Genomic DNA, 144,179 nt, shown 5'->3' on the forward strand with positions numbered 1-144,179 from the left:
ATATGGGTGGGCGGAGCTTTCAAGTCCCTACCTGAAAACAGCATGCCTCGCAAAGCAGCGCATGTGCTGCTCAGGCGAAACCTAAAAAAAACGCATGGCCTGAATGAACTAATCAGACAAACCTCGATGGCGCCAGGCACTTAATACCAAGAGAAGCGTCAAGCTGGAAATAGCGCTCTGTTTTTAGTGAGAAAAAAAAAACAGTGAACCTTTTTGACTGTGTAAAGGGGAATCAGGAACTTCCTTTGTCACTCATGCCTTGGCTAGGACTAGAGGTCACAGGCCTCCTCTCCTCACTCCCTTCCTCTCTTTCTATTTCTCTCCTCTATCTCTCTCCTGTACACTCTGGCATTTCATTCGCCCACCAACTAGCGTACGTCCTTATCTACTCAGTTCTTGTGCACGGCCGAATTCATACTTGTTGCTATCTCATCGCTACCTATTGTATGCTCGTAGCCACTCCTCCTACTATTGCTAAAACGTCAGGAGAGACCACATTCCGTGCACTATAAGGTTGTTCTCCAACTAAACTGTATGCCGCTCTATAACTTACCTTGTAGTGTGCAAACATCATTCACTATGTATGAGCTCATTGTTTTTCTGTTTTCCTTTATATATATTTTGAAAATTAAAAAATGAGATCAGGTTGCATATAGCATGTCAGCAATTGTGTTTGCATTTTAAAAGGGATAATTGAACAAAACTGCAATTGTTAAATAGGTTCAGCGCTGCCATTTTTGTATTGTAGTACCCCTGTGTGGGGCGCTGAAGCACCTGCCTATATTGGTAGCACCCTACACCGTGTATAGTGTGTTGTTGGAAGGATGTTGTCTTTGTTTTGATCCTAAGGAGGAAGCGTTTTAATGTTGTGCGTGATGACCACTGAGGTGCAGTTATCATGTTATGGGACATAGTGTGCAGCACTGTGGTGGATGATGAAGAGTGAGAGATAGACGGACAGTTTTGTGGTTTTCAGCATGCTGAAAGCTTTGAACAGCTCTGCAGGTCCCTTTATGGTATTTCTTATGATATAGTCCCATAGCTGATTACTGCACAGGGTTGTCCAATCTCTGTATAGCTGTGGTCCTGAGCTGGCATGGTTAGAGGACAGAGAAGTGGAGAGATATGTTGTGATGGGCATTTTTATTATCATTCACTCTCTGAGTGTCTTTGTGAGATGTAAAGTTGTGCTCAAATTGTATTGATATTTGGGACCTGCAGTGGTGGACTACATAAAAATCCTCCAAATTGTCAAGCAATGTGGGACAGACCTCTCCAGTTGTTCCATGCCTGTTCATTTGGTGATGTTTTTTATTTTTATTTTTGGCTGTACAGTGCTGGCGATGGACAACCCTCATAGCAGATACGTCTTATGTGAATTTTGTAGAGTAATTGTGAAAACATATTTGGAATTCTGGGAGCCCCAATGACGTTTTTATATCAAGGGGTATGAAGCATTAAAACATTTAAAGACTACTGTATTTCACCGTCTACAGTAAATAGGACGCTGTTGTTGGCCGAGAAGGGTAAGTGGGAGGGTCTTGAACGGTCAACTCTGTGGTGCCATTGGTGGCCAAATGATGAGCGACATGAAATAGCGCTTCTGTACACTGATGGCTCAACACACGACTGAAGCTAATTTGGTTGTCACGTGCCTTCTCTGCCGAGGGATGGAAGAGATGCTATTAACATCTTTCAGTCCATTTAAAAGCCAGCCCAGACAGCGCTTCCTGACACACAATATTTCACTTGCCCAACCTTTAATGTTTTACACGACAATGTCTCCACTGTTTTACAGGGTTGCCGAGGTGGCACATGGTACGTTAATCAATGTAACTTCTGTTTCATTGATTTGTTTTTGGTTCGCTTGTTACATATAATGAATGACATCGGAAGGGGGACAATCAAACATCACAGAGGAACGAGGTGATGGCTTCAACAAATAAACTTGGCTGCACCTTTTGTCACAAGCAAATCTTCCAACATAGAATTCGGTAAGTCCTTCACAGTTTCAAGTTCCATCCATCAGAAATGCCCAAACTTGTCTATGCTTGACTGAGAGTTTCAACAGGGGAATTTGAGGGGAACATCAAGGAAATGCACCATTATCCCTTTCACATGCAATGGAGTAACATGTTTTTTTATTCAGGGAGGAAAAAGATCTACACTTAAATCCTTAGACATGATATGGCGACTTCTACAAAAATAGCAATATTTGACAATTATGCAAATACCCATTCCAGTTAGTGATTCTGAAACGAGAGCTGTAAACTATAGTGTGGTTTGTGTTGTTTCCATAATGAAAGAATTGGGGTCCCCTGTTGTGACTGCGCCGTAGGAGAGATCCCCTTCCTCCTCTTTCAACTTCCGGTAGGATATGTCAGTGTCTTGGTCTTCCTCTAGTGGCTCCTGCTTGTGCAGAACGTCTTTCCGATACATCCTGTAGAGAAGGACGTAGAGCCCGGCTTCAGCCGCCTGGAAGAGAGCGTAGAGGAGCGGGAACATGTACATGCTGCCGATGAGGTCCGGTGGGAAGGCCAGCTTCAAGATGGCTGTGCAGAGCTGCACGTTCTGGCAGCCAGTCTCCAGCGACACTGTCCTTCGAGAGCTGGGTGACAGATCAAAGAGAGCACCCAAGCCGTAGCCTAGGGCGTAGCCAGCCAGGGGCATCAGCACAGCCACGAGGTAGACAGAGGCAGGAATGGTGGCCAGCAGCTCAGGACCCAGCATTGTGCCTGTCAGAATGAAGAGGATCAGCAGAGTCAGCAGGAGAGACCAGAGAGAGATCTGAGGAAAGCCAAAGGAGACATAATTACAAATAAGCTTGTGTTGGAGACCTGCCATTGTATCACTTGCCATGTCATGAACCGAGCCTATTAACAAACACATGGTTCAGACAAGAACTAGTTCTTTAGAAAAATGCATGTGATCCTATGTTATCAGCATTCAAATAGTGCTGCCTGTTGACACTTTCTTAAATTTGGTACCATTCTAATTTTCAATAGATTTTTGTTGATTTAGTTTTTCAGTGCTATACAGTAAATCGATCTATCTGTCCAAAGACTGATATGCTTCAATATACGGTGAAAGATATTTGAACCAACAATTCCCCCAAACATATCTCCTTCTCCCCACCTTAACACCCTTCCCACCTCTTTTCCAAGTCCGTTCGTCACCTTTCCAACTTCAATGTTAATTGCATGATCTGAATCTTTAGTGTCCCGTACATGCTTTCTCATAAACAATTTCAGCAGTCTTAATGGTGCCTCTACTATCCGAAGCACCCTCAGTTATCTTGGGCATCAGAGTGCTCTGTAGTCTTTCGCTAGGTACGGTAGCAGCAGACCCCATATTTTTGGGGTCTGCTGCCAGATATGCAGAGGGCATGAATATCCAATTGTATTATTTTTAAAGTCTTAGCTATTGTGTACAGGGGAAATTATAAAACTGGTCTCAAATTCCTTGTTTTGTTTCCTACCTGCCAGCTAGAAAGTTGACATCTGCCTGTAATAATCTTCTTGCTATCCCAAAGTTCAGGTTCCAAACTAAGCGGGGCAAAACTATATCTGTTCACTGGGTAAAGGCATGGAACAGTCTTCCACTCACTCTAAAGCAAGCTTCCAAACTTGCTACTTGCAGAAATCTTCTGAAAACATGACTGTTCGCTCAATCTTAAGTGTTTATTTTCTGGACGGACAAGTTTCTTTCTTTTGCTTCAGTGTTGTTAGCGCCAAGATGCCTCTCGTGGTTGTTGTGCTTAAAAAATGGCAAGTCCATTCATTCATTCATTAACATTACCATTTAGGCTGCCCAGTAGTATTTTTTGATGTCTGGTAGTGCCACCCCACCATCATGTACACCTTTACATGATTTAGAGAGGGATATCCATGATGGTTTCCCATCCCACAACAATGATGTTCTGTAGAAAACATTTTTGTGGCACCGAGAACAGGAATCATGGTAAGACAATAATTTTATACATCACAGCCTTCCCGAACAGTGACATTGGGAGACTCCTCCATTATGTTATGTCCGCTTTAAACCTATCCAGCACCCCTTGTAGTTTTTTTTACGTTGTTCATTATTATCTCTAGAGATGTACATATGCATAGCTAGTGAAACCCTTCGCTATTAGTTTGTATTGGGGTTTGCCAGGTTGGTCTGGGAGTCCACCTAGTTAATGAAAATAGTGTTGATTTTGGCCTGTTTATACTGTATCCTAAGTACTTCTCAAACATATGAACAATAGCTAGTATTCTGGTGATCATACTCCCTGGTTCCGCCTTGTAGGGTATTATATCATTCGCATATAGCTAAATTCTGGAGTCCCGTTCTCCCTCTCATTTCAGACCCCTTACTAAAATGTCCTTCCTTATCTACAGGTTCTACTGTCAGTGCGAACAGGAGACGTGACAGCACACAGCCCTATCATGTGCAATAATGGAGAGTGAAGCTCTTGCATGTTGTCCTGTTCCTTTTAATTTATGCTGTTGGATGACTTTATAACAGCTGTGTCCATCACATGAAATTGGGTCCTAGTCCCATCTTTTGAAAGACTGCGAACATGAAGCCACATTCATTCCATAGAGGCAAATGTTTTCTTAGCATCCAGGTAAAGGGGTACCACTGACTCCTATTCCTATGGTTCTATGTAATTTGCATAGGTTGTGTTTTGTGGCCCTGCCTGGCATAATCCCCAATTGATTGGGGTGCACATGCATGTTGATGCAGGCATATCATTTGTTTGCCAATATTTTAGCTAGAATTTTGGTCTCAACATTAAAGAGTGTTATAGGTCTGTAAGAGGACACATCCTTGGGTGGTTTGCCTGCTTTCCTAATTGTTGCTTCTCTCAAGTTGTGTGGGAGTTCCCCAATTTTGCTAGCTTCGCTAAGATTTTCAGGTAATTGATCGTTGGTGTGGTCCTTGTTGCTATCTTTTCCATGTGCATTTTTCAGGCCTTCTTAAGTCTGTGATTTTAGAGATAGTCTGCCCTTGAAGTACTGTTTTAACGGCTTGCTATAGGATAATATTTGATTTAAAAAAATTCTTATTTATGGTTTCTTCTATGTGCTTCCTCGCTTTTCTTTTCTTAAGCCGGTGGCTTGTGGTGTAGTTGAGTGGACAAGTGTCTCATGAACAAACTCTCTTAGACACAGTTTCTATATAATTTGTGGTTCTATCCATGGCACCGCTCCATCTGAATTATCCCTCTATCTTGATCCACTGCACTAATGCATTGTCTCTAGGTAAGAGGGGTAGTGCTGAATAACTAGGTTTGTAAAGGCTGACATATTTTTTGTTCTGCTGCATGGGGTAGGTAATAGATTTCTGGCTGTTCATTGTAGTACATTAGGACAGATAACTACTTTTTGATCCTATGTGTTTTGTTTCTTCCCAACGAACAGGACACCTGTCTTTTGGCTAATAAAATAGCGATGGAGTTCTCTCGCCCCGGCTATGGAGTCTCCGCAGTTGTAGACTTACTATTAACTTGTAGTTTGTGAATAGCAAATAAATAGAAAACTTGCACAAAAGTGTATGTTTATCTTTGTGAATCAGATGCTGTGTCTATGTAAACATCTTATGAATTTCTTCAAGACGTGTATTTCTATAGATGTGCTCTATTTGCTTTCAGATGACCCATTGATAATTTACATATCACTATTTAACAGAAATGCTTGTTTTTGTAAAATTGATATTAATGAAAGCTTAAAAGTAAATCGGAACTGGAACAGAATTCGTTCCATAATGTGTATCTGTTGGGAAGCTATCGGGGGCTGGAGCAGGTCTTTCAATATTAGCAAAGAGGATGGTGACGCATTTCACAAAGGGCGAAGCTAGGTTTTTCAATAATAATTTGATAACATCACTGTTGCCTTCATGCAGAGATAGCTGTTTGTAAGTCAAAACATGTCGCCACTAGTGTATAATAACAGGAAACATGATTCAGCAGTGAGATTTTAATAATATTTTGCTTCGAATAGAAGTTTTAGGTATTGTTGTATAAAAAAATATACAGATTACTTTTTCTGATACATTATAAAATACATTTATATTTACAAAAATGCTTTGGTGGGTTCACTCTCTTAGAAGATGACTCAAAAATAGGAGAAACATTAGAAGACTTGTGCTTGTTTTCAGTTTCTCAGCGGTAGACTCCTACAAACTAGGCAAAGCCAGAGCTTGAGTGATTTCTTTTTCAGCACTTGAATATTATCAGTCGTGGCTCTTGCAGGTAAACATGTTGGGCAGGGGCGGCGGATGACAGAATATGATTTATTTATTTATTTTATTTTCCCTATTCCGCCGTCTGTCGACTACCCCTCCTCGCGCCCCGTCCCACTGCGCTTATTTGCAGGAGCTGCGACTGAGTATTATATTTGTATAAATGAGGGCAGTTGTTAATGGGAGATATGTACAGCCAGAGCAGTCCTTACACATAACAATGTTATTCTATATCAGGAAATCGACAACTTTAAGGAACTTACAACAGTGATACTCAGACTGAAACCTGGGAAAGGCTCTAGTGGAAGTATCTAAGCCAGGAAAATTCCAAATGCTTGGACTTTGACCTCAGAAATGCACAGTTAAAAATCAACTACATTCATCATGACCACTGTAGTATCTTCCCCAGTCTGGGAGCAGTCAGTAACAAACGTCTTTATTCTTCAAGATACGATCATGCTTTGCGTCATTTCTTTGCGTTTATGTTATTTAAAGAACTGGTTTTCACATATGCTATTTGTAGGAAGGTAGGATCCTTGTGAATGGTTACCCCCACTTTTTGCCTGGTGTTGTTATGGTTTCTGAGTAGTCTGACTAGGATCCTGCTAATCAGGACCCCAGTCTCTGTGCTTCCGCCCTAAATTGGACTTGGTGAGTACTTAGGTACACTCCAGATTGGCTCCTGGTGTACCCTTGTAAGTCCCTAGTATATGGTACAAAGGTACCCAGGGCATAGGTACACCAGGGGTCTCCCATGGGCTGAAGCATGTATTATTCCACCCATGAGAGACCACTCAAATTCATTGCAGCCTGTGTAAGTTGGTGCTAGCACCACGACTGATATAGGTTTCCTTATATCTGAGGTCACTGCACTTAAAACCTATAAGTTACCCCTAAGGCAGGCCTTTCAATCTTGAAGGCAGAGTGCTTGGTTCTAAGTGTGAAGGTGCCCCTGCATGAGCAAGGCACCCCTACAACCTCTGGAGTCCATTCTCCCGGGTTGTAAGTGCACCAGCCATTAAGCTACATAGAGTGGCCATGAGTCATTACGTGATGGCTATCTCTAAACTGGCTGTAACGAACCCTGTCGTGTTTGGTATCAAACATGCTGGAATCAGACCCCCACACCCTAACCAGAGTGGAAGGTGTGATTTCATGCGCTGTAAAGCTCCCCCGGGTGGCCCTCGGTGCTTCCGGTACCAGTCTTCTAGACCCGGACAGCAAACTATAGCTGCTGCCGACCAGAGACACGAATCTACCCTCCTGCTGCTGAGCCAAGCTCGAGCAGGGGAAGGCAGGACAATAGGTATCCTGTCACAGGGAGGTGTGACCACCTCACAGACAAGACTTAGTGTATTAGGACAGGGTGGGGGCGCTTGCCAGCGCCACTCAGACTGCTTGAAGGGCACATTTTGTGCCCTCCTTGCATACCCCAGTCCAAACCAGTTCAGGAAGCCGGCTGGCTCCCACTCTGGCGCAAAAATGGACAAAGGACATGGGAATATCCTCCCCATTGTCCAGCCCCTCCTCTGAGAGGAACTTCTGAATCGTTCTAACCCTTTCCCAAGGGTACTCAAGGGCTTACCTGTGGGTGGGTTCCAAGATTCGTCATGGGACAAGATTCAGATCACATACCACTTCAACTTTGACCGTCTGGGCATTCTGGACCTCGCTGGACTTTACGTTGGTAACCGAGACTGCAACTGGGAAGACTCCTGATGTTCCTTGTCTCGTCGTCCTGCAAGTCTGCTGCAAAGTATGTGCCTGTGCTCCATACAGGTTCTTCACAGGTCCTGTGGACATCCAAGACACCCGAAGGAGTCTTCTTTGGAGTGAAGGAGTCGCTCCCCTGCATCTGTAGGCACCTCAACGCAGCTGACCGGTCTGTTGATCTTGGGCTCCCACGGACTCCGAAAGGCACAGCAACACAGGTGGTGGTTCTGTCACTTTCTTGAAGCCTGCACTGTCTTCTCACTGAGTTTGAGGCCAGTATCTCTCGTCAGGACCGCTTGAACAGAACCCCTGTGCATCGTGTTGACTTGCTGTTGCCAAGGCTTGTTGACTCTCTCCTCCAGAAATCTTTGGGTTCCAAGAAGCTCCTACCTCAAGCATCTCCAACAGCCAAGATCTCCGCCTGCATCATAACCTCTGCACCATGGGCCTTCATCTTTTGGTGAGCTGCTTGAGGTCCTCTTGCGACTCCAGTGCCTTCAGCCGTGGGTCTTCTCGAGGGTCTTCTTTGGCTCCGGTGGGCTCCCCTACATGCTCGGGGCCTGCTCTGACTTACCTGCTCGTGGTGAGTCAGTTGGGCCTTGCTGGTTCCAACACTGCACCTTTTTCTTCAACTACTTTGGTTGCCACTGCCAAGGCATATAGGTGCCCCTGCGGTTCACTGACCCATTGGCTCTTGACATCTGATGTGGGACACCTCATGCACAGCTCCTGGTCCTCCTCTGCATCGCCTGGTCCATATAGCTGCAACTTCAAGGGCACCTTCAATCTCTCCTGCATCTCCGATATCGGTGGGCATTTGTCTTCCGTGCCTCCTGGTCACTCCTAAGTGGGATATAATCTGTCCCCTCTGCTTGCAGGTACCTCTCACCTTGAATTCACCTTTGGGTTCCACCGGACACTTTCACCTTCTTCACCAGTGGCATCTTTTCCAAAGTCCTCTATTGTGGTCTAAGGCAGTTTCTGAAATCACTTCACACCTATGCACCCGGTTTCCCTGGTGTAGGTATCCTGGTTCCTGGGGTATCCACGGGTGGGGTGAATCTCCAAACTTCCATCTTCCATGGAGTGTCTTTGGGGTCCACTGGGAAGGGTCCTTCTTCTTAAAAATTGCAACTGCGACTTACTTATTGACTAACATTGAGCACGCAGTTGTGTTCCCACTCTGCACATGACCTCCGTGAGGTTCCTAGATACTCACCATGGGGGGTTCCTTGGGATCCCGGCTCTTCTACGTCTTCTGGGTCCATTCGCGACTTAGGTGGTGACTTGCATTCCACTATTTTAGAGTATGGTTTGGTCTCTCCAGAGACCACTCTGTATTCTGTGCTATTTACACCTCGTTCTTTTCTTTTACAGGTAGTTATTCGTTATTAGAGAGGCACGCCCACACAAGGCCAAGGGGGTATAGTGGTGGGAGGAGGAATAGTGTTTTATAACGTGTTGTTCTTGTCTCATTACAGGTCTCCTTCCCTGCTGTCCCCTCCCTTTCCTTCCCTCGCTCGATCTCTTCACTGATCTGCGCTATAATAGCCAACAGACTTGAAGCTATCGAGAGGTGGACCATAATGGGCATCGTTCCGATCCTGAGGAGCTGAGGAATCCGACAGAATAATCGGCCCACGGTATTAGCTCCTCCCGATCGAATCCTCTACTCAAGTATGGCTACCCTTGAGGATGTGGTAGCCGCCTTACAAGTAGTTCAGCAGGAATTGGTGGCTTCCAGAACAGAGACAGCCAACTTACAAGCCAAGGTAGAACGTTTGCAGAGGAACCCGTTCGATGTAGGGGGGCCCTCAGATTTTCATCCACACCCTATTACGGTAGAAGTCCCCACACCTATTCCCTTAGCACCCCCGGAAAGGTATTACGGCGACGCTAATAAGATACAGGTATTTTTGACACAAGTTATGCTACACTTTAATTGTAAGGCGAAATCTTTCGCCACCAATCAAGCCAGGGTAGCATTCCTTAATTCCTATTTAGCTGGGGACGCAGCGCCATGGGCAGTTCCACTAGTACAGAGAGACGACCCCCTCCTTTACGATTGGGATAGTTTCAGAGAAGAGTTTGAGAACATCTTTGACCTCAGGTCTCATACCCTCTCGGCCGACTGAGAATTACTGGAACTGAGGCAAGGCAATAAGGAACTGGTGGTCTACCTTACTACTTTTCGGCGTTTGGTAGCGGAAACCAAATGGCCAGAGGAGAAACAGTTTGCAATCTACTATCAAGGATTAAGGGACGAACTGAAAGATATCATCGCGCAGATTGATCCCCAACAGTCATCCTGCACGGAGCTCATCAACCTGACCTTGAGACTAGAACACCGGTTGGGTGACAGAAAAAGCGACGTCCGGAAAAGGGAACGAGTCCCCCTTCGTAACGATAGGGTCCGCGCCAGGGACCCCCCCCCCAGAGCTCAATCGAACGCATGGAGATAGGAGCAGTAAGAGCTCCGCTAACTGTCGAAGAAAGGAATACGAGACGGAAGAACGGATTATGCCTCTATTGCGGAAAAAGGGGACACTTTGTCAGAGATTGTCTACAGAGACCCCAGAACACTCGGGGAACCGCCGGAAAGGAGGTAAACACTTACACCAAAAAAGAGTCGGAAAACTAGACCGCTCGAGAAAACCAAGAGGGAAACCCTCGAGCGCTACCTACTTGCCCTCTTTAAATGCGGAAGACATGCACCGTTCCTTTTATATCGCACACAAGATCAAGAGCGGAGAGGAGTGGAAAGAAACTCAAGCACTGGTGGATTCCGGAGCAACAGGAACGTTTATGGATGAGGCAGTATCCCTACACCTAGGGGTAAGCCTACTCAAGAAAGCGATACCAGAAGCTGTGGTAGCAGTAGATGGGCGTGTTCTGGACTCCGGTCCCATTTGTTTTGTGACTGATAAGTTAGAAGTCCGGTGTAACCAACGACATGAGGAAACCCTAGATTTCAATATACAAAACTACAAAAGCACGACCCACATATCAGTTGGGGAAAGAAAACGATCCGATTCGATTCTGAATACTGTAACAACCATTGCTACAATCGAACGATATCACCTTCACAGGCCCTATCGTCACAACAATGGATCGCGACGGCGGCAGAAAAAGACATCACCCTACCAACCCGATATTCCGGATTGCAGGATGTCTTCAACAAAATCCAGGCAGAAACCCTACGACCTCACCGACAATATGATTGTCAGATCGATCTTGTAGCAGGAGCAGTGATACTGTGCGGTCGCATCTACGCACTTACGAAAAAAGAGAACGAGCACCTGAGGCACTATTTGGATAAATATTTAGAGTTGGGGTTTATCTGTCCTTCCAAATCTCCAGCTGCCTCTCCTTTGTTTTTCATTCCTAAAGCTAACGGAGAACTCCGAACGTGTATCGATTACAGAGCCTTGAACGATATTACCATTAAAAACCGCTATCCCCTTCCCTTGATCCTGGTCCTATTGGAACAAGTGAAAAAGGCGGTTATTTATACCAAACTAGACCTCAAGGGAGCTTACCACCTTGTGAGGATGAGAGCTGGAGACGAATGGAAAACCGCCTTTAAAACAAGATATGGGCTATATGAATACCGAGTGATGCCCTTCGGCCTTTGCAATGCCCCGGCGGCATTTCAATTCTTCTTGAATGAAGTCTTACGTGAATTCATGGACAAATTCGTTGTCGTTTACATTGACGATATTTTGGTTTACTCCTCGTCTGAAGAAAGACATGTACAACACGTAAGCTCGGTATTACAGGCACTAAGAGAAAACAACTTGTATTGTAAACTCAGTAAATGTGAGTTTCATGTGGATGTTGTCGAGTTCTTGGGAGTTATGCTTACCCCGAGAGGGCAGGTGATGGCAGAAAGAAAGGTGCAAGCGGTCAAAGACTGGCCGGAGCCACAAAATGTTCGCGACGTACAATGCTTTTTGGGATTTGCCAATTTCTACCGGCGCTTCATCAATCACTTCTCCAAGGCGGTGAACCCCATAACCAGGTTGTTAAGAAAAGGGAAAGCCTTTCAATGGTCAGAGGAAGCCAAACTTGCCTTTGATGACTTAAAAGCAGCCTTTATAACAGCCCCAGTTTTGGCTCATCCCAACCCGGAAAAGCCTTATATTGTGGAAGCCGATGCCTCCGAAGTGGCCATCGGGGCTGTCTTGTCACAGAGAAACGCTACCTCGGGATAACTCCACCCCACAGCGTATATGTCCCAGAAACTGAATGATGCCGAAAAGAATTACACCATTGCCGAAAAAGAGCTGCTGGCAATAAAGACCGCGTTTACACTTCTTGCTGGGTGCCAAAGAAAAAGTAACTGTATATACGGACCATAGGAACCTACAGTTTATGCGCTCTGCTAGGCATTTAACACCCAGACAACTGCGTTGGATGCTCTTTTTTGAAGAATTCGACTTTGTGGTGACCTTCAGACCTGGGAAAGACAATAAAAAAGCAGATGCCCTTACCAGACAAGAATCCGTTCGAGAGGAGGAAGAACAAACTGAACATGCTATCATCCCTCCCCACAAAGTGGTTTGTGCCCTACAAACCCACGATTTCCTACAGAAAGTAGCAACAGGGAGTCGAACATGCCGATGGAGATCGTGGTTCAGGATCCACCATGAGTGGAAAGAGAAACAAGGCCTATTCATGAACAATCGAGTGCTGCTAATACCCACAAAGAGCCTACAGAAACAAGTGTTCCAGTGGTGCCATGACATACCTAGTGCGGGGCACAACGGAGTATTCAAGACCCTGGAGCGCATTGGGAGACAGTTCTGGTGGCCCAGCGTTCGCAAAGACGTTGTAACATGTGCTTGCATGAAAACTGATCACTCAAAACAACAGGGGTTGCTTCGACCGTTACCTACGCCCTCAGTTCCTTGGAAATACATATCCATTGACTTCATCACAGGCCTTCCCAAAGACCAGGGATGCGACACGGTCATGGTGGTAGTTGATTACCTCACGAAACTGGGGCATTTCATTGCTTGTCGTCAAATACCCACAGCGGGACAACTAGCGAAACTGTTACTAACACATGTCGTCCGACTACATGGCCTGCCCCACCGCATTGTGTCAGGCAGGGGAACCCAATTCACCGCCAGATTCTGGAAAGTATGGTGTTCGGCCCTACAAATTCAAGTAGCGTTGTCCACGAGTTTCCATCCCCAAACTGATGGACAGACTGAAAGGGTCAATCAAACTCTCAAACAATATCTGAGGTGTTATGTGGACTCCACAACAGAAGCATGGGTAGATCAGTTATGGGTGGCGGAAGTAGCTTATAACAACGCTTTGCATAGCTCCACAAAAACCTTCCCATTTTACAACACTTATGGCTTCCACCCTAGATTCCTGCCCTTTCTACACCCGAGGCAGGGAACAACCTTCCAGAAGTACAGGACAGGGTTAAGCACATATGAAGCACCCTAAAAAGAACCCAGACTCAGTTACGAATCGCAAAAATGCGATATAAACAAGAAGCCGACAAACATCGTCGCGTAGGTCCGAAGTATAGCAAAGGCGACATGGTATGGTTGTCCACGAAGAATATCCACTTCAGGAAGTGTTCCATTTTTAACCCCAAATATATCGGGCCCTATAAGATACTACAAATTCTGAATCCAGTGGCAGTGAAACTTGCCTTGCCCTCATCTCTACGCATCCATCCCGTGTTCCATGTATCCCTTCTCAAACCTTCCATCGTCCCCGTAAAGAAAAAACCAGACCCCATATGGGTAAACAGTGAGCAAGAATACGAAATAGCACAAATTCTAGACACCAAGACACGAGGAAAGAATAGATGGTATTTAATAGCATGGAAGGGGTATGGACCGGAAGACAATTCCTGGGAACCTGCAGGTGCTATACACGCCCCCCGTTTACTTGCCGCTTTCCACAAAAGACACCCTCTACCAAACCCTCGACGGGAAGCCGCCTAAGAGCGGTGTACTGTCAGGACCGCGCGCTCCAAACCCGAAATCACCGAGCACACTCCCTGGTTCAACGCGCTAAATCGCTCAGAGACTACACGTCCAATGAGCAGTAGCGGTCACACAGCATGCGCACGCAGACGCGGAAGGCTTCAAAGAGCACTTCCGCGCTGGCGGCGTTGCCGATTAATCCTGTAAGCAGAGAGGTCACGGCGCACCCCGGTGGCGGTCCTCATTTTTCCAGCGAGAACTGTTCGGAACTTTCAGGGGCCTTGAAGCTGCGCTAAGCAGCAGCATCTTGTATGGGTGAGAACTTGGTCTGATTTCACTCTACGCGGTAGTGCTTCCGGTAGGTGAAATCTCGGAAGGAGTTTGCTATACTCTCTCAACCTTTGGATATACACCCGGCAGACGCAGTAAGGGTTGAGTGCACCGCTTCTTTTCCTATCGTGTCCTCCTTTGACTCTTGGCTAAAAGATACAAACAATTGTAGGCTACCAGGTTGCGCAAGGATATAAGCATAGAGTGCTACCCAAGACACTTCAAAGCTGGGCATTGCGTGGATAATCAACACCTGGTGTTCCTCCTCGTTGGAGAGCCACACGTATGTAGGCTCATGCGAGTGGCAGGAATACCGGTGTAGGAGAGACATCCATATCCTGGGCAATTATGTGTATGCTACACTTGCAGTGATACCGTGTGGAGTGTATCACGGAACATTGGTCACGAACGTTCCACAAACGAGTGTGTGATATTGGAAATTGCTTGTTTCTCTCTTGATTGTGCAAAACGGATAAAGAAAGATCCGCGTGTAAATTGTCATGATTATGTTTCCCTAGCAGGGGATTGTGGTTGAGTCACGAAGAACTCATACAACCTCTGCGATGCCCTGACCAAGAGCATTTGGGTACGTGTTGGATTGGAAGAGGAATGCGTGCATAGCGAGAATACACTGAGTGTAGCGTAGGCGTGTGACTAATGATGTTTTCTTCATTATAGTGGTACATATATTTTATGTGATACGAAGCCTTGTCCTCAGGACCCTCAAGCTGGAGGGTGAAGCACAAAGCTTAACACCTGATGAATTTCGCACCTCGTTCTTTTCTTTTACACGTAGTTATTTGTTATTAGAGAGGCACGCCCACACAAGGCCAAGGGGGGTATAGTGGTGGGAGGAGGAATAGTGTTTTATAACGTGTTGTTCTTGTCTCATTACAGGTCTCCTTCCCTGCTGTCCCCTCCCTTTCCTTCCCTCGCTCGATCTCTTCACTGATCTGCGCTATAATAGCCCACAGACTTGAAGCTATCGAGAGGTGGACCATAATGAGCATCGTTCCGATCCTGAGGAGCTGAGGAATCCGACACATCTATCAGGTAGCATCAACTCTTTCTTTCGCCATTTACTGTTGAATAACTCTTCAGTGATAATGGTAATTTTTGTGCCTGAATTAACCAGTAAGTTCAAAATGTCTCCATCAACCCAAACATTGATATAGGGATCAACACAATCACACTAACTCCCCCTTTAACTACCAACAGAACATTTTTTTTCTCCATAACCTCCAGTGATTCATCATTGCTTTCATATTCTTGTTGCCCTGACAGACTTTGACAAAATGTCCAACCCTTCCTAAATTTTTACAAGTTGAATTTTTTTGTGGGACAGGGGCAACTCATAGGCAAGTGAGTGGGAAATCGACACCAGAAAGAAATGTTCTTTTTTTTTTAAAACATTGAGTTTTATCCCCCCTTGTGTCATCACATCTCTTCCCTTGGGGAACACACCTAGAAACATTTTCTTTTTTTGAAACACTTTCTGGAACAGCATGAACCCCAACAATTGTTTTTTATGATTCCTTTCTTGGATGCCTTATGTGTAATTTCAATGATTTTGGCCACATAAATAGTCTCTGCAAGAAATGTTTTTTTTAAATGTAAGCAATGTTCCCTGAACTGTTTTACCCCAACATCTCACGACAATTTGATCTCTAATCAACTGAGTGGTAAAATCTTCAAACTCTCAGTAAGCAGCCAAAATTCTTAAAGCTGCCACATACAAGGCAATTGACTCTTGCTTGTGCTGCACTCGAGTAAAGAATTTGTGTCTATTAACAATCAGACTAGGTTCAACATTAAATAGTTTTTACGACTTCCTGATATTCATCAAGCACATTTTACTCACCAGACACATCATGTAATGGTGATACATGTTCATATATCACCTGCTCTTCAAAATCTAAATTATGTTCAAGTAAAAGTCTCTGCCTCTCTGGACACTATCTATTACCACCAATAACACCTAAATAATTTGTAAAAGCACTAAACCAGGTTTTCCATTTTATAGGTGGATCTCTTGGTGTTGGTAGGAAAGATGGTGGGGCATTGACACTCTGCATGACAATGACTCCTGCGAATAAATGAATAAAAAACCCAAAACTGGGACACAGTAATAGTCCTCTAACCTAATGTATGTAAAAAAAATACTAATAACAAGTTACTTGACACACTAGGGTAGAGTCACAAATGTTGAAGAACACAGGTGTGTGTGTCGATATTGGAATTATAATGATAAATTAAGTATGTGTGTCGCTGTCAAACTGTAAATACTTCAATCTGACATGCTGCTGATGTAACAGTGTGCGTGCCACTCAACATGTGAAGAATGACAGTGTGTCATTATTGGAGTATTCAGCAAAGGTAAAATAAGTATGCTTGTCACTCAAACTCTAAATCCTTCAATCCGACTCGTTTTTGAAGTAATAGTGTGCGTGTCACTGAACACATGAAAAGATCCCAACTGAATATGGCACCTAACAGTGCATAAAAATTGGGACCCATACAACCCAACACGCTATTGAAACAGACAGTGTGCATGTCACTCAACATCCAAAGGGAAACAAATTAAATATGGCTGCTGATCTTTAGATGCAAGCGTCACCGCAACCCGCATGGTGACACCCAGAGCGATGACGTGTAGACACATGCAACACTGCAAGCTGGACCAGAACAGCTGCGTGAGCACCAATAAAGTGCATTCGCACTCCAGGTAACATGAAAAGGTGAGAGTGATGCACTTGAGCGATGCCCATTGAGCACACACTAAACAACGCAAGCACATTAGTCCCTCCTGGGAAAACCATGAAATGCCTAATTCGCCAAAATGAGGTAATTGCAAAAAAAACTGATAAATACCTCATGAGTTGGGTTCCATTGCGATACCTCATGCATTGTGTGCCAATCTGTTGAGTATTGAGCACTTCAACCTTTACCAGCATAGAATATCACTACCCCAAAACACTCCAGAGTGGTGTCACAGTAGTAAGTTTGAGGGGGGCTGGAGTGAAATGTAGACAATTGTCGCCAAATTGTAGAAGTTGATAAATGCCACGAAGACTGTAAGGCGGTGTTGCTAGAAGCTTTATTCACATCCAGCCCAGAGCAGCACCAGAGACCAACTGCCACTCTGGTCAAACTATCACATTCCATGAGATAGAATGTAGAACATCACAGAACCAAAATAATTAAATACATACATACACATTACCACAGTTTCCCACTTAGCCCTAACATCATCCAGTCTGATCACCCTAGTTGCATCAAAATTTGGTAGAGCTGGTTCACCATCTTGCACCCACTGGCTAACCTGAGGACCATTTGTAGAACTCTGTGCTTAACCGACTCAGATATTTCACATCTCCTCTAAGGCACATGACTGGCATCAGAAGGCCATAGCCAGGACCTGGCCTGTTGATACACCAAAACTCCATTTAAGGTCTGCAAATGGAAGCTAATTCATATACATCCTAGACTCAACAGACCTCGGCATCCAGACATGTCCCCATAATGATATTTCGCTCAGTTGCAATAAATCTAAAGATGTGCCATGCAGGAATACTAAAATCATAGGCTGTCACAGTTCCAGTGCATTTGAGACACCACTTCCAGCGGTGTTGTGCTGTGTGTACCAAACTTCATAGCTGCTACATCTTGTCAAACTCACCCATAAGAGACTTAGCCACTGGCGCTGGCCAGAGGCGAGAGCACACATTCTATGTATATAATCTTTTTATTCTTGTTTTACATCATCGACTTGGCTAACCATTGCAACTGAGCTGCTAGATAATAAAGTTCAAAACCAGTTTCTTCAAAACTGCCCTCCTGTATCGGTAGTTGTTGTTTGTGTAGGGCCACTTCTGTCTTGCTGTTCTCCCATATATTTTCAATTAGTATTGATCACAGATTCTTTTGGGGTGGTAGCACCAGGACATTTATAAAGTAATAAAGAAAGAGTAGTAGCATCACCATTTTAGATAATGCCACTCTTATAATAACCAAGAGGATGATTTGCTGCTAGAAAGAAACAGAACCCCTAAGATCTGGTAATAGTGGCTATCACATCCTTCACAAATAGTTGATCCTGATATCCAGATGCTTACATTTAGTGCAGTCGTGGGTGCACTCTAAGACAACTGCTGTTCATCTTCTGATTAGTCTTTCTTTGGAAACAGACACGATGCACACTAGTTGAATGTAAGTCCCGATAGGAAGCCAGTTATGTGTATGATCTCCTTCACTGGTGGTATCAAATCGTCCCCAGGATTGAATAGCTAGGGATGAACCTCATGAAGATTAAATGTTTTAAGCTCAATACAATAAGCCCTCTGGGTTTACCCATTTTCCTGACCAGCAAGGGCCAGTGATTTCATCGTCAAGAAGAGGAAAAATAGCGATAATGGAAAGCCCCGCTGTGTCTCCATGTCCCGCTTAGAGAAGAGATTATGTGGCCAATGCAGACCTATGCAGTTGGTTCCATATATTGGAGTTTGACCCATTACAATATTTAGGTCCAGAAGTCATGATCTGCAACACTGTGCACGAATAGTCCCACCGCAGCATATCAAAGGCTTTTTCTTTGTTTAGTGAGGCCGCTAAAGGCGATGGGTAAACATAAGTCACTCTCTCTATTGGGTGGAACAACCTACTCAAGGGAGGGGCGTGTTCCATTCTGGAATAAAACTAGTCTGGTCCGGGTGGGTCCTCACTCGTACCAATGCCATTATTCTGGAGCCAATATCTTTTCCAGAATTTTCTAATCAGAATTAGCATCAACATCCAGCACTAAACTAACTTACCCCATGTTCAGAATCTAATAATAATAAGATTTGAATAAAATAAAAGTGGCCTTTCACACCAAAGAGGACTTGATTCTCCTGGACAGATTAAGGATGTTGGTGTATGCCATCAAAATTTGGCATTAGATGTAGTCGTCCTTGAGTAACCAACAACAGGCTGTAGGAATACCCCATTATAGATCTGTCTTTCAGGATGAAAATACCGCACGCTCTCCTGTACCCTCTGATTTTTTAGTATGTATTTCAACCCTTTTTCCAACTTATTTGTCCATAGGCGTTCAACTGCACATCCGTGGTTATGACTCCCAGCTTCTGTTTTGGAAAAGACATCATTTGTAGACTCAAGCCAAGTTCACAAATTGCTAAATTGCCATTAACAAGCAAGTAACTCTTAAAAATTATATATGAAATTATAACAGAGATGTATGCGTGTATCGTAGGGTGTGTAGCCATTGCAAATCTGGCTTCCAACTGCTATGGATGCCTGCCCTCTTCTTTTACTATCAGCAAAGAATCTGCAGACTTGATCATATCTATGGAATAGATGTTGATTCTCCATAAAAGCCATGAATCATAGAGGTAAAAAACACACCCCCTGACCAGCAAAGGTTTGCCAAGGTTTACACCTTGTTCCTCCACGTCCATTGCTCATTAGCAGTCTCCTGATGGGTTAGGGGAAGTAAAATGAAAACAATGCTATGAAAGTAAATTTGACTTCTTGAGCCCTCTTGACATGAAGTTCTGGCTGCTCAGTTCATTACCCCTGAGATCAGGGAATGTAAAGGGTACCAAACATCATGCCCGGGCTAGCTGCCTTCAAATAATTGGCGTTCGTGGTCCATGACCACCCCATGCATCAATGTCACCAATGCAAAAAAAATTCTGTCTTAGGTTAATGAATGGAATGAATTTTACCTATAAAGTATAGGCAAGTTTGGTATTACTCGTTTTGCTTATGGACTACGCCAGTATTATCTACCTGATTATGTAGATAGTCCAGCATTTGCAGCATTCAGCATTCATCTTCATTTTGTGGTTCATTCCTTTAGCTTTGTCCCAAAAAGCAGAGGATGTACGCAAGGGGATACTTGGGAAATAAATCACGAAGAGTATGCGTGACACCACTTGAGCTTTCTTGATAAGCAACTTGGTTTGGAATTGAGCAAGTAAATCTAATACAGCTAAGGAATGTGCAACTGCAATTATGTATTACAAAATTGTGACCTTTGAGAAATGGGTGTAGAATTTGTTCCAGCCTTAGTGGGATATAGTTGTAAACCTCACGTAGATGGAATCATGAATGCTACTTTTTAAAACGTAACATTATTTGAAAGATGAAATGGTGTAAAAAAAAAGCTAAGCTGTTAGAGTTTGCTTTGGGTCCTGACTGAATGGGGTTTTATGGCCGCGTTCATCCTTCTGGTGGTGAAGGTCTTCCAAAGCACAGTTTTCTAGCTTGAACATGCATAGCTTATTTCAAGAATTAAGATTTCAGGTCTTCATGCAAGTTTATGTGAAGCGTGCATTCCTAAGAGCATCTTAAATCTTGCACCAGACTTCAGTGGCCCTAGTCAGAGCACCTGCCATTGTTGCTGTCACATCTTGTATCAGAATATTTGCTCTCACAGATCACTTGTGCTTTTTGCCTGTGTCAAGTGCCATCTCTCCTACAAGGATCTAATATGAGTTTCTTACTCTGGCACCTAGTGCTTGTGAGATTGGTGGAATGTTGTTCTTGGATGTAGATGATAGCAGTTTACTTAATGAATAGTTATTTTGACCTTACTCTTTCACCATTGTGTCATGGCAGTTAGCGCAATCTCTGTTTCGGATTAAAATGAAGCCAACTTTGAATATGATGCTGCAGTTCATGAAGATGGTCCTGGCAATATGAGTCAGTGTAATTCCTAGTGGTTGGGGTGATCTATTCTTGATGAATAGGTTGCTGCTGGATGCAAATTCTGAAGGAGTTTGTTCTGTTGTCAAGTGGTGGGTTAGAATGCATTGAAGCACATTTGAGTACCCCAACATTTTACAATCAATTAGTTGAGATACTCAAATAGTTCAGTAATTGACTGCCCTGATTCGTACTGACAAGAGACGTGATTTCTTCACTCGGATGTGCTCTACTAAATTCAATGACGCTCATGATCATATTACCAATTTGTGTATCGCAACTGATTGCTAGATACTGTATTCCATGTGTACCAAACAGACAGCGCGACTTCTGTTGGGGTCCCTTATTACATTTACTTCTCCATCAATTTTGTCCTGAGGATATCTTGCAGATTCATTTCAGTTGTGTCTGAAACGTCGATGACATGTCTCTATCTCCTTTACAAATTGTTTCTATTCACATATGGGCTATTCATGCTTCAGTGAAGATCAATACTGTATATCTGTGAGTGGACATTACATATCAACACATGTATGCCTGTTATTTTTAACTGTTTCTGACTGTGACGGTACAGTGTCGATGTATTCTTGGCAATTGCTTGCTGTGTACCTCTTGATTTTCTATGTTTTTCCTAACAATAAATTGATTTTTAACCCCTTTACTGCTAGACTTTTTCCCCGTGTAAGCCTTTTTTAAATATTTGGGGTTGTTCGCGCTTACGCCCCTGTAACTTTTTGTCAACATAAGGTATCCACGCCAAATTTGCGTCCTTTTCTTCCAACATCTTGAGGATTCTAAAGGTACCCAGGCTTTGTGAATTCCTCTGAAGGGGACCCGGAAATTAGCCAAAACACAGCTAAATGTTTGTTATTTGGAAAAAAATCTGTGCTGCAGAAGAAAACATCAGTTTTTTTCCCCTGTAAATGGTATCAACAAAGGGTTTGTGGTGCTGAAATCACCATATTTCCAGCTACCAGGGACAGGCAGACTTTTGTCAGAAAACCAACAGTTTTTACACACTTTTGGCATTTTACTTGGACATAGCCTATTTTTGCTATATTTTTGTGCTTTCAACCTCCTTTCTGTTAGTGGTAAAATTGGTAAAAAAAAAAGAGCAATGTTGGATCCTGGAAAGCTATACATTTCTGAAAACTAGACAAAAATCTAAACTCAGCAAGGAGTCATTTGTGTTGATCCTTCAAGGTTTTTGTTAATAGAAATTAACAGTTGAAAATAAAAAATATTGAAATTGAATTGGAAAAAACGTTTGCACCAACGTTTCCACCTATAACTTCTTCTAAGTATGACAGATTTTTTAAAGCAAATTACTGTTACATCTACTGGGCCCTTCTGATTGCGGGTTTATATAGGACTTGTAGGTTGACCAAGGACCCGAGTAACCCAGAGCGAATAACTGAGCTGTGTCTTGCAATGGTTTTTCATTGTGTACTGGGTATATAGGAATTAATTTGATAAAATATAAAGAGTGAAGAAATAGGTACCAAGGAAACATATATTTCTGAAATGGGAACATAATATAGAGTTTAGAAACAGTGGTTATTTGAACATCTCCAAAATTGTGGGTACCCGTTCAAGAATGTAAATTAGAGGTAATTTTTCAAAATGACTTAGTTTTTACAAATTGTCTTACATTTGAAAGGCAGAAATACAAAGAAAGTCAATTAGTAATGACCCTTGTTCTACTGTTCTGTTTTTCCCATAGTCTCCCAATAAAAATGCTACCTCACTTGTGTGGGTCGGCCTAGTGCCTGCAACAGGAAACAGCCCAACACGCAACTTGGACACATGTTTTTCCAGTGAAAACTGACCCTTTTTCTGCCGTGTGTCTAGCTGTGAATTTTGGACCCTAGCCAGCACCTAGGGAAACCTAGCAAACCTATACATTTTTGAAAACTAGACATCCAGGGGAATCTAGGATGGGGTGACTTGTGTGGCTCTCGCTAGATTCTGTTACCCAAAATCCCTTGCAAACCTCAAACTTTGTCCAAAAAAACAAATTTTCCTCTCATTTCTGTGATGGAAAGATCTAGAATCTGTGGGGAGCCACAAACTTCCAGCCACTCAGTGTTCCCCAAAGTCTTCCAATACAAATGGTACCTCACTTGTGTGGGTAGGCCTACTACCCGTGATAGGAAATGGCCCAAAATACAAAGTGACCACGCATCACATTTTCCCAGTGAAAATAGACCCTTTTTTTTTGCAGTGTGCCTAGCGGTGAATTTTGGACCCTAGCTCAGCCGGCACCTAGGGAAACCTAGCAAACTTATACATTTTTTTTAAACTAGACATCCAGGGGAATCCAGGATGGGGTGACTTGTATGGCTCTCACCAGATTATGTTACCCAGAATCCCTTGCAAACCACAAACAATATAAAAAAAAAATGTCCTCACATTTTTGTGATGAAAAGTTCTTGAATCTGCGGGGAGCCACAAACTTCCAGTCACCCAGCATTCCCCAAAGTCTCCCGATAAAAATAGCACCTCACTTGTGTGGGTATGCCTAGTACCCGTGACAGAAAACGGCCCAAAACACAACGTGGACACATCATATTTTCCAGTGAAAATTGACCCTTTTTTCGCAATGTGCCTAGTTTTGGCTTTTGGGCCCTCCCTCTGCTGACACCTCTGCAAACATAGCAAACCCACACATTTTTTTAAACTAGACAACCAGGGAAAGCCAGGATGGGTGACTTGTGTGGCTCTCACCAGGTTCTGTTACCCAGAATCCCTTGCAAACCTCAAAGATTGTTAAAAAAAAAAATGATCATCACATGTCTGCGATGGAAAGTTCTGAAATCTGTGGGGGGCACAAAATTCCTGCCACCTAGCATTCCCCACGGTCTCCTGATAAAAATGGTACTTCACTTCTGTAGGTAGGCCTAGAACCCGTGACAGGAAACGCCAAAAACGTGTTTTTCACAATGTGCCCAGCTATGGATTTTGGACCCTAGCTCTGCCAGCACCTAAGGAAACCTAGCAAACCTATACATTTTTGAAAACTAGCCATCCATTCTGTGCAGCCCCCACCCCTACGTATAAAAGAAAAAAAAAATAATACCTGGTGCATAGTGGGCTTTCTCCCCCCCACCACCCCGGGGGGAAGATCAAGGGCTACTGCCCCCATCAGCCTCCGGGGGGGGGGAGGTGGGGGCAGAAAGACCGTGGCATTTTTTTAGGGGTTGGGGGCATTGGCATGCCCATCCTGGGCAGCCCCACCCTGGTGTCTAGGGTGCTTCCCATCTACCCCCCGGGGGGGCAGAAAGACTGGTTATGCCTTTCTTCAATAGGGGGAGTAAAGGCCCTTACCCAAGGGGCCGCTCCACCCTCCCTGGTACCTAGTGGGTGGATTCCTGCTTGGGGATCGTCCTCCTGGGACGATCCCCAAGCAGGGATCCACTAGGGAAGGATACCATTGGAAAGGGGAGATTCTCCCCTTTCCAATGATACCTCTCCCATGTGTTTCGGTGCTCAGAGGGCTGAGCTAGCCCCACGAGCACCAAAACATTGAAACTGATTGAAACTGAACTTAGTTTCAATTTCAATGTAATTATGACAGCGCGCCATGCTGGCGATCGTCATTACATTGAACATTTTTAAAAAAGCTTGGGAGGTTGGGGATTTAGTGTGCCTGTGCACAGCACAGGAGCAGTGGTCAAGCATTCCGTCATGAGTACCGAAAGGGTTAAACCTGATTATGATATATGCCTGCCTTGTTTCTTTTTTCATGTGTTATTCGTATGATCTCTTCTTTGGACATTGATAAGAACAATACGATTTGGTACTCTATTGTTAAATTATTTATACAATTGAGTTGTAAAGAAATCTTTTTATAAGTTGCTTGGTAAAAACTCCCTTGTTAGCCCTCTTACCTTTCTCTAACCTTACCTAAACTCGCAAGGGGTTATTTGGTTGCCCACTTTTGTTTCTCTGGCCGTAATATTGGGCACTGCTGCTGGTGAATAAAATGAGGCTGGGGCATTTTGCGTTCACAGGACAGTCACTGGGCGGTTACATCAAAACAGTGACTGTTCTCTAAATACAAAGATCTCAGCACCTCCCCCAACTTGCTTTATTCACTCTCAGCTTAGCTCCATCATGCTGGTGCCAAGTTGTTGGTAGGGCGAACAGGGTTATTGGTGGGTGGACAGCAGGGAAGAGGTTAAGCAGAATAATGGGAGCCAAGTGAGTGGGACCCTGGTGTTTGGAGGACCTTAATGCAGACAGCACCATGCACCGCTCTGAAGATTGGCACTCTAGGACTGTGCCCAGTTTGCCCATGCCAAAAGCTTAACCTGAGAACAACCTAGGAATTACTGGGGGGGAAGGCGAAGGTTATTGATGTTCCTAATAGAGCATTTTTGACTTGGGTTCTGTATTAGCTCTTCTAAGACTGTGAGAAGTCAATGAAAGGGATTTTCTGCCCTATCTAGGACAGAGGTGTCCAACCAATCGCTCGCAGAAACCTTCAGAGTAGCTTCTAGCCGTGAGTTATTTTTTAACTAGAAACTGCAATAAATAAGTGCAGATAGCAGAGCCTGATCATGAGCAGCGCTCCACTCAGATTTATGACCCATGTGGGTCACAGAGGTTCAGAACTGAAGCACTGAGGTATTTAACTATTAAATAAAAGTCCTTCTCAACTCAACATGGAGCATGAGAACAAAATGATATTGCTGAATGTTTTTAAATGAGAGAAAATTAAAACGAAGAGTTAACTTATTGATTAAGTTAACTCTTCATTTTAATATTCTCCCTTTTCAAAGTATCACATGTACAAGCAGCATGCATCTTGCTCCCAGTGGCTGGTAGACACAGTGTCATATTTATAACTGAAAATACAGTCATTTTCTCTTAAATGGGAGGAATTTAAAGTAAAGAAAAATGTTTCTATCAAACATTGTCTTAATATTTTTTTCTAATTTAAATTAAGCCGATTAAGACACACTACCATATTTATAACTGAGAAACACAGCCATTTTTGTAAAATGGGAGAAATTTCAAGTGCAGAACAATGTTCCTTATTACGAAAATGTTTGCAGAACATTGTTCTGCACTTGAAATGTCTACCATTTAAAATAAAATGGTTGTATATTTGTGTTGTACATGTATCTGTGCTACATATGACGAAAGGTATGTCCTGTGCCACAATTACATATGACACAAGCTCTGTCACCCATACATATATATCCCAATCATTTACACGCATATGCATACATTCCCGCAGACCATGCACTCACTAACGCACATGGCAGCCCTATCATAGTACCCCCTACCACATTTTGTTCAAATCATAGTAGCGGGCTCCATAGACATTAGGTTTAAAGTCAATGAAGCTGGGTGAGGGAGTGTCTGGTAACAATGTGCAAGTTACTTGGTCTTCAGTAGCTCACAACGATTTTCACTACTCAGAAGTAGCTCTCATTACAGAAAAGATTGGGGAACCCTGATCTAGGACATGCAGCTGAAGATCCCTTCACGGAGTCCATGGTGAGACTGAGGCGAATGTAGGTGCCCAGGTGAAATTTAAAACATTTGTAGTAGATATAACAGTGTGTGTGATTCCACTTGCCTACAATCTGCATTAGGAAGCTGTGGAATTAAACAAGACTAGTATTTTATTCCCCCGATGGAGTTGAGGGAGGCTCTTAGATACTAGGGGATTTAAATCATTAGCAGGTGGGAGTGTATGTATTATTGTAGTGTTTTATTCTTCAGTATTGTGATACGACATTACATGATTTGTTTTGTCGAACAGCCATGTGAACACCCGTACTAGTTAAGTCAAACTGTTAAAGCAGCCCTGTTGTATTATGAAACCAATGAATAAAAGTTTTTTTTTTTAAATAAGGCATGCTGAGCTCAGCTTTAAACATTTTTACAAATATCGATAGTAGCCAAGTCAGACTGTGGTAATGGATTGTCCAGACAAGTTGAAGATGCCTCTTGGGCCAGTAAACTATATACTGCCACCGATCTACAGCACTACCCATGTATAGGACATCAAAGAAAATGTTCAAGTCACACTTCAGTAAAAAAAACAAGCATTAAAAATGGAATAGGTCTCGCCTTACATTAAGTTAAAGCCAATTGCTTTGCTATACAATACCATTAGCAAAGCGAATGACTTTAACTTAATCAAAGGCGAGACCTATTGCATTTTTGATGCTTATTTTCCTTTTGGTTTCAGTTCTAATCTTTTCTCTCACCTCGCTTCAAGGTTTCTTTGTTCTTCTTCGGCCTTGCATCTTTTTCAAATGGATATCCCCCCATTGGGTACTCTCCACCCCTGCTGACGTGTTGTCTTATTTATCTAAGCATCCACGAGGTCACCCTGGGGTCAGTCCTCATTTCAAACTCAGTTTTCTTCTGCTCAGCGAGATGTCAGATTTGCATCTTTATCGCCCCTCCTCCTCTCACCCCTTTAAAAAATCTTCCCTGACCAGACCCCACAAAAGAGATGTCTCTCGTGCCCCGTTCCCCAGAGCCCAACTTTCAACAGAAAACCCCACAGCGGGAACCCCAGCGACTGCTTGTCCCACCAACAGCAGACCAAGGTGAAGCCACGAGAACTCCTAAAACGCAGAGTGGTAGCAAAGGAGGGGTGGGAAGACAAGAACAGAGGAGGGTAGAAAACATGAGAAAGGGTAGTAAGAAGACAGATACAGTATAGAGAGAAGCTGGAGGGAGGAAAGAAAACGGGAGAAGAGGTGGAGCAAGGGCTGGGAAATATGAAGGAAAAAGGAGAGCCAGGCATAGAAGTGAAGAAAATGAGGGGGCGAGAAAGAGAATTATAAACCGAGAAAGGTGAGGGGTAAAAACAGGAGGAGAGGGGATGTAAGAATAGGTGAGATGAGGGAATGGAAGGTGGGGGTGGGGAGGGAGGAGAGCAGGAGGAGTATGGATGGACACAGCATCCCGAAAAGAGGAAAGGGGGCAGACACTACGGACATAGCACGTGCAATGGAGGTGGGAGGGGGCCACAGAAAGAAAGCCTGCAGAGGGGTGGAGATGTTGGTACCAGGAAGTAGAGAGGGTGGTAGGAAAGGGTGAGAGGAGGAAGCAAAAGCGAAGAGGTATGGAATGAATGAGGCAGAAAGTGAGAAGAGGAGAAGAAAGTGAGGCAAACTGAGATATGTAGAAGAGTAGGGAGAACTACAGTAAAAAGAAGATAGCCTTTGGAGGCATTGGGAATTATTTATTATTTTGCTGAATTTATTTAATTTCTTTATTTCCGGGGGAAACTGAAGATCTGCTAAAGATCAAAATGCGTACTTGTACCGACGACGCAGGGACTCTGCCTTGGTTACCCAGTTTCAGGGCAGGCTGCTCTGCCTCTTCCGCCCTGCAAGGAGGTTCTCCGTGCCAAGCCAGACATTGGCAACTATACAACTCATTGCGTATATAATCTTTGTAATGCACCGTTAGATGTTTTGAATCCGTGTCGTGTTCATACCTGTAGGTGTAAGTACCAAAGCAATCCTTTCACATTCCCCTTAGTGTGGTGAACTGCTGTTTATGGACACCACATTGGAGGGGTCAGCAGACCCCCACACCCCTCCACGGGGACAGCGGGATTATACTTCTTAATCCTTCCGCTTCCCGTGGAATGCACGCTCCCCGCTTTATGGAGCAGTGCATTCCAGCAGTGGAGCAGTGCCATCTGGTGGTCAAAATACCTGACTCTTTTGCGGATGTATCTTAAAAATAAAATTAGCATGAAATTCCTTCCGTGAACACAACAGATACAGTGGTTCACACCGCAGGGAAAACCATGTGTGTGGTGTAGCGGTCTAGTCTGCGGCGCGCACTACGTGCGACGTCGGCGGACTTCCGGCGGCGGCCATTTTGGAATCGGCATTAGCGTGCCGATTCAAACGCGATCGGAGCTCCGAACCGGCGCTCCTGCACAGAGATTGTATTTCGTTAATAAACCCCCTTTACCTCAGAACACGTGTAGCGTCTTCTGTGGGAGTGTGGCAACGTGGGGGAGAGCACAGCATTACAATGGCGACGAGGAGGTGAAACGGCCCAGCGTTGCCTCCAGGAGTAATCCACGTGGTGTGAGCTTACTGCATCCAAGGTCACCACCACTCGTGCAGGAGCGCGGCAGAGTTACGGAGGGCAGCCGAGGGGGCGCAGCAGGACGAATATGGTCCCAGCCCCAGTCTGGTCCAGTACAGCAGCGGTGGTGTCCAAGACGGCCAAGTAAGGCGGAGAGTATCGCCACCGGGGTACACGTGACCAGGCAACTCCATCAACCCTGGCAGGGGTCGCAGGAAGAAACGCGGGAAGCGGACAGTCCGGCCAGGACGACGACCCGGGCGAAGGGGGCTCCAGCGGTACCAGCGCATCGAGTGTTTCGAGTCCAGGTACGCAGCGAAGGGGGGCCGGAGGCAAGATGAGTGCCTTATCGTCCTCTTTGCCGAACCCAGTACCCTTCCTGACCAAAGTGGGAGTCCCGGAGATGCCGTGGGAGGACTGGAAACGGTATTTCATGAACTACCTGTTCGCTCTAGAGGAGGAGGGCGAAGCGGAATTCACGAGCTCGCGCAGGAAGAGGATACTCCTACATCATCTAGGCCCAGCGGGACAGAGGGTATACGACGACCTGGTGAAGGAAGTACGGCCCGTAGGGGACGATGACGTGTTTCAACACGCGATAGACGATCTGGACGCCCATTACCGCCCGGCGGTGTGCACAGCCATCGACAGGTACAATTTCTACCACAGAGCGCAGCACAAAGGGGAGACGGTCGACGAGTATGTGGCGGCGTTACAGAAGCTGGCCCTGACGTGCAAATTTGGGACCTTCCAGGAAGAGTGGGCTAACGGAGACGCACCCCTTAAGACGGTAGTAGCCATGGTGAAGAAGGCGGAAATGTCTAAGAGGTGTGCAGAGGCGGCCAAGAGAGACCATCTTCCAGAACAGGCGGTGTGCAGGATAGAGGAACGGAAGAGCCGCGAGGGACAAGTGGCTGCAGAGCAACACAGCACGCGGACATACAGGAAGTCCACGGCCCGGGGCACAAAACAGCAGGTACAGGGACAAGGGAACACCAATACATGCTACAGATGCGGCAGTAATAGACATGCCGCCAACGACAAAGGATGCCCGGCGTTCCGAGCTAAATGTACGTACTGCGGCCTGATGGGTCATTACGAGAGGGTATGCCGAAGGAAATCACCGAGGCAACTGGTGAAGTATGTGGCACAGGAGACAGGCAAGGAAGATGAGGCCGAAAGCCTGGAGGAAGACGAAGAGATCCTGATGATAGAGGATCAGATTTTGGGGATAGACGGTGCGGTCGACCAGAAACCAAGATGCAACATGAATATTGGGGGAGTAGGAGTCACAATGGTCGCAGACTCAGGTTCTCCCTACACGATCATAAGAAGGAAGATATGGGAGGAGGACTTTGCACCGGTTACAACGCATCAGTTGTGTCCCACGGACATCCATCCCGTGACATTTACAGGGGAACCCATACCGATGGTAGGGTATTGCCCCCTAACCTTCGAGTTCAAGGGTAGAATGTGCGAAGGGAAATTATACGTGGCAGAAAAAGGACCGTCAGTATTAGGATGGAGGGACCAAGGAAAGCTAGGGATAAAATTGAACCCGGGAGGACGCGTACAAGTGCTCATGATGGAGGAGGACCCAGGAGTGGGAGCACGACAGTGGAAGGAGGAGTTCCCTGAAGTCTTCAGAGACAATATAGGGAAGTTAACCAAATTTGCACACAAAATAAACCTGGAAGAGGGAGCCCGACCAGTGTCCCACAGAGTGCGAAATATTCCGTTCCGCACCAGAGAGGCGGTACAAGAGGAACTGCAGAGGTTGGAGGACAACGGGATTATCGAAGCCATCGACAACGCGGAATGGTTGGCCCCCTTGGTCGTTGCGCAGAAGCCCAACGGGAAAGTGAGGTTGTGCGTGGACCTCAGAGAACTCAACAAGAACATTGTGGTGGACAAGTTCCCCCTTCCCCGCATCAACGAGATGCTAGCCAAGACCAAGGGCGCCAGGTGGTTCTCCACGGTAGACTTGACGTCCGCATACCACCAGATTGCACTCCACAAATCGTGCAACCACCTCACATCGTTCATAACCCCGTTTGGGTGCTACAAATTCTTGCGGATGCCGTTCGGGCTTGCCTCTGCTGCAGCCGTTTTTCAAAAACTAATGTACCGGCTGTTCAATAAGATGGAGGGAGTCCAGTTCTTCCAGGACGACATCTTGGTGATGGGAACCTCCAGGGAGGATCATGACCAGAAGCTAGCGGACGTACTGGCAGTACTCAAGCAGAACGGGCTTACAGCCCAGTGGGATAAGTGCAAGTTTGGAATGGAAACTGTCACGTATCTGGGGCACGAGATCAGCCAGGAAGGCATAAAACCCAAAACATCCAACGTGGCAGCCATCAGGGACGCACCCACGCCCTCAAGCAAGGAAGAGGTCCGGACGTTCCTAGGGATGGCTGAATTCTACAGCAAGTTTGTATTCCACTTTGCCTCAAAGACCCACCACATGAGGTCGATTCTGAAGGACAAAACGGCGTTTGTGTGGAAGGAGGAGCAACAGCTGGAATTCGAGAGGATGAAAGGGGAAATATGCGATGCAGTACCCATTCAAGGGTTCGACCCAACGGCACCCACGGTGCTAACCACGGACGCGAGCGACCGAGGCCTTGGGGCGGTACTAACTCAAAGGTCCGCACAAGGGATGACAGCCACAATCAGCTTTGCGTCCCGCACGCTGGCGGACAATGAACGCAAATTCAGCGTAATTGAAAAAGAAATGCTGGCAGTGGTGTGGGCGGTGGAAAGGTTCCGACAGTTCCTGTGGGGAGGTAGATTCCTCTTACGAACAGACCACAAACCACTTGTAAAGGTACTCACGTCCAACGGCCATGAGCACGCAACACCGAGAATCGCCAAGATGACGCTACGACTCCTCGACTACGTGTACGACGTGGAGTACATACCTGGGACCAGGAACAGAGTAGCGGACTATCTAAGCAGAGCAGCAGCAAAGGAATCTGCAGAGACGCAAGACGCAGAAAGTTGGGCAGAGTATGCAGTGGCGTCCACGTGGATGAGAACGCGGAGACAGACACCATCTTAGGATTCCTCACGGACGTATTCATCAGAGAAGGCATCCCCAAGGGGATCCTAAGCGACAACGGCCCACAGTTCACGTCGACCAAATGGGAGGCCTTCATGGACAGAAATGGGATAACGGTCAGGCGCACGCCGGTCTACCACCCCGCGGGGAACGGAGCGGTGGAGAGATTCAATAGAGTAATAATGGGATCGGTGCAAGCGGCCATCAGTCAGGGTACAAGCTGGGAGAAGGAACTTAAATGACTGCTATGGGCATACAGGATAACTCCCGCTTCCACAGGCTACAGCCCGTTCCGAATACTGAGAGGGAGAGAACCTTTCACCAGAGACAACGTGGCCTGGAAGAAGCTCACAGTGCAGAGTCATTGGTCACCGGCTGTGGTGCGCAAGAACTTGGAAAGGGCGCAGGCCGTGTACACAGACTACTACGACTTAAGGCATAACACCAAGGAAGTAGCACTGGAGAGAGGGGAGTGGGTGAGGGTGAAATTGCCAACGCCTGGGAGGAAAGGGGACAGCAAATTCACCCCCCCATTCCAAGTAGTGGAACCATACTCCACATCAGCCTTACTTAGCGACGGGAAGATATGGGCCCAAGATCGTAAGGCGAGGTGTGCCAGGGCCGATGAAACAGAACAGAGGAAGGAACTGAACAGCACAGAAAGGGCCAGATCCACACCGGCGGCAGATGGCGAAAGGAGGAGACCAGAAGGAGGAGTAGGAAGTTCTCCTCAGGGGACATGGAGCCCGAGAGAGGGAGGAGTCAGGACGCAAGGAGAAGGTGATCAAGAGACAGTGGAGGAGACGGAGTTGGGTGGTCCAGAACTCCGAGAAGCGAGTGGGGCGGCGTTCCCGAGTGGGGTGGACACCACCCCGACCGCGGGGGCAGAAGGCAGGAGAACACGCTGCGGGAGGAGAATAATGCTGCCACAAAGATTCGAAGAGTTCAGCCTGGACCACAAGTAAGACTGTTCACATTTGAAGAGGGGACTTGGTATGTTGTGTTTATAAAGGAGGGAGATGTGGTGTAGCGGTCTAGTCTGCGGCGCGCACTACGTGCGACGTCAGCGGACTTCCGGCAGCGGCCATTTTGGAATCGGCATTAGCGCGCCGATTCAAACGCGATCGGAGCTCCGAACCGGCGCTCCTGCACAGAGGTTGTATTTTGTTAATAAACCCCCTTTACCTCAGAACACGTGTAGCGTCTTCTGTGGGAGTGTGGCAACGTGGGGGAGAGCACAGCATTACAATGTGCATGATCATTGGTGTTAGTAGAACAGAAACAGTGGAGCAGTGGCAACTGGTGGCCTTAATGCCTCCTGGCACAATAGAGGATTGCCGAATATTATGTGCACCAATGTTAGTACGCACGTAAAAAGCACCAGGTTTGTCGGGGGACGGGCGGGGCAACCTTATTTGTGACTGGTTGGAACTCGTTCACTCATATAAGCACTCCATGCCACGAAGCCACCCTACGTGCACTTGAGCATCATTGGTGTTCGATAACGTAAACAAAGCACTTTCAACTATGAGCTGCCATTTACTATATGGAAAAAACCTCTTCAAACAAACTACCACGAGGCCACACTCCTAGCAATATTTTCTCCCCCACTGCCGGATAATACAAGCACGGCCCGTCATGGGACGGACAGAAGATGTGCACGCGGGGACTGCCTTTACTGGTGGCGGAAAGAAAGTCCCCAGTGTATCACGCTGCCAGTAAAGCATCCAATCCCCGCGTGCACATCTTCTGTCTAGTTTGTCTCCCCGCGTGCACGTTGGAATCGTATCAATTCCAAAAGGCCTCTGCATGACAGAGCAGCGCATGCGCTGCTTTCGCCAGGCCGAGACCTAAAAACGGAGGTGGTAATTTAGATCTCATCAAATGTCCCACCACGCTGCCAAGTCAGCAGAGGGCATGGCCTTCAGAGGCCTGACTACAGTATTGTGAGATCTCCACCACCCTTCATCGATCTAACTGCCTCTATAGATAAACAAGTGTGGTGGTTTGACGGAAATTTGAAAAGTGGGAACCATGATGTGTGAGCCTTGCTCAGCAAACCTTTTTGTTTTTTAGAAGCAAACTCTGGAAGCGGGGTTATATTGTTTCTGAAAATGGCCCGAAGCACAGTGCGTTATGTCCCAGCGAGTGGGGGGTCATCTGTGTTGTTTCCTGTTTGGGACCTGAGAAGAAAAATGTATTTTGAATCGACAGCTCTGTATAGGACGTAGCTTCTCACATACATTAACTGGTGGCGGACCTGGTCTGAAACCAGGTGCTTTTTCTGCCTCTAAGTGAACCGGATGAGTGTGAATTTGATGACGTTAGAGCTGCGCTTGTTGATGACAGTGCTTGTGGCGTGGCATATTGATGACGGGGCTGTCAATCCTCCAAACTGTACATGAGGCCTTAGTTGTTTCAGATCCAGGCAGACTAAGGCCAGCATAACTCACGCGTTAATGAACTGTCAGAACATGAAACACTGAAATAAAATTACAACCTCAAATATTTCTTTTAAATAATAGCAGCAACTTCAAACAATCATCAAACACTTGAAGGCATGTTTGGTAAAGATGATATAGTAGCTAACAAAGGCGCTTTCGAATTGGAAACGTCTAACCTTGTCATTATTGTTTGGATGAAATATTTTCCGAGTGATGAAGAAAATATGTTCACTGAACTGTAAACGTCTCCTTTTAATTGTATGACTGATTATATCACCGCGTGTGGCTGATTAACTGCGCGCAGAGAGGAGAGTCGACAGTTGGAAATCATCAGCAAAGCAAAACCACAAAATGGTCGTTACTGCATCACTAAAAGCCTAAACATGGAGCCGAAAGCCTCGAATTGCTCTTCTACACATCTTCTAAATGAAGTGGAACCAAACAAATAAACGTATTTTTTCTGTTGCCTAATAAAGTATATTTTCTGTTGCCTTTAAACGCGATTTTTTCCGTTGCCTTCCAGTGCTGAATGGAATCACTGTCCACAAACGTCTATTTTTCTGAGTGCTTCCAGCGTGTCCACTGCTCAATCCCGCCTCGTCCAATTAATATAAGCAAAGTCTTTGCTTTCGTTAAGGAGTGATATATACCACATTTGATTATGAATATGTAATTGATGACCTTGTCTGTTAACAATTAATGTTAATTGTATAAGCATTTACAAGATGTGCTCTTTATTTCTCAAAATTATTAAGTAAAGGGTAGAGTATTTTACAAAAACAATCATAAATGAAACCCACTGGGCCTCAGTTATGCTGCCTTTCTCAGTAGACCTCCCGGTAGATTTAGAGTGGATATATCAGAAGGATCAATATTGGTTTTGTTGCTTTATTAGACTGGTCTAATCCGCTTTTGGTTCTTCTTGGCTCTACTTATGTACTTACTCCATTGGGTCTTTATCATTGTCAAGGACATTTGAACATGTAGAATTCTTTGACCTTAAGCAATTCGAAGTTTATCTTCTGGTTGGCCAGCACCTGCAACACATTTTTAAGGTCTTGGCTTACGTTATGTACTAACATTTTGGTCAGGTTTAATGTGTTTAATTGGTCATCTTGGGTCCTGTTCTTGTTTTCAGTTGTTGATATTATTTCATTAATGTTCACATTGTATTTTATTGCATTTCAGCTTTTATATAGTGCTTACTACCCTTACGTGAGGCGCTGAAGCGCTTGCCTACATCAGTAGCAAACTACACCATGTAGAGTGTAGGGTGTGTCACTGGAAGGATGTTGTTTTTGTTTTGACCCTATATGGGAAGTGTTGCCATGTTGTGCGGGATGACCACTGAGGTGAGATTATCGTGCTATGGGATGCAGCGTGTAGTAGTGTGTTGGATGATGAAGTGTATGAGACAGATTCACAGTTTTAATTTTTTTCAGTATGCTGGGGGTTTTGAACTGCTCTGCAGGTCCCTTTATAGTATTTCATATGATATAGTCTGCTTAGCTAGCTAATGCACTGGTTGTCCAATCTGAGAGTTTGTGTATACTTGTAGTTCTTAGGTGGCATGTTGGAGGGAGAGAAAAGTGGAGAGAGCCGTTGGGGGTAGACATTTTTATTATCATCCTATATCAGAGTGTCCTTGTAAGATGTAAAGAAGCGGTCAGATTGTATAGATATTCGGGACCTGGAGTGAAGGACCTATATTAAAGTCCTCCAAAATTTCCAGTAATGTGTGACATGTCTCTTCAGTTATTCCATGCTTGTACCTTTGGTGTTTTTTCTTTCTTTTTGCTATACAGTGCTGATGATGGACAACCCTCATAGCAAATGAATTTAAGATGCAGAAGTTACAATTTGTTGCTGACCACCACATATTATGGTTTTAGTATTATTGTGGGCCATAATTGTTATTGATGGCAGTACAGAACTATATAATGCCACTGCGAACCATTGGTCAGCCCTATTTTTGCTTACCTACATAATGAAAGAAGTTTGCTGGGTGAGTTGTTTGCAATACGTGCATCGTAAGCTAGGATTGTGCTTGAGGGTGCAACTGTTTTTTTCTGGGCTCTGTTGCCGGTATGCTGGTGGGGCAGCTATCGAGAAAACAGCTAAGTTTTCAACTGTGTTCAGAAGTGTATTTGCTCATAGACGCTTCTAATGCCGGCTGTTAGTGAGTTCTATAGCTTATTGGCTTGTACTGAAAAAGCAGTGCCTCCTATGGATTTCTTATAGTAAGGTGTTGTTAGGTTTGGCATCCTTGGTGTGATATTCCCCCAAACCTTTTGGCTTCACCCCTCCTTTTTGTTAATTCGTTTTTTTGATGGCATTAGGACTTTGTGCACTTTACCACAGCTAACTAGTGCTAAAGTGCTTGTGCTCTCTCCCTTAATCATGGTAAAATTGGCCTACACCTGATTGGCACATTTAATTGACTTATAAGTCCGTAGTATTTGGTACTACGTGTACCCAGGGCCTGTAAATTAAATTCTACTTGCGGGACTTGCGCACTCATTGTGCCACTCACTAAAGTAGCACTTTCTGAAATTACTATTTTTGAGAGTATTAAATGCTGCCTGTTTTGGAGATAATAGAGTTCATACATTTTCAGGTATTGTGTATTTAGCTAAGTTGGGGGAGAACTATGGATATAGAATCCAGTCACAGATTTGAAAACAAACCATTTAAATTAGCATCAAATAGCAATATTCGGAGTTTGCTACCCAAAGAAACCTAAAAGAATCACTTAAAACGCCCTAACAGAAAGCATTATCACCTTTTATAACAACTCATCTTGAATAGTGTTTTGTTTTTAATCTTAAGGTTTGTTTTAAGCCTGGAAAACATTGATATTTTAAAGCACAGTGGCCGTCTGTCAAATGTGTGGGCCAGTTTTTACATTTTCGCTGGACTTGTTCTTTCATAGTGGATCATCAAACAGAGGCATGAGCAGTGACTACATAACGTACCTAGATGGAGACCCGATTATGGAGGAGGAACCGCAAAACTCGGATGCCAATGACCACCTCTCAGCCTTCCATACAAATGAAGAGTCGGTCAGACAGTAGAGAATACAAACCAAGCTATTTATTAGTATTGCGCTTGGGCGGAGTCCAGTCTGACTAGCCTCCTAAGATGCTACCGAGGGGACTGACCCTCACCAACATTACATCAGATGTTATACATTTCCAATGCCCAGCAAGACCCGCCCAAAACTGGAAATGTCCAGTTAGAGCAGGTTGACAATAGGAGACACAGAAGATGAGCTACACTCCTGGGATTGGGTACATGTTATCACAGACTCAAGGTTACTCTGCCCGTGCCGCCACTGTAAGCATGAGTACAGGCGTATCTAACAAGGAAGGTATGCAAAGGCACATTCATGTATTCATTAGGACAACAAAGCTCAGCCTTGGAGAAATACAAAAAATATATGGAAGCTGCTTTCTGCTTAGGCAGGCAAAATGAGACAGAAATTAGTTTCGATCATCACACAAAGTGGCGGCTAAATGCAAAATGGTGCTGCAAATGCTAACTTAATCATAATGCTAATAAGAGGAGTCGACTGGAAGTATTTGTCTAGTCCAACTGCCAATATGGGTGAGACAGAGTGCCCGCAGCACTTCATCTTTCTATGCTTTCCTCTCTGTTTTACCACTCTCTGTTGGAAGATGAGGAACGGATTTATTTATATACATCCTCCCTGAATCAGTCCCTGGCACTCACCTTCCTTTCTATTACCTGTCCTCTGCTTGTGGACTGAGCCGTGCAGCTCTGTGGATTCTAGGTAGATCAGAAGGAGGACGAGGGGGTAGGCAGGGATGTTTGCACCTTTTATTTACTGACCCTCTAGCACACTTCCTTCTGTCGATATGTTTGAGTGCTTAAGTCCCTGTGATTCAGTAAGGAGATATCTGTGTGTATTCTAGGATGCTGTAAATTGATAATGATGGAATGATGTAGGGACAAAATGTGGCATAGAAATTGTGATAGGCGTTCCCACATCTGTGATCCTTTGTTTCATCTTTGTTATTGGTTTACACTTAGAAGGATCTGGAAGCCTGGAAATCTAAATGACATTTGCCAGACAACAGAAAATCTGAAGATAGTGCTCAAGCACCCTTTTGCTTGACTTGATTTTGTGTGTAATAGTTCCTGCTAGGCAAGGAAAATGATGCTAAGAGACCGCTGGTTATAAAGCAATTAGGAGGATCCAGCCAACATTTAATTCACAGATTTGTCAGTAGAAAACTAGAGGTCTGTTCAAGGGATGCCCACATGCCTCTCTAAGTGTTACAGGACCACAGGAAACACGGATACTTGAGGCACCACAGCTGACTTTGGTAGTCTTTTTCTGAGTTGGACCAGGAGCCACGGTGATATATCCTACAATTCTCCCTTGGAAAAGGGCCCTGAAGTCTATAAGAGTCTTGCAAACGGCTGCTGTTCTCTCCTGGAAACCGTCTGTGAAAGGACAGACTATCCTGGTTGTGAAGGGCTGAGAATTCTGGAACCAGCAAAGAGTTGCGGAAAGCTCATGTTTCTAAACATGTCTAAAAATCAAAATCTCTAAACAAAACCGAGACTGTCAGTGTTGTTCTAAAGCTCCCGACCAACTCAAATATGTGAGGCAAACAGATAGGATCTGGTTAAGGGCCTTTAAAGTAATTCATGACACTTTAAACTGAACATGAGCATATAGGAGAAGTTAGTAAAATTAAATCAAATTCTGAGTAACATGATCACATTTCGTTGCACACATCGCTAAACATGCAGGTGCATAAACACACAGTTGAGCGGATCCAAAGTTGAAGCTTGCTGGAACTGCAGCAAAGGACATAAGCAGGCCTAATGCCATGTTTGGCACTGCTGCGACGAAGGCTGATTCCCATCAGACTTGTAGGCATGATGGTGCACTTCAGGTACATCGGGTCTAGGGTGACAAATGGTCAATGATAGCCATACCAAGTAGCATTACCTTTGTAAGTATGCTTTATGACTTGCGGTTGCCTGGGACAAAACGCAATCAGATATAGGAGCCATCACAAATTACTGCAGCTATATTGGTATTAGGTGTGACATTTAATCTATCTGAGTATGAGCTGGGAACAGACCATCAGGTGAGGTCAAAAATTAATCAGCTCAAGGCAAAATGTGGTCTTCTTCCACAGCAGGTAAAGAAAATTGTCTCCATTGCATAATTCACTCTTTTTAATTCACAAGTGCTGTTTTTATTTTTGTAGATTTTAAACTAGCTGGGCCTTTTTTAATATAGCGCATGAGACAAGGCGCAATGGAAAAAGGGATTTTTGAAACATCCATGCCATGTGTTTCAGGCACCATGTGGTGTATGGCACATGGGACATGTTTGGTGCGGCACCACATGTGCCCCCCAGGTCTGATAACGGAGACCCACGGGGCCCCTGCTAGGGCCCCCAAAGTCCCTTTCCGACAGCATTTCTATGGTGGTCGGACCGCCATGGTAAGGTTGTCGGAAAGGGACATTGCAATCCCTAGGACGGTGCTGATAAGACTCCCAACACTGCTTTTGCATTCTTGTGTGTGACTGCCTCAGGAGAACAAAATGAGTTAGGTATCAATGGGGCAACCCAAAATGCTACCAGACCCGGGTGAGAACTGCAGTACAATTGAAAAATGGTCCCAGTAGCGACACTTTTAAAGCACAAAGATGAAAGCATTCACAGGATCACATTCACGTGTCTGCAATAGATGCAATTTATTCTCAAAACATGAATTGATTGTTAAAGACATCACAATTGTCTATACACTTGAAAGAACGGTGCTCAGGATGAAGGGAGAGAATAAAGTGCTCAGGTTAAATGTGCGTTTGTGAGGGGTGTAAAAGAGGGAAGGTAATGTGGCATATATACATTATATTTACATGATGAAACCTGTCCAGCCCATAACAGGCCAATTATCACAACAAAAACACATAGCAGTGTGAGGACGCTGATAACAAATCTCAGTCGTCAAAGCTGGTTTTAAAAGGAGCAAAAGTCAACGTTTCGACCCCTTCCAGTAATTAAGGTTAAGTCCTTAGCATGGGGTCTTCACTAGGACAGAGAGGGGGACCACCTAAAGGGAAGTGAATACTCCGTATTAGTTGTATGATGCCTCATGGCCGGATGTGAATGCACATTAAATCAGAGTGTTAATTACCTAATCTGGGAACAGCTAGAGAAATCAGGCTGGGAAATGCGATAGATTGGCTCCGTAAATCTCCTAAAACAGAGAGAATGAACATAAGGCTATAGAAGGAATAGGTCTAACATGGCAGCGCCTAGCACACCAACGTGTAATGGATAAAACTTACTCAACACGTGAATAGAGGCACAGTCAGTCACCTTGACACGACCGTCCAAAGTACGCACGGCGGTGGGTCAAAAGATCCCAAAGTATCACAGGACAATCCTTATGTGATAAACTGAAATAATAAAAGTTACACAGGGATTGGATCGAGAAAAGTGTCTGAACCAATAAGGTTAGGGGTGGTCTACCTGGTTCGAAAGTACGTGTGCACCCACAGTGTTCCTAATGACCTCAGTTAAAGATGTGACCATGGTGATGATGGCAACCAAATCCTATACCATGCATTTGGATAAGGTAACATGCAGGTCTAATTCCGCCTTTGAGGGACAGCGTGTGACCAAGTCCCAAGTAAAACTCAAAAGTTTAGCGGTGCCACACAAAGTTCATGCAACGGGTAAAATGTCACTACGTAGATTATAGCAGCGTAGATGGTAATGACTAGCTTGCCTGGAGTGCCAATAACACCTTGTGAAAGGGATAAAACTCGCAGCCAAGCTCCAACCACGGTTGGCGCTTACCTTCCGGAAATCCTAAATTTTCCGGGATTAATCTAAAGACAAAAATAACACCGTCGGACTCAGTAGAGCCACGAAAACATAGCCGCCTCTCCAAACACTGGTTAAGTTTACTTCTCGAGAGAGCCACATACCTCCATCCGCCGTCTGGATCGGGAAGGACTAGTGCGACGGGTGTAGTGTCCTCCGATGTGGGGTAGCGGTATAGTCTACCCGCGTCGGAGATGAGAGGTGAGCGCTGATGCATGACGTCATGCGTCGAGTATAAATAAAGGGGCGTGGCCCGCAAACGGCAGTCGGGACCACGCTGGAAACCATATCGTGTGTCCGAGTGAATTACTGCGCGGTGCAGCGCGCTAGCCACGAGGCCTCTGGCTTGTAGGCCATCACACTGGCGACGAGGGGCAGAAACGACCCCATGCTATGGTGCTGACAGCCTCCTCCTCGTACACCACTGCTGTGCCCTCGACCCTGGCCCCTTGCTGTCTCGCCTGGGTGCAGCTCGCCTGCGATGTGCCCTAGGCTGGTTAGGAGACCCCACGCTCGGTCCATCTCCTCGAGGGTGTGCCTGCTGATGGGTGTGTGCCTCGCACGTGGCCGGCGGAGCCTACGGAGATACGCGCCCGGCACCCTGGCGAGCGGAGGACCCCACTGCGAGGCCTGACACGGCCAGGACAATGAAGAGGCCATAAGGGTGTCCATCCTGACCTCAGCCAGGCGGCTGTCACTGTCCCAGGAAGGTAGGCAGCGCACGTGCTGCGGAGAGTCTCTGCGACTGCGCCAAGATGGCGTCGATTCCCGCCATTGAGCCGTTTGTGGTCGACGGAACTTCCTCCTCTCTTGCCCCACGATGGAGAGACTGGACCGATCGTCTCCAGATCTACTTCGAAGGGGCGGGCATAGCCCGAGAGCGGCGCAATGCCCTACTTCTCCACCTGGGAGGCAAGGACATCCATCGCATTTACAAGACATTGGTGGAGGCAACACCTAAGACCTAACACACGCTTCTCAATGCCCTGAATGCGCACTTCGAGCCGATGGCGAACAGGGACTACGAACGGTTCATATTTCGCCAGGCCAAGCAGGAAGCAGAAGAATCGCTGGACGCATTCCATGGGCGCCTGAAGGAACTGGCCAGCACGTGTGGTTTTCGCGACGAACAGGAGGAGATCCGAGGTCAGATTATTCAAGGATGCTACTCGTCCAAACTCAGAGTCAACATTCTTCAGGAGGACGGTAAGCCCCTGGCGGACATCCTCACTCTGGGCCGGTCGAAAGAATTGTCGCAAGCCAGGGCGTCGCACATGGAGGCGGCGCTCCACCGCCCTGTCAAGACGGAGCAAGTCACGCAGTGGACACGACCAACGTGGTAAGGCCCAAATCGCGCCAAAACGCAGGGAGAAAGCCGCAAGACAGGAAAAAGGGATGTGGATACTGCGGAGGCGCGCCCCATCGCCTGCAAGACTGCCCAGCAAGAGGGAAAAGATGCAGTGCATGCGGGTGGATGAACCATTTTGCCGGTCCACAAAGTCACGGAAGGAGGCAGCCCAGACGGTGGCGGAAGAGCAAGACGGAGAGGACATGGATGACGACGCAGGGGACTACCCGGTCCACTACGTGTTCGCGGTAGACCAGCCACGACGGAAGAGACGACGACTCCCAAGGTGCAAAGTCAAGATCCACAACCAGGACGTGAGAGCCACCATAGACACGGGGGCGTCGATCGAGCTCATGGCGGACAATGTGTATGAACAACTGAATCCCAGCCCCCCACTGAGCAAAGCAAGAATCAGAGTGTTTGCGTATGGGCAGAAGACACCAATCCCGCTCTTGGGGTGTTTCAAGACGGAGATATGCCACAACGACATCAAGATACCCACCACAGTATACGTGACCCCTGAAGGAAATGGAATGCTGATCAGTGGGCAGTCAGCGGAAGAGCTGAGGCTGATATCGTTCGCCCTGGCGGTGCAGGAGGAAGAGTTAGAGGCCATCCTGGAGGAGTTCGAAGACGTCTTCAAGGGCATCGGATGCCTCAAAGGTAAAGAAGTATCCCTCCACATCGACCAGTCGGTCCAACCGGTGGCGCTGAGGCACAGGCGCATTGCATTCCATTTGCTCAAGAAGGTGGAGGACGAGCTAGAGGCACTGGAGAGACAGGGGATTATTGAGAAGGTCAGCGGACCCACCCCGTGGGTGTCCCCGATCGTAGTGGCGAGAAAACCGAAGCAGCCGGGGCAGGTCCGCATCTGCGTGGACATGCGCCTCCCCAACGCCGCGGTGAAGAGGGAGCGTCACCTAACTCCCACCATTGACGACATCCTGGGAGAACTGAACGGTGCCAGATGGTTTTCAAAGATGGACCTTAGGTCCGGATATCACCAACTGCCGCTGCACCCAGACTCTCGCTACGTCACTACCTTCTCGACACACGTCGGCCTCAGGCGGTACCGACGCCTCAACTTCTGAATCTCAAGCGCCGCGGAGGTGTTCCAAAACGCCATCCGAGAAGTCCTCAGCGGGCTGCCAGGGGTCCTGAACGTAAGCGATGATCTCCTGGTGTACGCCTCATCGATAGAAGACCACCACCGGAGGCTGCGAGGGGTCCTCCAGAGGATCAAAGAATCCGGACTGACCCTACATAGGGAGAAGTGCCAATTCCTAAAGAAGAAGATCAGTTTCTTTGGGTACACATTCTCCGACCAAGGAGTCGCCCCGGACCCGGACAAGGTCAAAGATGTGCAGGACGCCCCAGCACCTTCCAACATCTCGGAAATAAGGAGTTTCCTGGGGATGGTGAACTTCTGCGGCCGGTTTGTCCCGGACTTGTCAAACCTCACGAAGCCCCTCAGGGAACTGACAAAGTCCACCACCCCGTGGCAATGGGGACCAGAACAGGAGCAAGCCTTCAGGGACACCAAGGCGGCGTTGTCGGCTGATACCACCCTATCATACTTTAATCCGGCACGGTCCACCAATGTGGCAGTGGACGCCAGCCCGTATGGGCTAGGGGCAGTGCTCGCGCAGCTGCAGGAGAATGGTGAGTGGGCCCCGATAGCCTATGCGAGCCGCTCTTTGACGGACACAGAACAGAGGTACTCGCAGATCGAGCGAGAAGCGATTGCCATCCATTGGGCCTGCCGACATTTTCACGTCTACGTGTACGGCAATCCATTCACCGTGTCCACGGACCACAAACCCCTCATCCCCCTGTTTCAGGGATCGGCATCAAAACCCCCGCCGCGGATCGAAAAGTGGATCCTTCAGCTACAGGAGTACGACTACACAGTAGAGTACAAGCCAGGCTCCTCGAATCTAGCGGACTATCTCTCAAGACATCCCAGAGTAGCCACTAAAGTGGAAGAAGAGGATGCTGAAGACACGGAAGAATATGTCCGGATGGTATCAGAGAGATCCCGGCCATTGCCCATGAGCCTCGACACGATCGTAGCAGCCACCCAGGAGGACGAATGTCTGCAACTGGTCCTGACGGCCGTCCAATCACATGACTAGCGCCCCATCCAGTCCTCCATGGCCAGATGAACGCTGCAAGCCAAGGCCATCCTGGAGTCGCTCACGCGGGTCAAGGACGAACTCTCGGTTGACACCAGCGGGTGTCTTCTTCGGGGCCCGCTACTGGTGATCCCATCCAGTCTGACCCAGCAAGCAGTGGACCTGGCACACCGGGGCCATCAAGGCATGGTGAAAACAAAGAGTCGGCTGAGAGCCAAGGTATGGTTCCCGGGGATGGACCCTATGGTGGAGCGAACGGTCCGAACATGCTCCTGGTGCCAGGCGTCAGGTCAGCCGGAGCATCCCCACCCCGTCATCACCGAGGAAAACCCGCAACGACCATGGGAGAAGGTGAGCGCAGATTTTGGGCACCTCCCAGATGGACGCTATGCCCTGGTGATCATCGACGACTACACAAAGTACCCGGAGGTCGAGGTGGTGGGAAGCCAGACCGCCGCGGAGGTCATCACAAAGTTCGAGAAGACCATCGCCACGCACGGAATATTTTAAGTGGTCAAGACGGACAACGGCCCACCCTTCCAAGGGCAAGAATTTGCGGACTATCTAAAGGAGTGGGGAATCCACCACCGGAAAGTGACCCCGCGCTGGCCTCAAACCAATGGGGAAGCGGAGAGGTTCATGCGGACCCTCAACAAAGTGGTACGCATTGCGCACGCCGAAGGGTCGCCGCTCGAGATGGCCATCTACAGTTTCCTGAGAGAATATCGGCTGACGCCTCATCTCACGACAGAGACAGCCCCGGGACCGGCGAGCATGGGCAGAATAGTGCGAGACACCATCCCGCATCACCCAAGCTGGATTCCGCCTCAGATCGACGCGGGGAAGGTCCTAGCCAATAGGACCCACGCCAATGAACAGGCCAGTGCCGACCGGGGAGCCCGGATGTCAACCATTCAAGTTAGAGACAGAGTCTATCTCAAGGACAGGTATCCTGGGAGCAAATTCCGACTCCCCTTTGAACACAAACCTTGGACAGTAGTCCGCCGAACTGGAACTCTGGTCACCGCGAGGAGAGGGACCGAGGAGGTCACCAGGAACATATCGTTCTTCAAAAGAGTGCACCCCGGGACCTCAGACCAGCGTCCGTCGGAACGCCAGGGCGACTGGCCGAGTCAGCCGTCAGCGGATGGAGGGTCAGAAGGGAGCCAGGGGTCCACCCCCACCGATCACGAGGATCACCCAGACCAGAGCGCGACGTCGTCGCCAGGAACACCAGGCGGGAGGTCGCCCAGCCCTCAGGAGAGGTCCCCAGGGGGCGCAGCCTCGCAAGGAGTGGTCCCGACAACACCATCAGTGCGGGGACAGCAGTCCGGATACAGCCTGAGAAGAAATCCGGCGCCGTCCTCCCAGCTGGCTGACTTCCTGGTGTGACGGACCTGGGACTGGAATTCCAGTGACTGGTAACAGACCTACTAGGTCAAAATGTTTATTGTTTGTTTTGATAAAGGTTAGAAGGAATGTAGTGTCCTCCGACGTGGGGTAGCGGTATAGTCTACCCGCGTCGTAGGTGAGAGGTGAGCGCTGACGCATGACGTCATGCGTCGAGTATAAATAAAGGGGCGTGGCCCGCAAACGGCAGTCGGGACCACGCTGGAAACCATATCGTGTGTCCGAGTGAATTACTGCGCGGTGCAGCGCGCTAGCCGCGAGGCCTCTGGCTTGTAGGCCATCACAACGGGGCCTGATACGTGTCTAGTTAAAGATGCGGATGCGTGCACGCTGAGTGAAGCCGCTCGATGCCAGCTCGCTAATCATTGTTTCAGGGCTCTTATTCTTCCGATCGGAGTATGTTTTCTTAATGCTAAGTAAAACCGTGTGGGGCAACAAGGGGGATTACGGAGTATTCTGCATGTGTATGAGGAGTCAGAACATGTGGTAGTTGAAATACATAATTGTAGGAAAGCAATTTGGAATACTGGCACCATATGTTTGAGGAGTGACTAGATGCATTCATAGCCAACCCGGACATGGTGGTAATAGTGTATCAGCGGTATTTGCGTGACATAGAACATGGCGCCCATCTGATGGTAATGGTCAGAGAACCACATACATGAAAATAACTTTAACTTTAGTGGCAATGTGGACTGTCACAGACCGAGGGTGGACATAAATGCATTGACATAATACTCTTTTACAAAATCGTTGTTGGTGTCCTGAGGCATGATACAAGAATAAATGGGTACAACCGTCGCAATAAACAAAAGAAACTAACATGCCGAGTATCGCATTATATCAAGGCCACTGCAAGAGCCACTAATAAGGCACTATTCAGTATTCAGAAAAGAGAGTTGGGCATTGGTGGCATCTAATTCATTTAGACCATTGTTGACTGTATCCATGGTGTACATCCATTTACATTCACGTATGTTGAGGATGGAGTTAATCCTGAGCACCATTCTTTCAAGTGTATAGACAATTGTGATGTCTTTAACAATAAATTGATGTTTTGAGAATAAATTGCATCTATTGCTGACACATGAATGTGATCCTGTGAATGCTTTCATCTTTGTTCAGGAGAACAAAGGGATAGGCCAGTGAATGGAACCTGTGCTGGAGGAGACCTTGTAGGCCCCTGGTTTGTACATCTCCCTCTGGTCTTTGCTGCTGTAATTGTTGATGAGGATGTCGGACTTGGAAATATAAATTGCATTATCTGCTGCAATTTTGAGGTTTCATTTAACATTTGACCCAATTACATATCGGGCTACTATTACCTCACAGTTAAAGCATTTGTGTAGAAAATGAGTTGTTGTTCCCTGTAAGCATTTGTACAGCACTGATACCACCAACGTTTTGTAGATGGTATTGCCACATGTTTTTCTATATTCTGTTGAAAAATTTAGAGCAAATTTGAGGGACAAATCTAATCTCACACATGATAGTTTTGCCGCCATACAATAAATTGGTTGCAAATGATAACCTGCATGCTATTAGGGTTATTGTACCTCGATGACTCAAATCTAAGTGTTTACTTTGCTTAAACTACTGTACAATCACCAGGTGAAGGTATCAATCAATTACAGTAAAGTATAAAAGTGGAGACAAATCAGGAGTGTTGCAGGGTAAGTTTTATTTACTGCAGCTTGAACTTGCTAAGTCTTCCTGCTGAGCTCATTGTTCCCAATACACTGCTCAGGATCTCACTTGGCATGATAAATGACATCATTGATGACATGACTGGTCCTATCACAAGTAATATCACCAAAATGTCACTATATCAAGAGTTATTACATAGGCTTGACTCTCAATAATAGTTGAGAGTGTGGTATGATTAGGTTACTGTCAAATGCCAGCGTTTTTAGGTTGTGGAACATAATCATAGCAACAAACGTCCTTTGGAAGTGACGTTTTTGCTCTAAAAAACACAGCTATTGCAATTTATGGTTACATATGAAACCAGCTGAGTGCTCGTACACTTAGAATAAACTCAGTTGCACATCCCGTCCCAACAACATGGCCAACCCTGCTTCAGGAGGCCTTCTCAGTACAAAACCCTGGAGCCAGATACAATCTTTGTGCTGGTGATAAGGGAGTCCATGTGTTTATGGAAGCTGGGAAAGGTATATTTGTTTAGGACGGATCCATTTCACAGTCCCCCTCAGCTTCACAGCAATGTCATATTCTAATGCTGATCAGAGCTTTAACAAATGTCCCAATTATGTCTACTGTACAAATTGTCACTGCGTGAAGAAAGGGGGATACTTGTGTTTGGCCTGATACAGAGTAGACTGTCACGGTTCACTGCACCTCAAGATGTATATTTGGCAAATCTTTTATAATAAATCACTGTGAACAATTATTCGTGCTGTTCAATATCAGAATCCATAACTTTATACATAATAAGTGAGCTCCAGGGCAAAGTGTAGGATGTGTTTGCAGCAAAAGTGTAATTCTGTGACTGTGATGCAAACTAAAGCAGAAAGCATACTAACACCAAACAAATAGGTAAGGCAGCGCTATAAAAATGGCAGCTACTTTAATCAACTGCAACACTTCCAATTTTCTCTTCAGTCACTAGGCGTGTGATACAAACTTGAATCGCACTTTCGGAATGATTTATTTTCTAGTAGCGCTTCAATTGCAGTGTTTCCATCCCTAAGCACTGTATATAACAGTTGTGGCTGTCACTCAATGGTACTCAATTTATCAAGGGTGGGCAGAGGTTACTTTACCTTGATTCCAATGTGTGACCTTCAGGCCACTTCAGAAGTCATCAGCATTGACCCGCTCTGGTCAGTCAGAGAGGCATATCTTAGTATTTCCAAACGCAAAGCTACTGATACTTGAATTCAATTGATCGGAGGAAATTCTTGAAATATACACGAATAGCCGTCCTTATTAGCCTTTTTTTTTATCACGATTGAAGCGTTCCATCGCAGTAATAAAATGGTAGACAAGAAAGTGAAAGGAGGTCAATGTTGCATTTTCTTCGTCAATGAACGACTTATTACATTGTTTTCCCCTTGGGAAAATCCCTTCATTGACACCTCCATCATTCCCCTCACTGAAAACGGATTTATTTCTGCCCTTGTCAAGAAAAGATCTCTGACCTTTTCAAAGGTTGTGGGCCATATACTTACAAATATTTGTAAAGCTACACTCCTAGGACTTACTGTGTTTCCAGAACCTTGCACTGGTCTTATCAAACGGCGCATTGTCCTGAAAGGCGACATTCGCCCCAGCCAGTCATTCTAACCTGGCAGAGTGATGGAGCCCGCTGGGCGTCAGCAGAACTCTCCATTAAATCTGACACCCGATGGAGGGATGGGAAGTGTAACCTTATGGAGCAATGAGTGGACTATATTTCCAATTTGAACACTTTGTTGTCCCCTGGTGATTTGCGGTACAAACTTCCGGATCTTCTTTACAATTGTATGCATTGAGTGTACATGTGTAGGAGGGGATGGTGGAAGACAACGGAAGAGGTCGGCACTTGTGGGCTTGATTTTCTCTGTTTTTTAATTGTTTCCCTGTGAAGGTGCATTTTCTCTATTTCTCCCCTTTTTGTTTTCTTAGACGGCTGAGACAATGCTATTTCTTTGATATCATGTATGTCTGTTAGTGTGTTATGGGATTTAGGTGCATTATTGGACGTCATCATATGGCTATGTTATTGTTTTGCACACAATGGCTGTTATTGTACAGATTCATTGTCGCTGATCTATGGTTTGTATAAAAACAATAAAAAGATTTGAGAAAAAAAGCTACACTCCTAGGATTAAGGCAAAAACAAAAGTTGATGGACAGAAGCAGAACAATGTCATACATTCACCCCAGTGCAGAGATCTGGGCCTAAATCCATCGTTTTTTGGCTTACCATGCCATTCCAGTTTGAACCCAGCCATATGCAAATCAGTCTTGACCCTGTGCCTCATGGGTACAGTCCAGCCCGAACTGCCAAGCTAGGTCCTCCCTGGAGTGGAGACAAGCATCCTAGGACCGTTTCGGTGTTTCACCCCTCTTCAGCCAGGATAGCTTGATTCCAGTGGCATGGAGAGCACGGGACCCACGTCTGGGCATACCCTTCCCACTCGGGGTGACAAATGCAAAAACAACAGTTGATGGACAGAATGCAGAACAATGTCATACATTCACCCCAGTACAGAGATCTGGGCCTAAATCAATTTTTACACTCCTAGGATTAGGCATACGTTTGGGTGTATAAAAACATTTTCAAAAATTCATTATGCTTTCCAAGAGTGCTGTTGGATTGAAATTGGTGACAGTCACGGGTTCCCAGGAATACTCTACAAACGTTTGTGAATTACTGTTTATGTCCATTCGACGGTAATTTCACAAGTTTAATTACGCATAGTTTACAATTACGCGATGCACAAATGGCTCCCATTCATGCATTTGCACGTGATAACTTATTTTGTCCATGGCGACTTTATACACACAACCTTTCCATGTTATCCCCACTATTGAGAGAAGATTTACTCACTTGTAATATTGCAACATATTAGTGCCATATTATGTGGCTGTGGTTTATGTCTTGCATTCATAAAACATGAATTTACACTGTGATTTGAGCCCTGCTTCTTCAGGATGATGAGCGCAGTTGTAACCCCCTCCCCAAACCCAGGCTGTTTGTGTGCTGTGTTCATTTCATTGAATTTGTTGAAAATTGATACCAGTTCTGTTGTAGAATTAGATTGGAAAAATTAGTTTCTTACAGTTATTAAAACTGATGCGTTTTATTCTTGTGTTGGGTAGGGGATGAACTGTAGAACATTTTATCCAATTTGGCAGTGACCTTTGCACAATGTTTAATTGGCATAATGTGTAAGTCATTGCTTTGCACAGCAGATTCAAATGTATTTAACAATTACCGTGCAGCAGGAAGTGCTGACAAGCATTAACCTTTTTATAAACATACCTACCTTTATACAAGGTACATTGCCACTGACGACCTATCTCTCTTACACCAGAGCTATTTCCCTCACTGCACCAGAGCAGAGCCCTCTCTCTCAAGAGCAGTTATCTCACTCAAAGCATAAATATCTTCATTCCAAGTAGAGCTATTTCCATCTGCAACAGAGCTATTTTGGTAACAGTAGAGCTATCTGCTTGACAGAAGAGCTCTCTTTCTCACAATAGAGCTTCTCCCCTAGAGTTGCTCTCTCACAGTGTAGCTTTCCCCTAAGAGGTGAGCTATCTGCCACATTGCAGGGCTACGGGCACCACTCTAGAGCCACCTATATAGAAGTAAAGCCATTCCTAAGAGTAGATTTTGGGGTCCTTTATTAGTAGTATCCAATGTGGATACTGCTTTTTATCACTATCCTCTTGCACTTTATTTGGGCCTTTGGCTTCCTTTGGGCGGTAAGGGTGAACAGTGAAGGCTTCCTCTAGAAGGTGACAAGGGTTACAAACTCAGAAAAAGTATGGCACAGTAAATACCACTTAGTAAAGTCAGTGTAAAGCCAACAAAATAAATAGATATTTTTTACATAGACATGTAAACAGGCCCGTTAAAATAAACATCTACAAAGAAAATCAGAAAGTGTCATCACCTCTTGGAGCAAAGATACGATCGCAAACATTTCTGCAGATCTGGTGTGCTAGGCGGGGGATTTTCTTTAACCTTGGTCATATCTCAAACACTATCCTATGGGGCATGTTGAGGTCAACGTGTGGGTCTCTTCTAAGGATTTTTTTCTGGGAAGGGGTGAACCAGGGATGCAGACGTGACTACTCTAGACCAAGTTCTTGAACTAGTTTAACCTTAGATACAACCCTTGACAGGTGGTTAGGCTGCAGCCTCAGCAAGATCGTAGCCTTTCAAGCTGCCTCCATGCAGATTATTTCTGTCTCCTTGTCTCTATGCAGTTCTTCCTGGCATCATATCAGCTGCTTTTGGCAGGTTCAGTCCAGCTTCTTGCACATGTAGGTAAGCTCTCCGTCTATCCTGAGGTCACAGCAGCAAAGCTTCACACAGAAAACCCAGAGTTAGGCCCAGTTTGGAGAGAGAGTCCAAGGAGAGGTTCAGGCCTGGTGAGATGTGTTTTCCAGCGATCACTGGTGTGCAGGCTCCCTCAAGATCCAGATGATCTTTCTGGTTGTAGTTTAAGGGAGATGGTATTGATCCTCCTCTTGTGCCCAAGGCAGTGTAAGCCACAACTACCCAGAGTTCTGATTTAGTTAACAGTTCAGCTAACTTCCTGTTGATGTCCAATTTGTTATGGGCTCTGGAGCAGAGAGTCAGAGGTCTAATCAGTTTACACTGGTACAGGTGGTTTTACGACTGCAGGCCAGAGATAGTGTCGTTGGAACACTGGTGCCACCTGGGCGCTGAGAGGACTACACAGAAACAATGCAAATCGGTCAAAGCGGACAATAAACAGTTCAAGTTTACATTTGAAGGACGACACAATATGAAAACCCCTCTGAGGGACGATGGTCAAGTCCCTGCGAAAAAAAGTAGGAGGGAGAACTCGAAAAGGATGACATCAAAGCGCTTTTTCTTGACATGAAGAAAACCTTCTAAACTATTGATGAAAAGTTTCACACCTTGTCTGATCGAATGAGCAAAATAAAGAAAAGGGTGGACAAGCAGAGCGAATGACTAGATATTGCAGAGCGCCGAATCTCTGAGACAGAAGATGAAAACAATACAAATAAAGAAGACGAAAATGCAGTGCCTAGAGAAAGAGTTTGGAGTTATTTGTCAGAAAAATGAGGATTTTTGTAGCGCGGTCATGATGGCAACCTCCATAATTTCGGTCTGCCAAAATTGGCAAACACAGGAGGTATGCCCCAATACATCGCGAGGGTGCTGAAAGCTATGTTCATGGATGATGCATTTTCCTCTCTGTTTATGGGGAAAAATGTATACCCTCGTTAACACCTCACCCTCCATCCGTTTGCGTATTGGGTTATATTTTTTAAAAGTATATTTAATTTACATTGCTAATCAAAAGTATTTATTTTTAGTTATGTTATTATTTTGTGTTTTATATATATATATATATATATATATATATATATATATATATATATATATATATATATATATATATATATATATATATATATTATCTACTGGCGGTCGCCAGTAGATAGTTATAGTTAGGACCACGTTTCCATAGGAAATCCGCAACATTCTATTTGGAATAACTTTGGCGCCGGTCGACGAATCCTCGCGAAATTTTCAAAATAGGTGGGGCGCTATGCTCCGCTCCTACCCTGAAAGTCTCGGGGGGATTCGTCAAGCGGGGGCTGAGAAAAAAGGGGGGTCCCAAAACGCGTTTTTCCCATGCATTTTTCCATAGGACCTTTAGACACAGCTACAGACCGAACGGCTGAACAGAGTTACTTGAAATTTGGCAGAGAGTTAGTCTACTGGTCAAGGAAGTGCCTTTTGTAGGTTTGGTGTAAATCTGTTCAGTAGATCCTGAGAAAATAGCCTTTAAATCAATATATATATCTGTGGCAGCTTACGGTGCGCTTACCGTGCGCTTACGGTAAGCTTACCGTACGCGTACGGTGCCGTGCGCAAGCGCGATTCTGATTGGCTGTTAGATCTTAGTAAACATTCGAATCGGTCGAAACCAGGAAGCGGCGGCCGCCATTTTCTATCTCGCACTCTGAGGGGGAGGATGAAAAACAAAGGCAAAAAACATGTAAACGGGCTGTTTAGACTGCTCCCAACCACCTTGCCATGATGAAGGTGTCCCCTAAGAACCCCCAAGGCAAAAAATAATTATTTTTTTTTTTTTTTGAAAAATCGCCGATTACGCTTACCGTACGCGTACGGTAAAAAAATGTTAAAAAAAAAAATTATCCACACTCTCCAGACCCCGTGTGCAAATGAGGCCCGAAGTGCAGCATTTGTGCATGGCATATGTTAAATATAAAAAAATCAAACATTACGTTTCACAACGAAGCGCATAATATGTCCTCCATGTGCGCACGGTGTGCGAAGCGCATCGTGCGTACATGGCCCATCCAGCGTAACGTGGGCACGCGGTGCGCGTAGCGCACCGCGTGCCCACCGTGCGTGCACGGCACTAACTGCGTAAAGTGGGCGCGCGGTGCGCGAAGCGCACCGCGTGCTCACTGTGCGCGCACGGTGCGCGAAGTGCACCGTGCGCGCACGGAACGAACTGCGTTAAGTGGGCGCGCACGCCACGAATGGCGTAAAGTAACTTAGCATTTAAAAAACCGTACAAATTCACTGAAAAAACCAAAGGTTTCACACACGTTATAGTTAGGAATTAGCATTTAAAAAACCTTGCAAATTCACTGAAAAAACCATAGGTTTCACACATGTTATAGTTAGCTGGACATTTTACTGATAAAAAACCAATGAAATTCCCCCGTTATAGTTAGTGCAGGCAACTATAACTCACGCGACCGCAATCCTCTGCTGATGCTAATACTGTATTTAGACACTTATTTGCCCATGTCTTCTTCCATTAAATTTTAGCTATACATATATTACAAATATTTTTTTTTCATAAAGACACATATGTCATCAGCAGAGGATTGCGGTCGCGTGAGTTATAGTTGCCTGCACTAACTATAACGGGGGAATTTCATTGGTTTTTTATCAGTAAAATGTCCAGCTAACTATAACATGTGTGAAACCTATGGTTTTTTCAGTGAATATATATATATATATATATATATATATATATATATATATATATACACACATACATACATAGACTTTTTGTAGCCGGGTCAATCAACTGCACAAAAGCAAGTAGAAGCCAGAATTCCTTGACCACAAGAGGGCTGATACAAAGTGAAACACATATATGTTTGTGGTACCTGACCTATTAACAAGACGCTGGTATCACCCCTGCCCGCCCTACCCTCCAGAAAGCTGCACATTTTTAGCGAAGGTCCAGCAAATGCTACAGAACACCAAATTCCCAGTTGAATGATGCACCAAAGGTGAACACACTCACTTAGAGGCATACTCTAGGTGAAAGTACCATGAGAAACTGATATTTGAAAAATGGCACCCAAACTATTGCTTTAGTGCAGATTGGCTGTGCCTACAAATAAAGTACTGTGAATAGCACCAATAACCCGCAAAGATAATAGGGACCTGGCAATGCAGATAACAGTTGCAGCCTCTCTTGGCTCAGCCAAATACTTGGACACTCACCAGGAAGACACAATCACAAAGAAGAGAACTTTGCTTACTCAACTACAGAGACTTTGATCACATGTTTCAAAGACCAAAACAAGGTGGTCCACTGTCGGTGGAAAATAGCAAAGTATTCCGAATTCAGGACTACCGAATGGTAGCACAATTTAAGAGACGCTCATTCCTGTTTATCAAAAGTAAGCTCAGACAGCTGCTCATCAATATAAGGTCTTCTTCTTGGCCACTTGAAAATCCTTGACTATGGCACCACACAATTCTTTACTGACCTCAAGGCAGCACAGGAGTTTATTTATTTATTTATTTATTTATTTGTTTATTTGAAAGGTTTTATATAGAGCCGGCCAGACCCGGGGGTATCAGAGCGCTTTACATGTGCGAAAAACAAGATTACAGGAGTTGCTCAAAAAGCACAGTATGAAACAATGAATAAAAAAATAAAAAAACGTTCCATTGAGGTCTAATAAACAGAGACATAGCAAGAGCAGATACATTTACATACATTTTTACATAGGATGGGGAGATAGAAGGGGAGGGGAGAGGTGAAGGGGAGGGAGTGAAGTAGAGGAGGATAGGGTTGTCGGAGGTCAGAGGTATGGTTTAAGGACCCCAGTATTTGCCGAGGAGGTGCAGTTTACGGTCTTTTTTGAAGGCAATGCAGGAGGGGTTGCAGCGCAATTCCTTTGGGAGGGCATTCCAGACTGTTGGCGCATTTCCAGAGAAGGAGCGAGATTGAGTGGTTTTCTTTTTGAATAAGGGAGGGATGACGAAGAAAGTGTTTCTGCTCCTCATCGTTCTGGAGCTGCTCGGGGTGACAAATGCAGAAACAACAGTTGATCGACAGAATGCAGAACAATGTCATACATTCACCCTAGTACAGAGATCTGGGCCTAAATCCATCGTTTTTTTGCTCACCATGCCATTCCAGTTTGAACCCAGCCATATACAAATCAGTCTTGACCCTGTACCTCATGGGAACAGTCCAGTCCGAACTGCCAAGCCAGGTCCTCCCTGGACTGGAAACAAGCATCCTAGGACCGGTTTCGGGGTTTCACCCCTCTTCAGTCAGGATAGCTTGATTCCAGTGGCATGGAGAGCACGGGACCCACGTCTGGGCATACCCGTCCCACTCGGGGTGACAAATGCAAAAACAACAGTTGATGGACAGAATGCAGAACAATGTCATATATTTACCCCAGTACAGAGATCTACCATCAACGGACAGCCAGTTGAGAGCCTTCAGGGCTGGGGAGATGTGATCAAAACGTTTGTAGCCAGGGATGAGCCTGGCTGCTAGGTGGAGCACAAATCTGAGTGAGGCTCGGTGGACTTTAGGGGTTTTTGTGAGTACCAGGGATTGGACGACCCATTTGAAGTCTTCCGGTGGGATGAAGGGTTTGATTTTCTTCAGGTGACGGAGATTGAAGAGAGCTCCTTTAGCAGAGTTGTTTATGTGGTCATTGAGGGTTAGATTTTTGTCAACGGTAAAACCAGGAGATTTCGCTGAGTTGGACAAAGAGAGCGAGCAGTTGAGTGCATTGAGGTCAGAGATCCAGGTTTGATTGGGGAGTCCGTTGTTTTTAGGGGAGAAGAGGATGATTTCAGTTTTCTTGGGGTTGAGTTTGAGATGGTTGGAGTGGAACCAGTGTTGGATCTTGTTTAAGGTATGGTTACGATGAAGTATGTCAGTGTGGGACCTAATCTTATAGTACACTTAGAAAGGTTAAAGGTCTGTGGTATACTTTTAGGGAGAATGGCGCCACACCGGAGAGTGGCACAAAGGGGAGGAGTTTTTGCCTGACCACCACAGGTGATGTTTGTGAATCAAAAATAGATTTGTATAAGTTTGTTAGAAAAATGAAAATCAAGAAACATTTCCAAATGTTGTATTATGGCAATAAATATTTACAACATCGCAATGAAGTGTTTATGTCTAGCAATCACACGATCCAAGATGTACTTGATACTAGATTACTGTTATCTATAACTGATTGTAAGGACGAGGTAATAACTACTGACGTGGTTATGCGTGATCTTAACATAGCGGATTATCTTAGTATCACCAGTAACTTAAAGGCAAAATCTAAGTGGACCCCGACACTGTTTACTGGCAACAACATAGACATTTTCCATAAATTAGTGATATCAGATTTGGACAGATATTTAGACAAGAAAAGACATAACAAGACGAAGGGCCATATGTAGGTAGCCTCACATTTACCGATTCATAAATACCGAATTTTACCGATTCGGTATTTATGAATCGGTAAATGTGATGTAGGTAATGATTCGGTAAAGTTTACCGAATCGGAAAAATTCGGTAAATATGAATCGGTATTTACCGATTCGGTAATGAGGCATACCTTCCCATTGATTCCTATGGGCCTGGAGGCCCATAGGAATCAATGGGAAGGTATGCCTCATTACCGATTCGGTAAATACCGATTCGGTAATGGGGGGAGCATATACAAGGGTGTCAGGGTGTCACATTGACATCCTGTTGCACCCCTGAATCTTGCATGTGTGCACATGTGGCGCACATACATGCCCTAAGGGCATGTATGTCTGCCACATGGCACTCTTAAATCTGCTAAATATTGCTTTTTGCAAGGTATTCGTTATTTATCACCAACCTGTATTTGGTGGTAAATAACGAATTCTTAATACTATTTTTCACTCTTTAGAGTGCTCCCTACATTGCATTTCTGGATTCGGTATTTACCGAATCGGTATTTTACCGATTTCTTAATTTCCGATTCGGTAAATACCGAATCCAGAAATCAGCCCCCTACAACGCAAATGCCTAAATACCGGTCGGTAACGGGATATTTACCGAATTTCGGCTGTTACCGACCGGTATTTGGCTTCCTACATGAGGCCCTAAGAGAGAAAACTTGACACACAGAGAACAAGTGGCCCTTATGAACCTAATGAAAGATAAGGACATTACAATTCAGGAGACAGGGGGTAACATTGTCCTTATGCGCAGTACTGACTACGACATTGACATCTTGTCCCAACTAAGTGAACAGGAATGCTATGAGCTTCTCCCTAACAACCCAGTGTGGAAACTAACAGATCACATTAATAGACACTTAAAACAATGGCATGGACAGGGGTTACTTGATGACAATGAGCTTACATACTTAAGAGTTGACAGACCAAGGTACCCCTGTATATATAAACTACCAAAGATACAAAAATACCTTCCATTCCCTCCAGGTAGACCCATAATTTGGGGGCAATGATGGTCCAACAGAGAGGATGTCCGAATATGTGGATATTTTTTTGCAACCCATGGTAAAGAATTTGGCGTCACATATTCCCGTCACCAAACATGTCCTATGGATTTTGGCAGATCTAAACTGGGTTGAAAATATGACCTTGGTGACCCTAGACGTGACTGCTCTGTACACAAGCATTAGGGGAGACATTGGCCTGAGTGCGATCAGAAAAACTCTTAACTGCAGGTCAGCCAGCGCATGGAGTCACACTGAGATGCTGATCGAAATGATCGAGCTAAAATTGGACAACAACGTGTTTCTATTCAAAGAAAATTGGTATATACAGAAACAAGGGGTGGCCATGGGCTCCATATTCTCTCCTTCGTACGCGAACCTCTTCATGGGTTGGTTCGAAGAGATGAGAATCTGGGGCCGAATGGGATCAGAATGGAATGACTCTATTTTGTATTGGGGCAGGTACATTGACGACTGCCTCATGATATGGACGGGCTCACTAAACAAACTGACTGAGTTTTTTTACCTACCTGAATGACAACAAATACAACATTAGATTTACTTTTCAGTACAGCATGTGTAGAATCCCATTTTTGGATGTGGAACTATATATTAAAGACAGTAAAATTCAGAGCAGATTGTATCGCAAAAAAAACATCGTGCAACTCTTTACTGCATGCGTCCAGCGCCCATCCCGCCCATCAGATAGGTCTATTCCATATGGTGAACTGATTAGGGTGAGACGCAATTGCAGCTCTGAACCGAAATTTGAAGAATGTAAGAAGAATGTGTTGGCCCGGTTTAAGAACAGGGGCTACGATGGGAACACACTGTTGAAAGCAGAACAGAGAATTCATAGAGTTACAAGACAGGACACACTTAGAGAACGGATTAAGCCTATCAAGAAAAACGAGAGAATACGATTAATCACAGGCTATAACACCTGTTCAGACGTCGTAATGCGCAGCATGAATAGAGATTGGCACCTCCTAAAGGCAGACAAATCTCTTAGTGATCACATCACGGACAGACCACAAATAACTTACAGACGTCATTTCTGTTAGCATAATCTGAAGCCATCTTGGTTGTGGCATCCATTTTGTTGGCTTTGTAAATCTCCCATCCTCTGCTGCTCGCCTGTGCTGTCTATTTTAGTTGACTTCCTGACTCAGCTAAAAGCAATATGCATGCTAAGAGTTTGTAGCTGCCAGAACACCTGGTCTCAGACTCAACTGTCAATCTCTTACTGCGGCCATAAGCACTCCTGCTCCCCCTCCCACTTTGCTGACTAAGTGATCTTCTATCTGCCCATGTTTGTCTGTAACTATTCCTGTGTAGGCCTGTACCTTCTATTTGTATCCACATGCTTAGCAGTGCAGAAAAAGCTGTATATAAGGCCTGTGTTCTGTGACTTCAATGTACTACCTCAGGCAGCACTTGAGAGGGATGTGTGGACGTAGTCCCACTCATGAGTGATTAATAAACTTATTATTTGAATTCCAGCTTCAGTGCCAATCTCTATTTTGTTGGTCTAAGGACCCGTGGACAGAGAAGGGTGACCCCTGCACTGGTGTGCTCATTAAAAGGCACATTTCCACACAATAAGAAAACACAATTCAGGGGCCCTGGTGACATAAACTACTGTATAATGACCAATATCAAAATTTGTTGTCTACATTATTGAATGTAAATGCAAAAAGAAATATTTCGGAAATATCAGGACACTACGCGAGAGAATGGGTGAACACATAAGAGCAGTAAAGCAAGGGGACGTAAGATATCCAATTGCGGCGCATATAGCTCAGTGCCCTGCCCAGACTAGTCACAAACAATTTGAGTTCTATGGTATTGAACAAACTCAACGACACCCCTGGGGTGGCAACAGAGAATTAGCCCTACGTAGGCGAGAGGCACTCTGGATACTGAGGTTGCGGAGCACTGATTTAGGGCTTAATGTAGACCAGGAACTACATTACTTTCTGGGAAGATGAATGCGTAGAACAGCGACATTTTATGCATGTTGACTGTCGATAATGATGCCTTATTATTTTGGATAGAGAGCAATGTTTGTTTTAACCAATTTATGTGTAATGACACTTGTGTTTTCTTTCACAATGTAAGTTGCCACTGTATATTAAAGCTATGTATATAGTGATACTGTAGTATCTTCATGTAAGGTTATTACTGTTCTCCTGTATCTTGTAACTAGCTGCTCAGCCAGTGTGAGAGTTCCATGTGGAATGCTGACGTGACTGGAATGTTGTAGGTTGGGTGTGGTGTGAGACAGTTGAGAGGATGGGCTGAGCAGCTAGCAGGCTGCTCCTGGTGGGGCTATTCTATGGACTTTACCAACTTAATAAATATACTAAAGATCTATCCTGGCTACGTCTGCTGTGTCACATCAACTTATGGAACCAGGTCACTTCAATTGGTGACGATTTGGAGACTAAAGAAACCAGACTGGTGTGTAACTAATCTTGTGTGACTTGAAGAAATTTGACTTAAAGAAAAGAAACTCCTCATTTGGCGAAACTACCTGGCACCGTGAGCCCCACCAGTGACCACAACACCGGTCGCCCAAACCTCCGTGTGCCAGTTGGAGTGAGGAGTGGAGCTGCAAGCTGTTCCCTAGTGCAGCACAGAGGTTTGCCTCAGTCCTGTTTCAACTTCAAGGTGTTGTGTCCCAGAGCCTCCTTGTGGATGTCTCCGCGACCAAGTTTGGTGTTTTTTGAAGGCTGCTGGCCCCTGTGACAGTCGTGTAGGAGAAGTACCTGCAGTCTCTCTGTGTTGGACTGTGGAGGGCCACTTGACGGTCGTGAGGTGAGCGTTTGGGAGCTGTCACCGGAAGAGGTGTCTGGCGATATTTGTAATTTCAGCCAAAGTCAGTACATCTCTTGATACTACGTGTTATTGTGCAGCCGCCCCAAGTTGTCAATCTCTGGATGTCTACTTTAGAGCCGAGGTGCTAGCTCAATGTCAGTGGGCACTCTTTACACAATGGTTCCTGTCTACAATGAAGCATTCATCCATGTCAGTGTTCAAGCTCAAGTCTTTTTCTTTATGTGGGTTCAGATGGTTTATCTAATCCTGGTACATCCCTGTCAGCGCAAGGTTTGTGGAGCTATCTAAGTTGAACTACGGCATTTTTAACCTCAGTCAACTCAGCGCGACTTTCTAGTTGTGGTCGCTAGAGGGGAAGAGGGCTATAGGGGAGGAGCTGCCATTCTGTCGCTGGGTGCTCAGAAGCGATCTCTACACATAAGTGGTTTGCGCAAGAACAAAGTCACCTATGGACATTTTTAATTTTGCAAGAACAAAGTCAGTTACGGTCGTTTTAGTTTCTAATGTAGCCGGTCTGGTGTGGAAACAGTGTTGTATGGAATGTTTCTTGCCCATCCACTACTCATCTCCAAGTATGGGGGTAAGTTCATTTCTTTACATTTATTGTGGACTCGGGCTTCCCCCAGGACTTTTGACAGTTCAACTGCTCATTAGTATTTTGAAATGAAGATGCGCTTTTCCAAGTCCGCGCGCAGTTCCCAGCCGCGTGGAGTCTTACCTGCATTCCCGTGACGTCTCCATCGAGTTCCTCCTTGTTCCCTGCGTTCCGCTGCATCAGCTCGCCGCATGCACAGACGTACGGGAAGCCACCCGGCAGGACGTCTTCAATGTGACGCCATTTTGTGTTTGGCTCCAGCTAACATAGTCTTATGTGTTGAACATTTGCCAACCACATTTTCTGAGTTTGGTCTGATTTGAGGAGAAGCGGCGTGAGAATTTGTCAGCTGGAGGACATGGTAGTTGTCCGCTTCTTCTTTTGTCTACTGTTTCGCTTTGCAGCTCTGGGACATTTTGGCAATTATTTCACCAACGGAGCAGTTTTGGATGTGCAGGTCGGACGCTCTGCAGTAAAGATACGCATTGAAGCTGGTGATACACAGGAGGTACATGTGTATTATGATGACACGATTTTGGTACACATGCACATATTTATTTACATTTACAGAACACACTGTGAAGTTATGTCTACGGACCATGCTGTCTTTCATTGGAGTTTTATGGTGCACACTAGTTGGGAGCGTACCCACTGCTCGGGTGAGAGGTCGCTCACCGGCGCTTGTTTCACAATAGCTATGTGCTAGAGTTTTTTAAGCGCTAATATAATCATTCTTGCTTGTGCTGTTGTTCTGTTTTGTGCTGCACTTTGGTCCACTAGTGTGTGTGTTTTTGTCACGTTATGCTGCACATTGGTTATTCTGAATGTTGTGCTTCACACCTAGTTAATTGGAATAGGTTTTAGCCCCATCCCTTCATCATAAGTCACTTTTCTGATATTTTAGACTTGACTTTATAGTTTGCATGTTAGCTACATCCTTTCTCAGTGTATAGGGGGTACTAGTCCCACCTATGTAAGTAATATTGGCTTTTAGTTCTATATACTCAGTCTTTAGGGGGTGTTAGTCCCACCTATTTTATTGTTTATGGGTTTTAGTCCCATATACTTAGCGTTTAGGGGGTGTTAGCCCCACCTATTAAATAAGTAATGGGTGTTATTCCCATATACTTAGTGTTTAGGGGGTGTTTGTCCCACCTACGTTATTGGTAATGGGTGTTAGTCCCATTTACTCTGTGTATAGGGGGTGTTAGTCCCTCCTATGTAATTTGTAATGGGTGTTAGTCCCATATACTTAGTGGTTAGGGGGTGTTTGTCCCACCTACGTTTTAGTGATGGGTGAGATCCACCCATTGTGTATTTGTTCTGGGAGTGATTCTTCCTGTATGTTTCTTCAATTTCTAGAGTACCTGTAGTCGTTTTCTATTGTGATTCTCTGCGTTTTTTTCATACGTGTCTTATGTGGTGTCTTTTCAATTTCTGTTTGGGAGTTTAATGTTCTTTTCGTGTCTTATTAAAAGAGGTGGTTGGTGATAGTGAGTGAGTTTAATGTTTTCTTTGGTGTCTTATTATAAGAGGAGGATGGTGATAATTTATTCTTATCTTTTCATCCTTTTTCTTATCCTTTTTCTGCCGTTTTATAGTCTGGGTCCCTTTCGTGGTATAGTTTATTCATCTTACCCTTGGGTTTTGGACTATTTATCTTTTGTTTATATTTTGTGTATAGTTGCTTTACATTTTTAGTATTGTTTGTCTTATTTTCAATTGTAAAGAAGGGAGATATTGTAGTATCTTCATGTAAGGTTATTACTGTTCTCCTGTATCTTGTAACTAGCTACTCAGCCAATGTGAGAGTTCCATGTGGAATGCTGACGTGACTGGAATGTTGTAGGTTGGGTGTGGTGTGAGACAGTTGAGAGGATGGGCTGAGCAGCTAGCAGGCTGCTCCTGGTGGGGCTATTCTATGGACTTTACCAACTTAATAAATATACTAAAGATCTATCCTGGCTACGTCTGCTGTGTCACATCAACTTATGGAACCAGGTCACTTCAGATACCAATGCTCTAATTTTGAATGTAAACTTGCCGTGACAGTGATTGTCCGTTTCATTGACCAAATCAATTACCTTTAGGAAGGTTTACATATTTTTAATACCGCAAGGAGATGGAGTCCAAATAGTTTCACTTACATCACGTCCGGGGATTAAACACGTTTGTTGCTTCACTACTGTTTGCTTTCAGAACGGAAAATGCACAGTATAAATATAATGCGTAACTGTTACTAGATGGCGCACTGGAAATTTTGGAAATGCGTGATTGGTAAATGTACCATTGTATTATTATAATCGGCGGATTTGGTGACAATGTGTACAAATTTGACGAATCCTAAGAGGGGAACTGGCTTTCTCCTCTTTTGTGTGCTGGGAAATGGTTAGTTAACCCTTTTAGCATATCTTTGCACTGATTTGGACAATTCAAAATGGCCGCCAAATAGGAAGAGACAGCTAGGCTCTTGTAACGTTTGTCCGCTTTTGATGCCTATGCATCCTGGGATGACCGACATATATGTGGCTCCCAACAAAATTTCCCTCATGTTCCGTACTCGGAGAACATCAAAGAACGAAGTTCTGGCACTCTACAATTAGAATCCCTGTAAGAGACAGATCGTTTATAAGATCTGATAAACAGCCTCGAGAATGGTCACGGCGTGACACACGAATGTATGAATTTATCTATTTGAACTTTTAGAAAACACGGCTGTAATGATTTTTAAGCACAGGTATGGACTATGGTTCTAAACTATTATGGTCTCTAGTTTAGGGAATTCAAAGGGCTTTCCTATGATGCCCGCATATATATATTTACTTTTTGAACGAGTTAAAGGACTGGTTTGTTGCTGACAGTACAAGTGCGACTGCTCTCAAGATAGAATTATGTAAGGCGTGTGATATGATATGGACATGGCACCAAGAGGTGCGTTCTACAAGAGTGTATCTCTGATAGATTATTTCGGAGACATAGGCTGTGATATGTAATATAGTACTTGTGGGATGACATATATTTGAAGATGGTTGTATATGAAGTATTGATATTAGTGATAATACTTTTAGAAAACACGGCTGTAATGATTTTTAAGCACAGGTATGGGCTATGGTTCTAAACTATTATGGTCTATAGTTTCGGTACTTTGAAGGGCTTTCCCATGATGCCCGCATATATATTTACTTTTTGAACGAATTAAAGGACTGGTTTGTTGCTGATAGTACGAGTGTGAATGCTCACAAGATAGAATTATGTAAGGCGTGTGATATGATATGAACATGGCACCAAGAGGTGCGTTTGACAAGAGTGTATCTCTGATGGATTATTTCGGAGACATAGGCTGTGATATGTAATATAGTACTTGTGGGATGACATATATTTGAAGATGGTTGTAAATGTAGTATAGATATTAGTGATAATACTTATGGAGTAAAAGACTGACGGAACTATGATCGGTCTCTTTATTATTTTATTTTAGCTGGAGACTTTTGGGACATATCATAATCCCTTTGTATACACACAGCTACGTTCAGACGTCGTGAGACACAGAACCCCTTGTGGGTCAGAATTATCACCACAGATAAAGTAGGTCTTTTAGCATTGCACTTATGTCTGGATAGTAGAGACTATTTTGATAGCTGGACTAAACATATTATATCATTTTCTATCTTGCCTTTCCTTATAGAGATTTTATCTCAGAAGACCTAGGTATTTATCGCACCGATTTTTGACCCAAAACTGGAGATATACAGGGATCACTCATAGTTTTCTTACTCGCGAACTTTAAGTGAAATTCGGATGATTACGGATACTGATTAAGATTCCACGATCACTTTAGCCTTGTTAGTCACAAAAAATATATATATATTTTTTGGAACACCATCACATGCTGATACAACTTGACTCACTTTAGACACGAGTGCTCACTTTTCACTCCATCCTCCTTTCGGCAATCTGGATATATTCTTAGCCGCAATTGTACCTCGGGACCTTTTATTTTGAATACTGTTCTTTCTACCGGTCACCTTTGATCAGACTTCTGTGTTTGAATTTATGTACACCTAATTGTTTGTAAGGTGGTACAGTCTCTTGTTTTGTTTTGTGCAGCCTTGATAAAGTCACGGGACGATTTCCCATGTATGCGAAGATACACGTGTCGGCTGTTTGAAGACCCTGAGATTAAAGAAACAAGAAAAGGATTCACACACTTGTATTATATTATTTGTGCTTACGTTGTGCATCTGTAAAATATTTGAGACACCCTCAACGTGTGCTGGGGATTGCTGTTTTTAATCTTATAGTACAGTTGTGTGTCGTCGGCATAGAGGTGGTAGTTGATTCCTGCTTGTTTCAGGATGAGGGTAAGATGTTCCATAAAGAGGTTACAGAGTGAAGGGGAGAGAATATAACCTTGGGGGACGCCTAGGGAAACCGGAGAGGGGTTGGATAGACAGTCGTTCGTTTTGACCTGTTGTGTTCTGTGTTGGAGAAATGAGGTGAACCATTTAAGGACCTGACCGTTAAGGCCAAAATGGGACTTGAGTGAGTTGAGAAGGGAGTTGTGGTTGACTGTATCAAAGGCAGCCGAGAGGTCAAGGAGAATGAGTAGGCAGGATTTACCGTTGTCAAGGGAAGCATGAATGTCATCGATTATATTTAGCATGGCGGTTTCCGTGCTGCAGCCTTTTCTGAAGCCGGATTGCAAGGGGTCTAGAAGGTTGAAGTTGTTAATGTGTTTATCTAGTTGGAGCAAAGCACATTTTTCCAGGGCTTTGGAAAGAAGAGGTAGGTTAGACATAGGGCGGAGGTTGTTCAGGTCATTAGGGTCTGAGGTGGGATTTTTAGGGATAGGCGTGATTTGACCAAGTTGATGTAAGTCCAGGACACAACCTGTGGAGAAGGAGGTGTTGATGATGTTAGTCCAGTAAGGGGCAATGATGTGGTTCAGATTCTGGATAAGACTGGAGGGGATAGGGTCTTTGGTGTGTGAGGACGGTTTAAGTTTGGTTATGATGTTAGAGACTTCAAGCTCAGTCACGGGGTGGAAATTAGACCAAGATGCATAGTTTTTTAGTTGCTGGGGTGGAAGGCAGGGATCTGGAGGGGTAGTAGCGAGAGGGGGAGTGGAAGGGTAGGGAGACAGAGTCAATACGGGAGGATCGTTTAGTGTATTGTCAGCGACAAGAGGGGAATTGGGTGTGATCTCAGTTAGATGGAAGGAGTGCTTGATTTTTGCAATTTTATCCGAGAAGAAGTTGGCAATTTCCTCACATCTATTTGTTGAGGTAGTAAGTTTGGGGGGGCTGTGGATGTTTGATTGCGAACAATGTTAAATAGATCTCTGGGTCTGTTTTTTGCCCGATCGAGTTGTATTCGGAAAAAGGAGGCCTTTTCCTTGAAGATGTGTTTTTTATAGGATGATCTAGCGGCTCTGAGACAGGCAAGGTGGGCGGCAGAGGGGTGTTGTCTCCAAGATCTTTCAGTCAGTCTAAGTCATCGCTTTTCATCATTGAGATCAGAGTTAAACCAAGGTTTAGATGGAAGGGTTCTTTGCTTTTTTAGTTTGGGAGGGGCTAGGAGGTCTATGATCTCACTGGCGGTCTTGTTGAAGAGTTTGGTGAGCTCATTTGCATCTTGGGAGAGAGGGGTAAAAAGAAGTTGAGCTTGTAGTTTAGACTCCAGTTCGTCAGGAGGGATTTGGTTGAGGTTTCTGGTCCATTTCAAGGGGAGAGCGGATTTGATCTTGAACAGGATGAGGTGATGGTCAGACCAGTCAATGGGAAGGATGCTGGAGATGGTAGCCAGGTAATTATTGGATATGATGACATCGAGAGTAGTCCCTTTGGTGTGAGTGGGCAAGTGACAAAGTTGAACAAGGCCATTGATTTCTAGAAGATTGAAGAGATGGATGACTTTGGGGTCAGCAGTATTGTTCCAGTGGATGTTAAAGTCTCCAAGGAAGATGTTTTTCGAGTTGGAGAGAGAGGATTGTGAAAGAAGGTCGGATAGTTCCTCAGCGAAGGGAAGTGAATCACCCTGAGGGTGGTAGATGTTATGTAGGTGAATTGAGGGGGAACCCTGAATAATGAGTTTGGCGCCAAGGTATTCAAAGGTCAAGTGTTCTGAGTTTTTAACACAAGAGAGTTGCACTTCATTTTTGTAAACAATAGCTAGGCCACCTCCAATTCTGTCTGTTCTGCCTTTCCTAATGATGGAGTAGCTCGGGGGGCGGGGGTGGGGGGGTGAGTAGGTCAAGGATGGCCGCTTAGTGGTCATTAAGCCAGGTTTCAGTAAGGAAGGCGATGTCGATGGATTCACTATGGAGGGTTTAGGATATTTCAGTTGTGTGTCGGACAGCCGAGCGGCAGTTAACGAGCATGCAGGATAGGGACTTAGGGTTGGCTTTGGCAGTAGTGCACGAGTGTATGGTGGTAAGTTGGATTGGGGTCTGGGCGAGATGGGAGAGGAGGGGGTTCTGCTCCTTCCCAAAATCACTGGGATGCTGGAGAAATGGGGGTGCGTTCGGGGATCCGGGCTTTGGGAAGGTAAGAGTTGCATAGGTCCGTAGTGGCAGAGGGGGAGACACTGTACCTAGCACGATGCAGCCAAGAAGATCTGTTGTAGAGGGGAATAGTTTTCCAGAGGTTATGTTGGGAGGGGTGAGTGAGGCAAGGGCGGGCGGGGCCATCTGATTGAGGAGGGCCTTGTTGTTCAGAACGCTGAAGTCTTCTCTGAGTCACATAAGTTCCGTCTGAATGGTTGAGAGGTTCAGTTCAATGTTAGAAAGTGTCCGAGCGATAAGGTTGAGTGTTAGCTCGGGCGGTGAGGAGGGGTGGAGCATGGGGGTTCGATGTTGGCCGGAGACGAGAGCCTGATGGGTGGAGGGAGGGAGATGCAGTGTGGTGGGGTTAGAGGGGAGCTAGTGAGGTAGGACGTTGAGGTGGAGGGGTCACTCATGCAGGTAGGTTGTGAGGCCAGGGGAGGAGATATGTTGGAGAGAGGGGAGGGAGGTAAGGTCATGATGAGGGGGAGGAGTGATATTCGGTGGTAGAGGTATAGGTGTAGTGGGGGAGTGGTGGGAAGCAGTGTGTGAAGGAGCCGGGACTTAATTATATCCGCTTGCGTGGGGTGAGTGTAGTTCGTAGTAGGTGTTGTGGGCGACGGGAGGGGGAGGGTGGACGTTCAGGGGGGAGGGATCCGGGTGATGTGGAGAGGTCATCGGTAGCGAGGTGGGTTTGGGGATGTCGGTTGTTAGATAAGGTGGGGATTTGGGTGGTGGGATGCTCAATTAGGGTGTCTAGGGGGTGTGGGCTCTGGGCTGGTGGGAGGGAGATGTGGGTGACAGACTTTTGGGAGGGAGAGGGTTTAGGGGCAGGTTTGGATAGAAGGTCTGTCAGGGAACTGTAGAGGTGGTCGAAGGTGTTGAGAAGGTGTTCGGTTGCTTGAATGAGAATGTTGCCGGTTTTATAAATGGAGATGTAAATTTCTCCGCTAAAAGCTGGGGATGGGGAGGTAGATAGTTTGAAACCATATGGGATATTGCTGGATTTGGTGATTGTGAGATAGTTCAGGAAGATGCTTTTCCATTTGGAGGGGCGTTTGGAGTAGAACATAAGGTTAGTTAGGATAGGCAAGGAGTTGGCAGTGGAGCATGAGGTGACAGACACAGCATTCATGAACAGGAAAGTGCTCAGATCTGGATACAGAAGACTCGAAAAGCATCAGCCACACAGATATCTACTGAAATTGAAGCAGCAGTGGCAGTAGGTAGAGCCTGGCGAACAAAAGCAGAAAAAACTATAACAGGCACAGATGGCACCGCCTCTGGAGATGGCACAGAGAATGGCAATAGCAAAGAAACATTGCAATGGAAATGCAGATTGACACACATGGTCAACCTCAGCAGTCCACATGGTTACTCTGGATAGCTAGATACTGATAGATGAGGTGCCTCGGACACATCAAAACCAAAATGGCTGGTCACTGCTGCTACCCCACTCTGATTGAACGGACTGTCCTCCCTCCTGAACTATCTCATTGAAAGAACAAAACATCCTATGACAGGAGATGAGCCAGATTTGTTACACTGGTTGGCAATTGTACAAACCAAAATCGAACCTCTAACATATCTTGAGGATGTAGAATTGTCAAAATGATATGTTTGTAAAGATGAAACCAATAAAAAAAGAAAACTAATCAGAGATAGCTTCATTTTGAACAACAAGTGTCTCAGATTAGGTCTATGTGCAGCCAATAAATAGGGCTTACACCCACTTCTGTTAAGAAAATCCTCAAAGAACTATTATTCTTGACATTTGTTAATCATCTTGAACCCTTATCTTGTGGGAGGTCTTTTTATGCAAATTATGGCTCATTATTTCAGCTCAATGGGAGCCTTTTCCAAATTAGATTTTTTCATATGTGAAGTAGATTAAACAATGATATGCAAACTGAATAATTCTAGGAGCTATCTCACGAAGAAAGTCCCCTCTTGTATTCTCCCACAGTAATAGACACCCCAACCATAACTAGCCTTAGAGAAGAAGTTCATGGTACCACTTCAGAATGTTCTTTAATGGCTTTTATTCCCAACTCCAACCTGAGAACTCCCATCCCCACCGTGCTCATTGGCACCATTAAAGCCCTCAGCCAGCGTTCCCTTTAACTTTGGTCAGATCAAGTGATGTTTCCAGATCCATGACTTAGAGGTCAGACTTCTTGGTCGGTGGATTGTGTAGGGTAATGGCGCTCCTGGGAGATAGCGCGGTGAGTATATACTAGTGTACAATGATGATTGCGGTGCATAAGGGTGGGGAGAGCCACCCTCCTCTCCAATGTGTGGCTAACCACTGATAAACCAAAACAACAGTCCCTTGCACACGCCAACAGTATATATTATGTATCATTGACAATAATAAAAAAACACTCTTATTCCTTAGTTGAAACTGTCATTTAAGTTTAAACTTGAGATCCTTGGCCAACACGTTTTTTGTCGCGCTTAATTGTTGTGCGCAGCGACTTCTTTAGGGCTCTAATCTCTTTGTATGGATCCTCACTTCCGGTTGTATTTCCGACCCGGAAAGGGTTCTAGTACTCCAGTGATATTTGCACAGTAAAGTGCAACAGTGATTCCTGTGTCCAAGATTTAGTGTATTCCAGAATAATTTTCTTAAGTGTGGCTCTTGTGTGTATAAGTCATAAATCCATCATGAAGAATGAAAACGTGGTATAGTAAAACTACTCTTTGGGGACTAAGTGAGTTCCTCTTGCCAGCAACCAAGTCTTTGCTGACGTAAACGCAAACCCTCTGTTCAGGAGCAGGGCTGCCTCCGGCGTGTCTGCAAAGGCTTGGTTGCTGGCAAGAGGGACTCACTTAGCCCCCAAAGAGTGGTTTTACTATACCACGTCGTCATTCTTCATGATGGATTTATGACTTATACACAAAAGATCCACACTTAAGAAAATAATTCTGGAATACACTAAATCTTGGACACAGTAATCTCTGTTGCACATGACTTAGAGGTCATTCAAAGCTGTTGGTACAACCCTATACCAAAATATGCCCTAAGTAGTGGCTCTTCTGGCAAATCACCATAAGCAATGGCGAATCCAGTGTTGTAACAAAACTTGAAAGGGGCCCCCTGCAAAGTACATAGAGGGGGCCCTTACGATCTGGACAGAGTTAGGAGTTCTCAGCCGCCGCCCGTGCACCGTGCCGGAGGGGGCCCCCTGAAGATCGGGGCACCCCCGCACAGCAGGGGCTGCAGGGACTATTGTTACGCCGCTGGTTGAATCAGATAGGACGATTCATCAAAGTCATTAAGTTATCAAACATTGTTTAGGAACCTTCCAGTTATGTAAGTCAGATGCTTGTATTTTTCAACTACTTGTAGGGAAATGTTTTGTGGCCACCATTTATGCAAGAGGCCCTTGCGTAACTACACCATTACTTTGGTTTTCAGCTCATTAATAGCTTGTTTTCCAAACAAAAGGTCACTACACCCCTCTATCTGACACTAGTATCCAATCATGGTTTCCAGTATCAACAGGTCATCCGAATATAATAAAGAGTTCTTCTGACTGTATTAGAATTTAGGTGGACTTATTACTTCAGTTAACAGTCTCAGTAGATTACATAGGAAACAAGCATTAGAAATGGAATAGGTCTTGCATTTTTTGGGGAGTTAGAGCTATTGTAAATGGCAATGTTTTTAGGTCGAGGACCGTCCGGTCTGCCGAAGGCAGAACCGGAAGTCGGAGATTTAATGTTTCTGAGAGTGGCTCCTTAGCCCGCCTCTCTTTTTGCCTCTCCTCCATTGGCTGGCTTCCTAAACGGAGGCCAGCCATTGGAGGAGAGAGCCGTCCCTCCAAATAGGCTCCGTCTTTTTCAGATTCGGGGGCGTGTTCCTTGCTGTTCTTTCCACTTTTTAGCCACGCCCTTTTAGAACAGCAGGAAAACGCCCTCGAAGCCGAAAAAGTTTTGAAGCTTCCCGTGTTTGTACATCGGAGTGTGCCAGCGCCCAGGCCAGAGGCACCAGGACACATCAGTGACTCGAGCGGCTACCGTTAACGCTTTTAAGTAAACTTGCACCAAGGTAGGCTGAGCGTTACAGTCCCCTTCCGAATGATCTAGCAGCAACTAATGTGGCGCAAACTGATAGTCGCAAGCCACCCGGGCTGTACCTTCGCAATGGCGCATCACCTCCTGCTAACAGACTTCAGCTACTCCCCGCCCGGTCCCAGGCTCTCTCCCTGCCCTAACCCCGTACGGCCGCAGCAGCGACTGCTTGAACGCGTTACGGCACTGTCCACTCCCTCCACTTCTAGGTTATCTTCTCCAAACCCCATATTGGACAGGATTTGTTGTGAGTGTCCCTGTGTGCGTGCAGGGTTCAGGCTGACCGCCTGGGATTCCTGTCTGTACGGGCTCTCACTTCAGGCCTGCGCCCGGTCGGTCCCACTATGAGTTCGGTGAGTGTGACCAACTTCTCTTGCAGGGAGGTAGAGCGAGCGAGAGAGAGAGAGGCCAGGTCCTTTAGTGTCTCACAGTGCCCATGTAGGGCTACGCTCCCTTTTCATTTTGGAGATGGTTACTGGGGAGTCTTAGCTGTGTGTACGTTCACCCTGTAAAGGCGTTCACAATCTAAGTTCGGGAAGTTTTGTCTTGTTTTAGGACTTGTGCCAAGGCTGCACACAAAGAGATCTGGTGACGTCATGCCAGCGCTGCCGTCAGGTTCAGACGCTCCGGGGGGCCTTGCGCAATTGTGGGAAGAAAGGTGCAGGAAATGAAATTGCCCAATACGTCAGTCCCTTTTTTTCACACACTCAGGGGTGAGAGATGGATTGCAGCTGGGTTTGATACACCCCCTCCCCCCTCCCCACCAGACACATGCGCACGCACATCCAGACCTTGGCATTTCTTTCACTGGATCCAGGGACCTTACTTCAATTGATCCAACCGAACGCAGCAGAACCACAACTACCAGAATGCACAGTGCTGGTAAATAAACATCACTTAGCACTGCGTCCTGGTGACCCGGGGCCGTCCGGTCCTTATCAGCAGCAGGGGGCTGTAATGTTTCAACCCCCTGGGCTGTCAATACCACCTTTTGGGAAAAGCAGACGTCTTTTGTGGCCATGTATTTCCGGTCGTAGACTGTGTAACTACACAGAGAGCGTCTGGTATAGCACCTCTGATGTTTCTAGGTGCTACGAACAGCTGGTGTCACTATGACCCAGAGCGATGGTGCTCAATATACTGACCCCGGCAGGAGGAGGGCTGGGAGTTGATCCTGAAGTGTGACCTGCAGTGACCGCAGATGTCAGCAGCGAGCGCCGAACCGCCGCGCCCTCACCTCACGATGGGCAGGTACAAGCAGCCAGGGAGCCTCGGGACTGGCTCCTTCCCAGGCCTGGCTCAGGGCCACTCCCTCCCCACAGGAGGCATAAAGACCGGGCCGAGGCTCCCCACCAGACACATGCGCACGCACATCCAGACCCGGGCATTTCTTTATTAACTCACTTTAATATCGAAACCAAAACTCGAGCTTCCAGCAACTGGAGGTCTCCCATCCAGGTACTAGCCAGGCCCAGGCCTGCTTAGCTCCGAGATCAGGCGAATGCAGGGTGGTAAGGCCCTGGCCTGTAAAGCTGATTAATTACTTGCTTCAGCATCTGCAGGCGCAGTGCCGACATGCCAGAGGTGCCTTTTCACAGGTCTGGCGGCATTGCCCATCGCCGGGATTCCATCACATCCTCTCCCAACGGCGCACCACAGCCGAACCCGCTGGGCCGTGGTACACTTTGCTGTTAACGGTTGCCTGTAAATGATCTGGTTTAATTTGCAGCTGTATGCAGCTCCGCATATGCCTCATAATGTATGTTGGGTGGCTCTGTATTTGTATGTGGGTGACTGTGTATGTGTGTGGCTCTGTATCTGTATGGCTCTGTATATGTGTGTGAGTAGCTCTGTGTGTGTGTATGGGTGGCTCTGTATGTGTAGATCAATGACATAGTGTATGTCTACATCTATGTGACTAGGTCTATATGTCTATGTAGTTGATTCTCTCTCTAAAACTACCTCACTATCTCTTTACCTCTCTCTCTCACTACCTCACTACCTCACTCTCTCACTACCTCACTACCTCACTACCTCACTCTCTCTCTCTCTCTCTCTCTCACTAACTCACTCTCTCTACCTAACTATCTACATCACTCTCTCTCCCTCACTACCTCAATCACTCTCTATCTCACTACCTCACTCTTTCTATCTCACTAACTCACTTTCACTCTCTCTTTCACTACCTCTCTCTCTATCTCACTACATCACAACATCACTCTATGCTTATATATCACTACCTCACAACATCCCTCTCCCTCGCTACCTCACTCTTTCACTACCTCACTCTCTCTATCTCACTACCTCACTCTCTCTCTCTCACTACCTCACTCTCTGTTTCAATACCTCATTCTCTCTCTCTATCTCACTACCTCACTCTCTCTCTGCTAATGCAATAGGTATCACATATGCAAAAAAAGCTAATGCCAATAGAAATGACAATGCCATTTATTTAGGGATACAAAAATGATACAAAAATAACGAGCAGTACCAATAGCTCTACCTATAATATTGCCGAGACCATTGCATTGTAAATGCTTGTTTACTCTTGTGTTATGGATTGTAATATATTAGCAACGTAAAATCAACTTTTCATTCTGAAGAGCGGTGAGCATCATAGACAAGTATTTTTATTTTAGCATTGAGTACCATTTTGTAACAATGTTAATGACATTTTTGTGTAACCATGAACTAAAAAAATTAAATGAAAGCAAAATTAGGAATTAAAAGTAGCACTGTCAGTTAATAAAGAGACAGCCTTTAATGTTCCTAATGACAGATGATTGCAGACACTCAGAGTGAAGTTAATCAATTGCTGAAGTGGGTTGACCACTGCCCGATGCTGTATAATGTAATGAGTGAACGAAAAATGTGACTGACACAACAACAGACCAATGGATAAAGAGCGCTGGCTGAAAGCCACTCTAAGTATTTAATATACTTATAATTGTAGTAAAATTAAAGGGTCTTCGCTAACACCAGAAGTAAAAACAAAATGGAAGGAATTCAAAATTTATCACACCCTTGGTGGCATTAATAAAACCCAACATTCCACCTTCAGGAATCGATTACGAATCTGGGCCCCATCTTTGACACTGAGCTGGATGCCACAAGAGATGATGGCCATCACGATGGCTTCTCATTGACCCAAGAAAATCCTCCCACTAAGGCCTGTATTTAGCAGAAGAATATTGTGGCCAGCCGGTATCAACCCTTCTATTGGAGACCACCCAAAATATGGAAAGCTCTGCTACAGAATGTTAAACACACATGTGCTTGTTCAAGGCATTATACCTAGATGACTTTAACAATGTCCACTCGCCTTCTATGACGCCTAGATTGCAACACAAGGACATTAACCACCCACATAGCAGCCTGTCGGTGAGGACCCCTCATTCCTCGTTGCCAGTAATAGCCAAAACTGCCCAGTGGACTTGCAAGGCCAACCATGTGTAACCTTCTATTAAGAGCTGTAAATGATCCCTCAAAACTATCTGCCGTCGCTAGGAATTCCTCCTGGACTCTATTCACACTAGATACTGGGATACAGACATGTGTGAACCATGCACTGTTTGAAGTCATTTAAAAAGCTCACATAGGGACCCAAATCAGGATTGAAGATTTTATCAACACTGAACTGTGAGAAAACCTCTGAACTACACCCAGCTCTGAACTATGGCGGGGCGGTGAGAAGATCTGAGATACAGCCAAGAAGGTGAGAAGCTCTAAGCTATGGCCAGGCAGGTGAGTCGCTCTCATCTACAACGGGGGAGGAGAGATGCTTTGCTTTGATTGAGCCACACACAGAAAAAGGAGTAAGTGAATTATTTTATTAATTTAAGCACAATATGCCTCACAACAGAGCGCATACTGGTCTAATCAGGCTCAACTTAAAAAAAATAGGTATTCACCAGAACCAGAGTTGTTTACACATTTTAGTATGGTGTTACGTGGCACCTCTGGGACCGGGTTATGATGTCACAATGTACAACTTATCATGCCACAAAATGCAACATACAAGTAATTAGGCTTTAAACACGTTTTACATCAATATTGCTGCATATAACTGGGAACGTACCAGGATTAAAACAGTTGCAAAAAGGACAAAAATCTGGAATTACAATAAGAAAGAAACCAAAAGATTAGCTAGCTTCCGTTTTCGTGGCCATTTGACCCCTTTAGTTTTTTCCCATTTTAGCTGATTGGGGTCTGTCCTTGCAGTAGACCATGCACATCACAAGATTCCCCTGTCTTATTTTCAGAACCATGGTCAGGAGAATGGGGAATGGCACAGTTGACAACTGCTTTACTGCCATTCCACATACGATCAATGTATGCCGGTGCACCACTGAAGAGATGTTTCTTGGTCTTCTCTAGAGAACAAAAAATCATGGACCACTCTTGGGATTTCCCGGGTATGTTTCTGTATTGCTTCAGTGCTTCCTATAATGACTTCGAATGTGGAATAACAAGACTTTGGACAGAACTCAACATCATGTCAGAAGTGCACCACCAATCCCAGAGCCACCACATTTCCTTGTATGGTTTGAACAATTGTCTAGTACAAACCCTGCTAAAAAGCAGGAGTGCGGTACATAGGAACTAAGCAGGGGAGGAAATAGATGAAGATTTCTGTTGCAAAGCCATAGACCCTTTGAGGATCCAAGCCAATAGTGCCCCTTGAAGAGTGTAATGTGCTGCAAGGATGGACTGTAGCACGTCTTTCAGCCCCTTCAAAATAGTAATTTGGAATGAGTAGACATTGCAATGCGCATAATATACTGTTGATCAAGTGATAAACTTAAGTACAGCACTTATGGGCACAATTAAAGTACCAGAGAAATACTGTACCAACATTCTCCACATGGCATTAGTGACCAAAATTCCTGTGTTTATGTAGAATGTGAATATCCTGCTGCATTACGCTGTGAGGTCGCTAAGCAGTGTGAATGGGCTATTTGATACAACACTTAGGTAAGGGTCACTGTTTTAGCATTCTAGCCATGTCTGCAGAACATTACCGCTCCATTCTTGAAGGCATGTAACGTTTGGTTGGGTGGGAAGCCATTCAAGAATCTTGAGGCCGAAGTGTCCGTTGAGACAAAAGTTAGGAAGGAATGAGGAAAAAGCCCTTGGAAATATGCAGCAATTCCCCTCGCTGAGCTTCACAAGCTTTGGATTTCACCGTAGTGCGGGGTGATGTCACAGCGCTTCCGAGCCAATGAACGCGGTCTCATTGTGATAGATTTCCGATGTAAACTATGAAGCCTGTCACTGTTCTTTATGATCCTGTGCTGCCTTGAATTGCAGCTCGAGTAATTTGAAAAATCCCTCTGTACTGGGAAAAGGCTATATTTAAATACAAAACCAAATAAGGCTAAGAAAACTGTGCAACAAGAACATTAAATATTTTATTATTATCACCAACTAAATTAATCATCATCGATCATTTAAAAACACTGTGGCATAATGAAAATGATTTCTACTTTCAAATATAATGTGGTGTGCCGTGCTGGAAGTGCTAAGTGACATGTGTACACAAACAAGGGCCCACATTTTAGCCAGAAGTGTAAAGGGTGTAATAATCCAATTTACACCAAGGTTGATTTGGAATGAAGATAGTAAGCAGGTAGAATTACAATCCAAGTAGATTTATTCCATATGTATCTGAGAATATCACAGGAGCACGTCTGTACTGGCAGAAGTCCAACCGCTGATTTGCAATTCAGCAACTCGGACTTCGAACCGAAACAGACACAACACACGGGTCCTCTTTGAAGGTAAATATACCTTCAAAGAGCGCACGCCAAAGAATACAACAAACGCCATAATGTACATGACACAAAGAAGGGACATTACTTAAGGGAATATGGACATATGAACATACTCTACATCATCTCCCTTTTTTTTTATAAATGAAGAACAAGCTGTAAAAAGAAAGAAAGGTTAAGACAAATAAAAGTCCTTGCAGGGAATGAACAATTCCTAGAAGGTCTGAATGATACTAAAGTTGATGGTGTAGGAGAAGAGGAATTCAATTGAAAACTGGAATCAGGGGTAGAGCGTTGAGGTGAGCTCTCAAAAGTAGCTAGAGAAGGTTGCGTGAAAATGTTTGAGTTATCTGAAGGTGAGCCAATAGGAAAATGAGAGCATGAAGAGTTGTCAAAAGAGTGCTTTGACAACCTAATTTTGTTGGCTTGCTCATGAGAAAGTTTGACTATAGCTCTTTTATTCCACCATCCCTTCCTATCCAAAAAATCCTTCTTTTGAACAATAACTATTGGACTGACCATTGTGAAGAATTATTTGTTTCAATTATGCCTTCAGACACCATTTTATCTAATAGCTTTTTCAGATCATCCTTAACATTTAATGGAATTGTTCTTAATTTGTGCATGACTGGAATGGCAGCTGGTTTGAGCTTGATTAAATGCTCATAATTCTTAATTTTACCAACTGATTCCTTGAAAACGTCTGGAAATTTTGAAGGAGGCTATTGACTAAATCATGTAAGTTTTCAGAAATCAATGAAATGGAGACATCATTAACTTGTACTGGACAATCTGAACCTGGAACTAGCTTAAGGCCCATTTTTGCAAGATCTTGCCAACCTATAATACATTTTCCTTTGATCGCCACATAGATCTTTGTACAAATACATTTACCCAAGCATGACACATCACCAATAAATATCCCATCCTCGTCGCAAAAATGTAAAGTGTGTAATAATCCAATTTACACCAAGGTTGATATGGAATGAAGATAGTAAGCAGGTAGAATTACAATCCAAGTAGATTTATTCCATATGTATCTGAGGACATCACAGGAGCATGTCAGCCTCAGTCGAAACATCCTGACCTCAGTGTCATTTCATTTAGCCCAGACTGTGTTGAATCAGATAATTTTTATATCTGTCAATCCATGTTTAGACCTTTTTGCCTTGCACTTTATTACTCTCCTGCCTAAGTTCTGCATGAAGACATGGTGCACAAAAGCATGGGCAGTAGATGTTCTGTCAATTCCCATTTTTTGCCTTTACTCTAATTCCCTTCTTCCCAAAAGAGATACAGGAGTAGAAAGTGACAGTAATTCTAATAGCGCCATTTGGTCTCGTTGCTCATGATTCCCACTGTTGAGTCAAATGGCTGCAGAGGACTCTTACCATCTACCATTGAACCCTCCCCCTTAAAGTATCCAATGTTATCCCAGGTCCAGCTAGCACATCTATGTCTCACAATGTGGAAATTGAAAGATCAGGCCTACAACAGTAGAGTTGTTCAAATGAGGTGGCTATGGGCATTCAAGCTTCCAGGAAGCATGTGGTACTTTGAAATTTGGGACCGCGTAGGAGGCAGGGCCCTACCCCTGTCTATTCCGGTATTAGCGAACCGCGAATGGTCAATGCGGTATGTACAAGTGCTTTGTATAACGTTTTAGCTATAAATGCACTGTGTATATGATATTATACACTGACTATGTGGGTTCCATCTTAGAGCGGTGGCCATCTTATGGTTGCCCTCACATAGGCTACACATTACGAACAAGTACGGGCCTTTAGAACACATTTACTTTCTGTTTGACTTCTCTGTGACCTGTGCAGCTTGGCTCCGCTGCCCCAGGTCAGTCCGGTCTCACGAGCTCCCCGTCCTACGGCCACCTGTGATTAGCATCAGGGTTTGACACACCATAAAGCCTTTTCATCTTACACAAGCCTCCGGCTAATCTCTTTCACACCTGACTCTTCCTGCTTTATGGCTTGTTTTCCAAACAGGAGATGCCCGTGTTTATTGGGGCCTGTTGATATCTGATGTAGGATCTGAGCCTCGCTGGGTAAATAATTGTGGGCTGGCCTAACTGGAATGTGGGATGGTCATCATGACTCTGCCTTTTCGTTTGTAATGGATACACGTAGATGACCATATCGTAAAACAAGGAATGTATGCCTGAAGCATGATATTTTGTATTTAAGGAGAAGCTCGTTTCTGTAACTTTAGCAGTCTCCTGAGAACATACATTGTGTTGTACTTCTCGGATACCTGTAATTGGTCTGCAGCCAATAAATCGATCTTTGACTTCACCTAGAAGACTCTGTGTTTCTGTTGGTCTGAAACAGGAAGAACTCGAAGTCTTAGGGTGTGTTCCCCTGCACCGCTGGGCTTAAAATTCCCAGTACTTCAGTTGGCACCCAACTCGGGACGATTTCAGCGGTACCGGTCCAAGCCAGAGGTTCGTGAGGAGCTTCGTGTGGAAATTCTGGAGGAAGGCTGCCACTTCATCGACCCCTGCATGTCGACGTGGTCGGAAAGTCTTTTCTGCGAGGTTCTCCGCGTCCCGACGGCTACGAAGGACTGCTGCCCTGATTAATCGCCCTGTTTTGGACCCTTGACGATTTTGGTAGAGCGAAACAATCGAGAGAGTCTTCTGGTGACGCCATCGATTATCGATATTCAGTTAAGTATAAGTGGAGCGTCTCCCAGTTTGTTTGGTATCCTTCGGGATTTTTGGTATCCTTCGGGATCATTTTGATTTGGAGCTTGCAAGCGCCAAAGCCAGAGGACTCGTGTATTCACAAGACTATAGTAATCGATAATCCTTTGAAGTTTGAAACTAGACTAGTGAGCGAAGATGCCTGGCTCTAGTATATTTGGAAGATTGTTTTGTTTGGGTTGTGGAAGGGATTTCCAGTTAGAGGATTCATGTCCTGTTCCTCCAATTGGAACTCCAACTTATGAGCTTTATGTAAAACATGGCGTGGGCCCCATTGCATATAATGAAGTATGGATCCGATACACCAGAAAGGACTGTGTTTTAAAATGGCCCCAAAATGGTAGTTTCGATACAGATATCTTAGATAATTTGGAAGTTAAATTGTTTAAAAAGAAAGCCCGGCCGGCGATGTTTGATTCTTTCCGCCTATGGCGAAAGGAAGCCAAACAGAAGGAAATTAAGCTAGCGAAAAGAAATAAGAGAGAAAGAGGTATGTCAATGATGCAAGCAGCTGTGCAATTTAAAGATAATGAGGAGGAACAAATGAATGAGCAGTTACATAGACAGCGCAAACTAGGGATCGATAAATGTTACCCTGTTTTGTCACCCCTTGTGCAAAATGAAGCAAAAGAGAAAGAGAAAGATTCCCTAATGTCCCATTTGCTAAGTTCGCCACCCCCGTATGCGCAAAATGCCACAGCGCCTCCACAGCTTGTAATGTGCAGCCTCCAGTAAATATGCCGCAAGCCTTCCCACAGCCGCCAGCTCCTCCTCAGCTGGCTCCTACCCCTACAGTGCAGCCCTCTCAGGGGCCGCCAGTTTTGTCACCTGTTGCCCCCGCGCTTCCTGCGACTTTGCCTAGCACATCAGCTGCCTCCACTGGTGCTCTTTCTTACACTACCCAGGTACCTGTATCTGAATCCGCTTTTCTTCCCTCTGTCTATCCCCCCGTTTTCGCCTCAACTTCTCCTTCAGCACGACAACGACTAGCTAATGTAGTTACTAGTTTAATGTCACCTCTCTTTGGGTCATCTAGTGCGACTCCTGGTTTGCAACGTAAGCAATTGCGCAGTCAGCTGCCTGGTCCTGACGAGAAAGAGGTGTTAGATCATCTGGCGTGTAGGTGGATTGGTTTCCCTTTACTCTATAATTTGGAATCAGTTGTTAACGTTTTCGACCAATGGGATGCCCCAAAACAGAGATATGTCTTTGACAAAATGTGTGAATTCCTCTGTGAGGAATTGGAGGATCATGGTACAAACACAATCCCGCAGGAATTGTGTCGAGTACGATTTGATTTCGAAAAGGGTACAATTGTGGGTCCCGACGTAGATAAAGCAGTTGCGATATTACTGTCCTTCAGGAATAGCGATTGTCACCAATCATTGTTCGAACAGGAAGTCCCTGTGGGGAAAAAGGAAAAAGCGCGCCAATATCCGATGCGTGAGGTTGCCCCAGTTTGGAGACCTGCTGAGCCAAATGCTGTTCCACCTGTCTTAGCACATTTTCAGCGTGTTTGGGTACATGTCCCATGGAAGCGATCTGAGGTGTTAGCGCTTAAGCAGACATTGCCTGACCCCCGTAAAAACCCTACAGGATATTATAAGGAGTTATCACAGACTGCAGAATCGTGCATCATGAATCTGGCTGACATAGATATGTTGTTCGGGAATGTTGTTCCACAGCCTTTATGGGGATCCATCTGTAATACGGATCATGCTGCAGAACTAGGGGGCACGTGGGCTAATATCATTGCTGCAGACGCTGGCCAAGTTGGTGGTGCAAAGCCTGACCCTTTAGTAGCAGACCTCCCTGGTAGAATTATTACATACATGAAAACTTTAATGCCCGCGATGCGCGTAAATTGGGATAAACTGTCCGCATGCAAGCAGAAGAAAGATGAGACAGTGTCCGATTTCTTTACAAGGTTTGAAGAAACGTTTATCGACCACAGTGGTCAAGACATGAGTACTAAAGGTGGCCAACAGTTATTTGTGGATAAATTTGTGCAGAATCTACTTCCCGAGTTGTGTAAGAAATTAAAAGATTCAGAGAGTTCTTGGGCTGTTTCCTCTTCAGCGAAAATACTGGCTACTGCACAGTATTATGAAAATAGAGATAAAGATGAGAAGGATAGAACAGATAAGAAAACGAAAGAACTGAAAACAAAGGTCCTCTTGCAGCAGGCTTATCCGCCTCGTGGAGGACAGAATAATTACAGGCAAACTCAAGGTGTCTATCAGCAACCCCAACAGTTTCAGAATAACCAGCAAATGAATGGGTATTATCAACCACGTATCCCTGTAGGACCCAATCAATGTTCATATTGCAGAGAGGAAGGTCATTTTAAATATAGTTGCCCTAAATTAATGCAGCGTACTAGTAATGCGTATGGCGCAAGAGGTAGAGGTGGTCAGCAAGCTCCTAGAGGCAGAGGGTGTGGAAATGTTCCCCAGAACGCGCGTCCTCTTCCGCCTCAAAATACCATAAATAGCTTTGATCAGCAAGCCAATGCAACTGGTAATACAGCTCAGTACTACAATAATGATTATTATGCAGAAGACGACAATGTGGAAGGTAATGATTACTAGGACAGCCGTAGACAGAGAGAGGGAGTTGTTTCAGTACCAGTGGATCAGAGCGGACTATATGTCAAAGTGACTACAGCAAATGTAACAGAGCCCTTTCTGCTAGACACTGGTGCTGCAAAGAGTTCAATTATGCATTCAAAACTCCCTGGCGCGCCTTTGTCTGGCGAAATGAATGTCTCAGTAGGTTTTTCTGGCGCCCCAGTTAGGAACCCGATTTCTAGTCCTATGTCACTTTCTGTTGGACCCTGTGAGCTGAAAGCACGCCTCATCCTAACAACAGGTTGTGGTGAGAATTTGTTAGGATTAGATTTGCTAGAAAGATTGCATGCAACGCTATATTGTTCCCCCTCAGGAGTACAACTTACATTAGGTAAGGAAGTGATTTCCCCGATGTATTTGTCTAAGAATGCAATGCCACCTGAATTGTCATCCCTTCCAGATGTCCTTTGGGCTACTGGTCCCAATGATGTGGGTCTCCTGGAAATACCGCCATACGTGGTAACTTTAAAAGCCAATGTCAGATTGCCACGCATTCCCCAGTACAAGATCTCCAATGAAGGTCAGAAAGCGTTGTTAGCAATTGTCAGCGATTTGGTTAAAAAGGATGTAATTGAAGAAACAAGAGGCAACATTTGCAATAGTCCAGTTTTACCTGTCTTAAAACGAACGGACCCTTCACAGCCATCTGTTTACAGATTTGTGATTGATCTTAGAGAGGTTAATAAGATTGTTGTGCCACAGTTTCCAGTTGTCCCTGATATAACTGCCTTGTTAACTATGATTCCAGCCTCCACTGCATGGTTCTCAGTGATCGATCTAAAGAATGCTTTCTTTAGCATCCCAATTGCAGAGGAGAGCAGAGACATTTTTGGCTTTAGTTTAGGGGGTCGAAGCTTCCGCTTTAAACGCGCTCCACAGGGCTACTGTGAAAGTCCATCAATATACAGTCAAGCTTTAAAAGCGCAGCTTGATGCACTTGTTTTACCTAGTGGCGCTATCCTTATTCAGTATGTTGACGATTTACTAATCGCCGCGGATACTGAAGAGATTTGCAAAAAAGCTACACTATCATTGTTGCGTCATTTGTCTGCCTTTCATCACAAAGTGTCTCTCTCAAAAATGCAATATTGTCGACAAGAGGTGACCTATTTAGGTCATCTCTTATCGAAGGAGGGAAGGAAACTGACCCCAGAGAGAATTCAAGCCATTGCACAATTAAGTGTGCCAAGAACACAGAGAGAAGTGTGTGCTTTCTTGGGCATTACTTCATATTGTAGGCATTGGATACCGAATTTCTCTTTGCTGGCAAAACCTTTGTTAGCATTAACATGTAAAGACACACCGAATCCCATTCCATGGTCTGAAGAGTGTCAGAAAAGTTTTTGGGAATTGCGAAATGCATTATGTTCAGCTCCTGTGTTGGGTACCCCTGACTACAGCAAGCCTTTTACATTGTATGTTCACGAAAAGAACGGTTGCGCATTATCAGTGTTGACACAGCCTTTTGGCGACAGACCGCGTCCATGCGCATATTTTTCGTCAACCTTGGACCCGGTAGCGAGGGCATTGCCAAGTTGTCTGAGAGCCACAGCCGCCGCAGCTATGTCTATACGACAGTCTGCTGGACTAGTGATGGATAATACATTGATTGTTATGGTTCCTCATGCTGTGGACACATTGTTAAACAGGACCAAGACACAGCACTTAACTAGTGCGCGATTGTCAGGATATGAATTGACACTGTTAGCAAATCATATATACATAAAGAGATGCAACACGTTGAATCCGGCTACATTATTGCCGATTCCAGCAGGCCTAGATGAGATTGAGCAACATGATTGTCTGTTCAGAACAGAAGAAGAGACGAAAGGGAGAGTGGATCTTAAAGATACTCCCCTGACTGAGTGTGATGGTACCTTATGGGTGGATGGTTCGTGCTTTAAGCTTCCGAATGGTGATACGACTGCTGCATATGCTATCACGACTTTGCATACGGTTGTTGAGACTGCACGAGTGCCACATAATTCGGCTCAAGCAGCAGAATTGATTGCCCTTACAAGAGCATGCGTGTTGTCTGAAGGAATGAAAGTGAACATATATACTGACAGTCAGTACGCCTTTGGCGTGGCGCATAGTTTTGGGCGATTGTGGCAAGAACGTGGGTTCCTGACTTCGCATGAAGCTAAGATTCAGAATGGCAAGTTAGTGAATGATCTCCTTGAGTCACTGACCCTACCATTGCAAGTTGCGATTATGAAATGCAGTGCGCACAAGAAAATCACTGATGATGTTGGTCGTGGTAATGCATTTGCTGATGAAATCGCGAAGAAACAGCAAAAGATGTGAAAACTCGAATGTATGTTGCAGGCCCTGCAAGATTGGTTGGTGATGTTGGAATGTGTGAAAACACGATAGAGAGTGTAAAGTCTCTTCAAGCTGAAGCCACAGAGAAAAAGTTGAGCAAGTGGAGAGAAAGTACGGGTAAATTAGATGAGAATGGTTGTTGGGTTGATTTGTCAGAACATCGGCGATGGTTGTTACCTGATGCATATGTGCTTCCAGTGGTTACTATGGCACATGGAATGGCACATATCAGTATGAAAGGAATCTGTAAGTTGTTGGCTCCAGTATGGCAGAATGCTGGAATTCCCAAGTGTGCAGAGAATGTGGTCAAGAATTGTATGGTATGTTTGAAGTACAACCCTGGTAGGGGAACCCCAACTCCAGCTGGTCATTTTGCACCTCCATCATATCCATTTGAAGTTTTGCAGATAGATTTTATCCACATGGAGAGGTGCAACAACTTGAAATATGTATTGGTTGGTGTTTGCGCTTTTTCAAAATGGATAGAAGCATATCCCCTAAAAGACAACACTGCTTTATCCAAAGCCAAAGCCCTTGTGAAGGAATTTTTCCCTAGGTTTGGAATGCCAAGAATGGTGTGGAGTGATAATGGGAGTGAATTTGTGGGTCGAGTGATGAAGAATGTGTGTGAAGGGTTAGGGATCAAGCAAAAGTGTCACGCTGCTAATCACCCCCAATCAGCTGGATTAGTAGAGTGCTACAATGGCACTCTAAAACTCAAGCTGGCCAAAATATGGGGTGTGCCAAGACCGACGAAATTCAGTGAAATCGAACATCCAGTACTGCTTGATTATTTGTATGAATTGACGGCTAAATTGCGTGTTTTACACCAACAGGTGCATGATACTCTCCCCCAGGCCTCTGAGGCTCCAGGACACCCTATTGACCCTGGCACGTGGGTGCTCATCAAGAACTTCCAGCGAAAGAGCAACGATGAGCCCCGTTGGATTGGCCCTCACCTCGTACTGCTGTCTACAAGATCAGCTGTTCGAGTAAAGGGGAAGAAGAATGGGATTCACGGCGCCCACATCAAGAGGATCCCTTTGCCTCTACCATATGACCAGTGGGTCCAGGAGGGTATCGCTGACTCTGAAACAGACACTGTACCTCGTTTTGTGCCGTTCAGTGATGCACGCGTAAGAGGCACAACTTCAGCACAACAGAGTGACGATATTTTGCAAGAAGCTGTGCCACCGTCAATTCGATTGGACACCACAGAGCCTGAACTCTTGTTTCAAGATCAGACAGTACCTGGCCGTTTCCACTACAACCTGAGACCAAGGCCTATGGACAAATAAAGATTCCCTTACCTTTTTGTTTTTGATATTATAGCTCTCCCATCTGAAGGACTTTCTTGATTTTTGTTTTTCGAACCACCATCCGGGTTCAGCCGCAGGGTCGCGGTGCTAAGACTTTGGGGTACAGGCCGAAGACGTTAGGTCAACGGTTCTGGTTGGTCTAGGGCGTTCCCTGGACCGACAGGCGTACTCCTTAGCAGAAGATACTCACCCGCCGCGAGCGGCACGATTAGAGGATGGAGTTTTTCAAGATGGAGAGACCCGCTGAGGAAATGAACTTTAAAGCAAAAATATGTAAAATAATGAAGAGCAAACGTTTTGTATTTTTATGTCTGTTTATACTATGTAGTATGATAGTGTTTACTGTAGGATTTGTATTCTTCTCCTCTCAAGAGCCCTTTGCACCCACTGTACAGCCTATACCTCCTCCTACTGCCTCCTTGCACTCTTTTCACCCTCTGCCTGAACACGAACAAGCCAGACGATCAGAGTTTGTGAACAACTCGTTTATTCAGCTCCTGCACCAGCACCAACTAGTCATAAATACAACCAATTGCTGGGTGTGTGGTTTAATGCCACATACCATTAATAAGGGTATCCCTTATCTAGTGCTGCCGTTTAGTTACAATGGATCGTCATGGGCATTCCAGACCATGTTTCTCTTTGCACTAGATGCCTACTCCCCGCGACAACCGCGTTCCATCAGACCTAGCACAAATAATAAAGCTTTAATGAAAGGAGTTGCAGATATGAGCAGAGATATCGACGCATACTCATCTATACCCAAGGATGAATTGAGAGCTTATGTAGGCTGGAACGCGACGGGGTATAGCATTAGTCTGGGTGAAAGGCAGCGAAAAATATCATCCCCAATCTGGGTCGTACCCCACATAGGTCGGTTCTGTTTACAAGGTAATGGTCAGAATCCAAGAGCTCAACTGGGGAAAAGGGACTGTACTGAAACGTACACTTTCCCATCACAGTTTTCCCCTGCGTTTTTGGCTGCCAAGGGTACATATTTTGTCTGCAATGACCGAGCATATACATGGTTGCCCCCTGATTTCTCGGGCACATGTTATATTGCAAATCTGCTACCGCCAACATTTACTGCTGCCTCTGACTATCACAAGACCAGAGTTGTAAGAGGCGTGATTAGTAAGGAGGATACTGCCGGTCAGGAAGCGGGAGACTTCTTTTTGGGTTTCCTGCCATTTTGGGGACCTATGGTTAATAGTAGGAACCTGAGACAACTGACTCGTGTGGTTGAATCCACTGTTAATGTTACGGCTGGTGCCCTTGGTAATTTGACAGCTGAGCTCCAAGCGGATCGCCTCATGACTTTGCAGAACCGTATGGTTCTAGACGTCATACTTGCAGACCGCGGTGGGGTATGTAAGGTTATCCAATCTAGTTGTTGCATTTTCATACCAGATAACGCTCCAACAGTTTATCAAGCCATCTCCAAACTGCATAGAATATCTGAATCCATACACGTGGATAAGGGAGATTGGTCACTGGTGGGGTGGTTCTGGGAACTGATATCTGCCTGGGGTTGGAAGATTCTGATGGTCATTGGAATGATCTTAGCCATTCTTTTCCTGTTCTGTCTGTGCATACAGTGTGCTCCTGCGATATGTGGCCTCTGTGCTACATTATGTGTAAGGAAACCTGTATCGAGGGACGAGCTAAGTAATAGGATGATGCTACAGCAACATCTCCATGACTTCGTGAATATTGACCTGGACTCGGATTGAAATGAGTATAGTTATTGCCTATGTAAGGGCAAAAGGAGGGTCTGTGGTACTTTGAAATTTGGGACCCCGTAGGAGGCAGGGCCCTACCCCTGTCTATTCCGGTATTAGCGAACCGCGAATGGTCAATGCGGTATGTACAAGTGCTTTGTATAACGTTTTAGCTATAAATGCACTGTGTATATGATATTATACACTGACTACGTGGGTTCCATCTTAGAGCGGTGGCCATCTTATGGTTGCCCTCACATAGGCTACACATTACGAACAAGTACGGGCCTTTAGAACACATGTACTTTCTGTTTGACTTCTCTGTGACCTGTGCAGCTTGGCTCCGCTGCCCCAGGTCAGTCCGGTCTCACGAGCTCCCCGTCCTACGGCCACCTGTGATTAGCATCAGGGTTTGACACACCATAAAGCCTTTTCATCTTACACAAGCCTCCGGCTAATCTCTTTCACACCTGACTCTTCCTGCTTTATGGCTTGTTTTCCAAACAGGAGATGCCCGTGTTTATTGGGGCCTGTTGATATCTGATGTAGGATCTGAGCCTCGCTGGGTAAATAATTGTGGGCTGGCCTAACTGGAATGTGGGATGGTCATCATGACTCTGCCTTTTCGTTTGTAATGGATACACGTAGATGACCATATCGTAAAACAAGGAATGTATGCCTGAAGCATGATATTTTGTATTTAAGGAGAAGCTTGTTTCTGTAACTTTAGCAGTCTCCTGAGAACATACATTGTGTTGTACTTCTCGGATACCTGTAATTGGTCTGCAGCCAATAAATCGATCTTTGACTTCACCTAGAAGACTCTGTGTTTCTGTTGGTCTGAAACAGGAAGAACCCGAAGTCTTAGGGTGTGGTCCCCTGCACCGCTGGGCTTAAAATTCCCAGTACTTCAAGCATTCAAAGTTATACTCATTGCAGACATTTTGGAAAATGGTGTTTGGAAAAAATTTACATCCTGCTGCTTGGGATCTCCTTCAAAAGTTATTAATTTTAAGGGATGATTTCTTAAAAGCTTTGGCTCCATCCGCTCTGGCATGTCATTGGGAAGCGATTCGAGTTTTAAAAATCTTGTGATGACATTTCGAAATTAATCAATCCCTTTAGCATTTAGACTACACAAACGTTTTAAGCTTAGAAAATCGATGGGCCCTATCCTGATTCCACCTTGAGATCTTTGTATAGTACTTGAGCCCTTCAGAAAATCATGTTTGCACTTTTGGAATCAGCAGATATTTTGAGCCAAAATTAAATTTCTGATTGCAATCACATCCGCTAGAAGGTTATGTGAGTTGTGTGCCTAGTGATATAATGCCCATATCTATCTCAGATTTCTTCCCTGATGGGATAGTGTTGTGTCCGAACCTGAAATTCAAACTGAAAATGCAAAAAAAATGTAATTTATCACAAGGAATTGTGTTGCCTGTATTCGAAGGACCATCTGGCAATTCTGAGACAATGACTATTGATATTAAAAGAGCCTTGATGTACTTAGAAAGAACAAAATATTTTCATTCATCAGATTCGCTATTTGTGTTCTATGGTTCTGCCAATAAATGAAAAAAAGCATTTGCAATGCAATAGGCCTCGCATTTACGTATCATGAATGCAACACCTATTGCATTACAAATGCTAGTTTGTAAAAAACACCCATGCGATGCTTTAACTTCAATATTGGCCGTGCCCGTTTCTTTAGACGAGCCGTGTCTAAAGAAAGGGGAATTGCCGCCATTAAAGTGAAAGCGCGGTATGGGAGGCTTTTACAAAAAAAAAACGTGTTTGTCAAGTTGACAAACAAACGCTTTTTTTGTAAAAGCGCCCCATGCTGTGCTTTCACTTTAATGGCGGCCACGCCCCTTTTCTTAGAGTCGGCTCATTAAAGGAAAGGGGCGCGGCAAACATTAAAGTGTAAGTGCGGCATGGACCAATTAAAAAAAAAATTATGAATAGTTTTTAAAAAATATGCAAGTAAAGCAAAGAAACGGACTCCACTATCAGCGTGGCGTGCCGTGGTATGTAAAAAAATAAATAAAGCTGTTGTGAGAGAGCGTGTCCTGCGTTCAACAGCAGGCATGCGAAAACCATAATGCTCAGAGGCTGTAATTAAAGCCAACCGAGCAACAACAGATGTAAAAGGGGGTGTCCTCATGGGAGGTTTCAAATGAAGACAAGGTGGTGCTAAGGAGGGACTAACAAGCCTATTTACAAATCAGAAGCCAGCATTTACGAAGGATAAAGACACAAGCCAGTGACAAATATGGGCGGAGAGTGGGCCGGGGCTTCAAGTGCATACTCCAATACAGAATGCCTCACAGAGCAGCGCATGCGCTGACCAGGCTCGACCTAAAAAGTATCTACTTCCACTTTGAGTAGATGGGTTTGTCAGGCCATATGCCAGGCACATGGAGCAGTTGGGGAGCCTGTTCCAGGAAATATACAAGGCTACTCAAAAACAGCACCATCTACCCCCTACTAGACATTTGGAGGATGGCCACTTGGTCTGCACTGAATGCTTTTAAAAATCATTACTGTGAGTCATAGTCCACCTCGTCTTTGTCCTGTACTAGCCCACAGTCCCAATGTTGTGAACACCTCCAATTAAATATGTCCATTTGATTCTAGCGGGCCGTTATGGAAAAGAGGAGAGTACTTATAGGCTGTCACTAGGACATAAAAACAAAAAAAGTATATGCAATACAATGTCTGTGATTTCTTAGGGAACATGGATGAAGGGATATCTCAGGGCGTCTGCTCAAGCAGTAAGGGCTGGGATGAGGACGACTATGAGTCAGGGTAATGAAGTTTTCTAGTAAGTATTCAATACTAATCATCAGGGTGTTTTTTAATTGTAAGAGTTGTTTCCTGTGAGCCTCTACTGCGAACACATAAGAAACTCCGAATACGAAGAGGACGTCGATTGCGATATGGAAGGACAGCCATAATCTTGGCTGTCAAGATACAGTTACTTGTCCTGTTTTGCCACCTCTATTAAACTAATTATTGAGGATTGTAGACTACGACTTTATTGATATTGAATACCATGGATTTACATGCACAAGTGTTTTGAATTATAATTACGTCGTTGACTTGATTACTACTCGTCGCTAACTGAGGGTCTTTGATTTTGTTCTTGGTCTGTAATCAGGTCTGTAGACCGACATTGGATGTTATTTGATACGTACCAACTATTTGGACTGTCAGAATCAGTACCATGTTTGGATCTAATAATTGATTAACCTGTTGCCCTGACGAAGTTCCATAGTAACGAAACGCGTTGGCTGTGGTTGAATTTTAAAGATTGAAAAAGAATAAAGGATTATTTTGGATAAATTGGAAGCGTTTTTTTTTTTTACTTCACCTTCTGGTGCACCGTCCAATACTTTAAAAAACATAAGAAACTCAAAACTTAGGAAAAGTTTTCAAACATAACGAGAATGCACAGAATAAAACACGGCCCAACTTTTTTTTTACAAAATACATGCATAATTAGGATTGCTGTCTATCGAAGGTAGGATTCTTTCTGTTTTACACAAAACATTTACCCAGGAAAGGAAGGAAAGACAATATTAAAATGAGATTCATTAGCTTACAAACAAGATAAAATCATTATTACTGGTGAATAACGTTTTGAATATGACCTCTTGAATGTGTTGCTTTCTTTTGTAAGAAACCTATAATTTTTCTATAGTGTAAGGATCTAGTTTACATCAATGTATGTAAAATGTCAAAGCAGAGTATTGTTCCTCTGAAAATGTTGCATTAAATCCCTTTAGTGATATAATATGCGTATAATGTGCCTTTCTTTGATGATTAATTTGCCTATCCTTGACCACTTTTTTCATTCATGCCATATAACATGTCCCTATATTACCGCATAAATCCAGAGGCCCTGAATATAGCGTTTATAAGTATTACTATCTTACAGTGGAGGCGTGGAGCTATCACGTAAGTATACCTGTCTCTTACAGGAGAGCTTGCATTAGAGCTTTTCACCTTACTCTAAAGAGAAGATGGAAATCGTTCACCTCACACTATAGCTGTTTGCCTCTTTTGCAGCAGAGTTGCTTCAGTCACAAGAGATATATCTCCTGCACGGTACAGCTCCTTAACACACAGAATGGCTTTTACCGTCACTGAACAATGGTTTTCCTCATAGTAAAGACATCTCGCAAAGACTGGAGAGGAATCATGCACCTCACATTAAATTTTGCCTCAAAGTAGATCTATATTCATAGCAGTAAAGTTCCTCTCACAGTGGAGTGGTTTCCTTTTTAAACGCCCTTCCACTTAGAAAATCCCTACAGAAGGCTTTTTAAAATGCTAAAACCCATATCTCTTCAGCACTTGACATCATAATTTTTATAGCACCTGGACACCTCTCAGGAGGTAGCTGTAGCGTTTTATAAATTGTATTTCATTCATTCATGCCACCCAACTCTGGTTTGTTCTCAGTACGCTGTTCTCAGACACAATGTTTGCTTTACAAGTCAAGATGGCATGATGTCTGTGCTGCCCTCCCAAGACATGAACGGAGTATCTGTACAATGTGGGCCTTTGTATTATTGCACATTGATTCATATTATAAATGTCCTGCCATCTTGCATTCCAGTTTTGTACATTGTACATTTAATCTGATTGTTCAAGCCAGCATAGCCTCATTTTGAAGTTGTCATAGCCAAGCAAGAACGGTAGACTAAGCGCCTCATTACGATGCCAGTTGCACCAACTGTCCTACTGCTAACCTCGTGAGCCCTTTCTGACCGCCAAGGCCGGGAAGCTTCCCCCCGTATTACGATGCAACCGCTGCTACTGCGGCAGTCACATCTACGGCGGAGCACATATCCCGTAATATGTTGCTGCAAATGCGTACAAAACTCACAGGAAACATGTGAATTGTACACACATGCATGACATATATGGGGATATGCCTTGTGCACCATGTACTCCATTGCTGTAGTGTAGCGGAATATGCACAGTCCAATAAATTGGGATACATAACACATAAGGACTTACTTGGATCGTAATCATCGGGGTTCAGCTGCCCAGGTGTAGAGGAGACATGAAGGAAGGGATCCACAGAGGAGACTGCTGGAGAGAAGCGGATTCGGGTGAATATGCACCCCCAAATGCTTTGTTCTTGACAACTCGAGGCAGCGGTGGGACCGCCACAGTAAGGTCATCAGGAACCCACATCGTAATCCGGGCAGCGGTCAAGACTTCTGTACTGCCCAATGGCTGCTATTTTGCTCCAACCGTCATCTCGGCGGTCAGAGAAAAGCTGTCAGAGTCAGCGGTCTTTCAGCGGTCAGTCGGAGTACCGGATGCATGCATCGTAATCCGGTGGTTGGACCAACCACCTCCAATGAGAACTCGTGGTTCGACTGCTTCCAACAGAACCAAGGAAGCCAGCCTGACCAGCATCGTAATGAAGCCCTTAGTGAGGGTCAGCTTTTCTATCAACGCCTACTGTATAATCTTCTCAAGGCCTTCTCCAATTCTTCCCACAAGAAGCGCTTGGCACCTGCATGTTAATGTCAAGCTTGAATTTCAATTTAAACATGTGTCCTCTACTCTTACTTCATTGAGAAAAAATGTATAAAAGTTGGGTGGAAATGTATACAATGTATCATCATGTGCTCCAACTGATCAAATGGCGAAGCACTGGTCCATTGATGTGAATCACACTTAAAATATTTTTATTGCAGGCTAGCTATTTTTGCATTAACCATGTGTTAGACCTCTATGAGTTTATTGAGTGTCTATTTTCTTACGCAGCAGCAATGTATGTGCTGTTTGCATGACTTCTCTCAACATGTCAGAGAGAGAGAGTATGTGTGTGTGTGTGTGTTCTTGAGTATGTGGGTGTCTGTGTGTTTATGTGTGTAGGCTTGTTCACAAAGGGCCTCGGTGTATGCACTGTGGTAGATTACTTGTCTTATACTGCAGCAGTGTTATATAATTTATGCCATATGGTATACCACACTCAGCAACCCTTCAGTATCTGTACTGTACACATGGCTAATGTCCTCACAGAGCACTGCTCTCATGGTGTGTGCATTGCGTGCTCCCTGGGACTCACCTTCACAAGCAGGTCAGCAGCTCGGTTGTAGCGATAGCGGATGAGAACCCCCACACCGATGGGCAGCAGGGTGCTGCAGAGTGTGAGGCTGACGGCGCCCATGGGCAGGAGCTGGACAAGCGGGGTGTGTATCCAAGCACGGCTGTACACCCACAGGCAGAGTGGCATCAGCAGCAGGGCCAGCAGTGTGGACGAGATGGTCATGATGATGCTGCGGGGGACACAGGGAGTAGAATCGGTTATAAGGCAATGTGGGGCAGGTCAACACAACACTCGGAAAACACAAGGATCAGAGCCTGTTGTAACACAGTTTGGGACAAGCAAGTACAACACGCAAAGGACAAATGAAGCAGAACTGGTAATAATCTGGTGCCGGATAGGCAAGCCTAACATACTGACAACACAGGGCGTTGAGAGGCAGTTATAGTCTGGTGTGGAACTGGTGAACATAGCGCCCAGAAAAGTAGTGTGGTGCATGGCTCTCTTAAGAAGGTACAGGGAGCCAAACCAGTTATAGTGCAGAGTATGTCAGGCAAGTAAAGTATCCCGAAGACAAATGGGTCAGAGGCAGTTATATCAAGGTGCCCAGCATGTGAGGTCAATGTTCAGAAGACACAGTAGCTAGAGACGGTTATAACACAGTCTGGGCATGGTGAGACCAATACTCTGAAAAAATATATGGAGCATAGAAAACTACAGCATGTTGCGAGACAATAGAGCACTTTTTGTTGCTGTGTGGGACAGGCAACCACAACACCCAGAATACTCAGTGGATAGAGATGTATTTAGTTCTGTGTTGGGCAGACAAAGACAATACCCAATGAACACAAATACCAGAGCCATTCAAAGAGTGGAGGAGGTGAGCACAACAACCAAAGGACATAAGGAGCAGATTTAGCTATAATGTGACACAACACCCAGACTACACAGGGAAGAGCGAGTTATAGCATCATGTAGAAATGTACAAATCAATAATGGTTGGAATGCTTGAATTAATCTCAGCAACTGGTAATTACTCACTCCAGCCGCATCCGAGTCCATTGTTATTTTGCACAGCATGTCATCTCAGTTTGAACGCAGCCATATGCATGAGTAAAACACTCAGAACTCACAGCTGACGTAGCCTTTAATAGCACAGTGTAGAACAGACAAAAAACATCTTAAGACATTTTAAGACATCTGGTTATAGGGTCTCATGTAAAACGCCATTTTGAAGTCGCAAAGCATTAAAAAGTTATCAATGCATCAAATGAGGTGGTGCCTTATTCGCAAAGGGGAAGCTGTCCACGTTGGATAGCTTCCTCTTTGGAATTTGTGTTGGATGGCTTTAATGGAAATAGCCAGTGATCCCACTCACCGTACTGCCCCCCCCCCCCCCCACACACACACACACCTCCATATCTTCCCAAACAGGAAATATTTTTATTTTTAAAGCAGGCCCTGTTCCTTTAAAGGGCACAGGCTGCTTTAAAAAAATCTAAAAAGAGACAGGGGTTTGATACAGGTGAACACCACAAACGGAAGACACAGGGACAGAGCTAGCTGTACCCAACACCCTAAAGAAACTGGGAGAAGAACAGGTATTTGAACAATGTAGGAAATGTAAGCACAAGATTCAGAGGGCAGTTATGGTGTATTACTGAACAGGTTAGCACAACACCCAGAGGAAATGGGGGCAAAAACTGATTAAAGTACAGTACAAGGCAAGCGGCACAACGCCCATAGGACAAGGGGGTGGGCAGAGTCGGCTATACCCTAGTGCTGGAACAGTTGAGCCCAACAACCAGAAAAAACAAGGGGCAGAGACAATTATAGTGCAGAGGAAGGCAGGCAAACATAACATACAGAAGACATAGGAGGAGAAGCTGATTATACAGTGGTGCAGCAAAGATGAGCAAAACACCTAGAGAGCACTGGGGGGAAAGCTGGTTATAATGCGCCGCAGGAGAGGTGAGCACAACACCCAGAAGGCACAAGGGGCAAAGCTGGTTATTGTGCTCTGCTGAAAAGGCACACTTAGATGCCTGGCATGTGATCACATGTCCTAGAGGAGGCATGACCGATCCAATTCTCCTTCTTTAGTGTATGCAACATTTCTTATGGTCAAAATCAGAGACTACTTGAGATAGAAGTTTGCCAGACCAAGGAAACATTGTAATTCTTTAAAAGACGTAGGGGGAGGCCAGTCCAAAATAGCATATATTTTGTTTGGATACATAGCTAACCTCTGAGCAGCCAGGCAGTGGTCAAGGTAATCAATTTTATCTTTCTCAAATTGCAAGTTCTCTGTCTTGCAGTGTAGATAGTGAAAATGAGGACGAGACAGGAATAACCAGATGTGTTTCCTGAGACTACTAATTAGGATATCGTCTAGGTAAACCACAAAGAATTGATTCAGTTAATCTGCATGATCATGGTCTATAAACCTTTGAAGGCTGGAAGGGGCATTACACTGAATAAATGGCATGACACCGTACTCACAGTGACCAAAGGTTGTATGAAAGATCATCTTACATTTACCCCTTCCTTGATTCAAATGATATGCCCCACAAAGGTCTAACTTAGTGATGGTTCTTGAATTATTTCTAATATGTCTTTGGTATGTGGTAATGGACACCTGTTCTTAATAATGATCTTATTCATCACTCTATAATCTGTGCAAGGCAGGAGTTCCTTCAATTTCTTGAATATAAAAAACATTGATGCTCCAGCCGGAGATGTCCAATGTGTGATAAGCCCATTCTGCTAGTTCGCCTATAAATATTAAGGGCTTCCTTTTCAGATTCTGACAAAGATTAAATTCGCCAAAAAGAATGGGAACATCACAAAATGTGGGAATCGCGCAGTCAAACTCCAAAAGCGAAGCAAGGGTTAGAACTATGTGTTTTTTGTAAAACAATTACAAAAATCCCATATCAGCCACTCCAAACCCCCACTTTCACCGCCAGACATGAAAATATTAGACCTACTACTAATAATTGCAACCAAACTCATTCTGCGCACATGGAAGTCAGCCCATTGCATTTCTTTCCCACACATGGTGGGCATGGTTCTCATACATACGGGGTGCACATGCTACTAGTATTAATCAGACTGACGTCCTGTATAACTTACTCAAAATACGGTACACCTTGGACAGATTTATACAAGCATTTAATCCGCCACTTCCTTCGACTGCCACCTAAATATAGTATGCTAGACTCCCAGTCCTACTTGCCTTACAGGTAAAGCCCTAACTACCTCTCCTCTTGCTCTTTCCCCCACACCGGTTTCCACCATCCCATCTCTTAACTTCTCAATCTCATGAGGTACAAACCCTACTTTTGCTTTACTTACTACACAAATCCACCTCGTACTGCCTTCACATCTATCAATCCCTGCTCGCACCTGCTACTCCTCATTTTCCCACTTACTGCATACTGTATTATCCATGTTTTATACAATATACTCGACTATTGTTGCACTGCTTATTTTCCCTCAAGTGCAGATTGTTATTTACTATTTTGTTTTATTGTACCTCCCTTGTGGCCCCTGTTTGTCTGTACCCCTTCCTTTTAGAATTATTCTTTCTTAGTTTAAAAATATATTGAAAGTTCAAAACAAAAAAAACTTGGCAGTGGCCTGCCATGGACCCGGACCAATGCAAAAACAACAGTTGATGGACAGAATGCAGAACAATGTCATACATTCACCCCAGTACAGAGATCTGGGCCTAAATCCATCGTTTTTTTGCTCACTATGCCATTCCAGTTTGAACCCAGCCATATGCAAATCAGTCTTTTTTTAAAAAATGTTTTATTAAATTATGTTTATTAACATTTCCAATATAAATCAAAGTAGTTTTGGCACTGATCATCATGAGAAACACATAAATAAGTATATGATCCTTTGACATACAGTATACCCTGTAGATGACATTGTTATCATCTTTAGTCTCTTTTTGCGCCCCTATTCCTGCACATATACTTAAATTACATAATATCGTACATTCCTTTTTAATGATCACTTCAATCGCTTACTTCCGAGCCTGGATCCTCCCTCGGGAGCTCTCATATATTCCCACAGTAGGTATTCCACCCTCCCCATATCAGAGACCATTTTTTGGGGCACCCTCTGTGAATATATACAGTCTTTTCCACAATCATTAGATTATCCATTGCTTCACTCCACTGAAGAAGGGTGGGACTCTGACGGGACCCCCACTGCTGCGCTATATTTCTCTTCGCCAGCATCATGCCCAGTGTTACCCATGTTTGCGTCATGCGAGTTAGGTCCTTCGGTTCCCATACGTTAAGGAGACATCTTTTTGGGTCTGGGAGAATCGTAATTTTTGTAACCTGTGAGAGGGTCCGCATAACTGCCTTCCAATAACGGACGATTGCTGGACATAGCCAAAGGGTGTGAAAGAGAGTCCCCTCTTCCCCACATTGTCTAAGACAAAGTGGCGAATCTGTCTGGTGCAGTTTATATAGTAATGTTCGGGTGTAATATGTACGGTGTAGGATTTTTAATTGTATCAACTTTAGTTTTGAGGGTATCGCTACTGTCTTAGGGGATGAGAGTGTGTCCTGCCAGTCTGTGTCATCTAGTTCTCCTATCTCCGCTTCCCATTTGGCTTTAAGGGCGGTCAGGGGATTCGGCTGGTTGTTTATTATTTTCCGGTATGTTAGTGATATGGCTTTATATTGAGATGCTCTGTAAGAAGTCTATCTTCTAGCGGCGACGACTCCGCTAGCTTTGTGTCTGGTGGGATTGCTGCCAGGAGAGCGTGTCTGATCTGCAGGTACCGGTATTTTTCAGTATCTGCCACGCCATATGTAGCCTGTAGGTGAGCAAATGTGACTACTTCTTTTTTCTTCCACAGATCCCCGACTTGTGAGATTCCTATCAGGTCCCATTGGCGAAAACCCTTAGTATTACGCAACATGCCTAGTCGTTTTGTGTCCCATAATGGCATCACTTGCGTTATCTTTCCCTCCCATCCTAACGCACGTTGAGCCTCAAACCAGATTTTTATCGGATGGGCCGTTGGGCCCGTAAGGTTCTGCCTTCTGACCTTGACCAGCAGATGTCTGTCCATACGATATGCCGGGTCGTCACCGGGGGCATGTAGCCATTGGTTCACCACTGTGAGCTGTGAGGCCCAGTAGTATACCTTTTTTTTAAAATCTTTATTTAGATTTGCAAAATCAAACGGTACATAAATGATAGCTGTGTGTTCACCAGTGACAAAGTATGGAGGTACACCACAACACCGCCAGCTCCCTGACAAGATGTGCAACTTATGGAAGGCATCCGACATCAGAACCCCATTTATCAATCCACCATCAACACTTGTCCAACTTGAAACAGATGAAACTGACATCAACAATCCACACCCAGGGCCCATAGCCACCCCATCCCTCCACGCATACCCTGCAACCCACGTGATGTCCGTGCCATCAACCCCCCCACAGCCAGCGCCCCGTGGATCATACCATCCCATTCATTCCATGACGTCCCCACTCTCCCAACGCCCATGTCGAACCGCCTACCCCACTCCCGTTGGGACTATACCGGAATGTGTGGGTGACGAGGGGGAACCGGGGAGACCCGTGATGTATGTTTTGTAAGGGCCCCAGATGTCCCTAGGACGCGCCACCGAGGGGAGGAGACTAGAGTAGAGTTCGCTATTCGTGCTGCAAAAAGCCATGGCAGTGAGCCACGATTTGACCATAGGAGCCCGTCTATCCCCCCAGCGCCTGGCGATTTCACGTTTGGCCAGAAGTAGACCCATAGCGGCCAACCTACGAACATTCTTAGGGAAATTTGCTGTGTAGCCCAGCAACGCAACCTCAGGAGCGGGAACAAGTGTAAGCTCTAACATGTCTTCCAAGACCTTGTAAACTTGTGTCCAGAATGATTGCAGCCTTGGACAACTCCAGGACAAGTGTGCGAAGTCTGCATGCGGTGCCGAGCACTTCCAACAGAGGTGAGGTCGCGCAGGGTCAATTGAATGGAGTCTGTCTGGGGTCATGTACCAACGGCGCAGGAATTTATAGTGAAGGAGTTTGTGACGACTGTTCAGTGACACCGTAGCAGTAACCTTACAGCAGGCCGTCCACTGTTCATCCGTAATAGGCCTACCCAAGTCCGTCTCCCACTCCGCCCGCGCCCGGTCATCCGCACAAGGGAGCAAAGCCGCACACGCCTTGTACAGCCTCGAGACTATATGGGCCCCCGTATCTTTGTCAATAATGATGGTAAGGGGTTCAAAGGAAGCAGGCTCAAGGGGGAAACCCTCAATTACCGCCCTGGCCGCGCAATAGAGTCGGCGAAGAACGAACCTATCCATGAATGTAGCCTCGCTGAAACGCGCCTCTTCTGATGCCGAGAATATGTGCCCTCCAGGGTATAAATCCCCCATCTTGGTGAGGTTAAATTTACTTAACGTTCGCTGCACAATCGCCTCATCTGTGCCCGGCAGTAGCGCCGGGTTGCGAATAGGGAGAGAAGAGGAATATAGGCGAGGGTGAGCTAAATAGTTCAAAAGTTTTTTCCAGGCCCAGCTGGTAGTGGACACTGTTTGAATATCCACTGGGCTGCCCAGTAGTATACCTTGATATTAGGGAGTGCAATACCCCCATCATACCAGCTCCTCGTTAATTTGTGGAGTGCTATCCGTGGTGTTTTCCCATCCCATAATAAACTTGTTACTTCTGCGTGTATTGCTTTGATGTATGCTGGAGATACTGGGAAGGGCGTGTTCTGCAGTGCATATAGGAACCTGGGCAGCGCCATCATTTTGTAAAGGGCCGCTCTACCCAGAAGTGCTAGTGGCAGGGAGCGCCAGTGTTTTACGTCTCTACGGAATCATGTTAGGGGCTGTGTGAGATTTTCCGCGATGAATTGCAATCTATCAGGTGTAATGTATATTCCTAAGTATTTAAATCCATTTTCCACTGTCTGTATTACACATCCATTTGGAAGCTGTGGTGTGGATCCCTGCAATACATAAAGGTGTGACTTTGCCCAATTAATGGTGTATCCGGAGACCCGTCCATACGACCTACAGATATCTAAGAGACTATTGATGGAGCGTGCCGGGGATGCCAGGTATAATAATATGTTGTCCGCATATAGAGAAATGCGGTCTTCCCATCCCATTGCCCATTTTAGGCAGCGGATCACCTGATCCTGACGTATCCATGCCGCCAATGGTTCCAAAACCAGTGCAAACAAAAGAGACGAGAGGGGGCAGCCCTGTCGTGTGCCCCTCCCCAGCGGAAAGTCAGATGATATGTGGCCATTCACCACCACCTGGGCCAGCGGTCGCGTGTATAATAGTTTGATCCAGGCACGGATCTTCGGCCCGAATCCCAGGTGCTGAAAGACTGCGAACAGGAATGGCCATTCAACCAGGTCAAATGCCATCCTGGCATCAAGAGACAGAATGACGGTCGGCGGGTGGGGGATGTAGGGTAGGCATGCAGTGGAACGGATTTCTCCTGATGTGTATTTTGAGGGGGGATTCCTCGTCTGCTGGTCATATGTGTAATGTTGGTCTCTAAGACCCTGGGTGTGAAAACTTAATAAAATCTTTTACCAAAAAAAAAAAAAAAAAAAGAGACAGAATGACGGCGTCTTCATCTTTGGTGGACCTACGCGCGATGACCCCGTGGAGATGTCACAAATTAAGAGCGGTATTACGGTTCGGCATAAATCCCGACTGTACCACTGTTGCTAAGTGTGCCTGAAGCCTTGTTGCCAGCACTTTAGCCAAAATCTTGGCCTCAGCGTTGATCAGGGATATTGGTCTGTATGGCATGCATTCGTGTGGCGGTTTGTTTGGTTTATGGATAGCCACTATGGTGGCCAGTCTCTGATCCTTTGGGAGGATCCCCTTCTCTAGGCTGTCATTGTACATATGCAGTAGACGAGGAACAAGCTGTGTTGCCGCTTTTTTATATAGTTCCACCGGGATTCCGTTAGGTCCCAGCGCATTTCCGGTGTGGAGCGCTGCTATCGCGAATGTTAACTCTTCCTGCTCTAGATCTTTCTCAAGGGCCTCCACCGCCGATGGGGCCAGTACGGGCATTTTTATGTCTTTGAGAAATTCTAGATTGTCCTCTATTGTAGCTGAGGCCTCCTGTGTATATATCTTTTTGTAGTGTTTCGCCAGTCCACGATTCGCTGAGGATCTGTGGTGAGACTCCCGTCTTCCAGCTGGATCTGTGCCACCCATCTGGTAGCCCGCTCCTTCTGTTCCAGCCAAGCCAGTAGCCTACCCGCCTTGTCACCTAGTTCATAAATAGTGTGCTGTGACTTGAGGTGTCTGTTTTTCGCCATCTCCCACATATATGACTTATACTCTTGTCTCGCCATGTGCACCTTATGTTCCGCAGCTCTATCTGTATGCAGTACGTGGTCGGCCTCTGCTATGGATACCTGCCTCTCCAAACCCTTCATCTCCTTCCTCTGGGATTGTTTGTAGTTTGCCACCGCCGATATGGCCTGTCCCCTGAGGACTGCTTTATAAGCTTCCCACAATGTCGTGGGGGATGTTACTGAGTGCTCATTTTCTGCGGAAAAATTCTTTGTCGTCGCCATGAGGGCTTTATTGATTTTCGGATTATTTAAATACCCTGGATGAAGTGGGAACAGCCTATGTTTCTGCAATGTGGAGGCAGCGTAGGCGACAAGTACTGGCGAATGGTCCGATATGCCCCTGGGCAGGTGTGTGACCTCTGCTACTCCTGTGATCCCTGTCCCAGATATAAAGATGTAATCTAGTCTGGAGAGGCTGTTGTGTGCCCCAGAATGGAATGTATATTGTCGCCCTGTGGGGTGTAGAGTTCTCCATAAATCTATTAGGCCCAGTGCTTCAATGAAGTTGTGTAATTTGGGATTAGTAGAGCTGGGTTCTCTGGGGGGCATTTTATCTACAGAGGCGTCCATCGTTGCCTTGAAGTCCCCTCCCATTATTAATTGACCGTGTGGAAGTGCCAAAAGGAAATCCCCAAGATCTTGGAAGGCAGTCTGGTGGAGCGCCGGGGAGACATATACTGATACTAGGTTATAAACTTTCCCCTCCCACTGGCAGGTCACTGCGGCAAATCGCCCCTGTTTGTCTTTTCGGGAGTCTATAACCATCAATGGGAAGCGTTTACTGATTAGTATACCCACTCCCCGTGACCCTGACGCAAATTCAGAGTGGACCACCATTTTGAAGCCCCACCTATCGAGGGCTCTACAGGTTGAACCTGTCAAGTGGGATTCTTGGAGGAGCGCCACTGCCGGTCCCCTGCGCTTCAAATATTGCAGCACCAGCCCACGCTTTATTTTGTCTGCTAGGCCACTCACATTCCAGGACAATACTTTTAAGTGGAGGGCAGGTGCCTGAGGGGTCTGCGTCCCGAGCCCCACGTTACTAGTGGGGACATTTACATGTGGCTTATCTGTCATCTATGTCAGTACGATGTTTCGCAATATGTGCAATTCCTATCATACCAGTGCTGCAAATGGCATCAATCAATATATTGTGTTTGATAATCAAACCTAAAACGAAACTGCTAATGAACTCAATGAACCTTTTACCTCCCTCGACCCCCCTCCCTGCCTCCCTGCATCGCGGACTTCAATTCAATTCAAAATAAGCTTTATTCGATTATTAAAAACAATCACAAAAGCACAAAGCAGCAAATGTAAAACCTCCTAAATAATTAAACCAAAAAACAATTTGAAGGAATCGCAAAGCAGGTATTAAAATAAAATAATCAGCCATCCAAACATGAAGGTTAAAAAAACATACTTTTTCTAGCAGCAATAGATTTTAAAATAAACGTGGCAGTAAAAAAACATATATCTGTCTCATTTAGAGTGAACAACAGGCTCAAAGCAGATTTCAAAGTTCGAAACCCGTATTTTTTAAAAAGTGGTTTCAGATAAAAAATGCGCAAATGCGTATATAAATCACATGTAAGGAGAAAATGTACAACACTCTGTTTAGTGACTCCATCACATGGACAAGGAACAGTGGGGTATTTTTTTATAGATGGAAAAGCCACCAAATGGTGGACAATACCTAACCTCAATCGGGTCAATACGAACCGATGCAATGTTCTGGTAACCTTAGACAGGTATTGTTGGAACCCTGTAATGTGCTCCTGTGAATAGTAAAAAGCCACAGTTACTAGCTGCATATTCTTAAGTTGACGACGTTGAGCTTTTTCCCTCAAAAAAATTTGTTTAAATGCTAACTTAGGGAAATCAGACGCATAATTCGGATTGTCCAAAATATTCACCTGAAAAAAATCCTTAAAAGTAGAAACCACATATTTTAACCAAGGGATTTGTAGGCATTTGTCGAGACGAAGGCAATCCTTTATGATGCTTCTATTGAACCCAGTCTCTTTCTTCATCCAAATCGATCTCCATAACATTAGGGGTCTCAGCCCTACCAGATCAGTCAAGTAGTTCAGCTCCACCTCATTATGAATCAAAACGGTAGGGGCGGATGAAGGTAGACATAATAACTTTTTTAGAAAAACATTTTCCTCAACCTGAAGCTCTCCATGAGGGCAATAGCCCCAAACCCCTGCTCCATAGAGCACAACCGAAACACATTTGTTTCTATAAATGTGTAACATATCAAATATGCGACGATCCCCCAATTTAATTGCAAATTTAAAAACGCCATGGGCACTTTTGGCCATTTTGGCCTTAGTATTTAAAATCTCATCATACCACATGCCGTTACTCGAAAACATGATGCCAACAGAACTTATTCACTAAGCAGATTTTATGGTTCTCAATGTGGAAAGATCTCAAATTCCTTATTTTACGTCCACACAGTAAAATAAAAGTCTTAGAATTATTGAGTTTTAATTTCCTTTCTTTTATAAAATCAGAGAACCTATTCATTAGTTTTTGTAAACCAATGGGAGTTCTTGAGAGGAGTACCGTGTCATCGCATAAAGCAGCACAGGTACATCCTGTCCCTCAATTTGCGGCGCATCACATTTAACCTTTTGAGATCGGCTTCTATGGCATTGATAAAAAGAGAAAAGAGGAGGGATGCCAACACGCAGCCTTGCCTAATGCCAAGACTCACCAAAATTTGGCTTGTACATTCACCTGCTTGGCCATAACGTATTCTTGCAGATAATTTAGCGTAGAGTCGTGCCAGGAAAAAAATTATAGCCTGAGGGGCACCTAGATCCAAAAGGGTTGACCATAATAAACCATGATCTACCAGGTCAAACGCGCTACTAAGATCAGCAAAGCAGAGAAAAAGGGATCCCTGCTTTGCGCGCGTATACTTCCCAATAATTAGATCTAAATGTATGCATTGTTCCAGGGTCCCCCGACCTTTCCTGAACCCATATTGGGATTGGGCCAAAATCCCATTATCCTCCGCCCATTCTTCTAATCTAAACAATAAGACCCGGCTCATAGTTTTTAAAGAGGAGTCTAAAAGAGATATAGGGAGATAGTTCTTGGCTTCAGATCTAAGGCCCTTTTTATATATTGGTATTATTATAGACTCCTCCCAGGTCGTCGGAATCTTTCCTCTACGGCCGCATTGAAAACATTAGATAAAACAGGGCCCCATATTGTTGTGTCAGCTTTATAAAGGTCGATTGGCACTCCGTCTGAGCCAGGGGCCTTTCCACCTTTACTACATTTTAAAGCATTTACTAATTTGGATGGTGTAATATTAAGGGGGATGATAGGCCATACAACGGTAGATAAGCTAGACCTGCAGGAAATATCGCTACAATTAAAAATAGAAGAAAAATGAAGGACCCAACTTTCCTTACTGACTTGGGAAGTAATTGTGGGTGCGTCATCGTTCCTTAAAAAAGGACTATTGACGGTATCCCAGAAGAGCTTACTGTTAGATAGCTCCACCGCGGCTGTCAATTTATCGCGGACTTAAAACTACCCGCCACCCCAACTCAGCAGAGTGCTTAATCCCCATAACTGTGTGCTTGCGTAAGGGGGAGACGACACTCCTTGTCCTCAGTCCATTCCCTGGTTATCTCAAAGTTCGGTGTGAAAAGTCTATAATGTAAAGTATTTCAGCCCAGTATCCAAATATTATGGCAAATGTTCCCGCTGTGTTGTCGACTGGAATCCAGTGTAACGCAAGGCCCCGATGCACGCGAATCAGGCCAGACCCTCCGTCTCTGTCTGTTGTGAGTCCTCCACCGCTCCAAGTCCATCTTCTCCCAACAATACTGTTGTTTGGGATCAGAATTTAGGCCTGGCTCCCGGTCGCTTGGTTTCCCCCGCTGATCCCCAGCCTTCCATCCATTCAGAGGCTTCTGCCGGCGTGTTGAAGAACCATGTCTTTCCTTCCGCCTCTACTCTCAAATTGCCGGGTATAGCATTGCGTATTTAAGTTCACGGCTGCGGAGCTCCCTTTTTATATCCATGAAATCTCGTCGCTGTTTAGTTACTGCGGCCGTATAGTCCGGGTACAGCGCCACAGTGACACAGTCCACTCGGATTGGAGGAGCTACTCTTGCCGCCTGCAGGATTGTGTACCTGTCGCGGTAGTTGAATATGCGTGCCAGGATCGGTCGTGGTGGCGCCCCCAGTCGGGGCCGCCCCCCCAGGGACCCGGTGCGCTCTTTCCACCGAGAAGAAGCTTGATAGCCCACGTGGCTGCAGCTGATCTGTAATCAGTTTTTCGACGAAGAGGTTTAGTGCCGGCCCCCTAACACTCTCTGGCACTCCAACCAGTCGTATGTTGTTTCTTCTGGATCTCCCTTCCTGATCATCAAGCTTCGCCATGAGTTGCTTTTGCGTGACTTCTAGTGCGTGTATTTTTGTCTTCAACATTACTGTGTCCTCAGCAAGAGTTTCCGTGCTCGTTTCGACCTCCTTTAGCCCTGTGCTCATTTTGGAGAGGTCCGCACGTACTAGCGTGATGTCGGATGACATTGTCCCGATGGATGTTTGCATCTGGGTCAGCGCGGCCATCACATCCTGAAGAGTCACTTCCTTTGGTTTTGTGGGCACTGGATCCGGGCCATCAGCCCCCGGTGGAGCCTGCGAATCTGGCTGTCCTCTTTGATATGTGTATTTATCTAACTTGGTGTGGGGTGCCGTCTGTTGGCCCTTTCCTCCCATATCGATCAGGGAAAGGCCGCACTGTAGACAAGCTGAATCGGGGGGGGGCACACCGGGAGAGAGGGCCGGCAGTCGCCGCCGCCTACTACGAGGCAATGCCCCCGTCCGGCCTGTCGGTTTTACCGCCCCTGCGGCGAATCCCCCACCACAGCCTGAAGTATTTATTTGCGGGGACTGTCTTGTCTCTTGGAGCCCCAATCTGGCCACCTATTCGGGGGTCCACCCGCTGTTCAGGTGCGGGAGTATCGTTAATACCCCATCAGCAGCGTCTGCTGGGGTGACGGTGTTCCTCCGCCCGGCCCCGCCGCTCCGATATATTAGCCGCGCCTGTTTCCGATCTACTCCAGCCCCCAGAGCACGAGACCGGGCCCAAGGCGTCCCCACAGCCACTCCGGCCTCACCTTCCCGCGTGGACCGAGCCTTCGCCTCGGCAGTCCGCAGTCCAGCGTGGTGCGGGGCCCGGCTCCTGCCCCCGCGACGCCGAGGAGTCTCTTTATTGCGACGCTGCACCTCAGCCTCCGGCCCCGCTCCCTCCCGGGGCCGTTCTGCCGACAGTCTGCCTGTGAGTCCGGGGCGGGCGGTGCAATCCCACCCTGAACTGGTGTCTCAGCACCCGCTCTCCACCTTCTTTGATCCGGGTATCTGCTGAAGGCGGCCGTCGTCTGGGCCTGGGCACGCGAGGGAAGCGCGCTCTCTCTATCTCCGGCGTTCCGCGTACTCGAGGCCCCAGCTTCACCTGTCACCGCAGGCCTCCAACGTCGCGTCTCGCTCCGTTCTCCACCAAATGCTGCCGCCGAGGTCACGCTCGCTGCGGGTCAATGCTCCGGTCTTCTTGGGCTTTTGCGAGTGTTCAGGATTCTTTACAGGATCGACGTGGGAAGGAGCTGTGTTCACGGAGCTGTCCTAGGCTGCTGCCATCTTCGTTGGCTGCTGGCCACGCCCCTGCAAATCAGTCTTGACCCTGTGCCTCATGGGAACAGTCCAACCCTAACTGCCAAGCCAGGTCCTCACTGGACTGGAAACAAGCATCCTAGGACCGGTTTCGGGGTTTCACCACTCTTCAGCCAGGATAACTTTATTCCAGTGGCATGGAGAGTATGGGACCCACGTCTGGGCATACCCGTACCAGAGGCTTCAACTGGAGAACAATACCTTTCAGTGGCATAACAATTGCCTCAAAAGAAGTGCAACGATATGGAGATAGTGTGGAGACTCCAGTTAATGTAAGAACGGTGACCCCAAGTTTCATCCAGATGCATCCAAAAGACTCCTGACTAAAGGATGGGGTTATTACAGACATTTTTGGTGTTTGAATATTGCTTTTCTGGGGCAGGAGAATGACCAGGCTAGGGAGCTTGGCAATACCAGTCCTCTTCTCCCTCACAATAGACAGATTCTGCCATTTTCCTGATCTCAAACTGATCCCTCTGGGAAATCTCTCACAAAATGATGAGGAACAAGGACAATTCATACATAACCCAGCCTTTCTACTCCGCTCCTTTTTACCTTCAGAAAGTGGGCAACAAGCTATGCCCGTTTGTATTGTTTCCTCCAAATAGGATGACTGTGCTAAACTTGTTGAGTGTTCAATGTGTTTTAAAGTGAAAGTACAAGATTGATAGTTGGCTCAGATTCCCTTAGTCTTTCACTGTGCCATCTTCTTCTTACAGAGTATGTGTTGAATCAACATAGCCATTTCGATTTACTCCAAGCGGAGTGTTGGACATGAATACCTCATAAGTAGGCGTGTGTGAAATTCGTGTAACTTGCTGTTGTGTAACTAGATTAAATTTCTGCAAAATTACAAAAACAATATGCATATTGTGTGAAATGCGAAACTGGCAGCTGGAGCTGTATTTTAGCATAAAATACATACACCACTTTGAATGTGAGGATGCATCTTGCACTGAAAAAAATGTGCAAAAACAATTACCATGAACAACAGCCTCCTGCACTCGGCCATTTGAGTTCTTCCGTGTATTTGCGGTAATTTTTTTTACTGTGAATAGAGCATTTATGGTAATTTATTGTACTGCAAATGGCAAGTAGTTACGCAATGATGTGTAATATCGTAATCTCGAGAGTTGCATGTAGCCACAGTACAAAATGATGCTAAATATGCCATCATAACTTAAATTCTACCTGGGCCTATTCATAAGTTTTTCTCTGAAAGCTTCATTTAGACCACTACGAAATAATGCCTTAAGGGTTCTCTCAAATAAGGTGGTCTAACCAGTTGGATTATGAAACAAAGTTACGTAAGTGAGACCATCTATATTTTCCTGAGAAATGTCACAGAGTGCTTCTTCATCTGAGAATCCCCACTCTGTGTGTTCATACATCTTGAAATGATTCAAAAAAATTAAATAATTATTCAGGCAGGAATCATCTGTAGATACCAAAGGTGCAGGATGGCTCCGGCTACGGAATTTACAGTCAGTGGAGAACAGTCCAGATCTAAATGACTAAGGCAATCCAGAAATTCATGCAATTTGTTGGGATCACCAAAAAACAAGGCAGAATGGAGCTAGCTGAGGGAAGGTCATTTGCACGATTGGTTATAGTCTGTTTTAAAGCAGGGTTTCCCTCTCGGAAATGAGGCAACTCTTGGTTCTGTTGCCGCCAGACAACAGCCATATCCATATCGGGATCCATTGTGTGTCTGACCAAATATTTGTGCTTATGCTGCAGACATTCAATGGCTGGATGAGAAGAATGTTAAACCACATTGCCTTGGCCTGTCCAAGATAGGGGTGATGCCCTCCAGTAGCCACTTTGCTCCACAGTATTTAAACTTGTGCAAGTGTTGGTGTCTGCAGAAAGGAAACTGAACTGAAGGAAAAAGCTTCAAAGGCATAAAAAAAACCTTCAGGTTCAATGAAGGGGTCAGAGGACCATTCACAATAGAGATTTCAGGAATCCGGTGGAAAGGAAAGGCTAACTCAGAAAAGTTTCACAGGCACATCCACAAGAAAAGCAGAGCTGAGGGTATCTCCAATACAAAGCGAGCAGAGAAGCAAAAATAAGGATATAATAAACAGACTTAAAAAGTGATAACTCTGATTTTTAAAAAAATCAGACTTTGACTGTGTTGCAATACATTGAATCGCAGTTCAGTGGCTCCTTATATACTGGCCAACAGGAAACCTTGAGCAGTAAGACAGAGAGGCATATTCAATTGAGTAAAAAGAAGAGAAGAATCCCATAGCAGAAGCAGACATAATACATATATATTTTTTAGAACATTGGAATGTTGGGAGCTCCATTGAAAACAACGGAGTGCTCCGGGCTTATAATGGCTGGTATAAGCCCGGAGCTCCAACATTCCAATGTATCTTTGTTCACAGCTGTGGCTGTGAACAAAGGCTTCAGGGAGCCTGAGGGGATTTCAATCCCCTCACGCTCCCTGAAGCCTTTCTTTTATTTTTTAGAACATTCTGCCCTCTAGTGGCAGAATGTTCTAATAGCTTTATAGCCCTTGTAGCTGGGCTATACCGGCTATTAAAGTCCCACTCCACAGTATGGGGAGACTTCAGGTCAGTGTAAAGGTGGTATTAGTAGCATGGATTCCTAGGGTGGAATTGTAAATGTGGTAACTATGAGGACTTATTTACACTAGCAGGTGTGTGTGTAGGTCTTAAAGATGGAATATCAAGAGATGATGTACATCAGGACTAGAGCCGACGCAGTGTGTGTGGATCCAAGTACTAAAATATCTGGTTTACTCCAGGTCCGGATTTGCTGTATTTTCTGGTGAAAGTTCAGAAGATAATGGCAGGAATGATGTAGGTGAGAACTGAGGGGCATAAATAGAGTTGTTTTTAGGTCCGAGGGCTGTACAGAAGTAGCGCTACATGTTGGAATTGGGGTGCAGTGACTGCGTGGCCCCAATTGACAGCTGTGTGTCACTGGGGCACAGAGAGGCAGTGTTGATGACGCATTCAGTCTATTGTAGGCAGCAGCCTTATGGTGCACAGCACAGGACAAGAGCTTGACAGATTGTGACAAGTGCGTTACTACTTACCTGACTACCTACATATTGAATGTGCTACATTTTCTTGTTCATCGTGCATGCTTTGTGTACAGCGCTCTGATACCCTGGCGGGTTATGTTCGGGCTTTATAAAATCTTTCAAATAAAAATAAAATAAATAAATTAAGTGGTCTGAAATTGCCATTACAGGAGAGGAGCCACCCAAAAGGCAAAATAACATTTTGTTTGGCAGTCTGAATAAGCTTAAACTATGACTTCTCTAATATTATGTTAGGGGAGAGTAATTTGGGTGTCAAAGTAGAGGTGCTTGGTAGATTCCAGTGCATTTGTGAAAAAGCACAGGGAAAGAGGTAGAAGTAAACGTAAGAGAAAGAAAGACGCAGAGAGGGAGAAAGAGTGCTCAATGCAAGGTAGTGTAAGATGTGCAGGAAATATACAGAGATGCTGTGGAGAGAAGCAGATGATGGGGAGAAGGAAAGGGGTCAGAAAGGGGTGCTTGTGAGGTATTGTCAGAAAGACAAAAGGTGAAGAGTAAAATAATAATGTAAAACAATTAAAGAACCTGCTCTGTATGCTGCCCAAAATTAATTGTGTGGTTCCCAAAAAACACATTGCCCGTCCCTACAAAAGTCTGTGATAGGCTGGCCACACCAAGGACCAGCTGCACCACTGAGAGATATTGTACCATTAGACCCATGAGCAGGGGCGTAGCTTCAGGTGGGGTATTTTGGATGTTACATCCCACTAAAAAATGTATTCTATAGTAAATAGTTGGGCACAGGTGCTTTCAGTCAGGTTTTGGTGAGGTGTCTGCCAGATTCCAACCTGAATTTTTACATGCCCACACTCTCTCTCACCTCTGCCATAAAACTTGATTTTTTGAAAAACTATTCTGTTTTAAGTACCCCTAGATATCCTCACTCATCGCTCTCTTCCCTGACTCTTATGCTTCCTTGTATCCTGCTTTTTATAATGTATTTTAACAAGCCATACCAGGGTGGTTGAATGAATGAATGAATGAATTCTAATTTGTAGAGCGCAATCTTCACCCGTGAGGGTTTTCAGGCGCTAAGTAGGTGTGGCGGTACAGGGAGTCACTCGAACAACCAGACCTTCAGTTTCTCGTGGAAGGTTGTAGGCGATGGGGTTGTCCTGATACCCAGTGGGATGGCATTCCATGTCTTCGCTGCAGGGTAGGATAAGGGGCGTCCACCTGCTTTGTTCCGGTGAATCCTTGAGGTCCAGGCAATGGCTAGGAATGTAGAACGGAGGTTTCGGGGAAGTTTGTGGAACTTCAGATAGTGATTGAGGTAGGCGGGTCTTTCTGGTGCAGTGTTTTGTAGGTGTGGGTGAGGATTTTGAACTGGCAGTGTTTCTGTGTGGGAAGCCAGTGGAGCACACACAGGTGCAGTGTGATGCGGGTGCAAGTTGTTGGGAAATCTGAAGTTTACACCCCTCCCAATATTACTGACCAAGTTATGCCCCTGCCCACATGTAGAGCTAGTAGGCCTGGTCCTCTGCATGGGGTGTTTATGGGGTTATTTTTACCAGGACATATTGAAAAGTTCCAGCTGAACATTGGGTGTTTGCTGCAGGAACTACCACAGTACTGGGACATTGCTTTCAGCAGCAGCTGAATGAGGCCACACTGGCAGAAGCCCTGCCTGTGCCCCGGAGCAACCTCATAGCAGGCAGGGTGTGTGCAGGTTATTGGCAGGGTACTCTCAGACCCACCGGCGCGGAAAATCAGGTATCTAGGCAACGTAAGGCTTTTCATCTATGTTTAGAATAAATAATGCCACCCATCATATATTTAATACCAGGAGAACTTGCACCCCCTTCCCCCAACATATTACCCGGCCATTATGGAATGCATTTAAGCTTTACACTGTCTCAAATCACAAAAACATTAATATCCTTTAAATAACACAATAGTAAAAATGGACAAATCCATTTGCACCATTTTGCTACTTGTCCAATAGAGAATAGGGCGAATGGATTTGCCTCCAGTCCCTATCGCAGACGTTTCTGAACAGGGACAAAAAAATTATAAATGTATTGTGTGAGCATGTGCAGTGCATGAATTGCTTATAAATTAGAGCATGTGAAATGCATGAATTGCTTACAAATTATCTTAAAAGAGTGTTAGAGATTTTAGTAATTACATATGTGTCTGTTTATAGGCCGTAATCGAAAAGGAAAGACAAGATATGCATTTTTTGCTACTCGCTGAGGAAAAAATGTAACAAAATGATGTTTCCTCTAAGAGATCCCATGAGCAAGGCTATAAATGTGGTGGGTCCTGCCAGACTAAAACCTGACTTTGAATCTGGTCCCTGCTGAACCCTATATTCATGCTCCTAACATCACAGACAAAAACACTGAGTGATATATCAATAATGCCTGCAAAATCCCTCAAGGTAATCCATGTAATTGATGCAGCCTCCTTTTTAGATTCCACGTTTTACTTAATCTTGCATTCCCTGAGATTATTTGCTTTATCCAGATGTTGTATGTCTGTAGGTTTTTATGTGCAACATATGGCTCTTATTAAGTGCACACTTTGTACTAAGTCACATCTAGGTGTTGGGTGAGTTCAGGTTGTGGATGGGTGTTCATGAGGTCACAATTGAGAGCAGTAGGGTTGAGGCTAAAGGCAGTGTGAGTTTTCTCACAGTGCCTGTCAATGGGTCATAAAGGTACTAAGACTACATCCTCATCCAGTTATTGGCCTGTATGCAGAGCGCACAGAACAATAGTCACATATGTGCCAATGGTAATTCCCATTTCATGTGAAAGTGTATGAAGAAGGTATAGATAGCTGTTGAAATCCTAACAGCACCTAAGAAAACTAAACTCAGTGTTTACAAGTGAGGAGAGAGACAGTGTATGTATGTGAGAGAAAGAGCATGGTGAAGGTGAGGTGATGCAAGAAAGTACATGCAGAAGGACTGAGTAAAAAGTCATCCATGAAGAAGAAGATGACGTGTGAGATAGCAGATGGAGGATTTCAGTAAGATGTGTTGAGAAAAAGAGCAAAAGTAGCTAACAGAGTGAGAGTCTGCAGAGGAAAGTGCTGTGATGGGGGAGAAGGCCACTACCCAGTGGTTAATTTGTAAAAAACATTAGTGCTACTGCCCTTGTCAGGTGGCCATTTCCGCTTACACTGCCCATGGCCGGTGTCACTGCTACCAATTACAGTAACCACTTAACTAATAAACATCACACATTGAAACAAAACAAACTCCTACAAGTGTGACAATTCTGACTATTCCAGGCCCCAAAAGCTATAAGCATGGCTTTTATGGCAGTATTAGTCATTTTTATTGAATTAATAAACTACTATTCTGCTCGTCTCTAAATTTGAAAAACAGTGCCACCATGTGGCAGACTGTCATATGTGCCAGTGAAGACAATTAAGGGCCTCATTACCATGTCGGTCGGAAAGGCTCCAAACAGCATTCGGATTTTCCTAACCCGTGTCAGAACCTATGTTTCCAACCGACTCGGAAACATTTCTGACTGACCGATTATGATAGAAGGTAACCGCTCGGTCTTTTCCACTCGTTGAGGCCCGCATTCGGAGACTCTGAGTTGGTCGGAGCCGAATCGTACAGGTCTATGGACTGCGTTTTGGACCGACAAATTGCGATGTCGGATTCGGACAGCCTTTCCGGATCGGTCTGTCCGACACGAAACGGCTGTTGGACACTGACTTTGGGGGCCCATAGCCGGCCCCCTTTCACCCGGAGGCTTCTGGTTGGGGCCCTTGGGATACCCATGGGACCCCTCTTTACAACCATACACAGTGTGGCAGGCACCATTAGATGCCTGTGATAGAGTGCAAGGTTTTTCAGAACCACCCCTTTTTTCAATGGGAGCCTGTGTTGTCAGTTGGAATACAGGCTCCCATTGAAGTCAATGGGAGTCTGACCGAACGACATTCGGAAACATCATAATCGGTTGGTCGGAATCGTCGAACCTGAGTCAGATGGAACCAGTTGCAACTAGGAGTCGGTCGGAATGCTTTCCAACCGACATCTAAATGAGGCCCTAAGCGATGATGCCAAAGCCCCAGACACAACTAGCTAAATTAAGGACTGCCACTACCCCTTCCAACAGACATTAGCAATGCTTCAGTATCCTTCTCATATTTCAGCATTTACACAATTTCAATTCTAATTATTCACGAAAAATTTTGTCACTTCATTATCTGCCATTGCTAGTACTGCCAACTGGATACCCTTTTGGGTGACAGTGCCCTCTACAAATCTGCATAACAGAACAATAGGTCTGTCTTATTTTTGGCGCATGGTTGTTGTGTGATATGTCTGCAATGGCAGATAACTCACAAAAAGGTATACATATACTGGCCGGTTGGCGTGTGTATGAAGCAAATTATTTTCGTTCATGTTTCAAGCTACGCCCTTAATTGCGTAGGCAACGCATGTTGGAAAGAATTCCTAGTTACGTTTATTCGGCCACGCCCCTTTTAGAGACCTCCCCCCTCCCCAAAATGTTCATCCCACTTAAACCGCTGCCCATGTGCAACATGGAAATGGCTGAAATGCAGTGTTGCCTCTTCTTGTCATTCATGTACGAATACGCGTGTGAATTCACTGCATCAAGTTTACCTGATGTGAATAATTATTTGCGTCGTCTTCTACTGAAAAAAAATTAGCGAAGATGGATTTGCCTTTTTTAGTTTTTTTTGCTCCAGTTCGGTGTGTCTGTGGTATCTCTTTCTAAAGAATTAAAGGGCTTTCAAACGAGTATGTTGCCGTTCTGCCACCAATTTAATGTTTACAAAAAGCAAGTAAAAAATACAGCATCCTATATTTCAGCGAGAGTCCTTTCAACCAGGAGTTTCGAGCCTTGGGGTTACAATTAATCACTGTGTAAAATTCGACTCGGTATGCGTCTTTTAGGCATCACAGTGGGGTTTACGCACTAAAAGCAGCTTCCGGTTCTGTGAAGCGCAGGTAAACAGACAGTCACTGACAAACAACTTGATAAACCGCTGGTCCGTGCACAAGACGGCGGAGGCGCCCTTCGGCCAATGGGGCGCGATCAGCCACTCCCTCCTCTATCCCTCCTCTATTACAGGACTCCCGAAAGACTCGCCCCAGCCCCTACTATCATGTCTGTTCGTCTGCGCGTGCTTTCACTATACCCTGCTTCGAGGTTTGCACAGTCCACAAGTGTCTTGGAACCGGGTGCATTCATCCAACGGAAGCTATTTGCTGATGATGCAATGACTGGCTTTTGCATATGCAAATTTCACTTCCCTCTGCCTGGTGGTACCACGGGAAGGGGCCCACTATAATACCCTTGTCCTTGTTCCGCCTCACAGGGGCACCAGAAGGGCAAATTGGCGAGACGGTCTGCTCCCCTGCAAGGATCCCTCCCAAAGATGCTCCAAGTAGGTTCACCCTGAGTTCGACCCAGACCGTCCTCTAATCCAGCTCCCGGTTTATCTAACTCTCTCCCGAAATGTCCTCCTTTCAGGACCTCCGATTGCCAATGTAGTTCTACTGAATAACCCACGGAGATAGCCCGAAGTACCCTCCCACTGAATTGCCCGTAATGATTGCCTGCGACTCTCTACCTGAGCACTTGACCTCTGCAGGGACAACTTGTCCTTCAAGAGGAACACCTTTCACCTCGGGCATTGACCACACCATTGCCCTCCCAATTCCACTGGCGGAAAGTGTGCCCACTTCCTCTGGGACCTTGTGGCATCACCTAGGGCTGAGGCGTGAAGTATCTTCACAATGGAGCAGTTAATGTATTACCTGGCATTAATGGGTGACAGTGACATCTGTTATGCGCAGGGCTTAGAAACGGCTGACGTGCGGTATGAAGCGCTATATGTAAAAACAAGTTATAATTATTATTATTAATAGTGTTGAAGTCCCAGAGGGTGCCAGGTGACACCCCATTCCAACAGACCCCCACTTTACCTGAGGTTCATGTCTCCGTGCATCAACACAGACATGATGTTGGAGAGGTTGCCCCCAGGGCAGCAGCCACAGAGCAGCACGGCGATGGCAGCTACCTCGTCCAGCTGAAAGATAAGGGCCAGCAGGAAGGCCACCATGGGCATGATGAGGAACTGGGCGATGAGGGCCAGCAGCACCCCTATGGGGCGGCGCAGGTGGGCGCCCAGCTGGCCCACTTCCACCGTGCAGCCGAGCCCCAGCATGGCCACGCTCAGCGCCAGCACCACCAGCACGCTGATGCCCTCATTCAGCGGAGAGTCCCAGAAGCGCGCAGCATCTCCCTGGGGGGCGCCGGTGGGCTCCTCGGAGGGACCCATGGAGGCCAGGGTGAACACCGAAGCGGGGTCCAGCAGGGCGCCCAGCAGAGGCACAGTGCTGGCTGTGGACGAGAGCCAGAGGCCGGGGTCCGTGGAGGAGGGGGCGGGCCCCGTCCCGTTGAGGGCTTGGCTGGAGTTGTCCATGCCCGCCGCGGAGCCGCCCTGTGAGTGCCGCTCCCTGTGGCACAGCCCGCGCAGCTCTTATCGCGGGCCCGCAGCGATGTGCCTGCCCCAGATAAGGAGGAGGAGGCTGAGTAAGGAGCGTCTCCTCTCCTCTCTGGGACCCACCCCGCTCATCCATTGCGCCCCCTCCCTTCGAGCCCTGTCACTGACTCATCTTGCACCTCTGCCGGCTCCACGCGTTGTTTCGGGCGCATTTTCCTCTCTAATTCCTTTTCTCTCCCGCTTCTTATGTTCATTTTCTCCCAAACTCCCTTTCCTTCTAACATTCTTCCATTTTCACCTTCCGTTGCCCCATTAATCGCAGTCTCCCAGCTCCAGCTCCTTTTCACTTTTACCACACGCCCATTGTTTGTTAAACGTTCGTTCTCGTTTTCTACTCGTCATACGTTTCATACTCGCTCCTTTCATCCTTTTACTTTGTCTCTTCTCTTCCTTTCTGTCGGCACCTTTTCTTCGTTCACTTCTTTTATTAATTTTCATTTCCCTCTCCTTTTCTCTCTTCTTTTTTTTACTACTTCTATGTTCTCACTCTTTTTTCTTTCCTATTTGCCTTGTGTATTTCCACGCTTCAGCTTTCTGTCTCGTTCCTTCTCATTGTTTTCCGTGCACGGTAGGGTTCTTTCCAGCACGGCAGGGTTCTTCTGTCCAGTGCATTTCCTTCGGTTATCCTGGGAAGGGCGGTGGCTGATCCTTGTGCGGCTAAAGAAGGACCGAAACATAATTATTGTTTTTTTTCACCTTGGACCGTTCTTCCTTTATCTCCTCTCATCTATCTACCATCCTCTTGCCCCCTCTCACCATGTACGCCCCACCACCGCCCCCTGAAACAGAGTTTGTATGCAATTGTATATAAATATTATTTTTTCCCTACGTCTGCCTGACAGATTCCTCTTCCCCTCACCATTAATCACGCGTATTGTCCGCAAACTCGTGCCCAGGCACGGCGAATTAAATTACTTCGCAGTTGCTCTCAGAGCTCTGAGCTTGTCTCTACATCCCGGGTCGTTCAGCCTGCCGCTGTCCTGCACGTCTACGAAGACTGGTGTCCGCTCAATACGCAGACGGTCGCAGGCACCCTTAACACGAAGGACAGCCTGACTGTCAAGGGGGCTTGGTGACTACTCATTTTGAAATGGGCATTTCCCCGTATTATTCGATGTATTAACAGTCAAATCAAGTGGTTGGTGCAAGTTTTTTATTCTCTGTGGTTTTTTTTGTAAGTTGTAGCAGGCTTCGGAAGGCACTTACACCAGGACCACTATAGAAATGCAACAGGAGAGGACCAAACTACGCAGAAAGGTTTACTAAATTATGCGGCAAAGAAAAGGCAAATGATACATGCACATTTTGTAGCAGTATTACTCGCTAGTTTGTCTGGTTTTGCACGTGTTTCTACTATCTGGGCAAAAATACAGTGTGCTCTATTTAGGTGCTCAACTGATGCCAACATCAACACATGAAAGATGACATGACCAGTTATCCTTTGCAAAGGGTCTCCCATGCTGCGGCAACACGTGTGGCACTGTGTTATTTTAGACATTAGATCTGTTTGAGCTTGAAACGTATATTTTCTTGCTAAAATATGGAAAGTATGCAGCAGATAACAGATTATGTGACACGTGAAAAATCCAAATTGATGCAGAAAACGCCAGAGCCGCATATTTCCAGTGGCCCTGCCCTTAAACTCGCATCATTTACTAAAATGTCAGTCCCTGTCAATGGGTAATACAAAATGACATGAAGTAATATTTACACAGCTAAATTAAAAAGCACATTCCAGTAATCTTGTTTTTGGACTTAATGAATATCACAAACAAAACAAAACAAAATCTGCTATAAATCTCAATAGAAAAATGCGTCAGTCTTGAGATGTTAACATAATCACTCAACTGTCCCTTTAAAGACTGCATAGCCCACAGCTACAACAGACTCTAAAGTTCAGCCACTCCCATTATCAAAGCTGCACCTTCATACTGGATCTTTTTTTATTTTAAAAGAACTAAAAAAGTAAGCAAGTATCTAGTTGGTATTTCATGTCTGGATTAGAACGACCAAGGCCAATGACCTGACGCTCTTCATGCAGTGTGGCCAAGGCTACTTAGGGTGAAGCTCAAATGAGAGGTGACTTGTGAACTTTGAAAGGAGTGGGACCTACATACCTACCCTGATTGCACAGAGCCATCCAATCTGGCTAGCTCCCCATAAAGATTAGCAACACTGCTATAGTTTCCAAACTTGATGTTATTAAGTACTGTAGAATTTTCATAGTGTGCTAAGCAAGCGTGACCTTCCCTTTTGAAGAATGGTTACTAAAAAAGCCTTAAAACTTGAATAAAAAGTCAAAGATCAAATCAAACTGGATTTATAGAGCACTACTTATCACCTGTGAGGGTCTCCAGGCGCTGGGGGTGGGGGGATGTTCTACCGCTGCAAGCTATTTGCTGGAGAGCCAGGGTTTTAGTCTCTTTCTGAACTCCATTAGTGTTGCTGCTTATCGAAGAGGTAGGGGGAGGTCGTTCCAGAGTTTTAGGCCACGGTGGGAAAAGCATCGGCTGCCGCTTCTGCTTCTAGTGATTCAAATAGATTGGGCGAGGTAAAGGGAGGAGGAGCAAAGCTGTCTTGTGGGCTGGTGGATCTGGTTGAGGTAGGCTGGAACCTCGTTTTGGAGAGTTTTGTAAGTGTGGGTGAGGAGTTTGAAATGGCAGCGTTTGCTGACGGGGAGTCAGTGCAGTGCTGTGAGGTGGGAGGGGTCATGTGTGTCCGTCTCAGGAGGTCGAGGACGAGCCTGGTACCACGTTTTGTATTGTCTGGAGCCTGTTTTGGAGTTGGGTGTTGATCTCTACTTAGAGGGCATTGGCGTAGTCCAGGCGGCTGGTGATGAGTGCCTAGGTGATGGTGCTTCTGGTGTCTGTGGGGAGCCATTTGAAGATTTTTTTCAGCATGCAGAGGATGTGGAAGCATAGTGAGGAGATGGCGTATATATACACATATACACATAGGGTTATCCCTTAAAACAGGATACAGTTATAAATACCAAGCATTGGCTTTGGCAATGTGTTTTAGCCATGTTGTACACCAATGTGGCTTCTGTTTAGCATGGCTAAAAGTTATTGGGTTGGATAGGGGCAGATTGGGTTAGATTGGAGTGTGGCAGATTGGGGTAGAATGGAGTGAGGTAGATTGGGGTAGAGTGGAGTGGGGTGGATTGGAACCCTGATCATTTTGAACACTGCCTACCTGCTGGAGAACTTTCCTTTGCGTCTTGGTGCTGGCGTTGCTGGCGCCGCTACCGGGGACCTCCTCGTTGTGTCTCCCCGCCGCCGTTGCCATCTCTCGCGGCCGGAGACCGGAGACCACAGCCCCCAGAGTGCCTAGCGCTTCACACGCGCCCGGAGGTGCATAAAAGCGCGACGCTCGTGCTGCAGAGCGGGAACCCTGATCATTTTGAACACTGCCTACCTGCTGGAGAACTTTCCTTTGCGTCTTGGTGCTGGCGTTGCTGGCGCCGCTACCGGGGACCTCCTCGTTGTGTCTCCCCGCCGCCGTTGCCATCTCTCGCGGCCGGAGACCGGAGACCACAGCCCCCAGAGTGCCTTGCGCTTCACACGCGCCCGTAGGCGCATAAAAGCGTGACGCTCCTCCCGCATCGCGGGACGCGCGCGGGCGGCGCCGGGCTAAGCCCGGGCAAAGGGCGGGCCATCTGTGGCCGTCAGGGTCCGGAAGAGGCCGGGCTGGGCAATCCCTCTTGGCTTACGCTATCGGGTCAGTATTGCTCCCACCTGAGTGACTCTTACTGGACCGTAATAACTGCTGTACACTCCGTGAGTTAGTTATTTACCCTGTTTATCGCACATTAGTGGGACTCACGATTGGTATAGAGATTGTTTATTTCTGTTGATGATAATATGTAGCTTACTTCTTGATAGTGTTAGATCCTTCATCATATTGTATTGTATACATAGTGCACTCTAACCAAGAAAATGATAAAACGGGGTAAGAAAGCTAAAACTAAAACTCCAGTTACACGGTCATACACAAAATCATTGACTATAGAACCCCAACCTTTACCTACTTTGACTGCCATAGATAAAATGTTACAGCAGACTATTGGTGTTGTGGCAAGTGCTATTGAGAACACAGAGAGACGGCTCTCCATTAAACCATCTTTATGTATCCCAGTACAGGAAAGAGACACTTCAATTACTATGACCGAAGCGCTGGAGGTCAGCTCTTGTATGACATCATCCTATATAGACCTGCCCTGTAGTCAGTTGCCTGCAGAAAATACTAAAGATCCTTATAGTAGAACAACTACTTTGACTCCTCCCGCTGGCATAGAGAAAAAGTTGGATGCATGTAAACCCTGTCCCAGAAATAAGAAAAAAAATATTTCAACCAAGTCGAGTAAAAATATCCATGCAAACCATGATTTGGTGACCCCATCTAATAATTTACCCGAACTTATGCCAGGGATACCTTGTTGGGTTGCTAACATGGTTTCGGACCTGCAAACGTCCCTAGAGAGGATAATAATTACACAACTTAAGCCCTTGGTGTCAAAACTCGATAAACTTATCTCGGCGGTGAATACTAGAGGTGGGGGAAAAATTGAGGTAGCTAACACCCAAAGAAGTACGGGGTCCCTTGCTACGGAAGCTCTACCATGTAATGCCCCCTGCAATTTAATAGCCGGAAGTAATAACTTCCCAATACAGAATGCTGTTAGGGGATCAATCGCAGACACCCAAAGATCAATTTCCACTTCACTCCAAGCCCTACCTAGTACTGGTTCCCAGAGCAAGAGTAGCCAACCTACAGTACATTTGTCAAGCGCAGCTGATAAAGTTGCAACTAAGACGAAGGAAGGCGGCCAGGGGCCTAAAATTCATACGCCTACGAAAAGTAACATGATGCCAAGAACTAGCTCCCACCAGTTGCCAACAGTAAACTTACCCCCCGAAGCCCAACCATTTGTTGTTGCACTTGTGGGTGTACCACCCCTAAGTGAGGGGAAAAGAGAAAGGGAGGATGAGCTGAAAAATAAGTGTATTCAATGGCTCACGATAAATAGACCCTTACCGAGAAATACTTCAGGTGAAGTGGGTTGGATTGGGAGGAATCCAAAGACTGTAGCCGGGGATGTGATAATTCTAAATTTTAGGGATGCTACTGCCGTGCAACACATATGTAGCACCGATACCTATAGGCAAAACACCCAAATATCTACATTACACCTCTCATATTTTTATCCCACTCCTAGCCTGGAACCATACTGGCCTAGAGTTAGGCCCGCAAATAGGGGGCATAACCCTTTACCTCATACCCCGGAAAATAGAGGGTTATATAGGGATAGTAGGCATATTCGCCCTCTCTTCTTCCCGCTACAACCACACTGGAATAGATTCAGCGTATTGGAGGAGGTAGATTGACTTAGCACAGATGAAAAGCTAAACCAGCATACCAACAATGAGGCCCCTAGCTGGCCAAGGACCTTAGAGGGGGAAACCCCATCAATAGGCCTTATAGGCAATTTACCATCTGACCACATACCTAAGGGAAGGGCAAATAATGTAATTACGTGGGCCACTGAGGGCTCAGATGAATCAACACAATGCTGCATAAAATTGGTCTCATGGAACATAGCCGGCCTAAAAAATAAACTGTCTACCCCAGAGTGGGCTGCATTTATGGCAACATTTGATATCTGCCTAATGCAAGAGACCTGGGCATTGGAAAATAGTGCCAGTCCGACCTTTGCCACTTATGACATCTTGGCATCATCCATAGGCAAAGGCCGTCCTTCTGGTGGACTATCAATATGGATAGCCATGCACCTGGGAATCCAGGCCACACAAATACCAACAAAATCCCTGGATCTCCAGTGTGTTCTACTAAAACCTCCAAGTAATCCCCCAGTGGCATTAATAAATGTTTACTCGAAACCAATTAAAAATGGCAAAGAATCAACTGTAATCAGTGATCTGGCCTCATTCATTGCAGGGCTTGACCCTTCTATTGCTATAATTATTGGTGGGGACTTTAACTGCCAGTTCGAACCGCTGGGTGAAGTTGAACTGGGTGACCAGGACGAAGTAGATGAGCTATGGCACATCCCAGCTCCCGATACTGTCCTTGTAAGAGCCTGGACACCTTTGGCGTTACAAATAAAATCCTTCTCCCTTGCAATGTCCCTTCGGGCATGCAATGGGAGAATGGATTCTGACCGCCCAGCAATTGGAACATTTAATCGGACTAACAGGCTGTCCATCATCGATTATGTAATGGTAGAGGCTAAAAACTGGGACAAGCTGAAGGACTTTAGAATAGAGAAAAGACAGGACAGTGACCATAATGCACTGATCCTAACTTTGAAGCCAGGGTCTTTCGGGCTAAAAAACAGCGAGACCAAACCAATCTTGGCAACACCCCCCCTCGTACTAACTAATAATAGAAGAAGGGTGAAATGGCCCTACCTGACAAAGTCACCTTTACAGCTCACAAAAATCTATCAAATAGTGATACCCGTTATAGCCCAGATGGCTGACGGAAACGGGTACGCACAAGTACTGAACACACACAAACAGTTAGTCGCGGCACTGGGCGATGTTTTCCATCCTGTAACTAGAGCCAAGAGGCACGTACCGAAAAATTACCCCTGGTATAATAATGCCTGTAGGAAATTAAAAAAGGACCTCCTAATAGCAATTAAGCTAAAAAATAAACTGAACATTAGAGCCGTTAGGAAGGCATATAAGGAGAAATTATTCAGGTGCAGGATGGAATGGGAAGAGGAGATGTGGGAAAAACTGAGGGAAGCTTTAATGCTAAAGGACGCTAAACTTTTCTGGGAACTAGTGAATTGCACCAAGAGAGATAGCGGGGAATCCTTTTTGCCAAACATTGCTCCCTCAGTGTGGGAAGCCCATTTTGCCACACTGTATAGTTCTTTCCCGGAGGCAATTCTGGTACAGCCAGATGGGGATAGGGCAATTCAACTAGATGACTGTCTTTGTACCACGCTGGACCTGGAACCCCCGTGTGAGTCCAGAATAAGGGGTTCCTTGGACTGTGAGGACCAGATAGACCACCCAGGCACTAGGGTCCGACTGGCCTCCGAAAATGTTGATAGGATCACAATTAAGGAAGTAGAGTATGTTATCACCAGGCAGCCCCCCAACAAAGCACCTGGTTTAGATAAAGTGCCAGGCGATCTCTTTCGCTCCCAACCCAAAATCTGGGCACCCTACCTAGCTGTACTGTTTAATGCAGTTTTGCTGGGAACTAATATCCCAGATACCTGGGCTGGGGCCGAAATTGTTCCTATTTTTAAAAAAGGTTGCCCCTTAGCTCCCTCAAATTATAGGCCGATAAGCCTTCTGGATACCACACAGAAACTTATGGGCCGGATCATTTTGGACAGATTACTAGGGTGGGCAGAAGAGAATAAAATAATAACTACCCTCCAGGCTGGGTTTAGAGCTGGAGTCTCGACTCTGGACCAGCTCTTTAGGTTGCAGGTCCTGTTTTGGAAGACTGTAAGCTTGGAGGGCGGTAGCCTATACCTGGTTTTCATAGATTTACGGGCTGCTTTCAACCTTGTGCCCAGGGAAAACCTATGAAGGGTCCTGGAAGATCTAAAGCTCCCACCATACTTACTTGAAGTTCTGAAGTGTTTCCATAAAGGGAACTACGCCCAGGTACGTTGCGGGAAAAACGGAGAACTATCGGGCCGCTTCCCAGTTACCAGAGGAGTACGCCAGGGTTGCGCCCTGGCACCCACGCTTTTCAGCCTTTATATAAATGGCTTGGTGGGCGAGCTGGATGCTGTCAAAAATAGCGATGTCCCTCGGTTGTCATCTGGACGGGTGCCTGCTTTGATGTTCGCGGATGACACCTTACTGTTGTCGCGAACATCCACAGGCATCCAGAGGGTACTGGACGGTTTTGTAACATTCTGCGCTTCGAGGGGACTCGAGATCAACTTAGAGAAGGCTTGAAAGGGTCAGAACTTTTGTATATCTGGGTGTTACCCTGACTGAAGATTTCAGCTGGGGCCCCCAGGTAGTCAAATCTGCCTTGAGGCTCGCGCAGATAACGGGTGGTATCAACAAGTTCCATAGGAAAACACAATTTAAACCAGTTTCCCCAGGTCTTGAAATGTATAGGGCTCAAGCTAGACCTGCCGCTATATACGGCGCAGAACTTTGGGGCCATACTCGTGTATTGACCCTCTCTAAGGTCGAACATACATTTATTAGAAACCTGCTAGGGCTTCCCCAGAGTACGCCGCTTACACCTTTGAGACTAGACCTAGATCTAGAGCCTATCTCTGAACTCTTATCGAGCCGACCTCTCCTATATTGGAGAAGGTTATGGACAATGCCTGAGCTCGATGACTATAGAGCTGAATTTTCAGCAATTTGGGACCAACTGAAGAGTAAAAATATACCTTGGCTATCTCACATCAAAGCTGTAGTATATCAGATAGGCCTGCCCCAACTATGGGAGACCCCTGGGGAAAGTTGCATAGCGGTTCAGAGAACAGAATTGCTAGCCCTACTTAGACAGCACAACCTAGCTCTGTTATATCGCTTACAGCCCATGGGCAGGTTGACTACAGAATTCTTACAAGTAAAATTGTCACCCAGCAGGGAGGAGTTTTTAGATTTGATTCAGCCCCCTATGGCAAAAAAGTTATATATTCAGCTAAGGTATGGCTGCCTCCCTATCGGGGAACTGACCTGTAAATGGGCGGGGAGAGGTGAGAGGGTTTGCCCTGGTTGTAATGAAGCTAAAGAAGACTTAGCCCATATCTTATTTTTTTGCCCCGCCTATAAGGAAATACGTAGATCTTGGCTTGTGCCATTGTGCAGGAATCTGGGTCTAAAACAATATGCCCAAGCCTGCAGGATTTTACGTTACGACACTTCACCCCCTATTGTGTTCTCTGTTTCTCGTTTTTTATATGGTATGTGGCGAAGGAGGTCTGCCCTGACTAATTAACTAAATATTTGATTGTTTTTAATAATGATGTGCTAAAATTGTACACCACTTCATCTTTAACTTCTGTTTAATAACTTTTTATTCTGTGTTCACAATTATTTATGTTTTATCTTGTATGTACATATTTTATCTGTGCTTTTATGGTCACTGACCGAAATAAAGCTATCAAAGAAAGAAAGATTGGTGTAAACTGTAGTTGAGTAGAGTGGGATAGATTGGAAAGGGTAAGAATGGGGTAGATTGGAATGGAGTACAGTGGGGTAGTCTGGAGTTGTGAGGGGTAGACAGGAGTGGGGTGGAGTGAAGTGGGGTAGATTGGAGTGGGGTAGATTGGAGTTGCGAGGGGTAGATAGGAGTGGGGTAGTTCGGAGTGTGGTAGGTTGGATTGGAGTAGATTCGGGTGGAGTGGGTAGATTCAAGTGGACTGGAAAGGGGTATATTAGAGTGAAGTGGGGTAGACTGGGGTAGAGTGGAGTGGACTGGGGAAGATTTGAGTGGGGAGATTGGAGTGGGGTAGATTAGAGTGGAAAGGGGTAGATTGAAGTAGAGTAGGTTAGATTGGAGTGGGGTAGATTAGAGTGGAGTGGGGTGGGGTAGGTTGGAGTGCTGTCGAGTAGATTAAGGTGGGGTAAATTGGAGTGGAGTGGGGTAGATTGGGTGGATTGGAGTGAGGTAGATTGGATTAGAGTGGAGTAGATTGGGGTAGATTTGAGTGGAGTGGGGTTGATTGGAGTGGGGTAGATTGGAGTAGATTGGAGTGGGGTGGGCTAGATTGGGGTAGACTGGGGTAGATTGGAGTGGTTTGAGGTGAATAGATTGAAGTGGCATGGGGTAGATTGCAGTGGAGTGGGGTACATTAGAGTGGGGTGGGGTAGATTGCAGTGGGTTGAAGTGGGATGGATTGTGGTGGAGTAATTAATTTGTATTGGAATGTGGTAGCTTTGAGTGGAGTGGGGTAGATTAGAGTGGGGGTAGAGTGGAGTGGGGTAGTTTGGGGTAGAGTGGAGTGGGGTGGAATGGGATAATTGGGGTTGAGTGGACTCGGGTAGATTTGGGGATTGAAGTGAGGTAGATTGGAGCATTAGATCTGTTTGAGCTTGAAACGTATATTTTCTTGCTAAAATATGGAAAGTATGCAGCAGATAACAGATTATGTGACACGTGAAAAATCCAAATTGATGCAGAAAACGCCAGAGCCGCATATTTCCAGTGGCCCTGCCCTTAAACTCGCATCATTTACTAAAATGTCAGTCCCTGTCAATGGGTAATACAAAATGACATGAAGTAATATTTACACAGCTAAATTAAAAAGCACATTCCAGTAATCTTGTTTTTGGACTTAATGAATATCACAAACAAAACAAAACAAAATCTGCTATAAATCTCAATAGAAAAATGCGTCAGTCTTGAGGGGTTAACATAATCACTCAACTGTCCCTTTAAAGACTGCATAGCCCACAGCTACAACAGACTCTAAAGTTCAGCCACTCCCATTATCAAAGCTGCACCTTCATACTGGATCTTTTTTTATTTTAAAAGAACTAAAAAAGTAAGCAAGTATCTAGTTGGTATTTCATGTCTGGATTAGAACGACCAAGGCCAATGACCTGACGCTCTACATGCAGTGTGGCCAAGGCTACTTAGGGTGAAGCTCAAATGAGAGGTGACTTGTGAACTTTGAAAGGAGTGGGACCTACATACCTACCCTGATTGCACAGAGCCATCCAATCTGGCTAGCTCCCCATAAAGATTAGCAACACTGCTATAGTTTCCAGACGTGATGTTATTAAGTACTGTAGAATTTTCATAGTGTGCTAAGCAAGCGTGACCTTCCCTTTTGAAGAATGGTTACTAAAAAAGCCTTAAAACTTGAATAAAAAGTCAAAGATCAAATCAAACTGGATTTATAGAGCACTACTTATCACCTGTGAGGGTCTCCAGGCGCTGGGGGTGGGGGGATGTTCTACCGCTGCAAGCTATTTGCTGGAGAGCCAGGGTTTTAGTCTCTTTCTGAACTCCATTAGTGTTGCTGCTTATCGAAGAGGTAGGGGGAGGTCGTTCCAGAGTTTTAGGCCACGGTGGGAAAAGCATCGGCTGCCGCTTCTGCTTCTAGTGATTCGAGTAGATTGGGCGAGGTAAAGGGAGGAGGAGCAAAGCTGTCTTGTGGGCTGGTGGATCTGTTGAGGTAGGCTGGAACCTCGTTTTGGAGAGTTTTGTAAGTGTGGGTGAGGAGTTTGAAATGGCAGCGTTTGCTGACGGGGAGTCAGTGCAGTGCTGTGAGGTGGGAGGGGTCATGTGTGTCCGTCTCAGGAGGTCGAGGACGAGCCTGGTACCACGTTTTGTATTGTCTGGAGCCTGTTTTGGAGTTGGGTGTTGATCTCTACTTAGAGGGCATTGGCGTAGTCCAGGCGGCTGGTGATGAGTGCCTAGGTGATGGTGCTTCTGGTGTCTGTGGGGAGCCATTTGAAGATTTTTTTCAGCATGCAGAGGATGTGGAGCATAGTGAGGAGATGGCGTATATATACACATATACACATAGGGTTATCCCCTAAAACAGGATACAGTTATAAATACCAAGAATTGGCTTTGGCAATGTGTTTTAGCCATGTTGTATACCAATGTGGCTTCTGTTTAGCATGGCTAAAAGTTATTGGGTTGGATAGGGGCAGATTGGGTTAGATTGGAGTGTGGCAGATTGGGGTAGAATGGAGTGAGGTAGATTGGGGTAGAGTGGAGTGGGGTGGATTGGTGTAAACTGTAGTTGAGTAGAGTGGGATAGATTGGAAAGGGTAAGAGTGGGGTAGATTGGAATGGAGTACAGTGGGGTAGTCTGGAGTTGTGAGGGGTAGACAGGAGTGGGGTGGAGTGAAGTGGGGTAGATTGGAGTGGGGGAGTGGGGTAGATTGGAGTTGCGAGGGGTAGATAGGAGTGGGGTAGTTCGGAGTGTGGTAGGTTGGATTGGAGTAGATTCGGGTGGAGTGGGTAGATTCAAGTGGACTGGAGTGGGGTATATTAGAGTGAAGTGGGGTAGACTGGGGTAGAGTGGAGTGGACTGGGGAAGATTTGAGTGGGGAGATTGGAGTGGGGTAGATTAGAGTGGAAAGGGGTAGATTGAAGTAGAGTAGGTTAGATTGGAGTGGGGTAGATTAGAGTGGAGTGGGGTGGGGTAGGTTGGAGTGCAGTCAAGTAGATTAAGGTGGGGTAAATTGGAGTGGAGTGGGGTAGATTGGGTGGATTGGAGTGAGGTAGATTGGATTAGAGTGGAGTAGATTGGGGTAGATTTGAGTGGAGTGGGGTTGATTGGAGTGGGGTAGATTGGAGTAGATTGGAGTGGGGTGGGCTAGATTGGAGTAGACTGGGGTAGATTGGAGTGGTTTGAGGTGAATAGATTGAAGTGGCATGGGGTAGATTGCAGTGGAGTGGGGTACATTAGAGTGGGGGTGGGGTAGATTGCAGTGGGTTGAAGTGGGATGGATTGTGGTGGAGTAATTAATTTGTATTGGAATGTGGTAGCTTTGAGTGGAGTGGGGGTAGATTAGAGTGGGGGTAGAGTGGACTGGGGTAGTTTGGGGTAGAGTGGAATGGGATAATTGGGGTTGAGTGGACTCGGGTAGATTTGGGGATTGAAGTGAGGTAGATTGGAGCGGAGTGGGGTAGATTGTTGTGGAGTGGAGTGGGGTAGATTGTGGTAGATTGTAGTGGGATAGATTGGATTGGAGAAGGATAAATTGGAGTGGGTTAGAGTGAAGTGGAGCTTTGTGCTTCCTGGGGGAATGCAAATTGTGCATCATCTACATAGCTATGTTGCTCTTTATTGATTAAAATCGACCCCAAGCTGGGAGAATTGGCCACTACGGAGGCCAGGGCAGTGGCAGATGGGGGCTCTTTGGAGACCCTTTCATTAAGGAACTCACAAAATTAGTGATAACTTTTTCGTCGGTGGACAAGGCCCATCAGTCAATCCGGAAGGTGTTCACCGGAAGGTTTTTGGTGGGGCAGGAAGAGGTAGGGTGCGCTCCTCGGACCGCATTTATAATACCAACCCCCACAAGCTCCAAACTAGATGATTCTTGCAGTGGCAGGACCAAAAAAAGTATGGAGGCTTCTACCCCACCGGAGGCAATGGTCCAGGCCGCGGCAATAGAATTTCTTACAGAGGAGCCAGCAACACCCCTGGGGGCCCCAATGGTAGGCGATACCCCTTTTTCCCTACCAGAGGTGGGTGGGAGGCAGGTTATGATGGTTGCTTCGGACGTGGACACGCTGATTGGGGATGCCTGGGTACTGCAAACAGTAGAGGCCTTCCATATAGAGTTCTATGGTACTTCCCGGCAGTGCCAAGATCCTCGACCCCATGTCTTCTCACAAGAGAGCATGCAGGTAGTCGACCGAGAGGTCCAAGATTCGTTATGAAAAGGGGCTTCTCAGCAACATATTCCTGGAGAAAAAGAAAGAGAAAGGTTTCCGACCTGTCATCAATTTGCGAGAATTCAACAAGTGGGCTGTGTACCGTCATTTCAAAATGGAGAGGATTCCCCTCCTTCGGTATATCCTCCTCCCGAGTGACTGGCTCATCAGGTTGATCTTGAAGGATGTCTCCCTCACCTTCCCTATCTTTCTCCCACACCACCGCTTCCTGCAGTTTAAGTAGAGGGAGCAGGCCTTCGGGTTCACATGCCTCCCTTTCGGTCTCCCCTCAGCACCATGGTGCTTCACCAAGGTGTTACATCCGGCCATGTCATGGCACCGCGCCACTGGAGTCCGACTCATTGTTTATTAGGACGACATACTGCACCAAGATTGAGCCAAACTGGGGACACAGTTAAAATTGACAATATCTCTTTTGCAGAACCCAGGGTTTATCATTAACTATCAGAAGTCAGAGTTTACTTCTACACAGAAATAGCTCTTTCTGGACTTTGAGATAGACACAGTGGCTCAATTCCTCAAACTGCCACACAAGAAAATGATGCACATTAGCAGAGATCTGCGCAAAATGTTAGAAAAGGAACACGTTTCCCTCCAGCATCTAGCCAAGATTTTCGGGCTTCTTTCTTCATTCTATTCACACGGTTTTTTCGGGACCGCTGTACTACAGAGCCCTCCAGTGGTTGAAAGCACTGCATCTTAGGAGGGACTTGACTTATGCGCGGGAGGTCAGCTTTTCGGCAGAAGCTTGGATGGAGATCTGCTGGTGGCTCGCTCACATGCAAGCCTGGAACAGCAGGGCCGTCTTCAGATGGAGCCTTGATTTGATAAAATCCAATGCGAGCTGCCACGGCTGGGGTGCCCGGTGCAGGGAGGTTACCACCAGAGGACTGTGGTCACAGGAGGAAGGAGCTCTCCACATCATTTGTCTAGAGCTGCTCACAGGGTCATTTGTAATTTGGAGCCTGGCTGCCAACAGGGTTTCTTGTTCCATCCATTTGAAGATGGACAATGTGTTGGCAGTTAGATACATAAATCACCTAGAGAACACCCGTTCCAAGGTGCTGGCAGATCTGGCCAGGGATATTTGGAGCCACTGATCTCGTTACGGCGGAGTATCTCCCGGGTCATCTGATGCAGACGGCGGATTGGATATCTCATCATCTGAGAGATTGACAGACCTTACATTTCCTAGCTATTGTGAAGGAAAGTTTCAATTCTATTAAGGACGCTGAGGCGAGGATTATCCCTCCCAGTCATTCATTCGCATTCAGCGACCCTCCCTCAAAAATGTATGGATCTACGGACGTGAGGATGAGAATGTTTTATTGATGTCGATATTATATCATGATATTATTTCTGTACTCTTTATGCTGGTAATGTCTTTGAGCTTCCTCTCTTTACAAATGTTTGGACTATAATTTGAGCGCTTGGTGTTGATATATTCTTCTTTATATGGTAGGAATGGATCAGAAGCAAGATGTCTGGGTTTCAAAGCTGAAAAGATCTCTATCGCACGAAGAAAGAGGAAGTGCTTTTCCTTGGTGAATGTTTTATATAGTGGACTCTATAGTTGGAAAGTCAGAACTAGAAAAACAAAGACTCATGGGATTTGTAGTCTTTATTGTTTTGATATAATGTTGGTTTTTGCCTGCTGAGCAATATAACGGAGAATGTTATTGCATAATCCTTGCCTCCAGGGCCGGACTGGCCGTAGCGGGCACCGGGCGTTTCCCCGGTGGGCCGCTAGGGTGGGGGCTGTTTCGGGGCACTGGGTGCCATTTTTCTTTCAGGGACGTTTTTGCAGCATAGCTGCAATATCGGCCCTGTAACAAAAAAGCCGAAACCGGCCCTGGCAAATAGCTCGGTCACACCCCCTACCCCCGGGGGGCTAGCCAAGCACTTTGCCAGGGCCGGTTTTGGTACCCAGTCCGGCCCTGCTTGCCTCCGCATCCTTAATAGAACTAAAACTTTCCTTCACAATAGCTAGGGAATTCTATATTACCCTCATTTGTGACTGCGTTCATTAGGGATTAGTTTTGGAAACAAAGTCCAGTCAGGCTATCCTAGTTGATTGGGCTTTACATTAAAACCTGTGAGTGTCTACGCTGATCCACCCTGCTTAACACCTCCCTTGATGCAAAGCGGTGCAAAGTGGATTTGGCACGGTGAAAAGGAATCCTTTACGGGGGGGTGGGTGCAGGGTGTGGCTAGTGGACAAGAGAGTAAGATACATCGCACATTGGCTCCTCAGATTGACACCTTGCATTGGTAAACATCCTGCCTTCAACAAGTGCTCAGCCTGCCAATGACACGGACACAAGTGAGGCAGTTGAGGGAACCTGTGGCCAGCCACATACACTGTATTTATGAGGCACAGCTTTTCAGTTGCACAGACTGGCAGGGACCTGGGCTCTACATGGCAGGTGAGCGATGAACAATGGGTTTACACTGCTTGGCATGCCCTGAGGCTCAAAGACCTTAGGGAGGAGACTCTGGAGGCCTTGCAAGCATCACAGGTTGGAGAGGCGAGGGCCTGTGAAACCTGTCGGAATTGACAGGCAGCAGGAACTCAGGAGAAGTAGAAAATGAGAAACTGCCACACAGTCCCTGAAAGGGCACCTGAAGTTAGTGGACATACCATTACAAATGTGGGGCCCAGCAGTGGCATCAAATGATAGGGAGCACACAGCAAGCAATAGGGAGGTAAGGAGCGAGGCCCTGCATGGGTTCCTGGAACAGAGGAGGCAGTAACGAGCTCCGAGGTAGGACAGGAGCTCCAGGCACAACGTAGGAGGCCAACATGCAATTGAGAGTTGGCTAGACTACTTCCCACAATATTGGAGTCTCTGGATGAATGGACTTGGACATCCCTGGCAGTGGGGACACATACTGGTGCTTTATCCATGCACTGAGACATGTTCCTTACCCAGCACAATGGCCCAAACAGTTGAGGACTAAACAGAGCAGAGAGTAACTGCAGTGGACAGATGTAGAACCTGGAGAGGTGACTGACCCAGATAAAGACTGAGCGGGTGGCCGAGCGATATTTACTAGAAGAAGCCCATTTGATGGTTAGCCTCTCTGACCTCCACTGGTGTGTAGCCCATGCAGACTCACCACGGTTCGGGAACTGGTGAGAGTAGGTGACTCAGGTTGACCACTGCCCGCGGTGGGCAGCAAAGGACTGGCTGCTCCCATTTGAAGTCACCCAGAGCAGTGAACATAAGTTTCTCGGCTGAATGGAGGGCTCCCAGAAAGGGACGAGGGGAAAACATGGAAACATTTCTGGAAAACGGGCTCAGCTCTTCTCTTTCCCTGACATACATGTCAGCATATTTTGCAAGAGGGTTTCAAGGGCAGCTCCAAGGCTGGGATCGCAACTTAGCATGGTAGTAGCAAGACAATAGCATTATAAAGCCTTGGTCTTACTCTAGCAGAAGACCTGTGCCTAGACCCTTTGAAATAGTCTCAAAATACTCCAGTTCTCAAACTAGACTGCAGCAGTGCAACAACAGCAGAGTTCTTATCATACAGCCAAGAAGCAACTCGATAAGTTGCTCCTCAAATACATCAATACATGCTGATCATCACAAGAAAGCCGACTGTGAGGCAAACTCCTCCTTGAGCCCACAGGAGGCCTAGGATTGGGTTCAACAATGGGAGGTGGTGAGCGCAGTGCGGGCTGGCCGAGACCCAAGATGCAATGCCTGAGGAGACTCATGGCACAGAAACTGGTACACACCAATCAAAGTCTGTATAGGTTTATTAACAAAAGAAAAACCAATTAACTGTGAATCACAGATTAGGTCGGCCAGCAGTCCCCCAGCAAATCATATTAGAGTGAACTCAGAAATCTATGGCAAAACACAAATGCATAGGATTTTACACATAGGCTTCCAATTGAGATGTGACTGTCCCACTCCAGTGGAACTTCCTGTGCATTACTCCCATGTGCCCCCTGGGGGATTGTTCCCACTCCAGGAGTGCAGCGTGAGGGGCAGGATCAAAGTCTGTACCCCTGTTCTCGTGGGCCCAGTTCACAGCTTCTAAACTTTATAGAGTCCCTGTGGAGGTGTAAATGGCCTGCATCTCCACAATAGGCCAGCTGAGTCTCTTCCACCCCTTCTGAGGCTGCCAGGAGACGGTGGCCGCACCTTCCCATATGAAAGTTTAAACTTTAGTGCAGACACCAGAGTCCTTGACTTCCAGTGGAGCGGTTTCTTTCCTGGTCCCAGTTCACAGTGGATGGAAGTTAGCTTTGCCACTCACTTCAAAATTCCATCAAAGAATCTTCACAAAGACCTGTGGAATATCAGTCACAACTGCTGAAATGATCTGCTTTCCAAGAAGAATCCTTTCCAGTGGCCTTTTTGTGAGCCTGATTGCCACTAGGGGACCATTCACTTTGTTCCTCCTTTAGAAACATACACAGGTCATAGGGATTAAACTGCTGGCGGGCCACCTCTCAAAAAGAGTTTATACATCTCAATCTCTTGCGCTGCTCTGTTCTCATTCCTGTCCCACACACCCATGGGCTGGCAAAAGTCCATGACAAGATTCCGGGGGGGATATTTACAATAACATTTTAGAGCATGGTTTTACTCCAAAATTGGTAATGCCACGCTCTGTTTTTAAAATGCAGGGATGCGCCATATTTACAAAAATACGACGCAACCCTGCGTTTCTACTAGCGCCTAAAAAATCTGCCTAGCGCCAGCGCAGGCACACTGCCTCAATGTTGCAAGGGTGCCTGCGCTGAAAGGACAATTGTTTATGTGCAGGAAGAGACACCTTCCTGCATGTACATAAACAATCTTTAAAGGTGATTGGTAAGTTCGAAAAATGGTAAAGCAGCCTCGGCAGCATCACCATTTTAGCAAACACAACATGTCCCTGTATAGTGGCAGGGAGCGCCAAAATGAAATTTGAACTTTGATTATGTAGTGGTAGGGTTGTCTACCACAATAACAACATTTTAATATTGATCTACCAAAATATTGTGCCAAATTATCGACTACCACAAAATCATGAAGGTAAGTACTTATAGGCAAATATAGATTTACTATTCTTAACTCCACATATCTTTACCCTGATTTTATTTATGCGGCGGTACATAGGTATGGAGTTAGGAATAGTAAATCTATAGTTACCGATGTATGCCTACCTTAATGTTTTGGGCAGGCGCTCGGGCTGCATAATGTGATGCAAAAGACAGTGCCAATTTACTAACCATTTTAAAGGCCTTGGGCAGAGCGCTATATTGCATTGCATCATGCAAGCACACGTGCAACTTCTAGTAAATATGGGCCCAAGTTGTTCAGCGTATCACAAGCACCAGCAGTTTTCTACGTTCAAGAGCTTTATTACTCTTTTTAGTTATGTCTTCATGTTCTATTTCTAAGCCCTAAAAAGTATTGATTAATTAAAATCAATATTAATTTGCAAGTGGGCTGCCTAGCAATTCACTGTGCTTTGCCGAAGTCCAAGTGCACTCTCTCCAGTTCCATGGTGTGAAGGCCTTTCCTGCTGTACATGTGCCTGCTCTAGAGTAATATTGCTCATCGACTATTATTGTTCAAGACCCTCCCATTGCCACAGGGCTAGACTTAAGGGATGGCATATATGAAGTTGGCAGAGATGTGGAGCTTAGTTCTAAGATTCTGACTCCACTGATCATTTCCCAGGTCCATTGAGTTTCCAATCAGAAATTGAGACACCCTTGGACCATTAAGAAATAAAAAATTATATGAACCTTATCCACTTGATTTGACCGAATCGTATTTGGAGGTGGTGGAGTGGTTAAGTTCATACTAAGTGATTCTATGAAAGCTATAAGAAACCATTCTCATGCTTACTGTCTGGTACAAATAGCCTTATTACTATCAGATGCGTCACATTCAGCATATGATAAGAACCAGTGAACATGTATTACATCATTACAATGTTTCTGGTGTATATCCAGATTCTGACACTTTGTTTGTGCAGGCATTTTTGGTGATGTTATCTGGTAGTAAATTTCTTATACAGAGCCTTAGCTTGACTTACGTTTTGACTTCGAATTACTGTAATATTTTGGAGAAGATGCTCATGACCTTGCATGATGGTTGTTGAAATGTGATTAAGCTGGAAAGAACTTCTGCTATGAATTAAGGGTTACCGATAACAGAAAAAGGTGACAATTCCTGCTAATGAAATCTTATGTTGTTATAGAACAATCTGTCCAGCCAGAGCAATTTACTCTAATTAGCCTGTTCTGAGATAAAACATCATATTATTTTTTTAAGTTTCTGATTTATTATTTCAGTGCAGCCATCACTTTGTTGGTGGTGAGTGGAAAACAATCAATCTTTATGTAGCTGCCGAAGGAAGACCAATTGTACATGTACATTTAGCTCCTTGCTATAGTACACATGCAGATGTGAGGCTGTGTCAACAAATTCTTTATTGGAGAAAGAAATAACTGAAGTTATCAGCTCCTGGCATCCCATTTGTAGGAATGTAGAAACAAATCCTTGATCAGGATATTATCCCTTCAAATTTAGACCTACATATCATATACCCAGGGAGCTGTTTGAAAAAGTTACTGAAATGAAAAACATAGTTTCTCAACTACCACAGAACCAACTCAGGAACTCCACTGTTAAAATGGACCAGACATTTAGACCGAAAGTCTTACAAATTGATCGGCAAACTGAGGAAAAGTTTTAAATAATAGTCAGCCATATCACTTGTTGTCAGCAAATTGCATCAACCCAGAATAAGCCTTTAAATATTCACCTCAAATATCTAAATAAGAATTAACCATGGTCACAAATAGATGCAAAAGCTTTTGCTCCCCTGATGGTATCAAACTGCCAGCACCATTATAAAAAATGTAATCATCCAAAGTAGTTAAGGATCATCTGAATTCCTTCAAAGCTGATCATCTCGGGAGCTTAATAAACACATCACTGACCTTGGGGAATTCTTCACCAATTCAAATTAGCATATTTAAATGCCATCATAAAGAAGCTTAAACTTCCCTACAGCTTAAAAAAATTGTAGGGCATTTTCCAATTTGCCACATCCATTGAAGAAACTAGATTGAATCGTAACAGATTTATTTAAAAGTTCTGGAGTAGAGAGGAACTTGCTGAACTCCGTGAAGCCATCTATTTTCTGAAGCTCTGACATGGCTTCCATTACATGGAGTTGGGGGGGATTGCAAAAAGTGTGACATATCCAGTGAAAAGAGGGCAACCCTCTCCCACTAAAACAATTGTATAGCCCTATGAACACGCCCTATATAGAAATAGATATGCAACCACCCCCTTTCCCTGATTGGAATAGTAAAAGTTGTTGAGGACTCTCGAGTGAATTTTCAGCCCTGTGGAACACCACACCTGTGGAGTAATTCCCAGAACCTAATGTAATGGTGATATATTGAAGGGCTTTAAGTCAAAATATTGAGTACAAAAGAAAACAACAGGCAAAAATAGTGTGACCAAAATATCAAAGGCCAGAATATTGTGAAGGTAGGTGTAGGCAAATATAGTTACAATCCTACACTTCACATCTACGTAACCGGAAGATATATATATATATATATATATATATATATATATATATATATATATATATATATATATATATATATATATATATATATATATATATATATATATATTATCTACTGGCGGTCGCCAGTAGATAGTTATAGTTAGGACCCTGTTTCCATAGGAAATCCGCAACATTCTATTTGGAATAACTTTGGCGCCGGTCGACGAATCCTCGCGAAATTTTCAAAATAGATGGGGCGCTACGCTCCGCTCCTACCCTGAAAGTCTTGGGGGGATTCGTCAAGCGGGTGCTGAGAAAAAAGGGGGTCCCAAAACGCGTTTTTCCCATGCATTTTTCCATAGGACCTTTAGACACAGCTACAGCCCGAACGGCTGAACAGAGTTACTTGAAATTTGGCAGAGAGGTAGTCCTCAGGTCAAGGAAGTGCCTTTTGTAGGTTTGGTGTAAATCTGTTCAGTAGATCCTGAGATAATAGCATTTAAATCAATATATATATCTGAGCCAGCTTACGGTGCGCTTACCGTGCGCTTACGGTAAGCTTACCGTACGCGTACGGTGCCGTGCGCGAGCGCGATTCTGATTGGCTGTTAGATCTAAGTAAACATTCGAATCGGTCGAAATCAGGAAGCGGCGGCCGCCATTTTCTCTCTCGCACTCTGAGTGGGGCAGCAAAAACAAAGGCAAAAAACATCTAAAGGGGCAGTGTATTCAGTTCCTAACAACCTAGCATTGATGTTGGTGTCCCCAAAGAACACCCAAGGCCCAAAATTCAATTTTAATTTTTATCGAAAAATCGCCGATTACGCTTACCGTACGCGTACGGTAAAAATTAAGTAAAAAAAAAAAACTATCCCCACCCTGTGCGCTAATGTTGACCGAAGGCCACCATTTGTGCATGGCATAACAATAGAGTGAAAATATGAAAGATATCCTTTCACAACGAAGCGCATAATATGTCCTCCATGTGCGCACGGTGCGCGAAGCGCATCGTGCGTACATGGCCCATCCCGCGTAACGTGGGCACGCGGTGCGCGCAGCGCACCGCGTGACCACCGTGCGTGCACGGCACTAACTGCGTAAAGTGGGCGCGCACGGAACAAACTGCGTTAACTGGGCGCGCACGCCACAAATGGCGTAAAGTAACTTAGCATTTAAAAAACCGTACAAATTCACTGAAAAAACCATAGGTTTCACACACGTTATAGTTAGGAATTAGCATTTAAAAAACCTTGCAAATTCACTGAAAAAACCATAGGTTTCATACATGTTATAGTTAGCTGGACATTTTACTGATAAAAAACCAATGAAATTCCCCCGTTATAGTTAGTGCAGGCAACTATAACTCACGCGACCGCAATCCTCTGCTGATGCTAATACTGTATTTAGACACTTATTTGCCCATGTCTTCTTCCATTAAATTTTAGCTATACATATATTACAAATATTTTTTTTTCATAAAGACACATATGTCATCAGCAGAGGATTGCGGTCGCGTGAGTTATAGTTGCCTGCACTAACTATAACGGGGGAATTTCATTGGTTTTTTATCAGTAAAATGTCCAGCTAACTATAACATGTGTGAAACCTATGGTTTTTTCAGTGAATTTGCAAGGTTTTTTAAATGCTAATTCCTAACTATAACGTGTGTGAAACCTATGGTTTTTTCAGTGAATATATATATATATATATATATATATATATATATATATATATATATATCGCTTTTCTCCTCACGCAGCCTCTTTTGCTACCGCCCAGATAAGGAGCGCGGACCACAAAATTGGTGCAGCTTAGATTTTATTCAGCTCCGCACATAACTCCAACAGCATGACGCGTTTCGATCCGCAAGGGATCTTGATCACATGACGCGCTTGCACAGAAGGAGGTACCTCTAAGTGTCATTTTTTTTTACATTTCTTAAAGTGCCATACAACCAGTATTGTTTAGAAAGGCATAGACAAAATACTTAACAATAGATTGTCATATTGCTTAATGGTTATCTACATCCTATAATAGGAAACATGTCAGAATAAAAATCATCAAGTTGATATAAAAAATCAGGTTTTTGATGATTCTCCCCTGCTTGCTGATCCCAAAGATGAATCTGAATGTATCATCCTCTTTAGATCGTTTTGGTCTCACTTTGACATTAAAAAGGGTTTCCCTGCTCAGTTCATTGCTTTTTCTAATCGCAATGTCAATGCAGTTTGGTGAATAGCCACGTGCCAAGAATCTATTTTTATTGGCTATTTGTGCTTGTTTCAAATCTTCTTGGTTACTGCATATGCGTTTCAGCCGCAGCATCTCCCCAAAAGGTATACTTTGAATAAGGTGGTTTGGATGAGCGCTGTTGGCGTGCAGTACCGAATTACCAGCAGTAGGTTTCCTATGTAATGTAGTGTGGACCTGCCCTTCCTTTATGTATATCTGTACATCCAAAAAGTTTACTGATGTTGAACTTATGTCTGCAGTCAAATGAAGATTTAGATTATTGTTCAATTTCTGTATAAATGATTCTATGGCAGGACCGAAGGCTTCGGATTATGCATATTCTCTCTTCGCTTTATTATAACCAAGACATCCAGCAGCCATTGTCAAGAACAAGAAAAAACTACAACTCCCTACAACCCGGGAGATACATCAGTCCATAGTCCTTCCACCATTTCGGCAACAGTTCTTCATAGTCCCCTCTCTGTCTCATCTCTTCCTCTTTCTTCGCTGCTTCCGCAGCCAGTTAAGTGCTCCTGCATTTTTTTCTTTATTTCTCGTTTTGCTTGGTATACTTGTGAAAGCTATTCATATGCGCTTTGTATTCTGTAGACTGCTGCCGTTTTTCTTGCAGATTCCTTGATTTCACCGCGGGAGCGCGTCCTTCGCTCCTTACGCGGTTTCGGCCCCTTGCGGTGCTTGCATTGCCCGCTAGAGGGACTCGGCCTTCTCGTTGCTCTTGCAGCGGCGCTCTTCACGGAGGAGTCGCGCTGCGAGAGTAACGAGCGGTTGCCTTGTCCCGCTGCCTCACCGAGACGCCCGTGTCTGGGCTGTATTGTCCCGCATACCTTGTTGACGCCCCGGCGGGGGTCCATATCTGCCTCAGAACTGACGTGCTCCTCGGAGCGTTGTATTGCACAGAGACCCGCTTTGTTTCTAATGCGCGAACGGAGGCAGCAGGCCCGGTCAATTCTTGAGGGCCACACGCGTAGAGGGTTTTGTGCGGCCCCTATTTTCCACTACTGGTTGCCCATAATCTTTGCCGGTACCAGCCTGCCCCTATCATTCTGCAGGGTCTTTTCCCTCTGTCTGTAACATCCTTAGTGTAAGGAGGATCGCTTTGACTGTTTGTTCTAGCGGTGTGTGTGTGTGTTTACAGCTCATCATGACTGATCAAGCTGACTACTATGAAGAGGAGGCCCAGGATTTTTCCCCTTGGGATGACGATTTTTTTGAGGCGGTGGACACCTCCATTTACAGAGTAGTCAATGAGGTGGTGGGTCCTATGGAACAGCGCCTATCTCAAAAGATTGTCCAGGAGTGTGCGAAATTAGCGGCGCAGCGTTCTGGTCCCTCGGCTGAGCCTCTCAAGCAGTCCGGGGAGAAACCTCCACCTCCTAAGAGACAGTGTCTTGAGGGTGTAGACGTGGCCGCGTTTGAGCGCCTCAAATCCGCTTTTGGGGATTCGGCGGGTCCTTCCGTTCCCCCAACTTTACCGGCGGATGTCTCGCAGGAACCTATAGAACCTCCCTCGCCTGCGACGGACGACGATGGTACTTTAGGGGACACTGATGACGAGGCGGAGTCTTCACAGCCTTGGCTTCCGTCAGCAACCCCTTCTACATCCACGTCTGCGAACCCTGAGGACGCAGACATGCTTAACCCGGATGAGAATATGCACCCTCGTTCGGTGGCTTAGATCCCCGGGGATAAGGTGGCCCGTTTTGTGGCCAGTAGACTCCGGAAGCCCCTGGAAAAGGAGGCTCGGGGTTGTCTTCGGGCGGAATGCCCTAGACCCTCGTTAGAAAATAGAATCGCATTTACACCAGAGCTTGATCCTAAAATGGCTACGTTTTTAGCTAAATTTGTCAAGGACCCGCGGAAGGGCATCGACCGGTCTTGGCGTTCCTGCCAAGATAAGTTGTTGGACGCCATTGGCCCCATGACCAAAATACTGGACAT

The 144,179-nt window shown here is 45.3% G+C and overlaps 1 protein-coding gene across 1 annotated transcript; it reads right to left on the reverse strand.

Moving 5' to 3' along the window:
- Positions 1 to 1,743: 1,743 nt before the first annotated feature.
- Positions 1,744 to 119,028, reverse strand: SLC10A4 (solute carrier family 10 member 4). Its single transcript, XM_085642136.1, has 3 exons — positions 118,477 to 119,028; positions 95,402 to 95,612; positions 1,744 to 2,787 (listed from the first exon to the last, which is right to left on the reverse strand). The coding sequence occupies exons 1-3, from the start codon at positions 118,974 to 118,976 to the stop codon at positions 2,272 to 2,274; spliced, it is 1,227 nt and encodes a 408-aa protein (XP_085498262.1). The 5' UTR covers positions 118,977 to 119,028; the 3' UTR covers positions 1,744 to 2,271.
- Positions 119,029 to 144,179: the final 25,151 nt, after the last annotated feature.

This window comes from Triturus cristatus, chromosome 2_2 (genome assembly GCF_964204655.1).
Source record: "Triturus cristatus chromosome 2_2, aTriCri1.1, whole genome shotgun sequence".
Lineage (NCBI taxonomy): Eukaryota > Metazoa > Chordata > Amphibia > Caudata > Salamandridae > Triturus > Triturus cristatus.

What these genes read in the sequence shown, in the direction of transcription:
- SLC10A4 (XM_085642136.1), bottom strand. Translation starts at nt 118,976, where the DNA reads ATGGACAACTCCAGCCAAGCCCTCAACGGGACGGGGCCCGCCCCCTCC. An exon ending in CACGGAGACATGAACCTCAG is followed by an intron (nt 95,613 to 118,476) that starts GTAAAGTGGGGG and finishes TGTCCCCCGCAG; the next exon opens with CATCATCATGACCATCTCGT. An exon ending in CTGCTGACCTGCTTGTGAAG is followed by an intron (nt 2,788 to 95,401) that starts GTGAGTCCCAGG and finishes GGCTTTCCTCAG; the next exon opens with ATCTCTCTCTGGTCTCTCCT.